Raw genomic sequence first — 144,179 nt, forward strand, 5'->3', positions numbered from 1 at the left:
GCATAATCAAAATATCAAAAGCAATTCCATTCATCACAACATCAAGTTTTTTGTTGTTTCTTGACAACAATGATTTTCCCATTTAAGACTTCCTCGGTTGTGACACTGGATTTCCTCTCTGTCTTTATTCTTTTTTTCTTTTTTTCTATTTTTCTATTTTTCCTTTTCACCTCAAATTTATAGTTTCAGAACCATTAGGTTTGCTCTTGGGAGCACTTCATTTTTCACCATATTTCTTCTTTGATGTACGCTTAGCCATTTTCTAAGTTTCTTCAAATGGTGGAGTATATAACACAAGAGCCATAAAAGCTACATTCTCAGGTTGCATAGCTTTCTATTCTCCTACATAAATGTGGGATTTTATGCTATAGCACTTGTAAAATATTTGCATTGAATAGAGTTCCACACGGAGAGCTTCTCTGGCCATTCCAACCACAATCCCAATATTAGTTGAGAGCAATTACTATTGCATCATGCATCAAAATTGCAATGTTTTGGTCTGCATAAGCCTCATCCCTTTGAAAGATAGCAGTTTCCTTTCAAAAAATGCAGCTTTCTCCCTTTTGAGGATTGATGCATCACACTCTGCAAGCTATGTGACAGGGTTATCCGAATTTGAACCTTGAGGTTTGAAATTCAGCGAAACCAAAAAAAAAAAATCAAATTCATTCAAGTTCATCGATCATGATAGTTGAACCTCAAATTCGAACCTCAACAAATTCGAACCTAAAGACGAACCCGAAGCCAAATTTTATAAAAAAAAAAATTAAAATTGGGGTTTGAGGTTAGAGTTTGGACGTCTTTTGTCAGTTGTTTTTAGGTTTATGACAAAACCCATCGGCAACACATGGTTTTCTCTTGTTTCACTTCCCTCCAGTTAGTTTCCCGTGGTGGCCACTAGTTTGCCTTTATTTACCATGGTTGTTGATAGATTTTCACAAGCAAACTTCAGTTTGAGTGTACTCGCTCTATTGTGTTCAGTGTTGTTGTTGTGTGTTGTTTTCTCTACAATTTCCTAAATTCAATTCTAAATGCTGCTTGTCCCTGCTACCTAGAGCGTGAAGTGAATATTGGTTGTGATTTGTGGCCCGTGGGTGCTCACTACTACTCATATAGATTTATTGATTGATTTTTATTTTTTATTATTTTATGTCATATATATACATATATATATATATATATATATATATATACACACACACACACATATATATATACACACACACATATATATACATATATTGAAAAATATGTATAGTCGAACTTAATGTCAAACCTCATATGAACCTCATCGAAATATTCGAATTCGAATTGAACTTAATTGTTATTGGACTCGAATTCGAACCCGAATCGTGTGACATAGTCTACGAGTACAGACAAAATTTTCAATCTTTAATGGTCCTTTAAAAATTACTCAAGAGTATCTCAATGTCATATTTCCAATCTACCTTTATCATCCATGTAGATAAGGCTCTCAAGTTCCCCCTTAGTTTGGAGGTTTATTTGGTAAACTTACTCCTTAAGTGTCACAATCTCAAGTCGTACTCTCTGTAAAATAAGAGACATTGGAAAATGATATCTCTTTGCTCTTTATCTTTTGATTATCTCATTATTGTCATTAGGGTCATCATAGCTAACAATCCTATGCCATCGGCAACTATATCAACATCTCCTGCAATTTGCGCCGACTCAAAACCAACAGACGAAACCTGAATATGGTCATTACTACTAACTTTAGCAGACCTTGTTTCTATCCCATTGGTCTGAACTTAAAAGTGCCCCTATCTATCAGCATAATTCATTCTAATCGAAACCTCGGACCCACTTCCATTGTTTTCCCTTTTTCCAAACAGAACCTCCACCTGCACCCTTAATTTCATAGTAATGTGCCTATAAACTCCAACAGAGTGGATACAAGTACTTGAATGATGCTTGAAATAGGGAAACACATTCATATATTTTCTGGAGCCACCGTTCCTAAACACTTCGGTTCTTGTACAAGATTATTCCAAAATTATTTTATGGGAGAAAGAAGGAGATACACTAATTTTATATTCTAAATGTTTCATGTGAGAAGGGACCCACAGATATCATAGTTTCAATAGTGATCACATTTAATATAGAATTTGTTATGATATATTCTATATTAAATGTAAAAATTTTAAATATGTCAGTGGGTCTTACGAAGTTTCAACAACATCATCAATGGACAAATGGATAGTTGCAAAACAAAGTTTAGAGAGTTGAGAAATAGCAGGACGACCAAGCAAGCAACCGAATAAATATCAACATCATAAAGTTTGGGACCTTGGAGGATTGTGCAATCAACAACACATGACCAATAGGTCATGAAAATTTTCAACTTTGGGAATCTGATGCATGAGCATCAACCCCTAATTGATCCAATTTTTCCCAAACCCAAAGGAGGTCATGAAATTTCCGAAGGGAAAGAAATTTCCCTCAAATGTAATTTGTATAAATTAGAAAATGGTGGGTTTTGATGTAATTATGTGCCCTGGTTATAGAAATAATTTGAGTTGTTAGGTTTTTAATTTGTTTTGGTGAGATGGTAGTACGGCCAAGCAGACCTTTGTAAAACTAACAAATGTCAAGCTGAAGTGTTAGGTAGTTTCTAGGAATTGGGACAAAAATCAGAATAACCTTTGTTATGTTAGGATATTTCCAACCAGTAGGAAGCTACACATATCTACAATTAGAGCTCAAGAGGCTTCGAGGGAATTAGATAAATAACAGTTAATTAGTAGAGCTCAAGGAGCTTAGAGAGAGAGAGAGGGAGGGATTAGAGAAATAATAGTTAATGAGTAGAGCTCAAGGAGCTCAAAGACAGAGAGAGCCAGCCTGAGAAAGCAGATATAAGATTCGGCTGTAGAATAGTCATGTAAGTCCTTTGTAAATACATCTTTATGAATTAATCTAAATTTTTGTCTAGTTATTCCTTGTGTTTAATTTCTTTGTCTGAACGTGTGATGATGCCTTATCTAAAGGGGCGATTATCTCTATGTTAGCCTAACTACCATTGCATTCAGCCCTTCTACGTTATTTCATTCATTCCAATGGGAGGTTGAGAACCAAACCTTCTAATATTGTTGCAGGTCATAAGTTCAAGATTGGTAGGTGTATTAGGAGGACTAGAGACAAGGGAAAACTCAAGGTCAAATCTTTGCAAGTATAATTAGGATTAGAGTTGCAGAGTGAATATAGAAGGGTGGCCTAATTAGAGAAATCAAGGCACACAAACTTGATAGGTGAATGGCTTCATATAGCACAAACAAAAGGTGGGGTTTGATATTGAATAATGAGGAGACTTATTGAAAATTCCAAGGTAGAAGTCCCTGTCATTTTACAGTGATTTTGTCGTGAGGGGTCAAATGATCTGAATTTAAATAGGAATGCAACAAATGACATATATGACCATAAATACAAAGATGCAGAATAAATAACACTTCATTTCATTAATTTCAAATATTGAAATATGCTTACAAACAAAATGGAAATAAGACCAGCTTAGCAGTGTCCTCTGCTGTGATACTCTTCTTACAGGCTGCCAATATAGCCATCTTAGAAAATATGTCGACGACCACAAATACACAGTCATTACCATGCTTGGTAGAAGGGAGGTTAGACATATATTCCATGGAGATGGATTCCCACAGCTGGCTAGGAGTAGGTAGAGGAGTGTGCAAGCCTTTCTTCTTGATGGTTGGCTTGGCATTGGCTTAAGAATTGCGAGATCTGATATATTTCCCAACATCCAGTCAGAATTTGGGTCAACAGAAGTACTTTTGTAGTACATCCACAATCTTCTCTACACCAAAATGTCATGTGACCTGACTATAGTGCGCCTCCCAAATAATCTTGGCACACTCGCTTGAAGGAACACAAAGGTGGCTCGGGTAGCATAATAATGTGTCCTAGAGGTGGAATGAGGAACTTGCTTGCCAGCTACTAGCATCTGGTAAGTCGAGATGAACTCTGGATCATTTTTGTATAGTTATGACCATCTAGAGGTCTCGTGACCACAAGAGTTGAGAACAATATGTTGAGAAATGGCAACAAGAAATTCCAGTTTAATTTTTCCTTGAATTAAACTGTGAATTAAAATAGAATTCTTTTCTCATAGCAATTTGAAAATAATTAATTTAGGAAATTCGAATTCGAAGTATTTTGGAAGACATGTATATGTTTTCCCTAACTTATAGGAGTTAAGGATGAGTGATGAATGAGTTGTAATTATTTAACTCATTTTATTGAGTTAATTCCAGTTAAATTAGTTACAATCAGTTTCAAGAATTAATAGTGAGTAAATAGTTAGTTGGGACACTAATGACCTAATTAGTGCTACTCTAGTTAACTGAAGATTCCACCATCAGAAACTCATGCATGTTGATTCTAAGAAAGACCCAGTTGAGACTAGAGTGCAGGGGCAGTGTACTAATTGTTTTATATTTTTCTGAGTTGCACTGATAGTGAATGCATTCAAGAACTGGTCCTTGAGGGATTGCACTATTTTTAGAGGCTTTATTTTCCTTTAAATACAAGCTATTCTTCATAGGAATTACACATTGGAATAGAGACTTGGAGAGCTTGTGAAGAGGCTAAGCTTTGGCCTTGACCTTGCTTATGAGTTTGAGATTGAATTTGTTGAGTGTTGGGATTGTTCTAGAGAGAAAAAGCATTGTAATTTCATCTTGATTTTCCGGATTAATATAAAACAAATAATGGGTTTTTGAGATGTGGATTTCCCCAGATATTTATTGTGTTTTGTGCCTTTGATTATCTTCCTCTATCGATTTTTTTTGCTTGATTTTTATGGGCTTCCTCTGTAAAGAGTAGAAGTAGATCTTGTCTTTTGCTTTAGCAAATTACATTAGCTTGTGAATCTACAGGATTTTCTACATGGTATCGGAGCAAGATTGTTTTTTGGGTCGAGAGTTTGCAAAGAAGTTCTGAGAATTTTTTTGCAAAATTTTCATAAACAAATTGCAGATTTTGATTCCTTTGGAAAATATACCCAAATTCAAAAAAGAAATCGGCTGAATTGGAGTTCGAATGAGGGAGATATCGTTGATTTAAAATCAGTTCTCTAGAGGAGATTTCGAAGTTTTGAGTTTCTGGGTTACAGGTGAAAGTCGAATTTGCATACATACTTCAGGATCGGCAGATGGAGTTCCATGGGTTGAGGCTTGAGTATGCCTTGGAAGGAATCTTGAATTTTATAGCCTAGAGGGACGTGATGGAGGTTGTGCTAGAAGATAATGGCTTGAAGGAATTCATTGATCAAGAAGTCACCAAACTAGCAGCTATATATGCACAGAACTTGGCCGAATGGAAGAAGTGTGTGGCAAATGCAAGGTGGATAATCCTTGAGGGAGTTCAAGACCACATTGTCTCGAGTCTCCATGGCAAGGAAACTCCGCATGCTATGTGGAAAACATTGACGAACTTGTATCAGAATAAAAGTGATCAAAAGAAGTTAGCATTGAAGGATAAACTTCATAAAATCAAGATGGAGAAAGGCGAGAATAATTCCAAGGAGAAGTCCTCGGGAGGAGTAGCACGTGATGCTTTGGCCTCCCAATTCAAATTGGACCTTTCCCTCATTACATGCATGGTTTCTTCAATGATGGGAAGTTTCTGGTACTTAGACAGTGGGGCTTCTTTCCACATGACTGGCGACAAAGAGTTATTCAATGAACTAGAGGAGAAAGATCTCAAGATGCATATCGAGATGGGTTATGATGGTAAGTATAGTGTTATTGGTGTGGGCACTATTATTTTTCAAAGGGAGCATGTAGCTCCACTCACCTTGAAGAATGTTATGCATGTACCTAGACTGACGAAAAACTTGGTATCCATTGCCATGGTTCAGGATAAAGGCTATGATGTGATTTTTTCGAAAGGAAAGGTGTTCCTTTGACACATAGCCATGGGTCAAGTAAAGAAGATAGGGATTCAAGTTCAGAATCTTTATAAGATAGAGGTAGAGGACTGTGCTTCTTTGAGTTAAAAAGTGGAAAAGATGTTGATCCGAGACATCGGTGAGTTGTGGCATAGGCAATTGGGCCACTTGCATCATGGGGCTTTGAAGATATTGCAGCAAATCTCTACCGGTCTTCCCAAAGGTATGCTTGAGCAAGTTGATACATGCAAGGGTTGTACTTTGGGAAAATACACCAAGTCTTCCTTTGGAGATAGAGACAGTCAAGTAGAGCCTATTCTAGAGAGAGTCCATTCAGATGTGTGTGGACCATTCTCGACAGTGTCCACCGCCAAACACTGGTATTATGTTATATTTGTATATGACTATTCTCGTAAATGCTAGATTTTTTCATGCAGAGAAAGGATCAGACATTCACAAAGTTTTGTGAATTCAAAAAATTGGTCGAGAAAGAGTCAGGAAAGAAGGTTGAAGCTTTACAGAGTGATAATGGTGGAGAATATGTCTCCAATGAGTTTAAGAACTTCTATGCAGTGGAAGGGATTAAACAAGAGTTGACGGAACCTCATAACCCTCAACAGAATGGGGTATCTGAGAGGAAGAATAGGAGCATAGTAGGAGCAGCAAGGGAGATGTTACATGATAAGGGCCTACCACTACACTTGTGGCCTGAGGCATGCAACACAACAGTTTATGTTCAAAACTATAGCCCACATTGGATATTTGAGAGTGAAACACCAAAGGAATCTTATTCCGGTAAGAGGCCAGACGTTGGTCACTTTAGGATTTTTAGGTCATCGATTTATTGCCATGTGACCAAAGATGTACAGAAGAATCTTGAGACAATAGCAGAGTTGGGGATATTTGTGTGGTACACTGATACTCCCCACAACTATCGGGTGTACATGTAAACCATTCGGATGATAGTGGTTCATAGGGATGTCAAGTGTGATGAGGAGAAGGCCATGCGAGTATCCCTTGAGAGGGAGCTTCAGCTACATGCAGAGGAGGAACTCTTAGTTCCTAAGGTTGAGGATCCTAAGATTGATGTGGAGAAGCCACATGCAGAGTGGAGACATCCACTCAGGCAGAGTCTTCCAGAGAGGGAAGAAAGCACACTAGAGAGGCTGACAAATTATTAGGTGATGCATGGGAGAATGTGGGAGCACCCTCTTCTTAGTGAAGACATAGGAGGTCACCAAAGAGGTACACTGGATACATGGAACTTATGGGTGCATGTGTTGTGACAGAGTCATCTTCCTTTCAGGAAGCAGTGCAAAAGCCTATTTGGGTTGATGCAATGGTGGAGGAGTATGACTCCATAGTTCAAAACAGTGTTTGGGATGTGTTCCCGAGACTGGAGGACAAATTAGTTGTGAGCTCTTGTTGGCTTTACAAGGTAAAGAAAGCTATAGATGGTAATGTTGAGAAGCATAAGGCCAGATTTGTGGCCCGTGGCTTTTCACAGGTAGAGGGGATTGACTATGATGAGACCTTTGCTCCTGTTGCAAGGTACTCATCTATCAGATCTATTTTGGCACTATCTGCACAGATGGATGTGAAGATTGCCTTCCTCAATGGCATGATTGAGGAAGAGGTGTACATAGAGCAGCCTAAAGGTTTTGAAACCTTGGATCATGAGTCGCATGTGTGCTGAATCAAGAGAGTGTTGTATGGGCTGAAGCAAGCACCCCGTGCTTGGTACACCAGGATAGATAGCTACTTCACTGGGTTGGGCTTCACGAAGAGTGAAGTAGATGCGAACCTGTATCACATAGTGGTGGAAGGTAAGATTTTGATCATTGTACTTTATGTAGATGATCTCATACTGACAGGTGATGAGAAGCTCATCAAATATTGCAAGGAGGACCTTGCAAGAGAGTTTGAGATGAAGGACATGGGGCTCATGCATTACTTTCTTAGCATGGAGGTATGGCAAGGAGATGGGGATTTGTTTGTTTCTCAAGGCAAGTATGCCAATGAGATACTCAAGAGATTCCGCATGGAAAGCAGTTTACACATGGAGACTCCTCTAGTTGGTAACTAGAGGAAGGAGGATGCTACTTCAAGGGAAGTAGTGGAAGCTATTGTTTACAGGCAACTTGTGGGTTCACTCATGTATTTGGTGAACACATGACCAGATATGTGTTATGCAGTTAACCAGCTTAGTCAAGTGATGGTTAAGCCTACCAAGCTATATTGGAAGGTGGAAAAGCATGTATTCAGATACCTCAGAGGCACTACTTAGTTTGGGTTGTGGTACAGACGGATAGAGAGAGTGAAGCTTCAAGGCTTCATCGCTGAAAATTGGGCAGGGATTCCATCTGACAGGAAGACCACATCAGGAGGGATCTTTAGTATTGGGTTAGCTGCAATTTCTTGGTACCACAGGAAATAGAGATCGGTTGCACTCAGTTCGATAGAGGCAAATTACATGGCTGCAAGTTAGACAACATGTAAGGCTATCTGGATGAGGAAGATCCTAATTGGTTTGTTTGGTCAGTAGATGGATCCAACAATGATTTATTGTGATAATCAGATTTGTATCAGACTCTCTGAAAATCTAGTTTTTCATGATCGGTCCAAGCATATAGATATATGGTATCATCCTCTCAGGGATTGTGTATTGAGGTGGATCATTTTGTTAGATTACATTCCCATGAGGAGCAAGATGCTAACATCTTGACAAAGGCATTGCCAAGACGTAAATTTGAGTTTCACAGAAACAGGATCAGGGTAGTGGATAATCCCTTTCTTGTCGAGAGGGAGTGTTGAGAAATGGCAACAAGAAATTCCAGTTTAATTTGTCCTTTAATTAAACTGTGAATTAAAATAGAATTCTTTTCTCATAGAAATTTGAAAATAATTAATTTAGGAAATTCGAATTCGAAGTCTTTTAGGATACATGTATATGTTCTCCCTACCTTATAGGAGTTAAGGATGAGTTATGAATGATTTGTAATTAGTTAACTCAGTTTATTGAGTTAATTCCAGTTAAATTAGTTCCAATCAGTTTTAGGAACTAATAGTGAGTAAGCAGTCAGTTGGGACAATAGTGACCTAATTAGTGCTACTCTATTTAATTGAAGATTCCACCATCAAAAACTCATGCATGTTGATTCTGAGAAAGACCTAGTTGAGACTAGAGTGCAGGGACAGTGTACTAATTGTTTTAGATTTTTCTAAGTTGCATTGACAATGTATGCATTCAAGAATTGATCCTTGAGGGATTGTGATATTTTTAGAGGCTTTATTTTCCTTTAAATACAAGCCATTCTTCATAGGAATTGCACATTGGAATAGAGACTTGGAGAGCTTGTGAAGAGGCTAAGCTTTGGCCTTGAGCTTGCTTATGAGTTGGAGTTTGAATTTGCTGAGTGTTGGCATTGTTATAGAGAGAACAAGCATTGTAATTTCATCTTGATTTTCTAGATTAATACAAAACAAATAGTGGGGTTTTGAGTTGTGCCTTTCCCCAAATATTTATTGTGTTATGTGCCTTTGATTCTCTTCCTCTATCGATTATTGTTTTCTCGATGTTTATGGGCTTCCCCTGTAAAGAGTAGAAGTATATTCTTATCTCTTTCTTTAGCAAATTGCATTAGCTTGTGCATCTACAAGCTTTTCTACACAGTAGTCAGTGCTACAACTGGGGGTTGGTTGAGGCAGTCTGCAACATGATTGTTGCTGCCCTTTTTATATTTAATGTTCAAGTGGAATTGTTGTAGATATGTAGACCACTTCTGATGGCGATTGTTCTGCAACTTCCATTATGTCTGTATAAATTGAAGAGGTCAGTGATCAGTGTGGATGACCGTCTCCTTCCCCAAAATGTAGTGCTTCCATTGTCGGAAAGATTTCACGATGGAATACATCTCTTTATCATAGGTGGCATACTTAAGAATTGTATCAGAAAGTGTTTCACTATGATAGGCCACTAGATGTCTTTGTTGGGTGAGGAATGCACCAATAGCATAGTCTAAGGCGACTGTCTCGATTTCAAATGGTTGTTGCAAGTATGGCAGTGTGAGTACTGGTGCAAAACAGAGGCAATGCCTCAACTCAACGAACGCATTCTATTAGGACTCAGACCAGGAAAACTTTGATTTCGCTCCACCCTTAGTAATCTAACTCAAAGGAAAAGTGATATGGGAGAATCCCAACACGAAGCTCTGTTAAAGTGGTCGGGGTTGGCCATTCTCGAATGACTTGGATCTTTGTTAGGACATGCACGGCACTACGATATCCAGAGTTCTTTCCTCTTTCCATTTTTCTTCCCCTAGTCTCTGCAGTCAAAGCATTACCTGATGTCTCACCGGAGCTTTTCCATCGCATTTCCTCGCTAAGGATTGCACCGACAACATCATCAAACTTTAAAGTACTAGATCCAGAGACAGAGTTACTAATGGCCATAACTAAACCATTCCAACTTTCTGGAAATGAGCACAGAAATAACAAAGCCCTAACTTCATCATCAAAATTTACCCCGACATAACTTAACTGACTTGTAACTGTATTAAAATCATTTAAATGGTCTGCACGAGATCCACCTTTTGACATCTTCATATTAAATAAATTCTTCATAAGAAATACCTTATTTGAGGCCAAGGGTTTTTCATATAGTTTGGCCAATGCTGACATTAAACTCTCTGTTGTCGTTTCCTTTGAAATATTAAACGCTACCGACGCCGCTAGGCACAACCGTATTGTTCCAAGAGCCTTTCTGTCGAGAATATCCCATTCTATGTCTGTCATACTCGTCAGCTTCTTTGTCTTTCTGCTCAATGGTAGGTATAGATCTCTCTTATATAGATAATCTTCCATCTGCATCTTCCACGGCTAGTAGTTTTGGCCGTTGAATTTTTCGACCCTAATCCTACCATCTTCCACCATTGCTCCCACTCGAATCAGGAACCCTTCTCTCCTGCGAGTTTATCAGCTAAATAGACGTTTGGCTCTGATACAAGTTGTTAGAAAATTATATATTACGGAGCAATGGAACACAAAATATTGCAGAAATATAAACACAGAAAATGCATAAAACAAGAGAGACACTGATATACATGGTTCACCCAGTTTGGGCTACATCCACGGAGAAACAGCCAATCCTTATTTTATTATATTATCCAGCAAACTGAAGAGATACAACCTACAGCAGATCCACTGTAACACCCTCTTCACTCTCAATCTCCTCTCTCTTCCTCACTCATAATATAGATGTACATAGACGCAATACAATTCCCTCATATATAGTGAGGGGTTGCCTTCTAGGGTAGAAAACCCTAAATTAAACATAACTTCTACCGTCAGATCATCCGCCTAATGAACGACCCAGATTGACTAGAAATTACTAGACTTTTACAAGGCAATTTTACATCTATTTTTAGCTTCAGGGACGTTGCCGCCAAACTGGCCACTGGCCCCTTAACCCCCAGCCACGGGGGGATTAGCCCCCCCATGCGTGGAGGGGTGTACAGTCTTCCTAGGGTATACATCCGGATAAAAACCTTTGAATACAGAAGATAATCAAGCTCCAAACCCAACATCTTGCAAGAGAGTTCGAGATGAAGGACATGGGACTCATGCATTATTTCCTCGGTTTGGAAGTATGGCAGAGAGATGGGGAATTGTTTGTCTCTCATGGAAAGAATGCCAACGAGATACAGAAGAAGTTTTGCATGGAGAGTAGCAAACCCATGGACACTCCTCTAACAGGAAGTTGGAGGAAAGAGGATGCCACTTCAGGTGAGGAGGTGGAGGCCATTATTTATAGGAAGCTTGTGGGTTCACTCATGTATTTGGTGTACACACGATCGGACATGTGTTATGCAGTTAACTAGCTTAGTTAAGAAATGGTTAATCCAACCAAACAGTATTGGAAGGCATCCAAACATGTGTCGAGATACCTCAGAGGCACTACTTAGTATGGTATTTGGTACAGATGGACATAGGGAGTTCATGATTGTTTTCTTGTTGCACGTCTCCTTCTTTTCCCTTCTGAGACTTGTAGTGTTTTCTTCAAGTGTCCTTTCTTCCCGCATTTCTAGCACATTATCCCCAATCTGGACTTAGATCTTCCTTTCCTTGACTTACTACGATATCCAGAGTTCTTTCCTCTTTCCATTTTTCTTCCCCTAGTCTCTGCAGTCAAAGCATTACCTGATGTCTCACCGGAGCTTTTCCATCGCATTTCCTCGCTAAGGATTGCACCGACAACATCATCAAACTTTAAAGTACTAGATCCAGAGACAGAGTTACTAATGGCCATAACTAAACCATTCCAACTTTCTGGAAATGAGCACAGAAATAACAAAGCCCTAACTTCATCATCAAAATTTACCCCGACATAACTTAACTGACTTGTAACTGTATTAAAATCATTTAAATGGTCTGCACGAGATCCACCTTTTGACATCTTCATATTAAATAAATTCTTCATAAGAAATACCTTATTTGAGGCCAAGGGTTTTTCATATAGTTTGGCCAATGCTGACATTAAACTCTCTGTTGTCGTTTCCTTTGAAATATTAAACGCTACCGACGCCGCTAGGCACAACCGTATTGTTCCAAGAGCCTTTCTGTCGAGAATATCCCATTCTATGTCTGTCATACTCGTCAGCTTCTTTGTCTTTCTGCTCAATGGTAGGTATAGATCTCTCTTATATAGATAATCTTCCATCTGCATCTTCCACGGCTAGTAGTTTTGGCCGTTGAATTTTTCGACCCTAATCCTACCATCTTCCACCATTGCTCCCACTCGAATCAGGAACCCTTCTCTCCTGCGAGTTTATCAGCTAAATAGACGTTTGGCTCTGATACAAGTTGTTAGAAAATTATATATTACGGAGCAATGGAACACAAAATATTGCAGAAATATAAACACAGAAAATGCATAAAACAAGAGAGACACTGATATACATGGTTCACCCAGTTTGGGCTACATCCACGGAGAAACAGCCAATCCTTATTTTATTATATTATCCAGCAAACTGAAGAGATACAACCTACAGCAGATCCACTGTAACACCCTCTTCACTCTCAATCTCCTCTCTCTTCCTCACTCATAATATAGATGTACATAGACGCAATACAATTCCCTCATATATAGTGAGGGGTTGCCTTCTAGGGTAGAAAACCCTAAATTAAACATAACTTCTACCGTCAGATCATCCGCCTAATGAACGACCCAGATTGACTAGAAATTACTAGACTTTTACAAGGCAATTTTACATCTATTTTTAGCTTCAGGGACGTTGCCGCCAAACTGGCCACTGGCCCCTTAACCCCCAGCCACGGGGGGATTAGCCCCCCCATGCGTGGAGGGGTGTACAGTCTTCCTAGGGTATACATCCGGATAAAAACCTTTGAATACAGAAGATAATCAAGCTCCAAACCCAACATCTTGCAAGAGAGTTCGAGATGAAGGACATGGGACTCATGCATTATTTCCTCGGTTTGGAAGTATGGCAGAGAGATGGGGAATTGTTTGTCTCTCATGGAAAGAATGCCAACGAGATACAGAAGAAGTTTTGCATGGAGAGTAGCAAACCCATGGACACTCCTCTAACAGGAAGTTGGAGGAAAGAGGATGCCACTTCAGGTGAGGAGGTGGAGGCCATTATTTATAGGAAGCTTGTGGGTTCACTCATGTATTTGGTGTACACACGATCGGACATGTGTTATGCAGTTAACTAGCTTAGTTAAGAAATGGTTAATCCAACCAAACAGTATTGGAAGGCATCCAAACATGTGTCGAGATACCTCAGAGGCACTACTTAGTATGGTATTTGGTACAGATGGACATAGGGAGTGAAGATTCAAGGCTTCACAGATGCAGATTGAGTGGGTAGTCCATCTAATCAGAAGAGCACTTCAAGGGGAGTCTTCAGTTTTGGGTCAGTAGCAGTTTCTTGGTACAACAGGAAGCAGAGATCATTTACACTCAGTTCAGGGGAAGTGGAGTACATGTTTCTAGTCAAGAATCTTGTGAAGCTATCTGGATTAGGAAGATTCTTGTTGGGTTATTTGATCACATCATGGAGCCTACTGTGATTTACTATGACAATCATAGTTGTATAAAAATATCTGAAAATCCATTTTTTCATGATTAGTTCAAGCATATCGACATCTAGTATCACCATCTACGAGATTGTGTGTAAAGGCAAATTATGTTGTTGGAGTACATTCCTACAGAGGAACAAGATGCAGATATTTTGACGAAGGCTTTGTCAAGAGGAAAATTCGAGTTCCACAGAGACAAGATTGGGGTATATAATAATTAGGGAAAATTTTAAGGATGGAAGTTTATCTTAAATTTTAGCAACCTTAGCAAACCTTTCTAGTCCCTAATATCCAAATATTAAAATGTTTGATGATAATTTTGTAAAAATGTTTATATTTTTAATTATTTTATATTATGCAATATATAATATCGGATAATTTTTAAGGTAAAATAATTTTATACTATAAAATTTGGGAAAATTCAGTTTTAGAAAAATGGAAATTGGAAAATACTTTTTTGGAAAAATAATGGAACATTAGCCCACCTATGAATATTAACCCCTGAAATTTTCCCCATTGATAATCCATTTCTTGTTGAGAGGGAGTGTTTAAAAGAGCAACAATAAATTCCTAATTTAATTTTTCCTGTGAATTAAATTAGGAGAAAATTGTAAGTTCACATCATAAGACAACAAGATTGTGTTAAATAAGTTAGAAAGACTTACTTGGCTCATTTAATTCGAGTTGAGGACCTAACTTGAGTCGTGTAGAGTGGTTCTTAAATTTTAGGATCATAGGTTAAGTTTAATTTGAGTTGTAAAATTTAGTTTAGTTACACTGAGTTAAAATCAGTTAAACTAGTTCCAACTGTTGAAGGAACTAGTAGGAGATCTAGTAGTGGGGTGTTTACTTTTTGATCAAGCAGTTAACTGATAAATTCAACCATAATTAAGTCATGCATGTGTGATCAACAAGTTTCCCAGTTGAAATTGGAGTTCAAGGGCAGTGTATTATTAGTTGTATAATTATCTGAGTTGTACATGTGGTGCATGAAGTCAGAGAAGGGCTTATAGGGATTGTGCAGTTTTGGATGAGGAATTTCCCTAAATAATAGGGGCTAATTCCCAAGGAAACGACACAAGGAAATAGGAGCTTGGCCGGGTAGGAAATTGGTTAAGTATTGACAAGAGCAGGCTTATGAAGCAGTGAGACAAATTATACTTGTGCGGAGATTTTTCAGGCTTGAACAAGCACTGTATTTCTTCTCTACCATTCTGATTAATACAATACATATAGGAAGGGGTTTTGATAAGTGGGTTTCCCCCTAGATATTTCCTCGTGTTATGTGTGTTAATTAATTCATGTCACATGATTTTAATATTGCTTCTCAATCATTGTTTTCTTTTTCATTGATGAGTAGAGTAGATTCAAGTCTATTTTTTTAGTAAATAACATTAGCCGTTTGAATCTATAAAGAATTTCTACACTATAAGATTGATTTCAACCCTTTTTTTGGGGAAATTTTGGCCTATGAAGAAACCAGACTTTGACCCTATCAAGGAACAGACTCTGTTCCTATGGAGAAGATTCATACCAGTGGAAATTCAGGGTTGTGGCATGTACTAAACATGCTATTTACCTATAACTAGGAGTAGATATGGTCTTAATTTGGGAAAAAAACCTTAAATATACTAACAATGTATTTAGTGAAGCTTGAAGATACTTTTGAAGTCTAAGTGTGATCTTGGAAAGCTTATTTTGAGAGAGTTTTTGGAGCATATATTGAAGATCTTATTTAACTGATGCCTTTTTAAGAAGACCTGAGAAGCTCTTCTTAAAGTAGACTTGAGGCAGATTTGGAAGAAAATATTGGGCTAGTTCTTGATGGGACTTAAAGATACTTTTGTGACAGTCATCTTGAGCTAACCACTGAAAAAATTTTGAAGCTGATCTTGGAAACCCCTTGTTGCAGACATGGAGTTGATTTAGAGAACTTGTTGAAGTTCATCTTGAAGATCCTTGACGTAGACTCGAAAATTCCTATTGTGGATAATTTTGAAGACTCTTTTGAAGTAAGGTTTTGAAAGTATTAGACCCTGAATTAGATTACGAGGATTGGAGTACACATACAAGGTTGGAGCCTCGTTGAGACCAAGTTGGAGCCTAGATTGTTTTTTAGGATTGCAGTCCTCACAAGAGGTTGGAACCTCATTGAGACTAGGTTGGAGCCTAGACTGATATTTGAGGATTGGAGTCTTCATTCAGGGTTGGAGCCTTGAAGAAGTTATAATTTTATTGTACCAGTTGGAGCCTAATTGTTTGTAATAGGATAAGATTCCTCACTATTTTTATTAATAATATTATTTTTCTTATTCTACATTTTGTACTCGTGTTTAACTATTGATCTCAGCAACAGATATGTCACAAATCCATTCCTCAAGGACGTACTAGGTCTTTCAAACCTCAACAATGTGCAAACTCTCCCAGATAACGATTTAGTAGACAATCCAAACTTTCCATCGGACCTTCATCGATACAACAGACTTTTTTGAGTTTTCTTTAGTGTTCTTCATTTAACTTCGGATGTTAGGAGAGATGGGTCTGATCCTTAAACGTATTAGCTCTTGTATCTTCTCAACTTTCACACTTCATGCATTATATATTTTATGTTCATGCACTATACATTTTATACTTCATGCATTGTATCTTTTATATTCATGCATTGTATCTTTTATAGGAGATTGTTTGGTTCTCCCGCATTGTATGGACATCATTGTACTCAACAATCCCTTTGACCTACTTTTTGGTCAATAGTTGGACATAAATATAATTATCTTATCTTATCTTTACTAGTATAATATAACAATTGTAAAAAAAAATATTGATTCACCACCCCTCTTAGTGTTTCCAAGAGTATATTGGGATTTACAAAAGAAGTGGACATTGGTGCTACTTCAAATTAGGAACAAGGTGATCTGGATTTAAACAGGAACACAAAAAATTACAAGTATAACCATAAATACAAATATGCAGTAGAAATAACACTTCATTTCATTAATATCAAATGTTGAAATATGCTTACAAATAGAATGGAAATAAGACTATCTCAGGCAATGGTAGTTTATCTCTGAGAAGAATGTGGCGGCTACATGCCTTTGAAATTTGTTACGATGAGGCTAAAGGGCCTTTTTATTATTGGACAATAAGAGAAAACCCTAAGCAACCAAAAGCCTAACCTGAGGAGATGTAACACTAAGAGTTTATGGGCCCCGTTTGGGTGAGTTGGACAGCCAACTTCCTGGGGTCGCGACTTGGTCATATTATCTCTGTTTGACGCACAAGATAACCCATTGGAAAGATATCTCCGAGGACTATGACAAAAAATATGATTTTAGACGAAAAATCACTAGCGGTAAAAAAAATGTTGTTTAGGGCATCAAAACGGCTCTGGAAGTTTAGGACCCAAAAAAATGCTAAAAAAAGTAAATTGTGCTAGAATTAAGGAAACTGAAAAACTAAAAGAAACAATGGTGGGGGTCCAAGTGGAATTGGAAGGTGCCCACCAATATCCACCTGGATCATTCCTCCCCCCTTAAGAAGCAATGGTCCCCATTGCGTTGAGTTCCTCCATGAGATGAGGAAACTTATGTTGAACTTGGTCCCTGGTGAAGGAGTTGGCCTGCTTTAACAACTCGATACAGTTGGATATTCTGTTGGCGAGTGTTGTTGATCAGCATGTCCATGATCCAATCAGTTGTGGCTTTCTCCATGCAAATTGGATTTAACTCTATAGGTGTGAGTTGTTCTACAATGTCTGATGTGTCCAACAATGGTGGGAAGTATGGTCGAATGCGGTCCACATTGAACACTGGGTGCAGGCCAAGGAATGGGGGAATGCTAAGCTCAAATTCATTGTCTCCCATGGCCTTCTTAATGGTGTAAGGACCATATCAGACTGGTCTTAGTTTATGATAGGCTCCGGTAAGGCGTTCCTTTTGCAAATGAAACCGGACTTTGTTGCCCACCCGAAACTTGTGTGGCACCCAATGTTGATCATGTTGCTGCTTGTACTTGGCATTTGATTTCTCCATAATGTCATGGACCTGTGGGTGGATATATTGGATGTGCTCAATGAAGTTGTTTTCCTTATAGGCTTCCGACTGGACATGAGTTGAATCTACCTGAGTAGTTTTGAATGGTATGGCCACATCAATGGGACATAGTGGCTGGAATCCCAAGCCCACCTGAAAAGGGTTGTGGACAGTCAAGCTGTGGAGAGCTCGGTTATAGTTGTGTTGGACATAGGGAAGGCTCTCATCCAATGTGCGTGGATGTTTTGAGTTTTACATGTGTAGAATTTGTACGATCATCTTGTTGACAACCTCTCTCTGGCCATCAGTTTGGGGATGGAAAGTTGTGGACTTAGTGAGCTTGATGTCCAGCGTCTATTAGAGACTCGACCAAAATGTATTGAGGAACCTACTATCCTAATCTAAGATGATAGACTGCGGGATCCCACACTCGTTCAAAGAAGAGTTTAGTAGTGGCTTTTGTTGTGATATTCTTCTTGCAGGCTGCTAGAATGGTCATCTTTGAGAATCTATCGAGGACCACAAAAACAAAATTGTTACCATGCTTAGTAGAAGTAATGCCCGACATGTAATCCATGGAGATGGATTCCCAAGGTCGACTAGGGGTAGGCAGCGGAGTATAGAGGCCTTGCTTATTGATGGTCGGTTTGGAAATGGCATAGGAAGTGTAGGATCTAATGTACTTACCGACATCCTGTCGAAGATTTGGCCAGTAGTAATACTTTTGTAGTACTTCCATTGTTTTCTCGACCCTAAAATGCCCAGTGGCCCAACTATAGTGTGCTTCCCAAAACATCTTGGCTCGCTCGCTTGAAGGAACACAAAGGTGTCCCAAGTGGCATAGCAAGGCATCCTGGAGGTGAAAATATGGAACTTTCTAACCCTCCAAGAGCATCTGGTATGTGTGTCCGAACTCTGGGTCGCTTTTGCAGAGAAGTGTCCAATCAAAAGTCTCATTCCCATAAGAGTTGAGCATGCTGGTTAACGCCATGATCGATGGTCAGCTGAGGCAATGTACAACATTATTGGTGCTATCCTTCTTATACTTGATATTCAAATGGAACTAATGCAGGTATGTGGACCACTTTTTATGGTGATCATTATGCAACTTCCCTTACATCTATATGAACTGCAGGGGTTGGTGGTCTATGTGGATGATCGTTTCCTTCCCCAAAATGTATTACTTCCATTGGCGGCAAGCCTACACAATGGAATACATCTCTTTGTCATAACTGGGATACTTCCAGACTGTGTCTAAAATTGTCTCACTGTGATATGCCACTAGATTCCCCTATTGAGTAAGGACTGCCCCAATAGTATAGTCAGAGGCATTTGTCTCAATCTCAAATGGTTGTTTCAAGTCTAGTAAAGTGAGCCTTGGTGCGGAGCAGAGACGATGTTTCAACTCTTTGAATGCCTTCTGTTGAGATTTAAACCAAAATAATTTTTCTTTTGTTCCTCCCTTGGTGACTTGACTCGAGGGCCAAGTGATATGAGAGAATCCCAACAAGAACCTGTGGTAGAAATTGGCAAGACCCAAAAAGCTACGGAGCCCTATCAAAGTGGTTGGGGCTGGTCAATCCCAAATGAATTGGATCTTGGTTAGATCCACATGCACCCCTTGTTCATCAATAATGTATCCTAGATACTGAACCTGGGTCATGCCAAAAGTTCATTTCTCCAAATTAGCACACAGCTTGTGTTGTCGCGGTGTTTGGAGAACCTGTCGTATGTGGTGGAGGTGCTCTTCCCAACTCTAGCTAAAGATTAGGATGTCATCCAAGTATATCGCTACAAATGATTTGGTGAATGGTCATAAGATGTCATCCATCAGCCTCATGAAGTTTGCAGGAGCATTTGTCAACCTAAAAGGCATAACCAACCATTTGAAAGGGCCCTCCTTGTCTTTGAAGACAGTCTTCCACACATCGGAGGGTTTGATTGGTACCTGGTGATAGCCAGACTTCAAGTTGATTTGCTGAAATATTTTTCCCCCTTCAGTTGGTCCAGAAGTTCATCAATCAGTGGGATTAGGTACCTATTCTGGAAAGTGATCTTTTTCAGTGCCCGATATTCAATACAAAGTCTCCAAGTCCCATCCTTCTTCTGTACCAACATGATCAGGCTCCCACAGGGTGATGAACTTGGATGGATGTGACCTTTTTGCAGCTCCTCAATCTGCCTCTTTATTTTTTCGTTCTCCATAATAGAGCGCCGATAGATTAGTCCATTGGGCAGTGGCGCACCTGGGGTCAGATCGATGGAGTTCCTGACATGAAAGTGCAGAGGCACCCTTGTGGGGGAGGTGAATATGTCCTCGTACTCCTCCACGACCTTGTCCATTTGTTGTTGTCATGTAGAGGGACCCTATCTAGAGGTTGTGGCCACTATCTTCTTCTTTCCCTGAAGGCGTATCATCAGGAAAAAAAAAATTCCTGATTTTGGAAATGAGCTTACTACATTGTTTTGCAGTAACCAAAGAGATGGTGGTAGGCGGTGCTACCTCCGATATCCTGTACAACTTATTTCCCAAAGTAAAAATAACAGCACAAGGCCTTGACTCATACACAGCATGTCACTTCCGTAAGTATGGTTGGCCTAATAATACATTACAAAAATCAAGGGGAGCAACGTCACATAATACCTCATCCGTGAAGGGCTTGATGTTGTATGGAAGGTAGCACAGCTGGCTCATGCGAAGATCTCGTCCTTGGTGAAGCCACCCGATGGTGTACGGTTGTGGATATGATGTGGTCGATAAGCCCAGCCGCTTCACGACCTCTACCAAAATGAGGTTATTTTGGCTCCCTCTATCGACAATGAACTGTAGCGGGGAACCCTTTACCCACATTTGGGAGTGGAAGAGGTGCTCCTCCTCCTCTGGATCTTCAGGTTCCTCCTTCTAGATATTTATGGTGGTAACGGTGGTGTTGGGCTCTGCATCAATAATCTGCTTCCCTTTGTCATTCCCCTTATCAAGTTCTGACTCAGATTCATAACATGCATCTGATTCTGAAGCCTTTAGCTTGGCCACCAGTGACTACTTGGCCCGACACTCACTTATGTTGTGAGTGGAGCTCTTATGGAACTCACACCACTTTCCCATGTCCTTCTTTGGCTCCACGGTGTTGTTCTTTGCTTGCAGCTTTGGCGAGTTGTCCTGGGTCACCCCGCCTTGGCTTTGTCCTTTGTTCTGTGGTTTGGGGGAACCTTTCCCTTGCTTTGAATTTGCAGATCCAAAGTCTTGCTTCTTCTGTTTAAAATTTTTCTTGATCTTGACAGCATATTGAAATGCCATGCCGAGCGACGAGATGTCCAGGAATTCCATCTCGTCATGGATGTACATTTTCAGGTGGCTAAGGTACTTGAGAACCAAATGCTTCTCAGAATCCTTAATACCCAACTTCGTGCGAAGGGTATGAAAAACATTGCTAAACTCTGACACATCTTGGTCCCTTCCCTATCGCAGTGTTGTCCACTTTATGTATTATCCTCATAGCTCCTGAAAAAGTAGTACTGCTCCTTGATGGCATCCCAGAATGAGTTCCAAGTGGGTGTGGTCGAAAATAATGAGTTCATACTTTCATCCTTCTGCTCACAGTAGGTTTCCCACTGTTAGAAAATTATATATTACGGAGCAATGGAACACATAAAATATTACAGAAATATAAACACAGAAAACACATAAAACAAGAGAGACACAGATATACGTGGTTCACCCAGTTTGGGCTACGTCCACCCCGAACAGCCAGTCCTTCCTTTCTATTATCTAGCAAAATGAAGAGACACAACCTACAGCAAATCTGTTGCAATATCCTCTGTTTTCTCTCACAGTCTCACCTCTCTATTTCTCGCTCAGAGAATACACATCTATGTCACAGCCTCAAATACAATGCCCTCATACAAAGAGAGGGGTTGCCTTCTAGGGAAAAAAACCCTAAACTAAACATAAGTTCTACCGTCAGATCATCCGCCTAATGAATGGCCCAGATTGACTAGAAATTACTATACTTTTACGAGGCAATTTTACATCTATTTTGGCTTCGGGGGCACTACCCCCGAGCCCCCGCCGGAGGACCGCTGGCCCCCAGACCCCCCAGATGGGGGGGATCGGCCCCCTCGGACCCCCGCGGGGGGGACAAGTCCCCCCTGCACCCCCCCACGTGGAGGGGTGTACAAACTTCCTGGGGTATACATCCGGCTGAAACAAAAGACCTCTAAACAATCATGCTCCACACACAACAATCTCCCACTTGGAGAATGATTGTAGAAACTCCATCACTGCTTCATTTGCTGGAAAATGACTCCTCTTTGGACCTGGTTGTTTCTAATCTTCATTGTCATCCTTGAAGACCAATTGAAACTGAGCATGTTCTCAGTTTCTCCCTGGTTACAACTTTTGTTAGCATGTCTGCAGGATTCTGGCTAGTGTGTATCTTTTCCAGCTTCAACTCTCCATCTTCCAACACTGATCGTATGAAATGGTACTTGAGCTGTATGTGTTTAGTCCTGGAATGAAATTCTAAGTTCTTTGCAAGATGAATGGCACTTTGGCTATCACTGTATAACGTGCCCATATCATGCTCCTTACCCAATTCACCCATAAACCTTTGTAACCAATTCATTTCTTTACTAGCCTCTGTAGCAGCAACATATTCTGCTTCTATTGTTGAAAGCACAACAACACTTTGGATTTTTGAAACCCAACTAATAGTTGTTCCACCAACAGTAAATACATATCCTGTAGTGCTCCTCCTATTATCTCTGTCACCTTCCATATCTGCATCAACATATCCCTGTAGAGAAATGTTTGAACCACCAAAGCATAATATTTGATTTGTGGTACCTTTCAAATATCTGAGAATCCATTTCACTGCCATCCAATGTTCCTTTCCTGGATTGTTCATGTATCTGCTTACAACTCCCACTGCATATGCAATATCAGGCCTTGTGCAGACCATTGCATACATTAAGCTTCCAACTGCTGATGCATATGGAACTTTAGACATATAATCCATGTCTTCTTGGGTCTTTGGGCACATTTCCTTACTAAGTTTGAAATGGCTAGCAAAAGGTGTACTAATTGGTTTTGCATTGTGCATATTAAATCTTTTCAACACCTTTTGTATGTACTCATTCTGAGACAATGTTAATTTGCGATTTTTCCTGTCTTTGGTGATTCTCATACCAAGGATTTGTTTTGCAGCTCCCAAATCCTTCATTGCAAATGAATTTGCCAATTTTTTTTTGAGCACATTTATTTCCTGCATGTTAGACCCTGCAACAAGCATGTCATCTACATATAATAACAATATAATATAGCTGCCATCATTTTGCTTTTTCAGATAAACACAATGATCAGAGTGGCATCTAGTATAACCTTGTTCAGACATAAACTTGTCAAATTTTAGATACCACTACCTTGGAGCCTGCTTTAAGCCATACAAGCTCTTCTTCAACCTGCACACTAGTTTCTCCTTCCCTTTCACCTAACATCCTTGTGGCTGCTGCATATATATCTCTTCCTCCAAATCCCCATGGAGAAAGGTTGTCTTTACATCTAACTGCTCAAGATGCAAATCTTCAGCTGCTACTAGACTTAAAATAGTTCTAATTGAAGTCATTTTAACAACAGGAGAAAATATTTCATCAAAATCAATACCTTTCTTCTGTGCAAACCCCTTCACCACAAGTCTAGCTTTGTACCTCTGTTTTCCTCCATCTTATTTCTTCAGCCTGTAAACCCATTTATTCTTCAATGTAGTTTTTCCTGCAGGCAACCTAACTAAGTCCCAAGTCTGGTTATGCATTAAGGAGTCCATCTCTTCTTCCCTGGTTGCCTCCCACTTCTTCCTGCTTTCAACCTTCATTGCTTCTTCATAGCATTCGGGTTCACCAGAATCAGTCAACAATAAATAATATAATGAAGGAGAGTATCGTTAAGGGGGTCTACTTATCCTGGTAGATCTTCTAACACCACTTTCAGGTGTTTGGGGTGCTTGTTGCTGTTGTGGTGGTTGTTGTTTTTGTGGTCGTTGATTATTATTATTTTTAGGCACCTTTACTTTTTCAGTGATTTCGTCAAGAACTGCATATTCCTTGTTTTCTTTTTCTTGCTTATTTTCCTGCAACTGATTCTTAAACAAGACCTTTTCATTGAATATTACATCTCTGCTCCTAATGATTTTGTGATTTTCGTAATCATATAAGCGATAACCAAAATCATTAACACCATATCCAATAAAGGTACATTTCTTTGACTTTGCCTCAAGCTTTGTTCTATTTTCTTTATAAATATGGACAAATGCCTCACAACCAAAAGGCTTTAAAAATGAGTAGTTTACCTTTTTACCTGTCCATGCTACCTCTAGAACACCACCATCCAAGGAACTTGAAGGCCCTCTGTTTATTAGATAAACAGCAGTATCTACAGCATCTACCCAAAACTGTAAAGGCAATCCTGCATGCAATCTCATGCACCTTGCACGCTCCATGATTGCTTTGTTCATCCTTTCTAACACACCATTTTCTTGTGGTGTTCTTGGAAATATCTTCTCTCTGCGAATTCCATGCTCTGAACAATACCTATCAAACTCTTTGCTGCAATATTCACCTCCATTGTTTGATCTAAGACACTTCAATTTCTTTCCTATCTCAATCTCAACCAAAGCTTTCCATTTCTTGAAAGTATCAAATACATCAGATTTGTTCTTAATACAATAAATCCAAGTTTTTCTAGTTGCATCATCAATAAAGGTAACATAATAATGAGAGCCACCGAGAGATGATACCTGAGCAGGTCCCCATACATCTGTATGCACAAGCTCTAATTTTTCGCTCTTCTTTTCTTTCCCAACTCTGAGAAATCTGACTCTCTTCTGTTTTCCATAAATGCAATTTTCACAAAATTCCAAATCAACATTCTTCAAACCCGGAAACAAATTCCTTGAGTGAAGAATCTTCATCCCCTTTTCACTCATGTGTCCAAGCCTATGATGCCATAATGTTGCATCTGCTCCTTTGGAAGTTAAAGCATTAACAGAGTTAGAAATACCATTGCATAAATACAATGTACCAACCTTTTCACCTTTTGTTATTACCAGGGCTCCTTTGGTGACCTTCCAAGCTTTATCTGTGAAATTTGTCACACAACCTTCATCGCCTAACTGCCCTGTTGAAATCAGATTTTTCTTTAGATCTGGAACATGCCTTACCTCCTTTAGTAGCCATTGGTTTCCATTCTGTTGTTTTACAAGAACCTTACCCATTCCAACAATTTTACAGGGTTTATCATCACCCAAACGAACTTGTCCAAAATCTCCTTGAACATAGTCATGAAAGTGTTCCTTATCAGGTATGGCATGGAATGAGGCCCCTGAATCTACCACCCAGGAATCAGTAATATTTTTGAAAGAAAGAATCAAAGCATCTTGTAACGCCTCAACTGTCACATTTGCTTCATGATTGTTTTCTTGTTGTGCATCTCCTTATTTTCTCTTCTGAGATCTACAGTCTTTCTTTAGGTGTCCTTTCTTTCCACATTTCTAGCACACTATCCCCGATCTGGACTTGGATCTGCCTTTCCTTGATTTATTGCAATATCCTAAGCTCTTTCCTCTTTCCATTTTTCTTCCCCTAGACTCTGCACTCAAAGCATTACCCGATGTCTCACTGGAGCTTTTCCGTCACATTTCCTCGCTAAGGATAGTACCGACAACATCATCAAACTTTAAAGTACTAGATCCAGAGACAGAGTTACTAATGGCCATTACTAAACCATTCCAACTTTCTGGTAATGAGCACAAGAATAATAAAGCTCTAACTTCATCTTCAAAGTTTACCCCTATAGAACTTAACTGACTTGTAATTGTATTAAAATCATTTAAATGATCTGCAATAGATCCACCTTCCGACGTCTTCATATTAATTAGTCGTTTCATAAGAAATACCTTGTTTGAGGCTGAGGGTTTTTCATATAGTTTCGACAATGCCTGAATCAAACCCTCTGTCGTTGTTTCCTTTGAAATGTTGAAGGCGACTGACGCAGCGAGGCACAACCGTATTGTTCTGAGTGCCTTTCTATCGAAAGGTTCCATTCTTCATCTGTCATAACCATCGGTTTCTTTGTTTTTCCACTCAATGGTAGGTACAGATCTTTCTGATACAGATAATCTTCCATCTGCATCTTCCATAGCGAGAAGTTTTGGCGGTTAAATTTCTTGACCCTAAACTTACCATCTTCTGCCATTGCTCCCACTCGAACGAGGAACCCTTCTTTCCTGCGAGTTTATCAACCAAATAGTCCTTCTGCTCTGATACCAGTTGTTAGAAAATTATATATTACGGAGCAATGGAACACATAAACTATTACAGAAATATAAACACAGAAAACACATAAAACAAGAGAGACACAGATATACGTGGTTCACCCAGTTTGGGCTACGTCCACCCCGAATAGCCAGTCCTTCCTTTCTATTATCCATCAAAATGAAGAGACACAACCTACAGCAAATCCGCTGTAATATCCTCTGTTTTCTCTCACAGTCTCACTTCTCTATTTCTCGCTCAGAGAATACACATCTATGTCACAGCCTCAAATACAATGCCCTAATACAAAGAGAGGGGTTGCCTTCTAGGGAAAAAAACCTAAACTAAACATAAGTTCTACGGTCAGATCATCCGCCTAATGAACGGCCCAGATTGACTAGAAATTACTATACTTTTACAAGGCAATTTTACATCTATTTTTGGCTTCAGGGGCACTTCCCCCGCGCCCCCGCTGGGGAACCGCTGGCCCCTGGACCCCCCAGCCGTCGGCCCCCCAAGACCCCGCGGGGGGCACAAGTCCCCCCCACACCCCCCCCCCCCCGCGTGGAGGGGCGTACAAACTTCCTGGGGTATATATCCAGCTGAAACAAAAGACCTCTGAATAATCATGCTCCACACACAACACCCATCAGTCCTTAACGTGGGGGGTTGCTTTGAGAAGTGCAAAGGTGATCTTTTCCTGACTGGAAAAATCATGAACAGAAAAATATCCTTCTAGCAGATTTAACCATTTGTCTACAGCATCTGCATTTATCTAACCCCCAAATATGGGAATTTCAAAGTTAACTTGTACCTTCAAGGGTGTGGCACTTCCAGAGTAGTTTCCGGAAGTAGATGTGTCACCCATGGGTAGCCGTTGAAGGATCTGGGCAAAGTTGTCCATCATCGCGTTCCTTTGTCGCTCAAGGGCTTCCTTGAGAAATATTTTGATAGGATCTCTTGTCCCCTCTTCTTTCTTTTCATTTGCCATGGTAGGCCGTCAGGATTTGTGAGGCTGATCTTGCAAAGGTTCGACCAGTTCAAGCCCTAACACCTTATGTCTCGACCTCGTTGGGGACATGCAAAGAAAAACAAAGAAAGAGCAAACTGCTCTGATACCACTGATCTGGATTTAAACAGGAACACAACACATTACAGATATAACCATAAATACAAAAATGCAGTAGAAATAACACTTCATTTCATTAATATCAAATACTAAAATATGCTTACAAACAGAATGGAAATAAGACTAGCTCGGGCGATGGTAGCTTATCTCTGAGAAGAGATGTGGTGGCTACATTCCTCTAAACTCTGTTACAATGAGGCTCAAGGGTCTCTTTATTATTGAACAATAAGAGAAAACCCTAAACAACCAAAACCCTAACCCGAGGAGATGTAACACCAAGAGTTTATGGGCCCCGTTGGGGTGAGTTAGACAGCCAACTTCTCAGGGTCGCGACTTGGTCATATTATCTCCATTTGACATGCATGATAACCCATTGGAAAGATTTCTATGAGGACTGCGATAGAAAAGACAATGCTAGACAAAAACTCGTTGGCGGTAGATTTCCAAAAAAACATTATTTAGGGCCTCAAAACGGCTCTGGAAGTTTAGGACCCGAAAAACTGCTAAAAATAGTAAACTATGCTACAATTAAGGAAAATAAAAAATTGAAAGAAACAATGGTGGGGGTCCAAGTGGAATTGGCAGGTGGCCACCAATATCCACCTGGATCACAAGGACTGTGACCAATCTACATTGAAGTTTTTACACTCAATTGGGAAAATGGTACCTTATTGTAAATTGATTATTGGTGTTATAAAATTGTCATGATTACAGTTTATAGATATACATATAACAAGATGTAATTGAGGAAGCATGCATCAATAAACATGTATTGGTGTTAATTCATTTAGTATTGATGTATCCATTACTAACAATGGTAAGAATGATTCATACATATAAATGGATAGATTGAAAAGGATTGAAATTGGCATATTTTATTTTTTTAATTATATGTCAAATACTTGTACCATACATATATATCCCAATTATGGGCTTGGAGTATGCCCTAAAATTGCACATGCTTGGCTAAGAGCTTGTCTTCCTCGGACGTAAGGAAACAGGGTAACGGCCCAAGACCCTGAGACATTTTCCAAGAGTGAAAGTCTGCCCCTTTACGCACCACCAGTGGTTATTCCAGGTGGTGTGGTTTTCCTTGAATAACGGTGATGAATCAACTTGCATTTGGGGATAGCAGCCAGAGATGGTTGTCCTCGCTATTGATTTGACAACTAAGTTATGATAGGTTTTCCCACCCTGTGAAAAAAACAAATAAATAAATAAATAAATCTCAATTATGGTGCTACACTGAGGCACACTGCACCTAGGCATCATAACCATGTTCACACATTGAACCTTGAACCTAGGCATGCCACGTAACTTCGTTTCCACTTAAAATCTCTTTTTGCGTTATTCTACGATTTCTGTGACAGGGATCATGGGGGTCATTTGTGGAGCTCCCATTCTTGTTGGAATTTGAGTGCCTAGGTACTATCCATCTGAAAGTGTGTAATCCAAAACCAAGTAAGTTTCAAACTGGAATATGCATAATCAAAATATCAAAAGCAATTCCATTCATCACAACATCAAGTTTTTTGTTGTTTCTTGACAACAATGATTTTCCCATTTAAGACTTCCTCGGTTGTGACACTGGATTTCCTCTCTGTCTTTATTCTTTTTTTCTTTTTTTCTATTTTTCTATTTTTCCTTTTCACCTCAAATTTATAGTTTCAGAACCATTAGGTTTGCTCTTGGGAGCACTTCATTTTTCACCATATTTCTTCTTTGATGTACGCTTAGCCATTTTCTAAGTTTCTTCAAATGGTGGAGTATATAACACAAGAGCCATAAAAGCTACATTCTCAGGTTGCATAGCTTTCTATTCTCCTACATAAATGTGGGATTTTATGCTATAGCACTTGTAAAATATTTGCATTGAATAGAGTTCCACACGGAGAGCTTCTCTGGCCATTCCAACCACAATCCCAATATTAGTTGAGAGCAATTACTATTGCATCATGCATCAAAATTGCAATGTTTTGGTCTGCATAAGCCTCATCCCTTTGAAAGATAGCAGTTTCCTTTCAAAAAATGCAGCTTTCTCCCTTTTGAGGATTGATGCATCACACTCTGCAAGCTATGTGACAGGGTTATCCGAATTTGAACCTTGAGGTTTGAAATTCAGCGAAACCAAAAAAAAAAAATCAAATTCATTCAAGTTCATCGATCATGATAGTTGAACCTCAAATTCGAACCTCAACAAATTCGAACCTAAAGACGAACCCGAAGCCAAATTTTATAAAAAAAAAAATTAAAATTGGGGTTTGAGGTTAGAGTTTGGACGTCTTTTGTCAGTTGTTTTTAGGTTTATGAGAAAACCCATCGGCAACACATGGTTTTCTCTTGTTTCACTTCCCTCCAGTTATTTTCCTGTGGTGGCCACTAGTTTGCCTTTATTTACCATGGTTGTTGATAGATTTTCACAAGCAAACTTCAGTTTGAGTGTACTCGCTCTATTTTGTTCAGTGTTGTTGTTGTGTGTTGTTTTCTCTACAATTTCATGAATTCAATTTCTAAATGCTGCTTGTCCCTGCTACCTAGAGCGTGAAGTGAATATTGGTTGTGATTTGTGGCCTGTGGGTGCTCACTACTACTCATATAGATTTATTGATTGATTTTTATTTTTTATTATTTTATGTCATATATATATATATATATATATATATATATATATATATATATATATATATATATACACACACACACACATATATATATACACACACACATATATATACATATATTGAAAAATATGTATAGTCGAACTTAATGTCAAACCTCATATGAACCTCATCGAAAAATTTGAATTAAAATTGAACTTAATTGTTATTGGACTCGAATTCGAACCCGAATCGTGTGACATAGTCTACAAGTACAAACAAAATTTTCAATCTTTAATGGTCCTTTAAAAATTACTCAAGAGTATCTCAATGTCATATTTCCAATCTACCTTTATCATCCATGTAGATAAGGCTCTCAAGTTCCCCCTTAGTTTGGAGGTTTAATTGGTAAACTTACTCCTTAAGTGTCACAATCTCAACTCGTACTCTCTGTAAAATTAGAGACATTGGAAAATGATATCTCTTTTCTCTGTATCTTTTGATTATCTCATTATTGTCATTAGGGTCATCATAGCTAACAATCCTATGCCATCGGCAACTATATCAACATCTCCTGCAATTTGCGCCGACTCAAAACCAACAGACGAAACCTGAATATGGTCATTACTACTAACTTTAGCAGACCTTGTTTCTATCCCATTGGTCTGAACTTAAAAGTGCCCCTATCTATCAGCATAATTCATTCTAATCGAAACCTCGGACCCACTTCCATTGTTTTCCCTTTTTCCAAACAGAACCTCCACCTGCACCCTTAATTTCATAGTAATGTGCCTATAAACTCCAACAGAGTGGATACAAGTACTTGAATGATGCTTGAAATAGGGAAACACATTCATATATTTTCTGGAGCCACCGTTCCTAAACACTTCGGTTCTTGTACAAGATTATTCCAAAATTATTTTATGGGAGAAAGAAGGAGATACACTAATTTTATATTCTAAATGTTTCATGTGAGAAGGGACCCACAGATATCATAGTTTCAATAGTGATCACATTTAATATAGAATTTGTTATGATATATTCTATATTAAATGTAAAAATTTTAAATATGTCAGTGGGTCTTACGAAGTTTCAACAACATCATCAATGGACAAATGGATAGTTGCAAAACAAAGTTTAGAGAGTTGAGAAATAGCAGGACGACCAAGCAAGCAACCGAATAAATATCAACATCATAAAGTTTGGGACCTTGGAGGATTGTGCAATCAACAACACATGACCAATAGGTCATGAAAATTTTCAACTTTGGGAATCTGATGCATGAGCATCAACCCCTAATTGATCCAATTTTTCCCAAACCCAAAGGAGGTCATGAAATTTCCGAAGGGAAAGAAATTTCCCTCAAATGTAATTTGTATAAATTAGAAAATGGTGGGTTTTGATGTAATTATGTGCCCTGGTTATAGAAATAATTTGAGTTGTTAGGTTTTTAATTTGTTTTGGTGAGATGGTAGTACGGCCAAGCAGACCTTTGTAAAACTAACAAATGTCAAGCTGAAGTGTTAGGTAGTTTCTAGGAATTGGGACAAAAATCAGAATAACCTTTGTTATGTTAGGATATTTCCAACCAGTAGGAAGCTACACATATCTACAATTAGAGCTCAAGAGGCTTCGAGGGAATTAGATAAATAACAGTTAATTAGTAGAGCTCAAGGAGCTTAGAGAGAGAGAGAGGGAGGGATTAGAGAAATAATAGTTAATGAGTAGAGCTCAAGGAGCTCAAAGACAGAGAGAGCCAGCCTGAGAAAGCAGATATAAGATTCGGCTGTAGAATAGTCATGTAAGTCCTTTGTAAATACATCTTTATGAATTAATCTAAATTTTTGTCTAGTTATTCCTTGTGTTTAATTTCTTTGTCTGAACGTGTGATGATGCCTTATCTAAAGGGGCGATTATCTCTATGTTAGCCTAACTACCATTGCATTCAGCCCTTCTACGTTATTTCATTCATTCCAATGGGAGGTTGAGAACCAAACCTTCTAATATTGTTGCAGGTCATAAGTTCAAGATTGGTAGGTGTATTAGGAGGACTAGAGACAAGGGAAAACTCAAGGTCAAATCTTTGCAAGTATAATTAGGATTAGAGTTGCAGAGTGAATATAGAAGGGTGGCCTAATTAGAGAAATCAAGGCACACAAACTTGATAGGTGAATGGCTTCATATAGCACAAACAAAAGGTGGGGTTTGATATTGAATAATGAGGAGACTTATTGAAAATTCCAAGGTAGAAGTCCCTGTCATTTTACAGTGATTTTGTCGTGAGGGGTCAAATGATCTGAATTTAAATAGGAATGCAACAAATGACATATATGACCATAAATACAAAGATGCAGAATAAATAACACTTCATTTCATTAATTTCAAATATTGAAATATGCTTACAAACAAAATGGAAATAAGACCAGCTTAGCAGTGTCCTCTGCTGTGATACTCTTCTTACAGGCTGCCAATATAGCCATCTTAGAAAATATGTCGACGACCACAAATACACAGTCATTACCATGCTTGGTAGAAGGGAGGTTAGACATATATTCCATGGAGATGGATTCCCACAGCTGGCTAGGAGTAGGTAGAGGAGTGTGCAAGCCTTTCTTCTTGATGGTTGGCTTGGCATTGGCTTAAGAATTGCGAGATCTGATATATTTCCCAACATCCAGTCAGAATTTGGGTCAACAGAAGTACTTTTGTAGTACATCCACAATCTTCTCTACACCAAAATGTCATGTGACCTGACTATAGTGCGCCTCCCAAATAATCTTGGCACACTCGCTTGAAGGAACACAAAGGTGGCTCGGGTAGCATAATAATGTGTCCTAGAGGTGGAATGAGGAACTTGCTTGCCAGCTACTAGCATCTGGTAAGTCGAGATGAACTCTGGATCATTTTTGTATAGTTATGACCATCTAGAGGTCTCGTGACCACAAGAGTTGAGAACAATATGTTGAGAAATGGCAACAAGAAATTCCAGTTTAATTTTTCCTTGAATTAAACTGTGAATTAAAATAGAATTCTTTTCTCATAGCAATTTGAAAATAATTAATTTAGGAAATTCGAATTCGAAGTATTTTGGAAGACATGTATATGTTTTCCCTAACTTATAGGAGTTAAGGATGAGTGATGAATGAGTTGTAATTATTTAACTCATTTTATTGAGTTAATTCCAGTTAAATTAGTTACAATCAGTTTCAAGAATTAATAGTGAGTAAATAGTTAGTTGGGACACTAATGACCTAATTAGTGCTACTCTAGTTAACTGAAGATTCCACCATCAGAAACTCATGCATGTTGATTCTAAGAAAGACCCAGTTGAGACTAGAGTGCAGGGGCAGTGTACTAATTGTTTTATATTTTTCTGAGTTGCACTGATAGTGAATGCATTCAAGAACTGGTCCTTGAGGGATTGCACTATTTTTAGAGGCTTTATTTTCCTTTAAATACAAGCTATTCTTCATAGGAATTACACATTGGAATAGAGACTTGGAGAGCTTGTGAAGAGGCTAAGCTTTGGCCTTGACCTTGCTTATGAGTTTGAGATTGAATTTGTTGAGTGTTGGGATTGTTCTAGAGAGAAAAAGCATTGTAATTTCATCTTGATTTTCCGGATTAATATAAAACAAATAATGGGTTTTTGAGATGTGGATTTCCCCAGATATTTATTGTGTTTTGTGCCTTTGATTATCTTCCTCTATCGATTTTTTTTGCTTGATTTTTATGGGCTTCCTCTGTAAAGAGTAGAAGTAGATCTTGTCTTTTGCTTTAGCAAATTACATTAGCTTGTGAATCTACAGGATTTTCTACATGGTATCGGAGCAAGATTGTTTTTTGGGTCGAGAGTTTGCAAAGAAGTTCTGAGAATTTTTTTGCAAAATTTTCATAAACAAATTGCAGATTTTGATTCCTTTGGAAAATATACCCAAATTCAAAAAAGAAATCGGCTGAATTGGAGTTCGAATGAGGGAGATATCGTTGATTTAAAATCAGCTCTCTAGAGGAGATTTCGAAGTTTTGAGTTTCTGGGTTACAGGTGAAAGTCGAATTTGCATACATACTTCAGGATCGGCAGATGGAGTTCCATGGGTTGAGGCTTGAGTATGCCTTGGAAGGAATCTTGAATTTTATAGCCTAGAGGGACGTGATGGAGGTTGTGCTAGAAGATAATGGCTTGAAGGAATTCATTGATCAAGAAGTCACCAAACTAGCAGCTATATATGCACAGAACTTGGCCGAATGGAAGAAGTGTGTGGCAAATGCAAGGTGGATAATCCTTGAGGGAGTTCAAGACCACATTGTCTCGAGTCTCCATGGCAAGGAAACTCCGCATGCTATGTGGAAAACATTGACGAACTTGTATCAGAATAAAAGTGATCAAAAGAAGTTAGCATTGAAGGATAAACTTCATAAAATCAAGATGGAGAAAGGCGAGAATAATTCCAAGGAGAAGTCCTCGGGAGGAGTAGCACGTGATGCTTTGGCCTCCCAATTCAAATTGGACCTTTCCCTCATTACATGCATGGTTTCTTCAATGATGGGAAGTTTCTGGTACTTAGACAGTGGGGCTTCTTTCCACATGACTGGCGACAAAGAGTTATTCAATGAACTAGAGGAGAAAGATCTCAAGATGCATATCGAGATGGGTTATGATGGTAAGTATAGTGTTATTGGTGTGGGCACTATTATTTTTCAAAGGGAGCATGTAGCTCCACTCACCTTGAAGAATGTTATGCATGTACCTAGACTGACGAAAAACTTGGTATCCATTGCCATGGTTCAGGATAAAGGCTATGATGTGATTTTTTCGAAAGGAAAGGTGTTCCTTTGACACATAGCCAGGGGTCAAGTAAAGAAGATAGGGATTCAAGTTCAGAATCTTTATAAGATAGAGGTAGAGGACTGTGCTTCTTTGAGTTAAAAAGTGGAAAAGATGTTGATCCGAGACATCGGTGAGTTGTGGCATAGGCAATTGGGCCACTTGCATCATGGGGCTTTGAAGATATTGCAGCAAATCTCTACCGGTCTTCCCAAAGGTATGCTTGAGCAAGTTGATACATGCAAGGGTTGTACTTTGGGAAAATACACCAAGTCTTCCTTTGGAGATAGAGACAGTCAAGTAGAGCCTATTCTAGAGAGAGTCCATTCAGATGTGTGTGGACCATTCTCGACAGTGTCCACCGCCAAACACTGGTATTATGTTATATTTGTATATGACTATTCTCGTAAATGCTAGATTTTTTCATGCAGAGAAAGGATCAGACATTCACAAAGTTTTGTGAATTCAAAAAATTGGTCGAGAAAGAGTCAGGAAAGAAGGTTGAAGCTTTACAGAGTGATAATGGTGGAGAATATGTCTCCAATGAGTTTAAGAACTTCTATGCAGTGGAAGGGATTAAACAAGAGTTGACGGAACCTCATAACCCTCAACAGAATGGGGTATCTGAGAGGAAGAATAGGAGCATAGTAGGAGCAGCAAGGGAGATGTTACATGATAAGGGCCTACCACTACACTTGTGGCCTGAGGCATGCAACACAACAGTTTATGTTCAAAACTATAGCCCACATTGGATATTTGAGAGTGAAACACCAAAGGAATCTTATTCCGGTAAGAGGCCAGACGTTGGTCACTTTAGGATTTTTAGGTCATCGATTTATTGCCATGTGACCAAAGATGTACAGAAGAATCTTGAGACAATAGCAGAGTTGGGGATATTTGTGTGGTACACTGATACTCCCCACAACTATCGGGTGTACATGTAAACCATTCGGATGATAGTGGTTCATAGGGATGTCAAGTGTGATGAGGAGAAGGCCATGCGAGTATCCCTTGAGAGGGAGCTTCAGCTACATGCAGAGGAGGAACTCTTAGTTCCTAAGGTTGAGGATCCTAAGATTGATGTGGAGAAGCCACATGCAGAGTGGAGACATCCACTCAGGCAGAGTCTTCCAGAGAGGGAAGAAAGCACACTAGAGAGGCTGACAAATTATTAGGTGATGCATGGGAGAATGTGGGAGCACCCTCTTCTTAGTGAAGACATAGGAGGTCACCAAAGAGGTACACTGGATACATGGAACTTATGGGTGCATGTGTTGTGACAGAGTCATCTTCCTTTCAGGAAGCAGTGCAAAAGCCTATTTGGGTTGATGCAATGGTGGAGGAGTATGACTCCATAGTTCAAAACAGTGTTTGGGATGTGTTCCCGAGACTGGAGGACAAATCAGTTGTGAGCTCTTGTTGGCTTTACAAGGTAAAGAAAGCTATAGATGGTAATGTTGAGAAGCATAAGGCCAGATTTGTGGCCCGTGGCTTTTCACAGGTAGAGGGGATTGACTATGATGAGACCTTTGCTCCTCTTGCAAGGTACTCATCTATCAGATCTATTTTGGCACTATCTGCACAGATGGATGTGAAGATCGCCTTCCTCAATGGCATGATCGAGGAAGAGGTGTACATAGAGCAGCCTAAATGTTTTGAAACCTTGGATCATGAGTCGCATGTGTGCTGAATCAAGAGAGTGTTGTATGGGCTGAAGCAAGCACCCCGTGCTTGGTACACCAGGATAGATTGCTACTTCACTGGGTTGGGCTTCACGAAGAGTGAAGTAGATGCGAACCTGTATCACATAGTGGTGGAAGGTAAGATTTTGATCATTGTACTTTATGTAGATGATCTCATACTGACAGATGATGAGAAGCTCATCAAATATTGCAAGGAGGACCTTGCAAGAGAGTCTGAGATGAAGGACATGGGGCTCATGCATTACTTTCTTAGCATGGAGGTATGGCAAGGAGATGGGGATTTGTTTGTTTCTCAAGGCAAGTATGCCAATGAGATACTCAAGAGATTCCGCATGGAAAGCAGTTTACACATGGAGACTCCTCTAGTTGGTAACTAGAGGAAGGAGGATGCTACTTCAAGGGAAGTAGTGGAAGCTATTGTTTACAGGCAACTTGTGGGTTCACTCATGTATTTGGTGAACACATGACCAGATATGTGTTATGCAGTTAACCAGCTTAGTAAGTGATGGTTAAGCCTACCAAGCTATATTGGAAGGTGGAAAAGCATGTATTCAGATACCTCAGAGGCACTACTTAGTTTGGGTTGTGGTACAGACGGATAGAGAGAGTGAAGCTTCAAGGCTTCATCGCTGAAAATTGGGCAGGGATTCCATCTGACAGGAAGACCACATCAGGAGGGATCTTTAGTATTGGGTTAGCTGCAATTTCTTGGTACCACAGGAAATAGAGATCGGTTGCACTCAGTTCGATAGAGGCAAATTACATGGCTGCAAGTTAGACAACATGTAAGGCTATCTGGATGAGGAAGATCCTAATTGGTTTGTTTGGTCAGTAGATGGATCCAACAATGATTTATTGTGATAATCAGATTTGTATCAGACTCTCTGAAAATCTAGTTTTTCATGATCGGTCCAAGCATATAGATATATGGTATCATCCTCTCAGGGATTGTGTATTGAGGTGGATCATTTTGTTAGATTACATTCCCATGAGGAGCAAGATGCTAACATCTTGACAAAGGCATTGCCAAGACGTAAATTTGAGTTTCACAGAAACAGGATCAGGGTAGTGGATAATCCCTTTCTTGTCGAGAGGGAGTGTTGAGAAATGGCAACAAGAAATTCCAGTTTAATTTGTCCTTTAATTAAACTGTGAATTAAAATAGAATTCTTTTCTCATAGAAATTTGAAAATAATTAATTTAGGAAATTCGAATTCGAAGTCTTTTAGGATACATGTATATGTTCTCCCTACCTTATAGGAGTTAAGGATGAGTTATGAATGATTTGTAATTAGTTAACTCAGTTTATTGAGTTAATTCCAGTTAAATTAGTTCCAATCAGTTTTAGGAACTAATAGTGAGTAAGCAGTCAGTTGGGACAATAGTGACCTAATTAGTGCTACTCTATTTAATTGAAGATTCCACCATCAAAAACTCATGCATGTTGATTCTGAGAAAGACCTAGTTGAGACTAGAGTGCAGGGACAGTGTACTAATTGTTTTAGATTTTTCTAAGTTGCATTGACAATGTATGCATTCAAGAATTGATCCTTGAGGGATTGTGATATTTTTAGAGGCTTTATTTTCCTTTAAATACAAGCCATTCTTCATAGGAATTGCACATTGGAATAGAGACTTGGAGAGCTTGTGAAGAGGCTAAGCTTTGGCCTTGAGCTTGCTTATGAGTTGGAGTTTGAATTTGCTGAGTGTTGGCATTGTTATAGAGAGAACAAGCATTGTAATTTCATCTTGATTTTCTAGATTAATACAAAACAAATAGTGGGGTTTTGAGTTGTGCCTTTCCCCAAATATTTATTGTGTTATGTGCCTTTGATTCTCTTCCTCTATCGATTATTGTTTTCTCGATGTTTATGGGCTTCCCCTGTAAAGAGTAGAAGTATATTCTTATCTCTTTCTTTAGCAAATTGCATTAGCTTGTGCATCTACAAGCTTTTCTACACAGTAGTCAGTGCTACAACTGGGGGTTGGTTGAGGCAGTCTGCAACATGATTGTTGCTGCCCTTTTTATATTTAATGTTCAAGTGGAATTGTTGTAGATATGTAGACCACTTCTGATGGCGATTGTTCTGCAACTTCCCTTATGTCTGTATAAATTGAAGAGGTCAGTGATCAGTGTGGATGACCGTCTCCTTCCCCAAAATGTAGTGCTTCCATTGTCGGAAAGATTTCACGATGGAATACATCTCTTTATCATAGGTGGCATACTTAAGAATTGTATCAGAAAGTGTTTCACTATGATAGGCCACTAGATGTCTTTGTTGGGTGAGGAATGCACCAATAGCATAGTCTAAGGCGACTGTCTCGATTTCAAATGGTTGTTGCAAGTATGGCAGTGTGAGTACTGGTGCAAAACAGAGGCAATGCCTCAACTCAACGAACGCATTCTATTAGGACTCAGACCAGGAAAACTTTGATTTCGCTCCACCCTTAGTAATCTAACTCAAAGGAAAAGTGATATGGGAGAATCCCAACACGAAGCTCTGTTAAAGTGGTCGGGGTTGGCCATTCTCGAATGACTTGGATCTTTGTTAGGACATGCACGGCACTACGATATCCAGAGTTCTTTCCTCTTTCCATTTTTCTTCCCCTAGTCTCTGCAGTCAAAGCATTACCTGATGTCTCACCGGAGCTTTTCCATCGCATTTCCTCGCTAAGGATTGCACCGACAACATCATCAAACTTTAAAGTACTAGATCCAGAGACAGAGTTACTAATGGCCATAACTAAACCATTCCAACTTTCTGGAAATGAGCACAGAAATAACAAAGCCCTAACTTCATCATCAAAATTTACCCCGACATAACTTAACTGACTTGTAACTGTATTAAAATCATTTAAATGGTCTGCACGAGATCCACCTTTTGACATCTTCATATTAAATAAATTCTTCATAAGAAATACCTTATTTGAGGCCAAGGGTTTTTCATATAGTTTGGCCAATGCTGACATTAAACTCTCTGTTGTCGTTTCCTTTGAAATATTAAACGCTACCGACGCCGCTAGGCACAACCGTATTGTTCCAAGAGCCTTTCTGTCGAGAATATCCCATTCTATGTCTGTCATACTCGTCAGCTTCTTTGTCTTTCTGCTCAATGGTAGGTATAGATCTCTCTTATATAGATAATCTTCCATCTGCATCTTCCACGGCTAGTAGTTTTGGCCGTTGAATTTTTCGACCCTAATCCTACCATCTTCCACCATTGCTCCCACTCGAATCAGGAACCCTTCTCTCCTGCGAGTTTATCAGCTAAATAGACGTTTGGCTCTGATACAAGTTGTTAGAAAATTATATATTACGGAGCAATGGAACACAAAATATTGCAGAAATATAAACACAGAAAATGCATAAAACAAGAGAGACACTGATATACATGGTTCACCCAGTTTGGGCTACATCCACGGAGAAACAGCCAATCCTTATTTTATTATATTATCCAGCAAACTGAAGAGATACAACCTACAGCAGATCCACTGTAACACCCTCTTCACTCTCAATCTCCTCTCTCTTCCTCACTCATAATATAGATGTACATAGACGCAATACAATTCCCTCATATATAGTGAGGGGTTGCCTTCTAGGGTAGAAAACCCTAAATTAAACATAACTTCTACCGTCAGATCATCCGCCTAATGAACGACCCAGATTGACTAGAAATTACTAGACTTTTACAAGGCAATTTTACATCTATTTTTAGCTTCAGGGACGTTGCCGCCAAACTGGCCACTGGCCCCTTAACCCCCAGCCACGGGGGGATTAGCCCCCCCATGCGTGGAGGGGTGTACAGTCTTCCTAGGGTATACATCCGGATAAAAACCTTTGAATACAGAAGATAATCAAGCTCCAAACCCAACATCTTGCAAGAGAGTTCGAGATGAAGGACATGGGACTCATGCATTATTTCCTCGGTTTGGAAGTATGGCAGAGAGATGGGGAATTGTTTGTCTCTCATGGAAAGAATGCCAACGAGATACAGAAGAAGTTTTGCATGGAGAGTAGCAAACCCATGGACACTCCTCTAACAGGAAGTTGGAGGAAAGAGGATGCCACTTCAGGTGAGGAGGTGGAGGCCATTATTTATAGGAAGCTTGTGGGTTCACTCATGTATTTGGTGTACACACGATCGGACATGTGTTATGCAGTTAACTAGCTTAGTTAAGAAATGGTTAATCCAACCAAACAGTATTGGAAGGCATCCAAACATGTGTCGAGATACCTCAGAGGCACTACTTAGTATGGTATTTGGTACAGATGGACATAGGGAGTTCATGATTGTTTTCTTGTTGCACGTCTCCTTCTTTTCCCTTCTGAGACTTGTAGTGTTTTCTTCAAGTGTCCTTTCTTCCCGCATTTCTAGCACATTATCCCCAATCTGGACTTAGATCTTCCTTTCCTTGACTTACTACGATATCCAGAGTTCTTTCCTCTTTCCATTTTTCTTCCCCTAGTCTCTGCAGTCAAAGCATTACCTGATGTCTCACCGGAGCTTTTCCATCGCATTTCCTCGCTAAGGATTGCACCGACAACATCATCAAACTTTAAAGTACTAGATCCAGAGACAGAGTTACTAATGGCCATAACTAAACCATTCCAACTTTCTGGAAATGAGCACAGAAATAACAAAGCCCTAACTTCATCATCAAAATTTACCCCGACATAACTTAACTGACTTGTAACTGTATTAAAATCATTTAAATGGTCTGCACGAGATCCACCTTTTGACATCTTCATATTAAATAAATTCTTCATAAGAAATACCTTATTTGAGGCCAAGGGTTTTTCATATAGTTTGGCCAATGCTGACATTAAACTCTCTGTTGTCGTTTCCTTTGAAATATTAAACGCTACCGACGCCGCTAGGCACAACCGTATTGTTCCAAGTGCCTTTCTGTCGAGAATATCCCATTCTATGTCTGTCATACTCGTCAGCTTCTTTGTCTTTCTGCTCAATGGTAGGTATAGATCTCTCTTATATAGATAATCTTCCATCTGCATCTTCCACGGCTAGTAGTTTTGGCCGTTGAATTTTTCGACCCTAATCCTACCATCTTCCACCATTGCTCCCACTCGAATCAGGAACCCTTCTCTCCTGCGAGTTTATCAGCTAAATAGACGTTTGGCTCTGATACAAGTTGTTAGAAAATTATATATTACGGAGCAATGGAACACAAAATATTGCAGAAATATAAACACAGAAAATGCATAAAACAAGAGAGACACAGATATACATGGTTCACCCAGTTTGGGCTACATCCACGGAGAAACAGCCAATCCTTATTTTATTATATTATCCAGCAAACTGAAGAGATACAACCTACAGCAGATCCATTGTAACACCCTCTTCACTCTCAATCTCCTCTCTCTTCCTCACTCATAATATAGATATACATAGACGCAATACAATTCCCTCATATATAGTGAGGGGTTGCCTTCTAGGGAAAAAAACCCTAAATTAAACATAACTTCTACCGTCAGATCATCCGCCTAATGAACGACCCAGATTGACTAGAAATTACTAGACTTTTACAAGGCAATTTTACATCTATTTTTAGCTTCAGGGACGTTGCCCCCAAACTGGCCACTGGCCCCTTAACCCCCAGCCACGGGGGGATTAGCCCCCCCATGCGTGGAGGGGTGTACAGTCTTCCTAGGGTATACATCCGGATAAAAACCTTTGAATACAGAAGATAATCAAGCTCCAAACCCAACATCTTGCAAGAGAGTTCGAGATGAAGGACATGGGACTCATGCATTATTTCCTCGGTTTGGAAGTATGGCAGAGAGATGGGGAATTGTTTGTCTCTCATGGAAAGAATGCCAACGAGATACAGAAGAAGTTTTGCATGGAGAGTAGCAAACCCATGGACACTCCTCTAACAGGAAGTTGGAGGAAAGAGGATGCCACTTCAGGTGAGGAGGTGGAGGCCATTATTTATAGGAAGCTTGTGGGTTCACTCATGTATTTGGTGTACACACGATCGGACATGTGTTATGCAGTTAACTAGCTTAGTTAAGAAATGGTTAATCCAACCAAACAGTATTGGAAGGCATCCAAACATGTGTCGAGATACCTCAGAGGCACTACTTAGTATGGTATTTGGTACAGATGGACATAGGGAGTTCATGATTGTTTTCTTGTTGCACGTCTCCTTCTTTTCCCTTCTGAGACTTGTAGTGTTTTCTTCAAGTGTCCTTTCTTCCCGCATTTCTAGCACATTATCCCCAATCTGGACTTAGATCTTCCTTTCCTTGACTTACTACGATATCCAGAGTTCTTTCCTCTTTCCATTTTTCTTCCCCTAGTCTCTGCAGTCAAAGCATTACCTGATGTCTCACCGGAGCTTTTCCATCGCATTTCCTCGCTAAGGATTGCACCGACAACATCATCAAACTTTAAAGTACTAGATCCAGAGACAGAGTTACTAATGGCCATAACTAAACCATTCCAACTTTCTGGAAATGAGCACAGAAATAACAAAGCCCTAACTTCATCATCAAAATTTACCCCGACATAACTTAACTGACTTGTAACTGTATTAAAATCATTTAAATGGTCTGCACGAGATCCACCTTTTGACATCTTCATATTAAATAAATTCTTCATAAGAAATACCTTATTTGAGGCCAAGGGTTTTTCATATAGTTTGGCCAATGCTGACATTAAACTCTCTGTTGTCGTTTCCTTTGAAATATTAAACGCTACCGACGCCGCTAGGCACAACCGTATTGTTCCAAGAGCCTTTCTGTCGAGAATATCCCATTCTATGTCTGTCATACTCGTCAGCTTCTTTGTCTTTCTGCTCAATGGTAGGTATAGATCTCTCTTATATAGATAATCTTCCATCTGCATCTTCCACGGCTAGTAGTTTTGGCCGTTGAATTTTTCGACCCTAATCCTACCATCTTCCACCATTGCTCCCACTCGAATCAGGAACCCTTCTCTCCTGCGAGTTTATCAGCTAAATAGACGTTTGACTCTGATACAAGTTGTTAGAAAATTATATATTACGGAGCAATGGAACACAAAATATTGCAGAAATATAAACACAGAAAATGCATAAAACAAGAGAGACACTGATATACATGGTTCACCCAGTTTGGGCTACATCCACGGAGAAACAGCCAATCCTTATTTTATTATATTATCCAGCAAACTGAAGAGATACAACCTACAGCAGATCCACTGTAACACCCTCTTCACTCTCAATCTCCTCTCTCTTCCTCACTCATAATATAGATGTACATAGACGCAATACAATTCCCTCATATATAGTGAGGGGTTGCCTTCTAGGGTAGAAAACCCTAAATTAAACATAACTTCTACCGTCAGATCATCCGCCTAATGAACGACCCAGATTGACTAGAAATTACTAGACTTTTACAAGGCAATTTTACATCTATTTTTAGCTTCAGGGACGTTGCCGCCAAACTGGCCACTGGCCCCTTAACCCCCAGCCACGGGGGGATTAGCCCCCCCATGCGTGGAGGGGTGTACAGTCTTCCTAGGGTATACATCCGGATAAAAACCTTTGAATACAGAAGATAATCAAGCTCCAAACCCAACATCTTGCAAGAGAGTTCGAGATGAAGGACATGGGACTCATGCATTATTTCCTCGGTTTGGAAGTATGGCAGAGAGATGGGGAATTGTTTGTCTCTCATGGAAAGAATGCCAACGAGATACAGAAGAAGTTTTGCATGGAGAGTAGCAAACCCATGGACACTCCTCTAACAGGAAGTTGGAGGAAAGAGGATGCCACTTCAGGTGAGGAGGTGGAGGCCATTATTTATAGGAAGCTTGTGGGTTCACTCATGTATTTGGTGTACACACGATCGGACATGTGTTATGCAGTTAACTAGCTTAGTTAAGAAATGGTTAATCCAACCAAACAGTATTGGAAGGCATCCAAACATGTGTCGAGATACCTCAGAGGCACTACTTAGTATGGTATTTGGTACAGATGGACATAGGGAGTTCATGATTGTTTTCTTGTTGCACGTCTCCTTCTTTTCCCTTCTGAGACTTGTAGTGTTTTCTTCAAGTGTCCTTTCTTCCCGCATTTCTAGCACATTATCCCCAATCTGGACTTAGATCTTCCTTTCCTTGACTTACTACGATATCCAGAGTTCTTTCCTCTTTCCATTTTTCTTCCCCTAGTCTCTGCAGTCAAAGCATTACCTGATGTCTCACCGGAGCTTTTCCATCGCATTTCCTCGCTAAGGATTGCACCGACAACATCATCAAACTTTAAAGTACTAGATCCAGAGACAGAGTTACTAATGGCCATAACTAAACCATTCCAACTTTCTGGAAATGAGCACAGAAATAACAAAGCCCTAACTTCATCATCAAAATTTACCCCGACATAACTTAACTGACTTGTAACTGTATTAAAATCATTTAAATGGTCTGCACGAGATCCACCTTTTGACATCTTCATATTAAATAAATTCTTCATAAGAAATACCTTATTTGAGGCCAAGGGTTTTTCATATAGTTTGGCCAATGCTGACATTAAACTCTCTGTTGTCGTTTCCTTTGAAATATTAAACGCTACCGACGCCGCTAGGCACAACCGTATTGTTCCAAGAGCCTTTCTGTCGAGAATATCCCATTCTATGTCTGTCATACTCGTCAGCTTCTTTGTCTTTCTGCTCAATGGTAGGTATAGATCTCTCTTATATAGATAATCTTCCATCTGCATCTTCCACGGCTAGTAGTTTTGGCCGTTGAATTTTTCGACCCTAATCCTACCATCTTCCACCATTGCTCCCACTCGAATCAGGAACCCTTCTCTCCTGCGAGTTTATCAGCTAAATAGACGTTTGGCTCTGATACAAGTTGTTAGAAAATTATATATTACGGAGCAATGGAACACAAAATATTGCAGAAATATAAACACAGAAAATGCATAAAACAAGAGAGACACTGATATACATGGTTCACCCAGTTTGGGCTACATCCACGGAGAAACAGCCAATCCTTATTTTATTATATTATCCAGCAAACTGAAGAGATACAACCTACAGCAGATCCACTGTAACACCCTCTTCACTCTCAATCTCCTCTCTCTTCCTCACTCATAATATAGATGTACATAGACGCAATACAATTCCCTCATATATAGTGAGGGGTTGCCTTCTAGGGTAGAAAACCCTAAATTAAACATAACTTCTACCGTCAGATCATCCGCCTAATGAACGACCCAGATTGACTAGAAATTACTAGACTTTTACAAGGCAATTTTACATCTATTTTTAGCTTCAGGGACGTTGCCGCCAAACTGGCCACTGGCCCCTTAACCCCCAGCCACGGGGGGATTAGCCCCCCCATGCGTGGAGGGGTGTACAGTCTTCCTAGGGTATACATCCGGATAAAAACCTTTGAATACAGAAGATAATCAAGCTCCAAACCCAACATCTTGCAAGAGAGTTCGAGATGAAGGACATGGGACTCATGCATTATTTCCTCGGTTTGGAAGTATGGCAGAGAGATGGGGAATTGTTTGTCTCTCATGGAAAGAATGCCAACGAGATACAGAAGAAGTTTTGCATGGAGAGTAGCAAACCCATGGACACTCCTCTAACAGGAAGTTGGAGGAAAGAGGATGCCACTTCAGGTGAGGAGGTGGAGGCCATTATTTATAGGAAGCTTGTGGGTTCACTCATGTATTTGGTGTACACACGATCGGACATGTGTTATGCAGTTAACTAGCTTAGTTAAGAAATGGTTAATCCAACCAAACAGTATTGGAAGGCATCCAAACATGTGTCGAGATACCTCAGAGGCACTACTTAGTATGGTATTTGGTACAGATGGACATAGGGAGTGAAGATTCAAGGCTTCACAGATGCAGATTGAGTGGGTAGTCCATCTAATCAGAAGAGCACTTCAAGGGGAGTCTTCAGTTTTGGGTCAGTAGCAGTTTCTTGGTACAACAGGAAGCAGAGATCATTTACACTCAGTTCAGGGGAAGTGGAGTACATGTTTCTAGTCAAGAATCTTGTGAAGCTATCTGGATTAGGAAGATTCTTGTTGGGTTATTTGATCACATCATGGAGCCTACTGTGATTTACTATGACAATCATAGTTGTATAAAAATATCTGAAAATCCATTTTTTCATGATTAGTTCAAGCATATCGACATCTAGTATCACCATCTACGAGATTGTGTGTAAAGGCAAATTATGTTGTTGGAGTACATTCCTACAGAGGAACAAGATGCAGATATTTTGACGAAGGCTTTGTCAAGAGGAAAATTCGAGTTCCACAGAGACAAGATTGGGGTATATAATAATTAGGGAAAATTTTAAGGATGGAAGTTTATCTTAAATTTTAGCAACCTTAGCAAACCTTTCTAGTCCCTAATATCCAAATATTAAAATGTTTGATGATAATTTTGTAAAAATGTTTATATTTTTAATTATTTTATATTATGCAATATATAATATCGGATAATTTTTAAGGTAAAATAATTTTATACTATAAAATTTGGGAAAATTCAGTTTTAGAAAAATGGAAATTGGAAAATACTTTTTTGGAAAAATAATGGAACATTAGCCCACCTATGAATATTAACCCCTGAAATTTTCCCCATTGATAATCCATTTCTTGTTGAGAGGGAGTGTTTAAAAGAGCAACAATAAATTCCTAATTTAATTTTTCCTGTGAATTAAATTAGGAGAAAATTGTAAGTTCACATCATAAGACAACAAGATTGTGTTAAATAAGTTAGAAAGACTTACTTGGCTCATTTAATTCGAGTTGAGGACCTAACTTGAGTCGTGTAGAGTGGTTCTTAAATTTTAGGATCATAGGTTAAGTTTAATTTGAGTTGTAAAATTTAGTTTAGTTACACTGAGTTAAAATCAGTTAAACTAGTTCCAACTGTTGAAGGAACTAGTAGGAGATCTAGTAGTGGGGTGTTTACTTTTTGATCAAGCAGTTAACTGATAAATTCAACCATAATTAAGTCATGCATGTGTGATCAACAAGTTTCCCAGTTGAAATTGGAGTTCAAGGGCAGTGTATTATTAGTTGTATAATTATCTGAGTTGTACATGTGGTGCATGAAGTCAGAGAAGGGCTTATAGGGATTGTGCAGTTTTGGATGAGGAATTTCCCTAAATAATAGGGGCTAATTCCCAAGGAAACGACACAAGGAAATAGGAGCTTGGCCGGGTAGGAAATTGGTTAAGTATTGACAAGAGCAGGCTTATGAAGCAGTGAGACAAATTATACTTGTGCGGAGATTTTTCAGGCTTGAACAAGCACTGTATTTCTTCTCTACCATTCTGATTAATACAATACATATAGGAAGGGGTTTTGATAAGTGGGTTTCCCCCTAGATATTTCCTCGTGTTATGTGTGTTAATTAATTCATGTCACATGATTTTAATATTGCTTCTCAATCATTGTTTTCTTTTTCATTGATGAGTAGAGTAGATTCAAGTCTATTTTTTTAGTAAATAACATTAGCCGTTTGAATCTATAAAGAATTTCTACACTATAAGATTGATTTCAACCCTTTTTTTGGGGAAATTTTGGCCTATGAAGAAACCAGACTTTGACCCTATCAAGGAACAGACTCTGTTCCTATGGAGAAGATTCATACCAGTGGAAATTCAGGGTTGTGGCATGTACTAAACATGCTATTTACCTATAACTAGGAGTAGATATGGTCTTAATTTGGGAAAAAAACCTTAAATATACTAACAATGTATTTAGTGAAGCTTGAAGATACTTTTGAAGTCTAAGTGTGATCTTGGAAAGCTTATTTTGAGAGAGTTTTTGGAGCATATATTGAAGATCTTATTTAACTGATGCCTTTTTAAGAAGACCTGAGAAGCTCTTCTTAAAGTAGACTTGAGGCAGATTTGGAAGAAAATATTGGGCTAGTTCTTGATGGGACTTAAAGATACTTTTGTGACAGTCATCTTGAGCTAACCACTGAAAAAATTTTGAAGCTGATCTTGGAAACCCCTTGTTGCAGACATGGAGTTGATTTAGAGAACTTGTTGAAGTTCATCTTGAAGATCCTTGACGTAGACTCGAAAATTCCTATTGTGGATAATTTTGAAGACTCTTTTGAAGTAAGGTTTTGAAAGTATTAGACCCTGAATTAGATTACGAGGATTGGAGTACACATACAAGGTTGGAGCCTCGTTGAGACCAAGTTGGAGCCTAGATTGTTTTTTAGGATTGCAGTCCTCACAAGAGGTTGGAACCTCATTGAGACTAGGTTGGAGCCTAGACTGATATTTGAGGATTGGAGTCTTCATTCAGGGTTGGAGCCTTGAAGAAGTTATAATTTTATTGTACCAGTTGGAGCCTAATTGTTTGTAATAGGATAAGATTCCTCACTATTTTTATTAATAATATTATTTTTCTTATTCTACATTTTGTACTCGTGTTTAACTATTGATCTCAGCAACAGATATGTCACAAATCCATTCCTCAAGGACGTACTAGGTCTTTCAAACCTCAACAATGTGCAAACTCTCCCAGATAACGATTTAGTAGACAATCCAAACTTTCCATCGGACCTTCATCGATACAACAGACTTTTTTGAGTTTTCTTTAGTGTTCTTCATTTAACTTCGGATGTTAGGAGAGATGGGTCTGATCCTTAAACGTATTAGCTCTTGTATCTTCTCAACTTTCACACTTCATGCATTATATATTTTATGTTCATGCACTATACATTTTATACTTCATGCATTGTATCTTTTATATTCATGCATTGTATCTTTTATAGGAGATTGTTTGGTTCTCCCGCATTGTATGGACATCATTGTACTCAACAATCCCTTTGACCTACTTTTTGGTCAATAGTTGGACATAAATATAATTATCTTATCTTATCTTTACTAGTATAATATAACAATTGTAAAAAAAAATATTGATTCACCACCCCTCTTAGTGTTTCCAAGAGTATATTGGGATTTACAAAAGAAGTGGACATTGGTGCTACTTCAAATTAGGAACAAGGTGATCTGGATTTAAACAGGAACACAAAAAATTACAAGTATAACCATAAATACAAATATGCAGTAGAAATAACACTTCATTTCATTAATATCAAATGTTGAAATATGCTTACAAATAGAATGGAAATAAGACTATCTCAGGCAATGGTAGTTTATCTCTGAGAAGAATGTGGCGGCTACATGCCTTTGAAATTTGTTACGATGAGGCTAAAGGGCCTTTTTATTATTGGACAATAAGAGAAAACCCTAAGCAACCAAAAGCCTAACCTGAGGAGATGTAACACTAAGAGTTTATGGGCCCCGTTTGGGTGAGTTGGACAGCCAACTTCCTGGGGTCGCGACTTGGTCATATTATCTCTGTTTGACGCACAAGATAACCCATTGGAAAGATATCTCCGAGGACTATGACAAAAAATATGATTTTAGACGAAAAATCACTAGCGGTAAAAAAAATGTTGTTTAGGGCATCAAAACGGCTCTGGAAGTTTAGGACCCAAAAAAATGCTAAAAAAAGTAAATTGTGCTAGAATTAAGGAAACTGAAAAACTAAAAGAAACAATGGTGGGGGTCCAAGTGGAATTGGAAGGTGCCCACCAATATCCACCTGGATCATTCCTCCCCCCTTAAGAAGCAATGGTCCCCATTGCGTTGAGTTCCTCCATGAGATGAGGAAACTTATGTTGAACTTGGTCCCTGGTGAAGGAGTTGGCCTGCTTTAACAACTCGATACAGTTGGATATTCTGTTGGCGAGTGTTGTTGATCAGCATGTCCATGATCCAATCAGTTGTGGCTTTCTCCATGCAAATTGGATTTAACTCTATAGGTGTGAGTTGTTCTACAATGTCTGATGTGTCCAACAATGGTGGGAAGTATGGTCGAATGCGGTCCACATTGAACACTGGGTGCAGGCCAAGGAATGGGGGAATGCTAAGCTCAAATTCATTGTCTCCCATGGCCTTCTTAATGGTGTAAGGACCATATCAGACTGGTCTTAGTTTATGATAGGCTCCGGTAAGGCGTTCCTTTTGCAAATGAAACCGGACTTTGTTGCCCACCCGAAACTTGTGTGGCACCCAATGTTGATCATGTTGCTGCTTGTACTTGGCATTTGATTTCTCCATAATGTCATGGACCTGTGGGTGGATATATTGGATGTGCTCAATGAAGTTGTTTTCCTTATAGGCTTCCGACTGGACATGAGTTGAATCTACCTGAGTAGTTTTGAATGGTATGGCCACATCAATGGGACATAGTGGCTGGAATCCCAAGCCCACCTGAAAAGGGTTGTGGACAGTCAAGCTGTGGAGAGCTCGGTTATAGTTGTGTTGGACATAGGGAAGGCTCTCATCCAATGTGCGTGGATGTTTTGAGTTTTACATGTGTAGAATTTGTACGATCATCTTGTTGACAACCTCTCTCTGGCCATCAGTTTGGGGATGGAAAGTTGTGGACTTAGTGAGCTTGATGTCCAGCGTCTATTAGAGACTCGACCAAAATGTATTGAGGAACCTACTATCCTAATCTAAGATGATAGACTGCGGGATCCCACACTCGTTCAAAGAAGAGTTTAGTAGTGGCTTTTGTTGTGATATTCTTCTTGCAGGCTGCTAGAATGGTCATCTTTGAGAATCTATCGAGGACCACAAAAACAAAATTGTTACCATGCTTAGTAGAAGTAATGCCCGACATGTAATCCATGGAGATGGATTCCCAAGGTCGACTAGGGGTAGGCAGCGGAGTATAGAGGCCTTGCTTATTGATGGTCGGTTTGGAAATGGCATAGGAAGTGTAGGATCTAATGTACTTACCGACATCCTGTCGAAGATTTGGCCAGTAGTAATACTTTTGTAGTACTTCCATTGTTTTCTCGACCCTAAAATGCCCAGTGGCCCAACTATAGTGTGCTTCCCAAAACATCTTGGCTCGCTCGCTTGAAGGAACACAAAGGTGTCCCAAGTGGCATAGCAAGGCATCCTGGAGGTGAAAATATGGAACTTTCTAACCCTCCAAGAGCATCTGGTATGTGTGTCCGAACTCTGGGTCGCTTTTGCAGAGAAGTGTCCAATCAAAAGTCTCATTCCCATAAGAGTTGAGCATGCTGGTTAACGCCATGATCGATGGTCAGCTGAGGCAATGTACAACATTATTGGTGCTATCCTTCTTATACTTGATATTCAAATGGAACTAATGCAGGTATGTGGACCACTTTTTATGGTGATCATTATGCAACTTCCCTTACATCTATATGAACTGCAGGGGTTGGTGGTCTATGTGGATGATCGTTTCCTTCCCCAAAATGTATTACTTCCATTGGCGGCAAGCCTACACAATGGAATACATCTCTTTGTCATAACTGGGATACTTCCAGACTGTGTCTAAAATTGTCTCACTGTGATATGCCACTAGATTCCCCTATTGAGTAAGGACTGCCCCAATAGTATAGTCAGAGGCATTTGTCTCAATCTCAAATGGTTGTTTCAAGTCTAGTAAAGTGAGCCTTGGTGCGGAGCAGAGACGATGTTTCAACTCTTTGAATGCCTTCTGTTGAGATTTAAACCAAAATAATTTTTCTTTTGTTCCTCCCTTGGTGACTTGACTCGAGGGCCAAGTGATATGAGAGAATCCCAACAAGAACCTGTGGTAGAAATTGGCAAGACCCAAAAAGCTACGGAGCCCTATCAAAGTGGTTGGGGCTGGTCAATCCCAAATGAATTGGATCTTGGTTAGATCCACATGCACCCCTTGTTCATCAATAATGTATCCTAGATACTGAACCTGGGTCATGCCAAAAGTTCATTTCTCCAAATTAGCACACAGCTTGTGTTGTCGCGGTGTTTGGAGAACCTGTCGTATGTGGTGGAGGTGCTCTTCCCAACTCTAGCTAAAGATTAGGATGTCATCCAAGTATATCGCTACAAATGATTTGGTGAATGGTCATAAGATGTCATCCATCAGCCTCATGAAGTTTGCAGGAGCATTTGTCAACCTAAAAGGCATAACCAACCATTTGAAAGGGCCCTCCTTGTCTTTGAAGACAGTCTTCCACACATCGGAGGGTTTGATTGGTACCTGGTGATAGCCAGACTTCAAGTTGATTTGCTGAAATATTTTTCCCCCTTCAGTTGGTCCAGAAGTTCATCAATCAGTGGGATTAGGTACCTATTCTGGAAAGTGATCTTTTTCAGTGCCCGATATTCAATACAAAGTCTCCAAGTCCCATCCTTCTTCTGTACCAACATGATCAGGCTCCCACAGGGTGATGAACTTGGATGGATGTGACCTTTTTGCAGCTCCTCAATCTGCCTCTTTATTTTTTCGTTCTCCATAATAGAGCGCCGATAGATTAGTCCATTGGGCAGTGGCGCACCTGGGGTCAGATCGATGGAGTTCCTGACATGAAAGTGCAGAGGCACCCTTGTGGGGGAGGTGAATATGTCCTCGTACTCCTCCACGACCTTGTCCATTTGTTGTTGTCATGTAGAGGGACCCTATCTAGAGGTTGTGGCCACTATCTTCTTCTTTCCCTGAAGGCGTATCATCAGGAAAAAAAAAATTCCTGATTTTGGAAATGAGCTTACTACATTGTTTTGCAGTAACCAAAGAGATGGTGGTAGGCGGTGCTACCTCCGATATCCTGTACAACTTATTTCCCAAAGTAAAAATAACAGCACAAGGCCTTGACTCATACACAGCATGTCACTTCCGTAAGTATGGTTGGCCTAATAATACATTACAAAAATCAAGGGGAGCAACGTCACATAATACCTCATCCGTGAAGGGCTTGATGTTGTATGGAAGGTAGCACAGCTGGCTCATGCGAAGATCTCGTCCTTGGTGAAGCCACCCGATGGTGTACGGTTGTGGATATGATGTGGTCGATAAGCCCAGCCGCTTCACGACCTCTACCAAAATGAGGTTATTTTGGCTCCCTCTATCGACAATGAACTGTAGCGGGGAACCCTTTACCCACATTTGGGAGTGGAAGAGGTGCTCCTCCTCCTCTGGATCTTCAGGTTCCTCCTTCTAGATATTTATGGTGGTAACGGTGGTGTTGGGCTCTGCATCAATAATCTGCTTCCCTTTGTCATTCCCCTTATCAAGTTCTGACTCAGATTCATAACATGCATCTGATTCTGAAGCCTTTAGCTTGGCCACCAGTGACTACTTGGCCCGACACTCACTTATGTTGTGAGTGGAGCTCTTATGGAACTCACACCACTTTCCCATGTCCTTCTTTGGCTCCACGGTGTTGTTCTTTGCTTGCAGCTTTGGCGAGTTGTCCTGGGTCACCCCGCCTTGGCTTTGTCCTTTGTTCTGTGGTTTGGGGGAACCTTTCCCTTGCTTTGAATTTGCAGATCCAAAGTCTTGCTTCTTCTGTTTAAAATTTTTCTTGATCTTGACAGCATATTGAAATGCCATGCCGAGCGACGAGATGTCCAGGAATTCCATCTCGTCATGGATGTACATTTTCAGGTGGCTAAGGTACTTGAGAACCAAATGCTTCTCAGAATCCTTAATACCCAACTTCGTGCGAAGGGTATGAAAAACATTGCTAAACTCTGACACATCTTGGTCCCTTCCCTATCGCAGTGTTGTCCACTTTATGTATTATCCTCATAGCTCCTGAAAAAGTAGTACTGCTCCTTGATGGCATCCCAGAATGAGTTCCAAGTGGGTGTGGTCGAAAATAATGAGTTCATACTTTCATCCTTCTGCTCACAGTAGGTTTCCCACTGTTAGAAAATTATATATTACGGAGCAATGGAACACATAAAATATTACAGAAATATAAACACAGAAAACACATAAAACAAGAGAGACACAGATATACGTGGTTCACCCAGTTTGGGCTACGTCCACCCCGAACAGCCAGTCCTTCCTTTCTATTATCTAGCAAAATGAAGAGACACAACCTACAGCAAATCTGTTGTAATATCCTCTGTTTTCTCTCACAGTCTCACCTCTCTATTTCTCGCTCAGAGAATACACATCTATGTCACAGCCTCAAATACAATGCCCTCATACAAAGAGAGGGGTTGCCTTCTAGGGAAAAAAACCCTAAACTAAACATAAGTTCTACCGTCAGATCATCCGCCTAATGAATGGCCCAGATTGACTAGAAATTACTATACTTTTACGAGGCAATTTTACATCTATTTTGGCTTCGGGGGCACTACCCCCGAGCCCCCGCCGGAGGACCGCTGGCCCCCAGACCCCCCAGACGGGGGGGATCGGCCCCCTCGGACCCCCGCGGGGGGGACAAGTCCCCCCTGCACCCCCCCACGTGGAGGGGTGTACAAACTTCCTGGGGTATACATCCGGCTGAAACAAAAGACCTCTAAACAATCATGCTCCACACACAACAATCTCCCACTTGGAGAATGATTGTAGAAACTCCATCACTGCTTCATTTGCTGGAAAATGACTCCTCTTTGGACCTGGTTGTTTCTAATCTTCATTGTCATCCTTGAAGACCAATTGAAACTGAGCATGTTCTCAGTTTCTCCCTGGTTACAACTTTTGTTAGCATGTCTGCAGGATTCTGGCTAGTGTGTATCTTTTCCAGCTTCAACTCTCCATCTTCCAACACTGATCGTATGAAATGGTACTTGAGCTGTATGTGTTTAGTCCTGGAATGAAATTCTAAGTTCTTTGCAAGATGAATGGCACTTTGGCTATCACTGTATAACGTGCCCATATCATGCTCCTTACCCAATTCACCCATAAACCTTTGTAACCAATTCATTTCTTTACTAGCCTCTGTAGCAGCAACATATTCTGCTTCTATTGTTGAAAGCACAACAACACTTTGGATTTTTGAAACCCAACTAATAGTTGTTCCACCAACAGTAAATACATATCCTGTAGTGCTCCTCCTATTATCTCTGTCACCTTCCATATCTGCATCAACATATCCCTGTAGAGAAATGTTTGAACCACCAAAGCATAATATTTGATTTGTGGTACCTTTCAAATATCTGAGAATCCATTTCACTGCCATCCAATGTTCCTTTCCTGGATTGTTCATGTATCTGCTTACAACTCCCACTGCATATGCAATATCAGGCCTTGTGCAGACCATTGCATACATTAAGCTTCCAACTGCTGATGCATATGGAACTTTAGACATATAATCCATGTCTTCTTGGGTCTTTGGGCACATTTCCTTACTAAGTTTGAAATGGCTAGCAAAAGGTGTACTAATTGGTTTTGCATTGTGCATATTAAATCTTTTCAACACCTTTTGTATGTACTCATTCTGAGACAATGTTAATTTGCGATTTTTCCTGTCTTTGGTGATTCTCATACCAAGGATTTGTTTTGCAGCTCCCAAATCCTTCATTGCAAATGAATTTGCCAATTTTTTTTTGAGCACATTTATTTCCTGCATGTTAGACCCTGCAACAAGCATGTCATCTACATATAATAACAATATAATATAGCTGCCATCATTTTGCTTTTTCAGATAAACACAATGATCAGAGTGGCATCTAGTATAACCTTGTTCAGACATAAACTTGTCAAATTTTAGATACCACTACCTTGGAGCCTGCTTTAAGCCATACAAGCTCTTCTTCAACCTGCACACTAGTTTCTCCTTCCCTTTCACCTAACATCCTTGTGGCTGCTGCATATATATCTCTTCCTCCAAATCCCCATGGAGAAAGGTTGTCTTTACATCTAACTGCTCAAGATGCAAATCTTCAGCTGCTACTAGACTTAAAATAGTTCTAATTGAAGTCATTTTAACAACAGGAGAAAATATTTCATCAAAATCAATACCTTTCTTCTGTGCAAACCCCTTCACCACAAGTCTAGCTTTGTACCTCTGTTTTCCTCCATCTTATTTCTTCAGCCTGTAAACCCATTTATTCTTCAATGTAGTTTTTCCTGCAGGCAACCTAACTAAGTCCCAAGTCTGGTTATGCATTAAGGAGTCCATCTCTTCTTCCCTGGTTGCCTCCCACTTCTTCCTGCTTTCAACCTTCATTGCTTCTTCATAGCATTCGGGTTCACCAGAATCAGTCAACAATAAATAATATAATGAAGGAGAGTATCGTTAAGGGGGTCTACTTATCCTGGTAGATCTTCTAACACCACTTTCAGGTGTTTGGGGTGCTTGTTGCTGTTGTGGTGGTTGTTGTTTTTGTGGTCGTTGATTATTATTATTTTTAGGCACCTTTACTTTTTCAGTGATTTCGTCAAGAACTGCATATTCCTTGTTTTCTTTTTCTTGCTTATTTTCCTGCAACTGATTCTTAAACAAGACCTTTTCATTGAATATTACATCTCTGCTCCTAATGATTTTGTGATTTTCGTAATCATATAAGCGATAACCAAAATCATTAACACCATATCCAATAAAGGTACATTTCTTTGACTTTGCCTCAAGCTTTGTTCTATTTTCTTTATAAATATGGACAAATGCCTCACAACCAAAAGGCTTTAAAAATGAGTAGTTTACCTTTTTACCTGTCCATGCTACCTCTGGAACACCACCATCCAAGGAACTTGAAGGCCCTCTGTTTATTAGATAAACAGCAGTATCTACAGCATCTACCCAAAACTGTAAAGGCAATCCTGCATGCAATCTCATGCACCTTGCACGCTCCATGATTGCTTTGTTCATCCTTTCTAACACACCATTTTCTTGTGGTGTTCTTGGAAATATCTTCTCTCTGCGAATTCCATGCTCTGAACAATACCTATCAAACTCTTTGCTGCAATATTCACCTCCATTGTTTGATCTAAGACACTTCAATTTCTTTCCTATCTCAATCTCAACCAAAGCTTTCCATTTCTTGAAAGTATCAAATACATCAGATTTGTTCTTAATACAATAAATCCAAGTTTTTCTAGTTGCATCATCAATAAAGGTAACATAATAATGAGAGCCACCGAGAGATGATACCTGAGCAGGTCCCCATACATCTGTATGCACAAGCTCTAATTTTTCGCTCTTCTTTTCTTTCCCAACTCTGAGAAATCTGACTCTCTTCTGTTTTCCATAAATGCAATTTTCACAAAATTCCAAATCAACATTCTTCAAACCCGGAAACAAATTCCTTGAGTGAAGAATCTTCATCCCCTTTTCACTCATGTGTCCAAGCCTATGATGCCATAATGTTGCATCTGCTCCTTTGGAAGTTAAAGCATTAACAGAGTTAGAAATACCATTGCATAAATACAATGTACCAACCTTTTCACCTTTTGTTATTACCAGGGCTCCTTTGGTGACCTTCCAAGCTTTATCTGTGAAATTTGTCACACAACCTTCATCGCCTAACTGCCCTGTTGAAATCAGATTTTTCTTTAGATCTGGAACATGCCTTACCTCCTTTAGTAGCCATTGGTTTCCATTCTGTTGTTTTACAAGAACCTTACCCATTCCAACAATTTTACAGGGTTTATCATCACCCAAACGAACTTGTCCAAAATCTCCTTGAACATAGTCATGAAAGTGTTCCTTATCAGGTATGGCATGGAATGAGGCCCCTGAATCTACCACCCAGGAATCAGTAATATTTTTGAAAGAAAGAATCAAAGCATCTTGTAACGCCTCAACTGTCACATTTGCTTCATGATTGTTTTCTTGTTGTGCATCTCCTTATTTTCTCTTCTGAGATCTACAGTCTTTCTTTAGGTGTCCTTTCTTTCCACATTTCTAGCACACTATCCCCGATCTGGACTTGGATCTGCCTTTCCTTGATTTATTGCAATATCCTAAGCTCTTTCCTCTTTCCATTTTTCTTCCCCTAGACTCTGCACTCAAAGCATTACCCGATGTCTCACTGGAGCTTTTCCGTCACATTTCCTCGCTAAGGATAGTACCGACAACATCATCAAACTTTAAAGTACTAGATCCAGAGACAGAGTTACTAATGGCCATTACTAAACCATTCCAACTTTCTGGTAATGAGCACAAGAATAATAAAGCTCTAACTTCATCTTCAAAGTTTACCCCTATAGAACTTAACTGACTTGTAATTGTATTAAAATCATTTAAATGATCTGCAATAGATCCACCTTCCGACGTCTTCATATTAATTAGTCGTTTCATAAGAAATACCTTGTTTGAGGCTGAGGGTTTTTCATATAGTTTCGACAATGCCTGAATCAAACCCTCTGTCGTTGTTTCCTTTGAAATGTTGAAGGCGACTAACGCAGCGAGGCACAACCGTATTGTTCTGAGTGCCTTTCTATCGAAAGGTTCCATTCTTCATCTGTCATAACCATCGGTTTCTTTGTTTTTCCACTCAATGGTAGGTACAGATCTTTCTGATACAGATAATCTTCCATCTGCATCTTCCATAGCGAGAAGTTTTGGCGGTTAAATTTCTTGACCCTAAACTTACCATCTTCTGCCATTGCTCCCACTCGAACGAGGAACCCTTCTTTCCTGCGAGTTTATCAACCAAATAGTCCTTCTGCTCTGATACCAGTTGTTAGAAAATTATATATTACGGAGCAATGGAACACATAAACTATTACAGAAATATAAACACAGAAAACACATAAAACAAGAGAGACACAGATATACGTGGTTCACCCAGTTTGGGCTACGTCCACCCCGAATAGCCAGTCCTTCCTTTCTATTATCCATCAAAATGAAGAGACACAACCTACAGCAAATCCGCTGTAATATCCTCTGTTTTCTCTCACAGTCTCACTTCTCTATTTCTCGCTCAGAGAATACACATCTATGTCACAGCCTCAAATACAATGCCCTAATACAAAGAGAGGGGTTGCCTTCTAGGGAAAAAAACCTAAACTAAACATAAGTTCTACGGTCAGATCATCCGCCTAATGAACGGCCCAGATTGACTAGAAATTACTATACTTTTACAAGGCAATTTTACATCTATTTTTGGCTTCAGGGGCACTTCCCCCGCGCCCCCGCTGGGGAACCGCTGGCCCCTGGACCCCCCAGCCGTCGGCCCCCCAAGACCCCCGCGGGGGCACAAGTCCCCCCCACACCCCCCCCCCCCCCGCGTGGAGGGGCGTACAAACTTCCTGGGGTATATATCCAGCTGAAACAAAAGACCTCTGAATAATCATGCTCCACACACAACACCCATCAGTCCTTAACGTGGGGGGTTGCTTTGAGAAGTGCAAAGGTGATCTTTTCCTGACTGGAAAAATCATGAACAGAAAAATATCCTTCTAGCAGATTTAACCATTTGTCTACAGCATCTGCATTTATCTAACCCCCAAATATGGGAATTTCAAAGTTAACTTGTACCTTCAAGGGTGTGGCACTTCCAGAGTAGTTTCCGGAAGTAGATGTGTCACCCATGGGTAGCCGTTGAAGGATCTGGGCAAAGTTGTCCATCATCGCGTTCCTTTGTCGCTCGAGGGCTTCCTTGAGAAATATTTTGATAGGATCTCTTGTCCCCTCTTCTTTCTTTTCATTTGCCATGGTAGGCCGTCAGGATTTGCGAGGCTGATCTTGCAAAGGTTCGACCAGTTCAAGCCCTAACACCTTATGTCTCGACCTCGTTGGGGACATGCAAAGAAAAACAAAGAAAGAGCAAACTGCTCTGATACCACTGATCTGGATTTAAACAGGAACACAACACATTACAGATATAACCATAAATACAAAAATGCAGTAGAAATAACACTTCATTTCATTAATATCAAATACTAAAATATGCTTACAAACAGAATGGAAATAAGACTAGCTCGGGCGATGGTAGCTTATCTCTGAGAAGAGATGTGGTGGCTACATTCCTCTAAACTCTGTTACAATGAGGCTCAAGGGTCTCTTTATTATTGAACAATAAGAGAAAACCCTAAACAACCAAAACCCTAACCCGAGGAGATGTAACACCAAGAGTTTATGGGCCCCGTTGGGGTGAGTTAGACAGCCAACTTCTCAGGGTCGCGACTTGGTCATATTATCTCCATTTGACATGCATGATAACCCATTGGAAAGATTTCTATGAGGACTGCGATAGAAAAGACAATGCTAGACAAAAACTCGTTGGCGGTAGATTTCCAAAAAAACATTATTTAGGGCCTCAAAACGGCTCTGGAAGTTTAGGACCCGATGCACGGCACGTTGATCTAGGATGTGACCCAAGTATTGGACCTGGATCATGCCAACGGTGCATTTCTCCAAGTTGGCACACAGTTTGTGTTGCCAAAGGGTTTGAAGGACCTGACGAATATCTTGCAAGTGTTCTTCCCAACTCTTGTTGAAGATGAGGATGACGTCCAGATAAACCACCATGAGCGAGTTGGTGAAGGGTCGCAAGATATCATCCATTAGTCTCATAAAATTAGCAGGGGCATTTGTCAACCCAAAGGGCATAACCAACCATTCAAAAATGCCTTCCTTTGATTTAAAGGAAGTCTTCCTATTGAAGGTGTTGGACCCGCCAACATTCAGGGGATCTCCCTGGTATGAAGTCCCAACTAGATCTCACACCGTTTGGTGTAGGAGTCCCATCTGATACAATGGCTTTTTTACCATTATCTTAAAGATATGCCTTAGGTCTTTCTTGTCAACACGTGAAAGTGGTATGCTTCATCTTTGAACAGCGAGGTTCGCGTGCTTGGTGAGTGCTAGTGCTACTTGTGTCAAGGTCCTTTCACCGCAGAGAGAGAAGGTGGAAGTGAGTCTCCAGTCAAAAGGGAAAAATTTCCCAACTCTATCAGAGACACACAACACAACAGGACATGCATAGCTTCCGGAGGAGCAGTCCACACGGATGTGGCAGTCACAACACATAAGAGAAGATAGCACGTACAACACCCAGCGAAGCAGTTTGCACGAGTGCGGTGGTCGTTATAAACTTGTTATGGAAAACTTTTGTCTGATGTCTAGTGAGGCAAACCATGCAGGCCTGACAGCGTTAACACTCATACAACACATTTTGTAAATATATGTATTATAGAAACTAAGAGTTCAATTGTTTAACACAAGTTAAAGCAACATGCATTGCAAGTGTTCAAGATTAGTCTCACAAAGAGTTACAATACATGTGTGAAAATGTTTTGGCATGTTATCAGGCTTCTGAATTAAGCGAAAGTTCCAAGACACATTGGTACACCATACATCACTAACCCTGTGAAAGGGGCATTAGAGCCACTGCTCGCTCCTCAAAGAAAAGACTACAAACTCTCAAGGCTATGTGGGAGGATCCAAGGTGAAAAGTCTCACTTGCATGTACAAATGAGGGGGTATTTATAGCCAAGAGTAAAACTAGCCCTTGTGACTGTTCGACTTCCCTCATGACTGTTTGACTTATTTGACTCTTCATTTTTACATGACTCTTTGTATGACATGTGGGTCTCTTGGACTTCCACGTTACATTAAATTGATTTACAAAGTATGGCCCACAGTAGTGATGTGGCCGACATGACTCATGACATGACTTGACACGACAGTGCTGGTATGTTCATGTTGTTAGTGGTGTCCATGTCGAGCTACAGTGCTACTGAGTGATGGATGTGCCCTTGGTGTATCACAGCTTCACCTCTACATGGAAAGGTGTGCGTAGTCTTCGATGGTCTCAGTGTTCACTTGATGTTGCATCTACACGTCACTCGCTTGTTTTTACTTTAGCATGCTTCAAATTTTCGTCTATTCGCAAAAATTATCCTCACATGCACCGTCCGTTCGCAAAAAATTCCCCTCGCATGCATCATTCATTCGTTCGTTCACGAACACATCTCCTTGCATGTGATCTCCTTGTTCATCCCGTTCATCATCGTGTCATGTCTTATACATGTACCTATATCTGCAATCGCTCATGACAAGATGACATTAAATCCATAAAACTCTTAGTCTACCATGATGCATTCTCATTCACTTTCAGATGTAGGTGACCGAGAGAGAGGACAAGGCTATGAAACTGCGCAAGGCAAGTTTCAACCTGGGATGCAGACTCCAAGCACTACTGGTGAAAAATTTGCAGAAGTCACTGGGAGACTGAGATGGACAATCTAGATTGGTAGTCATTGTCCACGGGATCTGGCTCAATTGGAGAGCATATCTGTGCAACTTCTGGGGGGAAGAAGTGCAGGCAGCAGAGGAGCTTGGCAGAAAAAACTGTGCAATTCCTAGAGGGAGCTTGGCAGAAAAAACTGTGCAATTCCTAGAGGAAGCTAGCAGTAGGCTGCAAAAGGGCTTGGCAGCAAAAATTGTGCAATTTGTAGAGGGAGTGACAGTGGGCTGCAGAAGGCTTGCCAGGAAAAATTTCACATTACTTTCAGGGAGCTAGCATTAGGCTGCGGGATTTTTGGTGACAAAAATTGTGTAATTGTTGAGAAGTTGACCTGTTGAACACCTCTGCACAGTTTTTTAGTTGAGAAAATGCAGGGCTGATGGACATCCCATCGCAGTTTTTGGGTTGAGCGAGATGTTGGGAAATTGGGTGACGGCTCATGAAAACTGCGCAGTTTTCTAGGTCAGCAACATGTCGGTTTTCTGGGTGACTGACTGGAAAAACTACGCAATTTTTTGAGGGAGACAAGAATGGACACAAGGCATCTATTTGGCATGTCAACACAATTTCTCAGTCAGTGGAGCGGGTATGGTATGTATATTTTGTGCAAAATTTTTGGGGAGTGAGTCCCAGGGTCACTGCCTGGTCAAACTCTCTAGTTGACCAGCTGGATGGTTAGTTCATTAACTTGCGGGCAGCGCAAATTGAGATGGCTTGCTGAGAAACTTCTACGTTGTTCTTGGTGACAGTCGGTTTGGTCGATTCTAGGATTGTGTAGTGTAGGCTACTTGGGAGAAAGCCACAAGCTCTGCACAATTCTGGGAAGCAGTACATGTTCACTCAGTGTTGACACTACACAATGTAGCTTAGCGAGGGTCCGACTGTTGGAGGGTGATCTGGTCTTCAGAATTTTAGAAAAATGACTAACTTTGTGAGTGAGTGAACTTGTGCATGTGTGATCTTGTGAACACACACTCAACATGACTTGACGACAAGATGCCTCAAACCGTCAAGACAACATATACTCAATGTGATTGACCATCGGTGCAAGCGACAAGAGCGACGCTTATAATAGATCGTTGAATGTCTGCGATGACGCTTGCATGACAGTGCATACAACTTCATGTGTGAGTGCGATGGATGTTTACATAGCGAATACAACTTGTACACACGAAGCGGGACCTTGTGAATGACAAAAACATGGCTGCTAGTGTGACATTGTGACCAACATGCAAAAATATGTATGTTGAACGGTCAAGCGAGGAGGGTACAAAGACTCAACACGAGCTCACAGGGTGAGCCCAAGTGCTTGCAAACATCAAGTAAAAATCCAAGGGAGGCTCCGAAACTAGATGTAGGCCAAAATTTTGGAGGGTGTTACAACCACTACAACACTTAGCAACACACTGGTTGAACTCCAGCTTCTCTAATTTGGTCCATTGACAACACAAGGCCTTGGTCTTTCAGGGTGTATTGAATTGTTATGTGGGTTACTTAGGCTTCCCCATTTACCCCATGGATAGACATGGTTCACCTTTCACCAACTCATTCAAACACGACAAAAAGTTTCAGCTTGATCACAGTGTTTCAAAATCGGGAAGGGTAGTTTGGCTCGCGAGTTAAAAAAATTCAGAGTATAAGTTTTCATATCTGGTGTTGCTCTACTGCCAATAGGCCTAGACATTACCCCAAGGGAGTCACACAGGAACACACACATTTCTCCACTTCCAGCGAGGCTGGTCCATACCCCGGTGGAGTTGCATGCTTCGCCTCTCTATGCAGGAAACCTTTCTCTTCTTTCACCTTTGTATTTTTTAAGAGGATTGTGCATAGGCACTTATTTATTTTTGGGGCGGAAGAGGAATCTTGATTATTAATACCAGAAGAGGTTGTTCCTTCCGAGAAGCATGTAAGACCTATGAAATAGGTTTTCTCATTTGGATTTTCCCCTTCTTTGTTTCTACTAGTTGGATGAGCTTGAACACACAGAGCAGAAGGTTGAGTACAAGCATGGGGTTTCCAAGTGTGGACACAGGTTCATGGTTGGACCCAAGATTCCCTTGAAAATGGCTCGTATTTTCTGTCAAGACTTCATCGGCCGAAGGTTATAACAATGTAAACTTTGAAACGGGAACTCTGGCCAAAAAACCCCGTAAAAACATCAAAAACAGTGCTAAAAACGAAAAGTGTTGTGCTGGAATAACAACATTTTTTTCTAGGGTAAATTTTCAACATGTTTTAAAAATGGTGGTGAAAACCAATTTTTTGTGCAAAAATTGTCCAAAAAACACCCTCAAAACGAAGTGTTGATGTTCGAATAACATTTTTTTCAATGGTAAATTTTGTGCAAAAAACACCCTCAAAACGAAAAGTGTTGACACCGGAATAACAAAAAAAAATTCAAGGGTAAAATTTCAACATTTTGAAATAATGGCATAAAATATTTTATCATGACTCCGAAAAACATTAAAATTTCAAAAGAATAATGAAAACATAAAATAAAATTAAAATTAAAACAATGAAACAACACAAAAAAAGTAAAAAAAAAAATAGCAAAACATAAATTAAAATATATACTAAAAATAAAACATAAAATAAAAAACAAAAACAAAAACAAAAAAAAACATCCAAAAAAAATCAATCATAAAAATGTAAAAAAAAAAAAACAAAATTAACCTATAAAAGATAAGAATTAAAAAACTAAAAAAAATACAAATTATAAACAAATAAATAGTTAAAAAAACATATTTGAAAAAAATGGAAAAAAAAACAAAAACAAAACAAATATGTAAACCATAAAAAAATTTGGAAAAAAAATAAAAAAATTAAAATTAAAATTAAAAAAATAATAGATATATATATATATATATATATATATATATATATATCAAGTTAAGTAACTAAAAATAGAAAAAATTTGTCCGCATGGGGTAGCTCAAGTGGCAATGGCTGTGGAAATGAAGTCTCACCGAACCGGAGATCTTGGGTTCGATTCTTGTGCTACCCTCCCTGGAAATGGGGTGAATAACCGACATGTAAAAACTCGAAAATGAGAAGGTCCCACCTAAGCTTACAAAAAAAAAATAGAAAAAATTTAAAAAACATTAAAAAAACTAGGGAAAAAAAATAAAAACAAACTAGATTAAACAAAAATAGAGAATTAACCCCAAAAAAAAATTTAAAAACTAGTAAAATTAATACTAAAAACATTTAAAAAAAAACTAAAAAAATATGAAAATTTTAAAAATGTGTCTTTTTAAATTAAAAACAAAAAAATAATTAAAAAACACTTTAAACGAAAATGTGTTTTTGTATATATATATATATATATATATATATATATATGTCTCTGATATATATATATATATGTCTCTGATATATATATATATATATATATATATGTCTCTGATATATATATATATATATATATATATATATATATGTCCCTTACAACCAATTTAGTTGGATAGAGATCAGAGACATTAATAATAAAAAGTCCTACATAGCAATATGTTATTTCCCCCCCATTAATTCTAACTTCTATAAGAAGAAGAATCTAGATAAAACTAACCCTTACAATAGTTTAGAAAACGATATTTCTAGCCTAAGGAATGATGGTAATATCCTTTTAATAGGTGACTTCAATGCCCGAACTTCAAACAACCAAGCTATTATTTTAAGCAATCGTTCCAACCCTAATCCTCTTTGGTTAGACGAAGACCCTACCCTGGCTAGTAGGTACAAAAGGAGCTCTGAAGACCTCGGGGAAAATTTGTTTGGGTCAGAGCTTGTCAAGCTCTGTAGTGCTCAGGATCTCATAATTTGCAACGGTCTAAAAAAGTGGCCCAATTCCAGCAAGATGACCTGCATCCATGGACTTGGTAGCAGCGTGGTAGACTACGTTATTTCCGATCTTCCATTATACAACGAAATGATAAACTTAGACATCTTAAACGACCACGAGCCTGACTCCGATCATAGGCCTTTACTTATAACCCTCAATTTTTTCATGCATAGAGTTCCCATAGAAAATAATACTTACAACCAAAAGAACTTAATATTTGATAAAAATAAAAAGGACCTCTTTCTAAATGAATTAAAAACTAATTTGCCTCCTTTATCCAGTATAGACAACATAGAAGACCTATATCATAATTTTACTACAACCCTCTCATATTCTATTAAAAAGTTCTCAATTGAAGTCTCAAATAATAAAAGAAATAGCAAAACCAATCCTTGGTATGACAAAGATTGTAAAAATGCGAGGAGAGCAATTAAGGAAGTTGTTGATGATTCTCTTAAAATGGACAAGATAAGAATATACAAAGCCCTAATTAAAAGGAAAAAGAGGCAGTACATTCGTCAAAGACAGGAGAATCTCTTACACCTCTCTAAGGTAGCTCCTAAGAAATTTTGGAGGCAGATTCTGACTAGGAAGACTAAGGATAATAATAAAATTGCTCTTCACGATTGGAATTCTTATCTTAAAAAGCTTTATGAATCTCCTAATGTCATGGATAATTTGGAAACCCTGCTCACAACGAAAGAAGTCTTCTCTTTAGAAGACATCAAGTTTGGGGTTAATCGCCTCGCGAATGGGAAAGCTAAGGACATTGAAGGTTACCAAGCAAAAATCTTAAAAATTGGAGGCCCTGTCCTCATCCCCCACATCCACAAGCTTTTCAATCAAGCTGTTAAGCAAGGGTTCCCTAAACCTTGGACTGAGAGCCTCATTATCCCTATTTTTAAAAGTGGAGATACAAATAACCCCTCTAATTATCGGACAATTATGATCAGCCCTCTCTTAGCCAAATTATATGGTAGTATTCTGGAAAAAAAGTTAAGCATATGGCTTGAAAGTGAAGGTAAGCGGGCTAAAGGCCAAGCAGGTTTCAGAAGGCATCACTCAACAACGGACCACCTTGTTACGCTAAGGATCATTGCGGAGGAATGTCGTAATGATAAATCCAATTTATTTTGCTGCTTTGTAGACTTTAGAAAGGCTTTCGATACAGTTCCTAGATACAACCTTTGGAATAGGTTAGAAGAGCTAAAGGTTCCTCTTGAGTTAAGAGCTGCTGCTATAAGGCTATACGAGAATGTAATTGCCAAGCTAAAGAACAATGAGGGGTGGTCAAAAGATATTAAGTGTAACATCAGAGTTAAACAAGGTTTCCCCCTCTCCCCTACTCTATTTGGCATTTACAACGATAAGCTCGAAGGTTATTTAGAAGAAGCAGGATGTGGTGGCACAATCTTAGATGGGATAGTTATTATCCTTCTTCTCTATGCTGACGATATTGTTCTTTTGGCAAGGTGCCCTTCTGATCTTGATAAGAAACTCAAGCTTCTTAAGGATTTCTGCTCTACCATGGGTATGACTGTTAACACAGACAAAACAAAAGTTATGATTATCAAATCCAAGAAGGACACTTGTGCTAATTTTATGTATGACAATAATAACTTGGAGGAAGTGTATTCTTACAAGTACCTAGGAATTGATATCCATCACAAGCTCAACTGGAACCATAGCATTGAGAAAAGGATCAATGGGGGATGGAAAGCTTATTTTGGTCTTGAAAATAATTGTAAAATAGCAAACCTCGTAATGTGGGATAAAAAGAAGTTCCTCTTTGAAACTTTAGTCACTCCCGTTATCTTATATGGCTGTGAAGTTTGGCGCTGCAGCATCTCCAGAGAATCATGGAGGAAGATTGAGCAAATCCAGAAGCGTTTTATAACTTATAACCTGAAAATTAAAAGTAATACACCCTATCCTATTCTCCTTATAGAAGCAGGTATTTCTCCTATTGAGAGCCTAGCTATGCGCAGGTTTCTGTTGTACAAGCACAAGCTCAATAACATAGACAATCATAGACTTCCTAAGCTAGCTTTAAATTCCAGCCAAAACCACCTAAGGCTTAACCGAGGATGGCATAAGGACACAAGGGCCTGGCTAAACTATTGGGAGATTAATGAGAATGATGCTTTGCAAAACATAAATAACATTAAAGATATTGTTACTTCTAAGTTCAAAGAAAAATTGTGGTGTGAGAAAGATTTAGCGTCTAAAAGAAAATTAAGTTATTATAAGAAGGTCATCAACCCCACCCTTGAAGATTAAAAGTATCTCTCTATTCTAACTAGCTCAAAGAAGAAAATTAATATAGCAAAGATTAGAACAAATTCTCATGAGCTCCATAGTGAAACTGGCCGCTGGGCAGTTCCTAAAACGCCATGGATGGAAAGGATCTGCCATATTTGTGAGAATAGGAGCATCGAGGATGAAAACCACTTCCTCTTAGAGTGCCCTGCATACAACCACATTAGATCTCAATTTCACAACCTTTGTTACAATACTGACCTTCCTAGCCTTTTACAATGCCAAAATTATAGTGAACTCGGGAGGCTTCTCTCCAAGCTTTTCGAGCATAGGAATAAAATCTTAAATCAAAATAAATAATTTGTCTTTTTAGGTCCGATAGATCATTATTTGGTCTTAGCGGACGTTAACCATCATCATCATCATCATATATTGTTTTTTATAAAATTTTCGTTGTTAATTTAAAAACAAACACATAAAAACATTTAAAAAAAAAAAAAATTATAAACAAACTTTTGTGTTTTTTACTTAACAAAAAAAAATATTAAAAAATTTTAAATTCTTTTTTTAATTTTCAATTTTTTTTTTAATTTTTTTCTTATTTAAAAAAAAAACATATATATATATATATATATATATATATATATATATATATATATATATATATATATAATTTAACACCCTCACCGGGCGGCGGGCAGAATTGGCCTGCTGCTCGCCCGCCGCCCGGTGAGGGCGTTAAATTTTTTTTTTTTAATAAGAACAAAATTTAAAAATAAATAAATTTGTTAAATAAAACCACAAAAGTTTGTTTATAAAAAATAAATAAATAATAATAATAATAATTTAAATGTTTTTATGTGTTTGTTTTTAAATTAACAATGAAAATTTTATTAAAAAACAATATTTTTTGTTTTAATCAAAAACACATTTTTTTATATCTTTTTTTTTTTTTTTTTTTTTTCTTTTTTCTTTTTTTCTTTTTTAAATTTAAAAGGACATATTTTTAAAATTTTCATATTTTTTTAGTTTTTTTATAATAATTTCAGTTTGTTTTTGTTTTTCTAGTTTTTTTTAAATGTTTTTAGTATTAATTTTACTAGTTTTTAAATTTTTTTGGGTTAATTCTCTATTTTTGTTTAGTCTAGTTTGTTTTTAAATTTATTTTTTTTCCTATTTAATGTTTTTTTAATTTTTCTATTTTTAGTTACTTAACATATATATATATATATATATATATATATATATATATATATATATAATTTTGTTTTTTGTTTTTCCAAATTCTTTTATGGTTTATTAGATAAAAAAAAAAAAATTGTAACATTTTTTATTTTTTGTGTTTGTCTTTTTTTATATATATTTTTATATTTGTTTTTTCTAACTAATCAACATTTAAAAAAAAAAAAAAAAACAACTTGAAAATTCATTAAGTAATCATAATTTAAAAAAAAAAATGATATAATAAATTTTGAAGTGTGAAAAATAAGTTCTCTTTGCTGCATCAACACGTTGCATCTACACATTTCAAAATCAGCATAAAAATCACTAATATTTAAAAACAAATATTTATATTTGATACATAAGAAAATTTGAAATTTCAAAAATATGCTCCCAACAAAAAGAAGTGTATTCTGCTTAACCACTTTTGAAAATTGGTTAACGTTTTTACTACCCCTACGAAACGGGTAATCGTATCGGTTATTTAAAGTGCCAAAAACTATGCTCTAAAAAAAATATGTGTGTTCTGCATCGCCCCTTTTCAAAATCGGGTCAATTTTTTGCTATCTCTACGAAACGGGTAACAATATCAGTTCCTGTTTCAAAGTTTATGTTGTTTTATAACCAACCACAGAGAAAATGGACGCATGACTCGCCAAGTGCTGCAACGTTACAAGAATCTTTGAATCTCAGCCACATACTCATTCAAAATCCAAAACTCAGTAAAAGGAAGCACTTATTTTCAAAACTAAAAATAGCATGATACTGATACTAAGTAAACAAAACAAAATGAAACAAAAATAGAAAGAAAACAAAACAAAACAATAAGCAAGCAAACTGAGCAAGCAAACAAACCAAACCAAGTCAGCAATCAAACAAACAAGGAAACCAGGAAACAAGGACAAGCAGGAAAACAAACACTACTTCTACTCCTATGCTAACAGTACATGAGCATACTTACATGAAGTGATATTTCCAATGCAACCACCGAGGCATTGGCTGGCCCATGTTGGTGAAGGCATGGTTCATGAGAGACACAGTCAAGCAAACCAGCAAACATAAAAGATAAAACAATGAATACCAACAAACTCCGAGTTTAAACATGTCCACAGAAAAGAAAAGAGTGAAAGTGCAATGCAAACCATCTGTGGACTTTCCATGGTGTTATGATACACTGCATACAGATGATAAACATATGCACTCTCTTGAATGTGGCAGACAAGAAAACATGAGAAAAAAGAGACAACTTACGCCCTGCAAGTGTGCTTGTTGCGAATGATTCCTCCATTGCGCAAGTGATGGGATCATGTGATTCCAGTGGAGGAAGCGAAATCTGTGTGTTGGATTAATATTCAGTGCATACAGATGAGTGATGAGCCTCCGGAGTTTCCGCAAATTTTCTGATCATAAGTGGAACTAACCTCAAGACAGCGAGGGCCTAACATAACCATCATCTTAGGCTGAAGTGCCTCGACAGCCTGCAAGGTTTCTATTTCATCAATAGATAAATCATCAGAGACCAGTGGCTTAGATAGATTAACAATGAGTGAATCAACATCATGATCAAATGAAGAAGTACGGAGATCACGACAACCATGATCATAAAACTTAGGATGTTTTTCAGCAACCTCATGATTTAATGAATCATATAGAGGGGTAGATGAGAAGCAAGAATGTTCACCCTCTACATTTCCGGAAAAATAAGATGAAAGATCAAGGGGATTTTTAATGAACGATTTGTTCTCTTCGTTATCAAATGATGAACTGACATCAGGTGTGTTCTACGAATGATCGGAAGTAGATGCATCCATGGATGGATTAATACAAAGACAATCTAGGATAACATAATCACCAATGATGTCAGGAAAAAGCGGAGGAGGCACGGATAGAAGGAGGTCATCCTTCACCGCAGGTTCATGCTCAGATGCTTGGTCATACTCTTCATGAATGACGGTGCAAGTTGGTTGTGAAATATCAACTCCGTCAATGGCTTGATCCTTGTTCACAATAGGTGTAGAGTCTAGAACAGAATAATACAAGACAATGCAATCCAAAGGATCAGTAGAACACGAAGACGGAGGTTGAGGTAACAAGTGTGTATGACAACCCATGGGCTTCCCAATGAAATTTGCATAGGTATTGGGAGTAGTGAGAGTGGGAGGATGTGACAATTGAACAGACGTGTGTGCATGTTCTCCCACATCACTCTACGATGGTGGAGCTGTTTGATTAGGGGAAGGAAGAAAGTCGCTTGTGATAGTAATTGTGTCTGCTTGTGATTGCGTACCTCCATCACCGAGGTATGCCGAGCGGGGTTCGAACTTCAACTTCATCTTGGGACAGAGTGATTTGGTTAGGCAATATTCAAATCTATCCATGAGATATTGGAATTTCATCTAACTTTTTGGAGCTTCAAACATGAATAGAGAGAAGCGTTGTTAAAAATCCATAGGTGATTCATGCGGGGCCTTCTGTTGTTTTAACATTTTTATCAAGTGCTTCACGATCAAAATGGTGAAAAACATATTCAATTAGATCACTGAACTTCTTGAATGAGTGCAAGGAGTTATGAGACAGTATGCTACACCATCGTAATGGGTGGTCGTGAAGTGTGTGTGCGAGCAGTGAACAGACCTTTGTTTCATTAAAACCTTCCACATTCTCCATGAGTGCATGGAAGTCATCTAAGTGCTCAAGCCAAGCCACTTCACCTTCACCATCATACATGCTTTGCGCCAAGTCATCCCAAAATTCCCTCTCGACGTGAAAGATATGTCCGTTGGACAAACATTTCGGAGGGTGAACCATAACAAACTCCATGATAGATGTGTGAAGATTCAACATAGATTCTGAGGAATCAGTTTGTCATCTGGCCCTCCTTCTAGCACCAAAAATGTTGATGGTTCTGGACCCGCCAACATTTAGGGGATCTCCCCGTTATGAAGTCCCAACTAGACCTCACATCGCTTGGTGTAGGAGTCCCATCTGGTACGATGACCCAGTTGCTATTATCTTAAAGATATGCCTTATCTCTTGCTTGTCATCACATGAGAGTGGTCTACTTCGTCTTTGAACAGTGAAGTTCGCGTGCTTGGTGAGTGATAGTATTACTTGTGTCGAGGTCCATTCACCGCGAAGAGAGAGGGTGGAAGTGAGTCTCCAATCGAAAGGGAAAGAAGTCCCAACTTTTTCAGAGACACACAACACAACAGGACATGCACAGCTTCCGGAGGAGCAGTCCACACGGATGTGGCAGTCACAACACACAAAAGAAGATAGCACATACAACACCCAACGGAGCAGTTCGTGTGAGTGTGACGGTCATTATAACAAGTTTATGGGAAAGTTTTTGTCTAATGTTTGGTGAGGCAACCCACACAAGACAGACAGCATTAACACTCATACAACACATTTTTGTAAATATATGTATTAGAGAAACCGAAAGAGTTCAATTGTTTAACACATGTTAAAGCAACATGCATTAAAAGTGCTCAATGTTAGTCTCACAAACAGTTACAATACATGTGTGAAAATTTGATGGCCTATTATCGGGCTTCAGAATTAAGCGAAAGTTCCAAGACACATTGGTACACCATACATCACTAACCCCGTGAAAGGGGCATTGGAGCCACTGCTCGCTCCTCAAAGAAAAGACTACAGACTATCAAGGCTATGTGGGAGGAGCCAAGGTGAAAAGTCCCCCTTGCATGTACAAATGAGGGGGTATTTATAGCCAGGGGTAAAACTTTCCCTTGTGACTGTTCGACTTTCGTCATGACGGTTTGACTTATTTAACTCTTCAGTGTTACATGACTCTTCATATGACATGTGGGTCTCTTGGACTTCCACGTTACATTATATTGATTTACATAGTATGGACCACAGTAGTGATGTGGCCAACATGACTCATGGCACGACTCGACACGAAAGTGTTGGTATTTTCATGTTGTTGTTGGTGCCCATGTCGAGCTGCAATGCTACTGAGTGATGGATGTGCTCTTGGTGTATCACAACTTCTCCACTGCATGGCAAGGTGTGTTGAGTCTTCGATGGTCTTGGTGTTCTCCTTATGTTGCATGTGCATGTCCCTTGTTTGCTTGTATTTTGGCATGATTCACACGTTCGTCCGTTCGCAAAAAATTCTCCTCACATGCATCGTTCGTTCGCGAAAAATTCCTCTCGCATGCATCATCCGTTCGTGAACACATATCCTTGCATGTGCTCTCCTTGTTCATCTCGTCTGTCATCATGTCATGTCTTATCCATCTACCTATATTTGTAATCGGTCATGACGAGACGACATCAAATCCATAAACCTCCTAGTCTACCATGATGCATTGTCATTCACTTTCAGATGCAGGTGACTGGGAGAGAGAACAAGGCTATGAAACTGCACAAGGAAAGTTTCAAGCTAGGATGCGAGCTCTGAGCACTGCTGGTGAAAATTGCGCAGAAGTCACTAGGAGACTGAGATGGAAAATCTGGATCGGTAGTGACAGTCAGCGGGATCTGGCTTGGCAGGAGGGAAAATCTACCCAATTTTTGGGGGGATGCAGTGCAGGCAGCAGAGGAGCTTGGCAGAAAAAATTACACAATTCCTGGAGGGAGTTGGCAGCGGGCTGCAGAGGGGCTTGGCAGCAAAAACTGCATAATTCCTAGAGGCAGTTGGCAACAAGTTACAGGATTGCTAGTGACAAAAATTATGCAATTGCTGAGAAGTTGACCTACTAAACACCTCTGTGCAGTTTTTGAGCTAAGTGGGATAATGGGTTGATGGACATCCCATTGCAGTTTTCGAGCTGAGCGGGATGTTGGGCAGCTGGGTGACTGCAAATGAAAACTGCACAGTTTTCCAAGTGAGTAGCAGGTCGGCTATCTGGGTGACTGACTCGAAAAACTACGCAAATTTTTTAGGGAGACAGGAACAGACAAAAGTTGTATTTACGGCATGTCAATGCAATTTCTTTAGACAGTGGAGTGGACAAGGTCTACAAATTTTGTGCAAAATTTTAGGGGAGTGAGTCCTGGGGTCACTACCCGGTCAAACTCTCTGATTAACCATCTGGAGGGTTGGTTGATTCGCTTACTGGCAATGCAGATTGAGATGGATTGCTGAGAAACTTCTACATTGTTCTGGATGACAGTCGGTTCGGTCAATTCCAGGATTGCGTAGTGTAGGCTGCCCGGAAAATAACCTCAAGCTCTACACAATTCTGGGCAGTAGTGCATGTTCACTGAGTGTTGACATTGTGCAATGCAGCTCAGCGACAGTCTGGCTGTTGGAGGGTGATCCGGTCGTCAAAAATATAGGAAAATGATTAAGTGTGTGAGTGAGTGAACTTGTGCATACATGATCTTGTGAACACACACTCAACATGACTCGACCACAAGATGCCTCAAACCATCAAGACAACATATACTTAGTGTGACTTACCATCGGTGCGAGCGACAAGTGCGGTGCCTGTGATAGATCATTGAATGACTGCGACAATGCTAGCACGATAGTGCATAGAACTTTGTGTGTGAGTGCGAGGATGTTTACATAGCGAATACAATGTGTACACATGAAGCGGGACCTTGTGCATGACCAGAACATGGCTATAAGCGTGACATTGTGACCAACATGCAAAAGGATGTTCGTTGAACAGTCAAGCGAGGAGGGTGCAAAGACTCAACATGAGCTCACGGGGTGAGCTTGAGTGCTTACAAACATCAAGTAAAAATCCAAGGGAAGCTCCGAAATTGGATGCAGGCCAAAATTTTGGAGGGTGTTGCAACCGATACAACACTTCCATACATCTGTGGTCTCTATTGGAACCTGGTGATAACCAGAGTTCAGATCGATCTTGCTGAAATACTTGGTGTAAGGACCTGCGGTCCTTGGCACGATCTCCCGGTTGGTGCAACGTTTTGATTAGCAAACGAGCGACTTAGAAAATATGCGAAGTATGGGCTCTGACTTAATGTGCAGTGAAAGTATGTTATAATGCACACAAGAAAGGGGATTGACTTGGTTATATAGCATGGGGAGCGTGAGCACTCAACCCACGGGCTGACCTACGTGCTTGGCAAGGCCAACGAACATAAACAAAGGATTTGCAATGTGTAGGGGGTGTCACATTACATGGTAGATGAGTCAACTTGGGCAGCCAACTCGCCCAACCATCCATACAAATAGAACGAAGGTGTGAGGCATTCGTTCATCATTCGATCAAGCAATTCGAACGAGCTCCTTTGATGATGCGAAGGAAGAGAGTGCGAGGTGCAGATTGAGAAGAAGGTGCAGGGAATAGATGCGCCTGTTCTTGGGCAAGGTACACGGCAGCACAAGTTCAATTATTGGTTGAGGGCACGGGTGAAGGCGTCGGGACTTGGCACGGGTGTCTCGGGTGGCTCGGGTGAGCGCCCACCCATTGTGCAAGGATAAATGAACAGTGCAATGGAAACTTGGGTGAAGGCGTCGGTTATTGGGCGTGGGTGGCGACTCATGTGAGGGCGCGCCCACCCATAGTTCAAAGGTGTTTTCAGGTGAGGTCGCCCACCGGTTGTGTGAAGGCGTGCACGGGTGACTCGAATGAGGTTTCCCGCTCGTCGTACAATAAAAACAAGGTTTGGTTGTGAATTGCGGAAGGCAGCTCGTGTGAGGGCGTGCCCGCCCGACTTGGGCAAGGAAATCTTGGCTATCACACGGAGGTGTGATGAAGTTGTAAAATTGGCTAAGTATGAAACTTGGCGTTTCCAAGTATACTTGTAAAGCTTTGTAAAATTGAAGATTGTATAATATATTATTTGGGCAGACTCATTGTTCAGGGTGTTTCCCCTCCCTTTATACTATGCAATTGTGTTCTCTTGTATAATTTTTGTTGATAATGAATGTGTATGGGTGTTCATTATTATAAAGGAAACATTAATAATTACTTGGTTGCGAAACACAAACTAAGTAGGATAAGTGTTTAGGCGTAGTCCACGAACATAAGTATTGGTAAAAAGAAAGTGTTTGGTGGTGCCGCACCTCGCCAAGAGCGGTTGAAAGACTACCGAGGCTCCGGCATCGTGACAGGTGGTATTAGAGCAGCTGATTTGGGAATTGAAGGTTGAAGCTGCTACACAACTCCAATGAAGTGAAGTTGGTATCAGAGCTCAGTGAAGGGCTTAGCAGAGCAGGGTTGCTCGTGACGAAGTGCAGGTGATATACACTTGGAAGTTGGCAATAGTGAAGCAGGTACTTGCAGGTGAAGGAAGTTGTTTCACATACAAGTGGAACAAGGGCTGGTTCATGGTTGCAGGCAACTTGGTGAAGTTTTTGGATGGTGGAAACTAGGTCGCAAAGAAGGAAACTGCTAACAATGGCAGGTGAATCTCAAATTGGGTCTAGTCAGGGTGCGAAGGATGCTACTATGGCATTCATTGAAAAGGTGTTGGAAAGGATGGAGGACTTAGAGTCTTACTGGACTAAGAAGATGGACTTGGTCATGAAGGATCAAGAGGATACTTTGAAGATGAGGGAAGAGCTCGATGAACTCCGGACTCAACACGAGTACACTGATCTTATGTGTACACAACTTGAAGTGAAGTTCAAGGAGATTGAAGAGACAAGAGATCAAGGTCTTGCAGAGATCGTTAACTTGCAGAAATCTCTTGATGAAGCCAGAGATGAGATCGCGGTGTTGAAGAAGGCCGTGAGGCATAACTCAGGTGGAGGAGTGCCTCATGTGAAAGTCAAAGAACTGGAATTTTACAATGGTACAAGGAGTGCGAAGACTCTAGGAAAATTTCTATGGGACATGGAGCAATACTTAGAACGATTGGGTCTATCTGATGATGAGACGAAGGTGAAGGTAGTTGCTCAGTTCTTGACGAAGGATGTTAGGCCCCTACACTAGTAGTATAGGGGCCTAACATGAGTAGTGTAGCGGCCTAACAAAGGATGCTAAGATGTGGTGGTGAAGGAGAATGGATCAAATTTCCAATGGCAGTGGTGGTGACATTATTTCGTGGGATAAGATGAAGAAATCTTTGCAGACCCATTTCAGTCCTCAGGATGAAACGTGGGAAGCAAAGATGAAGATTAAGTTCATAAAGCAAACAGGGAACCTTCAGACTTATCAGCAGGAGTTTGCAAGTGTGGTTTTGGAACTTCCTGACATGGAGGAGAGGGACAAGGTGTTCAATTTCATTATTGGATTGAAGCCTTGGGCACGCAATGAAGTGAAGAGGCAGAAGATTAAAACACTTGAGGAAGCTTTTGCTGCTATGGACAGGTTGGCGAAGCCTTATGATGAGACTTCTGATGATAGGAAGAAGACGTCTAATAAGCCGAAATAAAATAATAAGGATGATGCTTCGAAATCAGATGATAAGACGAAGACGAAGAAAGACTTGAAGTGTTGGATATGTGCTGAATCACATACGGTGAAGAATTGTCCTTCTAGACCGAAAGTGGCTACAATTGCACAATCTAATGCAAAGAATGAAGAAGCTTTTGTGGGGATGATGCAGATACTTGGTGTTGCTGCTACTACGAAGGTGATCTCTTGGAGGGATCCTGAGAGGAACAGTTTGGAGTATGTTCGGATGAAGATTGGGGGTGTTGATATACTCACTATGGTGGATAGTGGGGCTACTCAAAAATTCATCGGTGAAGATACCGCGAGAAGGATTGGGCTGAAATTTGTACCGGTGAAGGCACAAATGAAGACAGTGAATTCTCCTCCTAATTGTGTTCTTGGTGTAGCTGAAAAGGTGGACACAGCACTAGGTGAGTGGACAGGGAAGGTCGACTTCACTATAGTGTGGATAGATGACTATGAAGCTGTGCTGGAATGGAATTCTTGAAACAATTCCATGCTATGATTGTTCCACATTTAAAGAGGCTGTACATTTACGATGGAAGGGAAGATGTACCCATTGGTGTTCCAACCATTGGAGTGACAAATCCTGATTGTAAGTTGGTAGTGATGCAAATGGAGGATGAGAAGACAATGGAAGATATGAGTAAGAAATTGTCTATGGTTGAGACAAAGCTTACCGAGCAGTCATTGGTCATTAGGACACTTTCTAGTAGTATCTTGGATTTATCAAGAAGGCTAGAAGTGGTTGAGGATGATGATGATGATGATGAGGCATATGTGAGGCCGAATGTCCAAGAGGACGATCGGGGAGATAGAAAATCCTAACAGATGGATTGAGGATGATTAGTGAGGGTGAGCCTTCAGGCTCTACTCCCTCCACATCTTTTTAGATGAAAAAGAAGATGGGGCTCATTGTTAGCTACTCATGGCAGTGAGTCCTTAAAATAGGTTGAGCAGGTATGGCAGATGGTGCAGGGATGGCTTGGCATCAAGCATCATGACATGTTGCAGATGGGATGGAGTTTCCATGGACCTAAGCAAGGGTGAGATTCTTGGTGAGTCCAGGATGTGGCAAAATCTGAGATAGACTGGTGAAGGCATAAGGATGTTCACTCTCATGGCTTGAGCGTGACAGTTGGATTAGCTACCCAACTAGTTCAAACATGGGGTCCGGAAGTGCACGGAGAGATGTTGGCATCAAGTAGACAAGGAGGACAGTTCACAGAATGGGATGACACATGATGGAGGTGGTAGTTCTACATATGTTGCAAGGATGTTTGTTGTATGTGGAGGAATTGATATCATGGACCAAGGATGAGACAGTTGCTGATGATGATCTTGGTGGATGGCTACCAAGATGGTATGTTGTCGAGGATGACAACGATTTCAGGTGGAGGAGAATGTAAGGACCTGCGGTTCTTGGCACGATCTCCCGTTTGGTGCGACGGTTTGATTGGAAAACGAGTGACTTAATGTGTGGTGAAGTTATGTTATAATGCGCACAAGAAAGGGAAGTGACTTGGTTATATAGTGTGAGGAGCGTGAGCATTCAACCCACGGGCCGACCTATGAGCTTGGCAAGCCCGACGAACATAAACAAAGGATTTGCGATGTGTAGGGGGTGTCACATTACATGGTGGATGAGTCGGCTTGGGCAGCCAACTCCCCCAACCATCCATACAAATAGCATGAAGGCATGAGGCATTTGTTCCTCATTCGATCAAGCAATTCGAATGAGCTCCTTTGATGATGTGAAGGAAGAGAGTGCGAGGTGCAGATTGAGAATAAGGCGCAGTGTCATGCCCCTACACCTGCGGTAGTCTTTCAACCACTTATAGCGAGGTGCAGCACCACCGAACACTTTCTTTTCACCAATACTTATGTTCATGGACTATGCCTAACCATTCATACTTAGTTTATTTTTCATTACCAAGTATTATTATTAGCCTTTATATAGATGAAAGCCCATACATATTCATTATCAATAGCAATTAACACATATACAATTGCACAATAGTATAAAGGGAGGGGCAACTCCCTGCAATATGAGTCTGCCCGAATTAATATATATAATCTTCTTTTATAAGTACAAGTTAAATCTTGGGAAACAACAAATTTACACTTAGCCAATTTTCAACTTCGGCAAACTCAGTTGCCCAGCTCGTCGGCGCCTCCGCATAGTCTTCATTCACCTTGTCACACGATCATGTCGTTTGCCCAACTTGGGCTTGCCTCGTCGTAACTAAGTCACCACACACGGGCACCTCCGCACGAGTCACACCTCCGTTCACAACTCCAATACTTCACAGTTTCCACCGTTTCGTCGTGCACAGCGCACCCTCACCCGACCACCCGTCCGCACATCCACCTGTTCACCCAAACGATTTCACCCAAGTTTCCACACGACTTCACTCGGGTCGCCACACGACTTCGCCCGGTTTTCCCGAACGACCTCACCTGGGTCACCACACGATTTCACCCAGCTCGCCCGAACGACTTCACCCTGGTAGCCACACGACTTCGCCCAGTTCGCCCAAATGACCTCACCCAGTTCGCCACACGACTTCACCCAGCTCGCCCGAACGACTTCACCTAGGTCGCCCGACGACCTCACCCGGCTCGCTCAAACGACCTCACCCGGTTCGCCCGAATGACCTCGCCCGAGTTTCCTGCCCGATGACCTCGCCCGAGTTTTGCCCGACGACCTCACCCAAGTTTCTTACCCGACGCCCTCACCCGAGTTTCTCACCCGATGCCCTCTGTAAGGACCTGCGGTTCCTAGGCATGCCCAACCGATGTGTGACCAAGTTCAGGGATGAACGAAGGTTGGAAAAAGTGAGAAATACGAGCTCTATCTTAAAGTGCGTGGATAGCATGTTATAATACGCATGAGAAGGAGGAGAGCGACATGTTTTATAGTGTGGGGAGCATGGGCTCAACCCACGAGCCGACCTATGAGCTTGGCAAAGGCCGACGAACATAAATGAAGGATTTGCGATGCATCGAGGTGTCACATTACATGGTGGAAAAGTCGGCTTGGGCAGCCAACTCGCCCAACCATCCATACAAATAGAAAGAAGGCGTGAGGCATTTGAACATCAAGGAATCGAATAAGCTCATTCGGTGATGCGAAGGAAGAGTAGTGCAAGGTGTAGATTGCGAAGAAGGCGCTGGAAATAAATGTGCCCGCTCTTGGGCAAGGCACACGGCAGCACGAGTTCGTATCTTGGGTGAGGGCGTGGGTGAAGGCGTTGAGACTTGTCACGGGTTCTTGGGTGGCTCAGGTGAGCGCTCGCCCGTCCTGTAGAAGTAAACAGTGTGGTGGAACTCAGGTGAAGGCATTAGTTGTTGGGTGCAGGTGGCGACTCGTGTGAGGGCATGCCTGCCCATCGTTCAAAGGTGTTCTTGGGTGAGGTCGCCCGCCGGTTGTGCGAAGGCGTGCACGGGTGACTCGGGTGAGGTCACCTGCCCGTCGTGTAAGAGGAACAAGGTTCGATTGTGAAGCGCAGAAGGCAGCTCGTGTGAGGGCACGCCCGGTTGACTTGGGCAAGGAAATCTTGGTTATCACACGGAGGTGTGATGAAGTTGTAAAATTGGCTAAGTATGAAACTTGGTGTTTCCAAGTAAACTTGTAAAGCTTTGTAACATTGAAAGATTGTATAATATATTATTCGGGCAGACTCATTGTTCAGGGAGTCGCCCCTCCCTTTGTACTGTGCAATTGTGTTCTCTTGTATAATTGTAGATGATAATGAATGTGTATGGGTGTTCATTGGTATAAAGGAAACATTAATTATACTTGGTTGCGACACACAAACTAAGTAGGATAAGTGGTTAGGCATAGTCCATGAACATAAGTATTGGTGAAAAGAAAGTGTTCGTTGGTGCCGGACCTTGCCAAGAGCGGTTGAAAGACTACCGAGGCTCCGGCGTCGTGACAGGTGGTATCAAAGCAGCTGATTCAGGCATTGAAGGTTGAAGCTGCTACACACCTCCACTAAAGTTAAGGTGGTATCAGAGCAGGGTTGCTCGTGATGAAGTGCAGGTCTATATACACTTGGGAACTTGGAAGTTGGTGACAGTGAAGCAGGTACTTGCAGGTGAAGGAAGTTATTTCACATACAAGTGGAACAAGGGTTGGTTCATGGTTGCAGGCATCTTGGTGAAGCTGTTGGATGGTTGAAACTAGATCGCAAAGAAGGAAACTGTTAGCAATGGCAGGTGAATCTCAGGTTGGGTCTAGTCATGGTGCAAAGGATGCTACTATGGCATTCATTGAAAAGGTGTTGGAAAGGATGGAGAACTTAGAGTCTTACTGGACTAAGAAGATGGACTTGGTCATGAAGGATCAAGAGGATACTTCGAAGATGAGGGAAGAGCTCGATGAACTTCAGACTCAACACAAGTACATTGATCTTATGTGTACACAACTTGAAGTGAAGGTCAAGGAGATTGAAGAGGCAAGAGATCAGGGTCTTGCAAAGATCGTGAACCTGCAGAAATCTCTTGATGAAGCTAGAGATGAGATCACGATGTTGAAGAAGGCCATGAGGCATAACTCAGGTGGAGGAGTGCCTCATGTGAAAGTCAAAGAACCGGAATCTTATGATGGTACAAGGAGTGTGAAAACTCTTGGCAACTTTCTATGGGACATGGAGCAATACTTGGAACGATTGGGTCTATCTGATGATGAGACGAAGGTGAAGGTAGCTACTCAGTTCTTGACGAAGGATGCTAAGATGTGGTGGTAAAGGAGAATGGATTAGATTTCCAATGGCAGTGGTGGTGACATTACTTTGTGGGATGAGATGAAGAAATCTTTGCAAACCCATTTCAGTCCTCAGGATGAAACGTGGGAAGCAAGGATGAAATTAAGTTCATAAAGCAGATAGGGAACCTTCAGACTTATTAGCGGGAGTTTGCAAGTGTGGTTCTTGAACTTCCTGACATGGCAGAGAGGGACAAGGTGTTCAATTTCATTATTGGATTGAAGCCTTGGGCATGCAATGAAGTGAAGAGGTAGAAGACTAAAACACATGAGGAAGATTTTGCTGCTATGGATAGGTTGGTGGAGCATTATGATGAGACTTCTGATGATAGGAAGAAGAAGTCCGATAAGCCAAAAGAAAAGAATAAGGATTATGCTTCGAAATCGGATGATAAGACAAAGACGAAGAAAGCCTTGAAGTGTTGGATATGTGTTGAACCAAATATGGTGAAGAATTGTCCTTCTAGACCGAAAGTGGTTGTGATTGCACAATCTAATGCAAAGAATGAAGAAGCTTCTGTGGGGATGAATCAGATACTTGGTGATGCTGCTGCTACAGAGGTGGTCTCTCGGAGGGATCCTGAGAGGAACAATTTGGAGTATGTTCGGATGAAGGTTGGGAGTGCTGATATACTCACTATGGTGGATAGTGGGGCTACTCACAACTTCATGAGTGAAGATAATGCGAGAAGGATTGGGCTGAAATTTGTACAGGTGAAGACACAAATGAAGTTAGTGAATTCTCCTCCTGATTGTGTTCTTGGTGTAGCTGAAAAGGTGGACACAACACTAGGTGAGTGGACAGGGAAAGTCGACTTCACTATAGTGCGGATAGATGATTATGAAGCTGTGTTGGGGATGGAATTCTTGAAACAATTTGATGCTATGATTTTTCCACATTTGAAAAGGTTGTACATTCACGATGGAAGGGAAGATGTACCCGTTGGTGTACCAATCATTTGTGTGACAAAGCCTGATTGTAAGTAGGCAGTAATGCAAATGGAGGATGAGAAGTGAATGGAAGATATAAGTAAGCAGTTGTCTATGGTTGAGACAGAGCTTACCGAATAGTCATTGGTCATCAGGACACTTTCTAATAGTATCATGGATTTATCAAGAAGGCTAGAAGTGGTTGAGGATGATGATGATCATGAGGAGGCTTATGTGAGGCCGAATGTCCGAGAGGAGGATCGGGACACTTATCTACAGAGGATGGAGATAGAGAATCCTAACAGATCGATTGAGATTATTAGTGAGGGAGAACCTTCAGGCTCCACTCCCTCCACATCTTCTTAGAGGAAATAGAATATGGGGGTCGTTGTTAGTTGCTCATGGCAGTGAGTCCTTAAAACAGGTTGAGCTGGTATGGCAGATGGTGCAGGGATGGCTTGGCATCAAGCATCATGCCATGTTGCATATGGGATGGAGTTTCCATGGACCTGAGCATGGGTGAGATCCTTGGTGAGTCCAGGATGTGGCAGAATCCGAGATAGACTGGTGAAGGCATAAGGATGTTCACTCTCATGGCTTGAGCGTGACAGTTGGATTAGCTACCCAATTAGTTCAAACATGGGGTCCAGAAGTGCATGGAGAGATGTTGGCATCAGGCAGGAAAGGAGGATAGTTCACAAGATGGATGACACATGATGGAGATGGTAGTTCTACATATGTTGCAGGGATGTTTGCAGTATGTGTAGGAGTTGACATCATGGACCAAGGATGAGACAGTTGTTGATGTTGATCTTGGTGGATGGCTACTGAGATGGTATGTTGTCGAGGACGACAACGATTTCAGGTGGAGTAGGATGTAAGGACTTGCGGTTCCTAGGCACGCCCACCCGATGTGTGACCAAGTTCGGTGATGAACGAAGGTTGGAAAAAGTGCGAAATACGAGCTCTAACTTAAAGTGCATGGACAGCATGTTATAATACGCATGAGAAGGAGGTGAGCGACATGTTTTATAGTGTGGGGAGCATGGGCTCAACCCACTGGCCGACCTACGAGCTTGGCAAAGGCCGACGAACATAAATGAAAGATTTGCGATCCATCGGGGTGTCACATTACATGGTGGTCGAGTCAGCTTCGGCAGCCAACTCGCCCAACCATCCATACAAATAGAACGAAGGCGTGAGGCATTTGAACATCAAGGAATCAAACAAGCTCATTCGGTGATGCGAAGGAAGAGTAGTGCGAGATGCAGATTGAGAAGAAGGAACGGGAAATAGATGCGCCCGCTCTTGCGCAAGGCACACAGCAACACGAGTTCGTATCTTGGGTGAGGGCGTGGGTGAAGGCGCCGAGACTTGGCACGGGTTCTTGGGTGGCTTGGGTGAGTGCCCGCCCATCGTGTAGAAGCAAATAGCACGGTGGAACTCGGGTGAAGGCGCCGGTTTTTGGGCATGGGTGGCGACTCGTCTGAGGGCGCGCCCGCCCATCGTTCAAAGGCGTTCATTGGTGAGGTCACCCGCTGGTTGTGCGAAGGCATGCACGAGTTACTCGGGTAAGGTCACCCGCCCGTCTTGCAAGAAGAACAAGGTTCAGTTGTGAAGTGTGGAAGGCAGCTCATGTGAGGGTGCGCCTGCCCGACTTGGGCAAGGAAATCTTGGCTATCACACGGAGGTGTGATGAAGTTGTAAAATTGGCTAAGTATGAAACTTGTTGTTTCCAAGTATACTTGTAAAGCTTTGTAACATTGAAATATTGTATAATATATTATTCGGGCATAATCATTGTTCAGGGAGTTGCCCCTCCCTTTATACTATGCAATTGTGTTCTCTTGTATAATTGTTGATGATAATGAATGTGTATGGGTGTTCATTGGTATAAAGGAAACATTAATAATACTTGGTTGCAAAACACAAACTAAGTAGGATAAGTGGTTAGGCGTAGTCCATGAACATAAGTATTGGTGAAAAGAAAGTGTTCGTTGGTGCCGCACCTTGCTAAGAGCGGTTGAAAGACTACTGAGGCTCTGGCGTCGTGACACCCTCGCCCAAGTTTCTCACCCGATGACCTCGCACGAGTTTTCCTGAACAACTTGCCTAAAGTGCGGGCACATATCCTGCCCCCTTCGCACTTTTACACCTGTGTCCAATTTCGCACTCCAACCAACTCGTAGAAGAACTGTGTGGTGGAATGATGGCTTGTCTCCACAAACTGTTCACCTATGTATATGAGCGGGTGGCAAGTTGTTTCACCCAGCTGACCCACGCCAAACGCCCAACCAACTAGTTCATGTGGAGATGTCTCGCCCAAGAGGAGGGTCGGCCCGCCCAACTGGTGGGACTGCCCCCTCAACGCTCGCCCAATGCCTATATTAACTCATCCAAGGCTTGTTCAACCTCATTTCTCACATGCTCTTCACACGGTGGAGTCACCCTGTAAGGACCTGCAGCTTCTTAGCACACCCACTCGATGTGCGACGAAGGCTTGTTGATGAAACGAACGGCTTGAACGAAGAAAATATGCGAAGTGCGAGCTCAGACTTAACATGCGTGGACAGCATGTTATAATACGCATGAAGGAGGTGAGCGACATGTTTTATAGCATGGCGAGCACGGGCTCAACCCACGGCCCGACCTACGAGCTTGGCAAAGGCCGATGAACATAAACAAAGGATTTGTGATGCGTAGGGGGTGTCACATTACATGGTGGACGAGTCAGCTTGGGCAGCCAATTCACCCAACCATCCATACAAATAGAACGAAGGCGTGAGGCATTTTTTCATCATTCGATCAAGCAATTCGAATGAGCTCCTTTGGTGATGCGAAAGAAGAGAGTGCGATGTGCATATTTAGAAGAAGGCGCAAGAAATAGATGTGCTCGTTCTTGGGCAAGGCACACAATAGCATGAGTTCAATTATTGGTTCAGGCGCCGGGACTTGGCACGGGTGTTTCGGGTGGCTCGGGTGAGTGCCTGCCCGTCGTGCAAGGATAAACGAACAGCGCGGTGGAAACTTGGGTGAAGGCACCGGTTGTTGGGCGTGGGTGGTGACTCGTGTGAGGGCGCGCCCACCCTTCGTTCAAAGGCATTTTCAGGTGAGGTCACCCGCCGGTTTTGCGAAGGCATGCACGGGTGACTCGGGTGAGGTCACCCACCCATCGTACAAGAAAAACAAGGTTCCGTTGTGAAGTGCGGAAGGCAGCTCATGTGACGACGCGCCCGCCTGACTTGGGCAAGGAAATCTTGGCTATCACACGGAGGTGTGATGAAGTTGTAAAATTGGCTAAGTATGAAACTTGGTGTTTCCAAGTATACTTGTAAAGCTTTGTAAAATTGAAGATTGTATAATATATTATTCGTGCAGACTCATTGTTCAAGGTGTTTCCCCTCCCTTTATACTGTGCAATTGTGTTCTCTTGTATAATTTTTGTTGATAATGAATGTGTATGGGTGTTCATTGGTATAAAGGAAAGATTAATAATTACTTGGTTGCAAAACTAAAACTAAGTAGGATAAGTGGTTAGGTGTAGTCCACGAACATAAGTATTAGTGAAAAGAAAGTGTTCGATGGTGTTGCACCTCGTCAAGAGCGGTTGAAAGACTACTGCCAGCCTGGGGGCATGACACGCCTTGCCCGTTGCATGGACTGCAGGTCCTTACATCCTCCCCCACTTCAATTCATTATCGTCCTCGATAATATCTCATCCCGGCAACCACCTGTCACCAAGATATCCATACCAAGGCATACACCCCACCGGTATGTAGTACATCGGAAATCATCTCAATCCATGATCATCAACCATCTTGTCACAATCTCCACATGCTTCTCTCCATCGTGGAAGGTTGGCCCCTCCATCTCAAGCTAGATGCCACTGCAACATATCGAGTCGACCTCATCATGTGTCGTCCTCGTGTGAACTGATGCCATGATACTTCAACATAATGCTAACACATCTTTGTAGACTACGTGTCCCCATGCTTGAACTAGTTGGGTAGCTAATCCAACCGTCACGGTGGTGTGACAAAGTTGTAAAATTGGCTAAGTATGAAACTTGGTGTTTCCAAGTATACTTGTAAAGCTTTGTAACATTGAGGACTGTATAATATATTATTCGAGCAGACTCATTGTTCAGGGAGTTGCCCCTCCCTTTATACTGTGCAATTGTGTTCTCTTGTATAATTGCTGATGATAATGAATGTGTATGGGTGTTCATTGGTATAAAGGAAACATAATAATTACTTGGTTGTGAAACACAAACTAAGTAGGATAAGTGGTTAGGCGTAGTCCATGTTGAGATTTTCTGTTTGAGCAAAATAGGAAAAATCTCAGTTGATGACAACAATAGAATTCAGGTCCTAGATTAACTCCAGGTTGTTGGGAGGGAGTTAATGCCTCCTATATTTGATGTGAGGGAGTTAATGAGGCTATTAGATTTTCTATGCTATATAACAGGCAACCATTCGGATGTTTGCTAAGAGAGTGTGAGGATTTCTTGATGTAATCTCCAATTTGATTAATATATTAATGATGCCTATGTTTGGTGGACGTAGCCCATATTGGTTGGGTGAACCACATTAATTCTTGTGTTTATGTGCTTGATATTTTGCTGTGTGTTTAATTGATTTACTGTGCCTCTGAATTCCAACAATTGGTATCAGAGCATGTTGGAGGTGCTGGTGTGTGTCTGACTGCTGGAGGTGGAGCGCTGCGTGTGGAAGCTTACTGTTCAAACTGCCTGGAGAACGCCTGTCCGCCTGCGTGTGAATACTGATGCTGGAGTCCTGCGTGCGTGGTCTAGGCGCTGGAGGGAGCTGTCACGCTGTGTAAGGTGTTGTTGCTGCGTGATTTGAGCGCTGAAATACCTGCGTGGATCTCCATTGAGCACACATTGAGCACGCTGTTGCCGGAGCTGTTTACGTGCTGAATTGGTATGTTGAACTGGTGCGCTGTTTTTACATATTGCGGGTGCTGTTAATTCATGCTGGTGGGCTGTTTTTTGTTATTGCTGTGAGTTTTGATTGGAGGTGCGGTTCTGTACATGCGTGGACCCTGTTTCTTGTTTTAAATATTGCTGGTGCTGCGTAATATTATTGAGTGGTGCGTATTGAGTTGAACGCATTTGTTAATTGCCAGAATGTAATTACCCCTGCGCATTGGTAAATTGCCCCTGCGCGGTTTTTTTGTTAAGTGCCCGAATTCAGCTGAAAGAAAGATAAACAGCACTGTAATTTATTTTTTAACAACTGCAAACATGGATGTAAGCGGAGAGGAATCCGTGTGACAAAACAAAAATCAAAGGAAATTCGGTTGTTATTTTAATGCCATTAAAGTAAATACGTACTCATCCTTTTTTGGTTAATGGCATTAAAATAAAAGGAGTACGTAATTATTTTTAAACAAAAAGGGGAGTTATAAGGGTTATGTAACATGTTTTTCAAAATTAAAAGGCTTTAAAAGTGTAAGGGGGGCTTCAATATTTTTTTTAAAATAAAGGCAAAGGTACAAAGACATAGGCAGAAATGTTTTGTGTGAAGGGAAGATATTTTGTTTCAAAGGCATAGGCAATTTTTTTTTAAATTGCTGGTTGGATATTGGAGATTATTGTGTTTTTTGTTGATACAAATGGCGAAAACTCAAAGTGCCCGGTTTGAAATTGAGAAGTTTAATGGCAAGAATAATTTTTAGATCTGGAAGGTGAAGATGCACGATTTGCTGGTTCAACAAGGTGTGGCCAAAGCACTGTTGGGGAAAAACAAAAGACCTCCTTCCATGACGGAGGATGATTGGGATGAGATGGACGATAGAGCTCTGAGCGCAATTCGGTTATGTCTAGCGGACGATGTTCTGGTCAACATTGTGTCAGAGAAAACCGCCACAGGCCTGTGGACGAAGCTTGAAAAGCTCTATATGACGAAATCTTTGACAAATCGGATTCTCCTGAAGCGGCAGCTTTATGGTTTGCGGATGAAAGAAGGTACCTCAATTGCTGATCACCTGAATGTTTTTAATACCTTATTGGTGCAATTAGACAATCTAGATGTGAAATTTGATTCAGAGGATAAGGCAATAACTCTATTATGTTCATTGCCCGAATCCTGGGATCACTTTGTTACTTCCATAAGCTTTAGTACATCAGAAATCCTTGAGTTTGACGATGTTGTTGGAGCCTTGTTGGCTGAAGAGACAAGGAAGAGGTCGAATGCAGACACCTCTACATCAGAGGTAATGATGGCCAGAGGTCATTCAAGAGAGAGACACTCCGGGGCAAAGCATAGCGACTCTCGCTCAAAGTCCAAAGGAAAGAAGCCAAAGGTGAAGTGCTGGCATTGTGGCAAGGCTGGACATCTGAAAAAGGATTGCTGGAAGCGAAAGCAGGCTGCTAAAGAAGGCTCTTTGACAGAAAAGAAGGAAGCCAACACCACAGATACAGGTTCAGTATCTAGTTCAGGTATGAGTGATGAGGTATTGTCTGTTAATGTTTCAAAGCATGATCAACATTGGTTGTTAGATTCCGGGGCATCTAACCACATGTGTATACATAGAGATTGGTTTAAAACATATAGATCAGTTGATGATGGAGTCTTGTACATGGGTAATGATGTCACGTGCAGTATTGTTGGAATAGGAAGTGTACAACTACAAATGTTTGATGGCACAACCAAAATGTTAACTGATGTGAGGCATGTACCAGATTTAAGGAAAAATTTGATTTCATTAGGAGCACTTGATTCAAATGGATATAAAACTGTAATTCAAGGTGGAGCAATGAAAATTTACAAAGGCATCTTACTAGTTATGAAAGCTAAGAAAGTAGGAAATCTATTTCAGTTAGAAGGTAGAACTGGGTCAGATCATGTGTCTGTGTCTGAACATGACAGTAGTTCCATTCACTTATGGCATCAAAGATTGGGGCATATGAGTGAAAGAGGATTGAAAATTTTGGCTGACCGAAAGTTACTTCCTAATCTAAGATCTGGAAAATTGGATTTCTGTAAACATTGTCTGTTTGGTAAACAAAGTAAACAAAAGTTTAAAACAGGCAAACATACTAGTAAAGGCATACTTGATTATATCCATTCAGATGTTTGGGGTCCAGCCCCTACAGCGTCATATGGTGGTTCGTCTTATTTTGTATCATTCATTGATGACTTTTCTCGGAAAGTATGGGTCTACATGTTGAAAAAGAAGTCTGATGTTTTTACAGTTTTCAAGCAGTTTAGAGCATTGGTAGAAAACAGCACTGGTAGAACTATAAAATGTTTAAGAACTGACAATGGTGGTGAGTTTTCCTCCAAGGAGTTTGATAGCTATTGCAAGGATGCAGGGATCGAAAGACATAAGACCATGGTTTATACTCCTCAGCAGAATGGAGTTGCTGAACGCATGAACAGGACTCTTCTAGAGAGAGCAAGGTGTATGCTGAGTAACGCCGGGTTGCAAAAGGAGTTGTGGACGGAAGCAGTGGCAACAGCTTTTTATGTGATAAACCGATCTCCATCAACGGCGATAGGCTGCAAGGTTCTGCAAGAGGTATGGAAAGGACACCCTTGTGACTATTCTAAACTCAGAGTGTTTGGTTGTGATGCATATGCTCTAGTGCCTAAACATCAGCGAACTAAATTAGATCCGAAATCGAAAAGGTATGTCTTTGTTGGGTATGGTGATGGAACAAAGGGATTTAGATTGTGGGATCCTACTACCCGCAAAATCATCATCAACAGAGATGTAAAGTTTGATGAATCCTCTCTTGTACAGTTAGATGTAAATAGTAGATTGAAACAGGATGATGTATCTGATTTCCAGCATATTCAGTTTGACAGCATTTCTAATGATAGTCATAACGACCATAGTTCAGATTCTAGTCATGAACAGGTTTCAGAATCAGATTTTGAACAGGCTTCAGATGGAGGTCATGAATAGGTCTCAGATGGCAGTCATGAAGAAGTTCCTACAGATGATAGACAGCCAATTGTGGAAGCACCAGAAACATTCTTAAGGAGTTCTACAAGGATCAAACGCCCTCCGAGAAGGTATGATGATCATGTTACTTCAGTTGCTTTGATAGCTAATGATGATGAACCTTTGTGTTATCAGGAAGCTGTAGAAGGTTCAAATAGTGACAAATGGAAAGCAGCCATGAAGGAAGAAATGATGGCCTTAGGTAAGAATGGCACATGGGATCTGGTTGAACTTCCCAAAGGCAGGAAAACTGTGGGATGCAAGTGAGTGTTCAAGGTGAAACGGGGTGTGAATGATACGGAAAAAAGGTACAAAGCGAGGTTGGTTGCAAAAGGGTTTTCTCAGAAAGCTAGCATAGACTTTCATGAGATATTTTCACCAGTGGTTAAAATTGTTTCAATTAGACTTGTGTTAGAATTAGTGGCTTTGCTTGATTTAGAGTTGCAGCAGTTAGATGTTAAGACTGCATTTCTACATGGTGATTTAGATGAGGAAATATATATGGAACAACCGGAAGGGTTTGTTCAGCATCGCAATAAGAAATTTGTCTGCAGGCTCAAGAAGTCATTATATGGCCTGAAGCAGTCGCCTCGGCAGTGGTATAAGGAGTTTGATTCTTTCATGTTGAGTTAGAAATATGTAAGAAGTGAATATGATCATTGTGTTTATTTTAAGCAGTTAAATAATGGCATGTTCATTATCTTAGTGTTATATGTTGATGATATGCTTTTAGCAAGCAAAAGCATTGAAGAAATCAACAGGTTGAAGACTCAGATGGCAAGGACGTTTGATATGAAAGATCTAGGAGCGGCAAGACAGATTTTGGGCATGGATATTTTCAGAGACAGGGGCAATGGTAAGCTGTGGCTATCACAACAGAAGTATGTTGAGAAAATACTTTTGAGGTTTGGTATGAACAATTTGAAGCCTGTGTCGATCCCTTTAGCTTCCCATTTTAAGCTTTCTTCGAGTTTATGTCCTAATACAGATGAAGAAAAGGATTATATGTCTCGAATTCCATATGCCAATGTAGTAGGATGTTTAATGTATGCGATGGTTTGTACTCGACCAGATATTTCACATGCAGTTGGGGTTGTCAACAGGTACATGGCAAATCCGGGTAAAGAACACTGGGCAGCAGTGAAATGGGTGCTTCGGTATTTGAAAGGCACAAGTAGTTATTGTATTTCTTATAATAAGAGTAGTGAATTTGTTTGCGGATATGTTGATTCCGATTTTGCAGGTGATTTGGATAAGAGAAGGTCAACTTCAGGGTATGTCTTTACTCTTGCAGGTGGAGCTATCAGCTGGATGTCAAAGCTACAGAATATTGTTGCTTTGTCCACTACTGAAGCAGAATACATTACTGCTTCTCATGCTTGCAAAGAGGCGGTTTGGTTGAAAGGTTTGCTTGGTGAGTTTGGTAGGTTACAGGACAACATCAGGTTACTTTGTGATAGTCAAAGTGCAATACATTTGGCTAAGAATCCGGCCTATCATAGTAAATCAAATCATATTCCAATTAAGTACCATTTTGTAAGACAGGTTATCACTGAAAGGGGAGTCTCTCTTGAAAAGGTGCATACAAAGGAGAACTGTGCAGACATGTTCACAAAACCAGTTTTGTTGGAGAAGCTACGCTGGTGTTTGGCTTCTCTTGGCTTGCAGAAAAGATAAAATAATAATAACAGGGCATCAGGAGAATTGTTGTCAAGGTGGAGATTGTTGAGATTTTCTGTTTGAGCAAAATAGGAAAAATCTCAACTGATGACAACAATAGAATTCAGGTCCTAGATTAACTCCAGGTTGTTGGGAGGGAGTTAATGCCTCCTATATTTGATGTGAGGGAGTTAATGAGGCTGTTAGATTTTCTATGCTATATAACAGGCAACCATTCGGATGTTTGCTAAGAGAGTGTGAGGATTTCTTGATGTAATCTCCAATTTGATTAATATATTCCTGATGCCTATGTTTGGTGGACGTAGCCCATATTGGTTGGGTGAACCACGTTAATTCTTGTGTTTATGTGCTTGATATTTTGTTGTGTGTTTAATTGATTTACTGTGCCTCTAAATTCCAACAGTCCACAAACATAAGTATTGGTGAAAAGAAAGTGTTCGGTGGTGCCGCACCTTGCCAAGAGCGGTTGAAAGACTACTGAGGCTCCGGCGTCGTGACAGGTGGTATCGGAGCAGCTGATTCGAACATTGAAGGTTGAAGCTGCTACACAACTCCACTAAAGTGAAGTTGGTATTAGAGCTCGGTGAAGGGCTTATCAGAGCAGGGTTGCTCGTGACGAAGTGCAGGTGATATACACTTGGAAGTTGGCGACAGTGAAGCAGGTACTTGCAGGTGAAGGAAGTTGTTTCACATACAAGTGAAACAAGGGCTAGTTCATGGTGGCAGGCAACTTGGTGAAGCTGTTGGATGGTGGAAACTAGATCGCAAAGAAGGAAATTGTTAGCAATGGCAGGTGAATCTTAGGTTGGGTCTAGTCATGGTGCAAAGGATGCTACTATGGCATTCATTGAAAATGTGTTGGAAAGGATGGAGGACTTAGAGTCTTACTGGACTAAGAAGATGGACTTGGTCATGAAGGATCAAGAGGATACTTCGAAGATGAGGGAAGAGCTCGATGAACTCCAGACTCAACACAAGTACACTAATCTTATGTGTACATAACTTGAAGTGAAGGTCAAGGAGATTGAAGAGGCAAGAGATCAGGGTCTTGCAGAGATCGTGAACTTGCAGAAATCTCTTGATGAAGCCAGAGATGAGATCACGGTGTTGAAGAAGGCCGTGAGGCATAACTCAGGTGGAGGAGTGCCTCATGTGAATGTCAAAGAAATAGAATCTTATGATGGTACAAGGAGTGCAAAGACTCTTGGAAACTTTCTATGGGACATGGAGCAATACTTGGAATGATTGGGTCTATCTGATGATGTGACGAAGGTGAAGGTAGTTGCTCAGTTCTTGACGAAGGATGCTAATATGTGGTGTCGAAGGAGAATGGATCAGATTGCCAATGGCAGTGGTGGTGACATTACGCCGTGGGATGAGATGAAGAAAGCTTTGCAGACCCATTTTAGTCCTCAGGATGAAACGCGGGAAGCAAGGATGAAAATTAAGTTCATAAAGCATACAAGGAACCTTTAGACTTATCAGCGGGAGTTTGCAAGTGTGGTTCTGGAAATTCCTAAAATGGCGGAGAGGGACAAGGTGTTCAATTTCATTATTGGATTGAAGCCTTGGGCAGGCAATGAAGTGAAGAGGCAGAAGATTAAAACACTTGAGGAAGCTTTTGCTGCTATGGACAGGTTGGTGGAGCATTATGATGAGACTTCTAATTATAGGAAGAAGAAGTCCGATAAGGCGAAAGAAAAGAAGAAGGATGATGCTTCGAAATCGGATGATAAGATGAAGACGAAGAAAGCCTTGAAGTGTTGGATATGTGCTTAAACACATACGATGAAGAATTGTCCTTCTAGACCGAAAGTGGTTACGATCGCACAATCTAATGCAAAGAATGAAGAAGCTTCTATGGGGATGATGCAGATACTTGATGCTGCTGCTGCTACGGAGGGGATCTCTCGGAGGGATCCTGAGAGGAACAATTTGGAGTATGTTCGGATGAAGATTGTGGGTGTTGATATACTCACTATGGTGGATAGTGGGGCTACTCACAACTTCATGGGTGAACATACTGCGAGAAGGATTGGGCTGAAATTTGTACCGGTGAAGGCACAAATGAAGACAGTGAATTCTCCTCCTGATTGTGTTCTTGGTGTAGCTAAAAAGGTGGACACAACACTAGGTGAGTGGACAGGGAAGGTCGACTTCACTATAGTGTGGATAGATGACTATGAAGTTGTGCTGGGAATGGAATTCTTGAAACAATTCGATGCTATGATTGTTCCACATTTGAAGAGGTTGTACATTTACTATGGAAGGGAAGATGTACCCATTGGTGTTCCAACCATTGGAGTGAAAAAGCGTGATTGTAAGTTGGCAGAGATGCAAATGGAGGATGAGAAGTAAATGGAAGATATGAGTAAGAAATTGTCTATGGTTGAGACAAATCTTACCGAACAGTCATTGGTCATCAGGACACTTTCTGATAGTATCTTGGATTTGTCAAGAAGGCTAGAAGTGGTTGAGGATGATGATGATGATGATGATGCATATGTGAGGCCGAATGTCCGAGAGGAGGATCGGGTCACTTATCTACAGAGAATGGAGATAGAAAATCCTAACAGATGGATTGAGATGATTAGTGAGGGTGAGCCTTCAGGCTCTACTCCCTCCATATCTTCTTAGATGACAAAGAAGATGGGGCTCATTGTTAGCTACTCATGGCAGTGAGTCCTTAAAACAGGTTGAGCATGTATGGAAAATGGTGCAGGGATGGCTTGGCATCAAGCATCATGACATGTTGCAGATGGGATGGAGTTTCCATGGACCTGAGCATGGGTGAGATTCTTGGTGAGTCGAGGATGTGGCAGAATCCGAGATAGACCAGTGAAGGCATAAGGATGTTCACTCTCATGGCTTGAGCGTGACAGTTGGATTAGCTACCCATCTAGTTCAAACATGGGGTCCAGAAGTGCACGAAGAGATGTTGGCATCAAGCAGACGAGGACAATTCACTGAATGGGACAAAACATCATGGAGATGGTAGTTCTACATATGTTGCAGGGATGTTTGTTGTATGTGGAGGAATCGATATCATGGACCAAGGATGAGACAATTGTTGATGATGATCTTGGTGGATGGCTACCAGGATGGTATGTTGTCGAGGACGACAATGATTTCAGGTGGAGGAGGATATAAGGACCTGCGGTCCTTCGCACGATCTCCCGGTTGGTGCGACGATTTGATTGGCAAACGAGCGACTTAGAAAATATGCGAAGTATGAGCTCTGACTTAATGTGCGGTTAAGGTATGTTATAATGTGCACAAGAGAGGGGAGCGACTTGGTTATATAGCATGGAGAGCGTGACCACTCAACCCACAGGCCGACCTACGAGCTTGGCAAGGCCGACGAACATAAACAAAGGATTTGCGATGCGTAGGGGGTGTCACATTACATGGTGGACGAGTCAGCTTGGGTAGCCAAATCGCCCAACCATCCATACAAATAGAACGAAGGCGTGAGGCATTTGTTCATCATTCGATCAAGCAATTCAAATGATCTCCTTTGGTGATGCGAAGGAAGAGTAATGCGAGGTGCAGATTGCGAAGAAGGCACAAAATAGATGCGCCTGCTCTTGGGCAAGGCACACGGCAGCACGAGTTCGTATCTTGGGTGAGGGCACGTGTCATGCCCCCAGCCTAGTGGTAGTCTTTCAACCGCTCTTGGAGATGTGTGGCACCACCGAACACTTTATTTTCATCAATACTTATGTTCGTGGACTACGCCTAACCACTTATCCTACTTAGTTTGTGTTTCGAAACCAAGTATTATTAATGTTTCCTTTATACCAATGAACACCCATACACATTCATTATCATCAGAAATTATACAAGAGAACACAATTGCATAGTATAAAGGGAAGGGCAACTCCCTAAACAATGATTCTGCCTGAATAATATATTATACAGTCTTTCAATATTACAAAGCTTTACAAGTATACTTGGAAACACCAAGTTTCATACTTAGCCAAATTTACAACTTCATCACACCTCCGTGTGATAACCAAGATCCTTTGCCCAAGTCGAGCGGGCGCGCCCTCACATGAGCTGCCTTCCGCACTTCACAACCGAACCTTGTTCTTCTTGCACGACGGGCGGGTGACCTCACCCGAGTCACCGTGCATGCCTTCGCACAATCAGCAAGTGACCTTACCCGAAAAAACCTTTGAACGATGGGCGGGCACGCCCTCACATGAGTCGCCACCCACACCCAACAACCGGCGCCTTCACCCAAGTTTCCACCGCGTTGTTCGTTTATCCTTGCACGACGAGCGGGCACTCACCTAAGCCACCCGAGACACCCGTGCCCTCAACCAATAACCGAACTCATGCTGCTGTGTGCCTTACCCAAGAATAGGCGCATCTATTTCCTGTGCCTTCTTCTCAATCTGCACCTCCCACTCTCTTCCTTCACATCACCAAAGGAGCTTGTTCGAATTGCTTGATCGAATTATGAACAAATGCCTCACACCTTTGTTCTATTTGTATGGATGGTTGGGCGAGTTGGCTACCCAAGCCAACTCATCCACCATGTAATGTGACACCCCCTACACATCGTAAATCCTTTGTTTATGTTCGTCAGCCTTGCCAAGCTCATAGGTCAGACAGTGGGTTGAGTGCTCATGCTCCCCACGCTATATAACCAAGTCGCTCCACTTTCTTGTGCGCATTATAACATACCTTCACCACACATTAAGTCAAAGCTCATACTTCACATATTTTCTAAGTCGCTTGTTTTCCAATCAAACTGTCGCACCAACCGGGAGATCGTGTCAAGGACCGCAGGTCCTTACATCCTCCTCCACCTGAAATCGTTGTCGTCCTCGAAAACATACCATCCTGGTAGCCATCCACCAAGATCATCATCAACAATTGTCTCATCCTTGGACCATGATATCAATTCCTCCACATACAGCAAACATCCCTCCAGCATATGTAGAACTACCATCTCCATCATGTGTCGTCCCATTCTGTGAACTGTCCTCCTTGCCTGCTTGATGCCAACATCTCTCCGTGCACTTGCGGACCCCATGTTTGAACTAGTTGGGTAACTAATCCAACTGCCATGCTCAAGCCATGAGAGTGAACATCATTATGCCTTTACCAGTCTATCTCAGATTCTGCCACATCCTAGACTCACCAAGAATCTCACCCATGCTCAGGTCCATGGAACCCCATGTCATCTACAACATGTCATGATGCTTGATGCCAAGCCATCCCTGCACCATCTGCCATACCTGCTCAACTTGTTTTAAGGACTCACTGCCATGAGCAGCTAACAATGAGCCCCATCTTCTTTGTCCTCTAAGAACATGTGGAGGGAGTAGAGCCTCAAGGCTCTCCCTCACTAATCAACTCAATCCATCTGTCAGGATTCTCTATCTCCATCCTCTGTGGATAAGTGACCCGATCCTCCTCTCGGACATTTGGCCTCACATATGCCTCATCATCATCATCATCCTCAACCACTTCTAGCCTTCTTGACAAATCCAAGATACTATCAGAAAGTGTCTTGATGACCAATGACTGCTCGGTAAGCTTTGTCTCAACCATAGACAACCACTTACTCATGTCTTCCATTCGCTTCTTATCCTCCATTTGCATCACTTCCAACTTACAATCAGGTCTTGTCACACCAATGGTTGGAACACCAATGGGTACATCTTCCCTTCCATCGTAAATGTACAGCCTCTTCAAATGTGGAACAATCATAGCATCAAATTCTTCCAAGAATTCCATCCCCAGCACAGCTTCATAGTCATCAATCCGCACTATATTGAAGTCAACTTTCCCTGTCCACTCACCTATTGTTGTGTCCAGCTTTTCAGCTACACCAAGAACACAATCAGGAGGAGAATTCATTGTCTTCATTTGTGCCTTCATCGGTGCAAATTTCAGCCCAATCCTTCTCGCAGTATCTTCACTCATGAAGTTGTGAGTAGCCCCACTATCCACCATAGTGAGTATATCAGCACTCCCAATCTTCATTTGAACATGCTCCAAATTGTTCCTCTCAGGATCCCTCCAAGATACCACCTCTGTAGCAGCAGCACCACGAAGTATCTGCATCATCCCCACAGAAGCTTCTTCAATCTTCGTATTAGATTGTGTAATCGCAGCCACTTTTGGTCTAGAAGGGAAATTCTTCACCGTATGTGGTTCAGCACATATCCAACACTTCAAGGCTTTCTTCGTCTTCGTCTTATCATCCGATTTTGAAGCATCATCCTTCTTCTTCTCTTTCGGCTTATCGGACTTCTTCTTCCTATCATCAGAAGTCTCATCATAATGCTTCACCAACCTGTCCACAGCAACAAAAGCTTCCTCAAGTGTCTTAATCTTCTGCCTCTTCACTTCATTGCGTTCCCAAGGCTTCAATCCAATAATGAAGTTGAACACCTTGTCCCTCTCCGCCATGTCAGGAAGTTCCAGAACCGCACTTACAAACTCTCGCTAATATGTTTGTAGGATCCCTGTCTGATTTATGAACTTAATCTTCATCCTTGATTCCCACGCTTCATCTTGAGGACTGAAATGGGTCTGCAAAGCCTTCTTCATCTCATCCCATGAAATAATGTCACCAGCACTGCCATTGGCAATCTAATCCATCCTCCTTCGCCACCACATCTTAGCATCCTTCGTCAAGAACTGAGCAGCTACCTTCACCTTCATCTCATCATCAGATAGACACAAGCATTTCAAGTATTGCTCCATGTCCCATAAAAAGTTTCCGAGATTCTTCACACTCCTTGTACCATCATAAGAATCTGGTTCCTTGACTTTCACATGAGGCACTCCTCCACCTGAGTTATGCCTCGCGGCCTTCTCCAACACCGTGATCTCATCTCTGGATTCATCAAGAGATTTTTGCAAGTTCACGATATCTGCTAGACCCTGATCTCTTGCCTCTTCAATCTCCTTGACCTTTACTTCAAGTTGTGTACACATAAGATTAGTGTACTCGTGTTGAGTCCGGAGTTCATCGTGCTCTTCCCTCATCTTCGAATTGGCCTCTTGATATTTCTCTACCAAGTCCATCTTCTTAGTCCAGTAAGACTCTAAGTCCTCCATTATTTCCAACACCTTTTCAATGAATGCCATAGTAGCATCCTTCGCACCGTGACTAGACCCAACCTGAGATTCACCTGCCATTGCTAACAGTTTCCTTCTTTACGATCTAGTTTCCACCATCCAACAACTTCACCAAGTTGCCTACAACCTGAACCAGCCCTTGTTCCACTTGTATGTGAAACAGCTTCCTTCACCTACAAGTACTTGCTTCACTGTCACCAACTTCTTAGTTCCCAAGTGTGTATACACCTGCACTTTGTCACGAGCAACCTTGCTCTGATAAGCTCTTCACCGAGCCCTAATACCACCTATCACGATAGTACAGAGGGATCAGCACTTCATCTTCAACCTGGTCATCAGCCAGCTTCGATACCCCCTGTCATGCCCCCAGACCGGCGGTAGTCTTTCAACCATTCTTGGCGAGGTGCGACACCACCGAACACTTTCTTTTCACCAATACTTATGTTTGTGGACTATGCCTAACCACTTATCCTACTTGGTTTGTGTTTCACAACCAAGTATTATTAATGTTTCCTTTATACCAATGAACACCCATACACATTCATTATCATCAGCAATTATACAAGAGAACACAATTGCACAGTATAAAGGGAGGGGCAACTCCCTAAACAATGAGTCTGCCAGGAATAATATATTATACAGTCTTTCAATATTACAAAGCTTTACAAGTATACTTGGAAACACCAAGTTTCATACTTAGCCAAATTTACAACTTCATCACACCTCTGTGTGATAACCAAGATCCTTTACCCAAGTCGGGTGGGTGCACACTCACACGAGCTGCCTTCCGCACTTCACAACCGAACCTTGTTTTTTTTCACGACGGGCGGGTGACCCCACCGAGTCACTCGTGCACGCCTTCGCACAATCGACGAGCGACCTTACCCGAAAACACCTTTGAACGATGGGCAGGCGTGCCCTCACACGAGTCGCCACCCACGCCCAACAATCGGTGCCTTCACCCAAGTTTCCACTGCGTTGTTCGTTTATCCTTGCACAATGGGTGGGCGCTCACCCGAGCCACCCGAGACACCCGTGCCAAGTCCCAGCGCCTTCACCCGTGCCCTCAACCAATAACCGAACTCATGCTGTTGTGTGCCTTGACCAAGAACAGGTGCATCTATTTCCTATGCCTTCTTCTCAATCTGCACCTCGCACTCTCTTCCTTCGCATCACCAAAGGAGCTTATTCGAATTGCTTGATCGAATGATGAACAAATGCCTCATGTCTTCGTTATATTTGTATGGATGGTTGGGCGAGTTGGCTGCCCAAGCCAACTCGTCCACCATGTAATGTGACACCCCCTACGCATCGCAAATCCTTTGTTTATGTTCGTCGACCTTGCCAAGCTCGTAGGTTAGCCCGTGGGTTGAGTGCTCACGCTCCCCACGCTATATAACCAAGTTTCTCCCCTTTCTCGTGTGCATTATAACATACCTTCACCGCACATTAAGTCAGAGCTCATACTTCGCATATTTTCTAAGTTGCTCGTTTTCCAATCAAACCGTCGCACCAATTGGGAGGTCATGCCAAGGACCGCAGGTCCTTACAACACGGGTGAAGGCACCGAGACTTGGCACGGGTTCTTGGGTGTCTCGGGTGACTGCCCACCTGTCGTGTAGAAGAAAACAGCGTGGTGGAACTCAGGTGAAGGCACGATTGTTGGGTGCCAATGGTAACTCGTGTGAGGGCGCGCCCGCCCATCGTTCAAAGGCATTTTCGTGTGAGGTTGCCTGCCAGTTGTGCGAATGCGTGCACGGGTGACTTGGGTGAGGTCACTCGCCTATCGTACAAGAAGAACAAGGTTCGGTATTGAAGTGTGGAAGGCAGCATGTCACGCCCCCAATTCATTTTTTGTTAAATTGGCCAAGTGTGGCACCGCCTAAGTAATTAACATTCACCATTGTTATCTTACTTTACGAACTACACTTTAAAATTCATCATTATACATGAATAACATATTAATGTGCGGAATCCATTAATGTCATAACATTATAGAACAGCAGCATGAGCACTTTATATGCAATGTAAATCTTTTATTATATGAGAGAATCATTTTACAAATGACCAGGAGTATAACTCAACCGGCGTTACACCCGAGTCGGGCGCCCACCCGTGCAAGACCGCACGGTGGTCTCACCCCAACCCAACAACAATATACCACACAAGTTCTTTTGCCAATATGGGTGGGCGCACCTGTGCACGGCCCTTGCCCAAAATACAACCAAAACCTGTTTAATTCATTCGGCGGGCAGGCACCTTAGAATGCCCTCCACCCACACCTCAACCGAGCGTTATTCCATGTGAGCTCTCATGTAGGCTTGCCCGGTGGGTGGGTGCATAGACCTGTGCCTTCGTTGTGGCTTTCCTCCCTTCTTCGCACCTTTCTCTACACTAGATGATCGATGATTCAATGCTCAAATGGCATCCTCTGTCCACTTGTATATACACTTCTTAACATGGAGGTCACACCCTCAGCCGACCCTCCATACTTCTTCCAACTGCCGCGTCCATCAAACAATATAGTGCCTTATGTGGGTCGGCCCACCCATGGCGCGGGACTGCCCCCCAACTTGCCCTCCATTTGCCTTCATTCCTTGATCGACTTGTACGACGAGCTCCTCCAACTCACCCTTATAAACTCGGAACACCAACCTGCCCACGCACATAACATACGGCTCATTCCTTGGTCACTCCTTCGTCTAATTCATAAGTTTGGTCACTTCGCACAGTGGGAGGGTGCACCCGGTTGGTGAGCCAAGCGCAGGGCGTTTCATCCTCCCCCACTCGAAATCATTGTCGCCCTTGACAATCCTGACTGCCTCAGTATCTTTCGTTCATACTTCGCAATCTTCTTTTTCCATCTCCAAAGTGAGTCCTCCGATTCCCAGCTTTCTTCCTTCGGTGCATTCTTCCATCTGACAAGATACTCCTGTTTCATGTGGCAACCAGTCCCTATAGTTCTATAGCCCAAAATCTTATCCAACTCCAGTCTTGTCTTGTCCACAATCGCGGCTGGTCCTCTCGGTGGTTCAACTCTCTCTGGATTATTAGCATCAAGCCTGCATCTCTTCAACTGACTCATGTGAAAAACTGGATGCTTCATGTTCATATGGTGCTGAAGCTCTAGCTCATAAGAAACTTCCCCCACTCTCTTCTTCACTCGGAATGGTCCCTCATACTTCTGTGTCAGTTTGCTCACAGTCCCCTTGGCTGGCTGAAACTGCTCCCTGATAATCCTGAGAAACACCATATCTCCCACACTGAAGTGTACATCCCATCTTCCTCTGTCTGCCCATTTCTTCATTCTCCTTGCAGCTTCGTGCAAGCGCAACCGTGCCAACTCCAAGGTCTCATCCCAGGCCTCATGCATTTCTTCGCATGAGGACTCCTCAAAAAACCTCCTGTCACTATGGTATGCGGTGCAACTGGCATCTGTCCATTCACCAACTCAAATGGACTATACCCTGTCGCAGGACTCTTTTGAATATTGTAGCTGAACTGAGCAATATCCAAGAGTTCAGGCCAATTCTTCTGATCAACCATCACATAATGTCTCAAGTAATCCTCCAGCAATGTGTTGATCCTCTCGATCTGTCCATCTATGTGCAGATGGTAACTCGAACTCATCAACAACTCTGTCCCAACTAACTTGAACAATGTGGTCCAAAATCTACCTGTAAAACGCGGATCTCTATCCGACACGATGCTTAATGGCATCCCCCAATACTTCACTATGTTCTTAAAGAACAACTCTGCAGTCCACTCAGCTCCACAAGGCATATTTGTAGGAACAAAGACAGCATACTTGGAGAAACAATCAACCACGACCATAATCCCATTATACTCCGAACTTGTGGCAACTTAGAAATGAAGTCCATCGAGACACTCATCCATGGCCTCTCAGGAATCGGTAAAGGCTGCAACAGTCCTCCTTGCCTCTGATTATCTGATTTGTCCTCCTGACAAATGATGCATGTATGTACATACTCCTCCACATCCTCTTGCATCTTCTCCCAAAAGAATCCTCTCTCCAATAATGCCAAAGAATGACGTTTCCCTAGGTGGCCAGCCCACGGTGAGTCATGGAACTCCTTCAAAAGGTTCCTCCTGAGTCCAGATGACTTTGGAACATAGAGTCAGTTTCCAAAGAACAAGAACCCATCTCGTAGAAAGAAATTTCGTGTCTTCCCATCCTTTATCTGCTTCACTATATTCTGCGCCAAAGTATTGGTTTCAACACTTTCCTTGAGCTTATTCTTCATCTCTTCTGACATCTGAACTCGACTCCTACTCCTTGTTGCTCGGTCTTCACCTTCCAATGCTGCAAGTTGTCCCTTCCTGCTAAGGGCATCTACTACTGCATTATGCCTTCCCAGTCTATACTCAATAGTCATGTTGAATTCTGCCAAGAAGTCTTGCCAATGAGCTTGCTTCACAGAAAGCTTCGGTTGTGATGCAAAATAACTTGCTGCAACGTTGTTAGTCTTGACAAAAAACGGCTTCCCAATTAGGTAATGCCTCCACACATGAAGACAATGAATGATTGCAGTCATCTCCTTCTCATGGACCGGATACCTCCGTTCTCTATCCTACAACTTCCGACTCTCATACGCCACCAAATGCCCATCTTGCATAAGAACCCCTCCTATGGAAAAATCCTAAGCATCAATGTGTACCTCAAACGGTCTCTCGAAGTCAGGCAACTTCAGTATCGGTGCTATAACCATCCTCCTCTTCAAGTCATCAAATGCCTTCTGACATTTATCCGTCCAATTCCACCTCTTTTCTTTCTTCAATAGGTCTGTCAGTGATGATGTTCTTGGAGTAACCCTCTACAAACTTTCGTTCGTAGTTGGTCATGCCCAAAAACACCCTCATCTCATGGACATTCTTCAGTTCAACTTAGTCCTCGATCGCCTTCACTCTACTTGGCTCCATCTGTATGTGCCCTTGACCAACAATATTTCCAAGGAACGGAATCTCAGTCTGAGCGAACACACAGTTAGACTTCTTCAAGTACAATTGATTTTCCCTTAGTGCCTCAAACACCATCGCCAAGTGCTTCTTATGATCCTCAATGTTGTCACTGTACACCACTATATCGTCCAAGTACACTACTACGAACGAATCCAAGTATGGTCGTAAGACATCATTCATCAAAGTGAAAAACATAGCAAGAGCATTACACAACCCGAATGGCATAACAAGGAACTCAAAGCTACCATACCTTGTTACTATCGTGGTCTTCTTCTCGTCTCCTTTAGCTATCCGCACCTAATAATACCCATGCCTCAAGTCCAGCTTGGAAAACACTTGGGCTTTCGCAAGCTTGTCAAAGAAATTAGCAGCCAATGGCAAAGGATACCTGTTCCTTACTGTCTACTTGTTCAATGCACGGTAATCGCAGCACATCTGTAGCTCATTCGAATCCTTCTTTCACTGGAACAATACCGCAGCTCCATAAGGGGACCTTGAAGTTCTGATGAAACCTGCATCAACTAACTCCTTTAGTTGTCGTTTCAATTCCTCCAACTCAGGTCCTAAAAACCGATAAGGTGCTTTAGCCGGAGGTTGCTTTCCTGGCTCAAGCTTAATGTTATGGTCAACTACACGCCTTGGTGGAAGTTTCTTCGGTAGCTCATCAGGCATCAAAACCGCATATTTGGTTAGCACCTCAGAAATCTCGACTGGAACAGGCGTCCCCACTCCAACACCTTCGACTCCCTTGAACATCACTGCATATGTCTCCATATCTAACTCCTTCATAGCCTTCTCCAAACTTAGTGCAGAAACATGTTGCACCTTGACTTCCCTCCTTTGCCTATGAGTGGGCAAAGTCCAAGTTTGTGACTGTCCAACCAGCACCACCTCATCATAGAAGGGGACAACAATAGCCTTGTTGCCCTTCAAGAAATCTTGTCCGAGTATCATATCAAAGTCGTTCATCTCCATCACTGTGAAGTCCAACTGACCCTTCCAATCTTTTATCTGCACAGGCACTTCGTGTGCCAAACCCGCCACTTTACCTCTAGAGTTCACTGCCTTGACTTCCACATTCAATGGGAAGATCATCATTCCAACCTCTTTTGCTAACCGTGTCGTCATGAAGTTATGAGTGGCCCCCGTGTCCACCATAGCTTGAATGGTCTTTCCATGAACCATCAAGTCCACGAAACCCAGACTGTTCATCCACGATTTCTCCATAACTTTTCCCTGCATACATGTTTTTTCTCTACGTTCATCAAGCAATGGCTTCACCACCTGTGAACCTGCTCTGATACCACCTATCACGCCCCCAATTCTTTTTTTGTTAAATTGGTCGGGTGCAGCACCGTCTAAGTAATTAACATTCACCATTGTTATCTTACTTTACGAACTATGCCTTAACATTCATCTTTGTACATGAATAACATATTAATGTGCAGAATCCATTAATATCATAACATTATAGAACAGCAGCATGAACACTTCATATGCAATGTAAATCTTTTATTATATGAGAGAATGATTTTACAAATGACCGGGAGTATAACTCGACCGGCGTTACACCCGAGTCGGGCGCCCACCCGTGCAAGACCGCACAGTGGTCTCACCACAACCCAACAACAATATACCACACAAGTTCTTTTGCCAAGATGGGCGGGCGCACCCGTGCACGGCCCTTGCCCAAAATACAACCAAAACCTGTTTAAGTCGTTCGGTGGGCAGGTGCCTTAGAACGCCCTCCACCCACACCTCAACCGAGCGTTATTCCGTGCGAACTCTCATGTAGGCTTGCCTGGCGAGCGGGCGCATAGACCTGCGCCTCCGCTGCGGCTTTCCTCCCTTCTTCGCACCTTTCTCTACGCTTGATGATCGATGATGTGATGCTCAAATGGCATCCTCTGTCCGCTTGTATATACGCTTCCTAACATGGAGGTCGCGCCCTCGGCCGACCCTCCATACTTCTTCCAACCGCTGCGTCCATCAAACGATATAGCGCCTTATGTGGGTTGCCCGCCCATGGCGTGGGACCACCCCCAACTCGCCCTTTGTTTGCCTTCGCTCTTCGGTCGGCTTGTACTACGAGCTCCTCCAACTCGCCCTTATAAACTCGGAACACCAACCTGCCCACGCACATAACATACACCTCATTCCTTGGTCACTCCTTCGTCTAATTCATAAGTTTGGTCACTTCGCACGGTGGGAGGGCGCGCCCGGTTGGTGAGCCAACCGTAGGGCGTTACACAGCTCGTGTGAGAGCGCGCCCATCCAACTTGGGCAAAGGATATTGGTTGTCACACGGTGGTGTGGCGAAGTTGTAAAATTGGCTAAGTATGAAACTTAGTGTTTCCAAGTATACTTGTAAAGCTTTGTAACATTGAAGACTATATAATATATTATTCGGGCAGACTCATTGTTCAGGGAGTTGCCCCTCCCTTTATACTGTGCAATTTTGTTCTCTTGTATAATTGCGGATGATAATGAATGTGTATGGGTGTTCATTGGTATAAAGGAAACATAATAATTACTTGGTTGCGAAACACAAACTAAGTAGGATAAGTGGTTAGGCGTAGTCCACGAACATAAGTATTGGTGAAAAGAAAGTGTTCAGTGGTGCCGCACCTCGCCAAGAGCGGTTGAAAGACTACCGAAGCTCCAGCATTGTGACATACCCCTTGTCCAAGTGTTGCCACCAAGGCATCATCATCGTCGTAACTCCATCACTCCAAGTCCACCATATATGAAGTCCTCAAAAGTCACAACAATCTCATGTCATCATGAGCTCCATGAGTCATCTCCAACCAACACTCTAGCAAGCATACAAGTCTTGGCCCAAAGGTCTCTGCAAGATGCCTCAGCTCCCCATGTAGTAGGTGTTGAGAATGCAACAAGATGATGGAGCTTAGTGGAAAGGAGTCGCCTTCACTAAGTGGGCCTGCAGGCAAATTATGGCGCAAAGTATATTTTTAGACTATGTCTATTTTTAGACATATGGATCATGGTCTATGAGTTGCAGGATGTTGTTTATAGATGATTGGTCATGTTGGGAAAAATATATGGACTTCTATTTCTGGTTCACAGCGGAGTGATCAAAGTCTATTTTTAGACTACCAGGCTAAAAATAGAAACAGTCAAATATTATTAGCCCTTAGTAATATTTGGACTCTAAACATTATCTTATTCTCTTGGAGCACTTCAGTTTGAGCTACGGATGTGGCACATGCAGCTGACAGAAGGAAATATGCTTTTCTTTTGTTAGTTGAGCTATTGCATGGAGGACTTCAATTAGAACTCATGCATGTGAGTTTTGTGGAGTTGGATGTGGAGTTGATGGAGTTGTGTTCAGTTGAACTAGTTGTATTCATTCTAACTGGAGAATACACTAGTGATGAGTTGTGTGAATTGATTGTTAATTAATTCACTAATTATTAACTCATAAAGTAACTGAAGAATACATCAGTTAACTCAGTGCATGGACAGTCAACAGAGACAGGTGTTAGAGGTAAGTGAAAGGGTGAGTTGTGACTATCAGTTGTGCATGAGATTTGCACAAGCAGGGATTGAGTTATGCCAATGCGGATTACGTAGTATGGGCCAATTCCCAGTGATATAGCCTGTGCTCACGTGATTTCCAGGGTGAGTGATTCTTTGCAGCATTGTGCAATAGAGGCAGGCAAAGCAGCAGAGGAGATTTGAACATGTGACTTGTTTGGATCTGAGCTAGTTTTGTGTGTAACAGGTCGAGATAGTACTGAGTACTTGTGAGGAGTATTGTAATACGTATTGTTACATGTTCTCAATCATTAATATATAGATAGTGTGGGGTTTTCAGCTGTAAGCTTTCCCTGGGTTACATACTATGTTAATGTGTGCATGCTATTGATGTTTCATTGTTTTCAATGCTGCTAAATTGATGATCAACGTAGAGGAGCTTATGTATTGTGCATGTATTCCACAATAGTGCATGATTAAGATAATCTCTGTTGAATATGTGTTTATTATTCAAAATTTCTACATGGTATCAGAGCTGTTGATCATCAGATCTACTATTCAGAAAGTGTTTACATCTTATTTCTTCAGGCAGAGTCTGTAATCGGGCCAGGTAGCCTCTGGATTCATCCTTCCTTTGGAAGGTGAGATATCTGGTAAAAGCCCATACAGTCAATCTCTGTACGAGAAATACTTTGTTCTCATGAATCTTAGATCCGAGGCGGTTGAGTTTGGAGATGGTGGAATTCGAATTTGCAGCAGTGTTTTCTTGGTGTCAATGTTGCAATGTCTTTCAACGGATTGCAATTGGAGTATGCTCTTGAGGGCAGCTCGAACTATATTGCATGGAAGGACAGGATGGAGGCAGTGTTAGATGATAATGGGATGAAGGAGTTCATAGAGGCTGAGGTCCCAAAGCCTACTGATGCTGCCGCAGCTGAGGCTTGGCAAAAGAAGACAGCAAAGTGTTGAAGGATTCTGTTGGAGGGCGTGAAGGATCACATTGTGTCCAGCCTACATGGAAAGGCTTCTCCATACTTGATGTGGAAAGTGTTGACAGATCTATTCCAAATCAAGAGCGATCAGAGGAAGCTGGCGCTCAAGGACAAACTCAGAAACATCAAATGTGAGAAGGGAGACAGTATGCCCAAGTATCTCACGAAGTTCACTCAGTGCAGAGATGAGCTAGGAAGTGTGGGGGTGATTGTCGATGATGAGGACTTGGTGAGCTTGGCTCTCCTTGGTCTTCTGAAGAGTTGGCATTCCTATCAGGACTCTGTCAATGGTTGGGAGAAATTGCCAGGATGGGAAAGACTTTGGTCAGATCTTGTGCAGGAGGAGATCAGGCGGAATACCAGGGACGAATCTTCATCAAAGGGAACTGATGAAGAAAATTGTGCTTTGGCTACCAAAGCAAAGAAGGGGAAGAACAAGAAAGCTTCTCAGTCTGGTGCGAAAGGCAAGAAGCAGGACATGTCCAAGGTGAATTTTTTTCACTGTCACCAGCACGGACACTATGCCACTAATTGTCTGCAGAAGAAGAAGAACAAGCAAGCTGCTGGATCTGTAGCAGGAGAGGCTCTAGCCTCGCAGTTTGAGCTTGATTTTTCATTGATCGCATGCTTGGTTTCAAGTGTGATGGGATCGGTGTGGTTCTTGGACAGTGGAGCGTCTTTTCACATGACAGGAGATCAAGATTTGTTTTCTGATCTGGAGGAAAAAGATCTTGGAGTGCACATCGAGATGGGCGATGATGGTAGATACAGTGCGATCGGTATCAGTACCATATCCTTTGAGAGGGATTCTGGTAAACCCTTCGTATTAAAGGAAGTAATGCATGTTCCAGGATTGAAGAATAATCTTATCTCTGTGGCGATGTTAGAAGACAAGGGATATGATGTTGTTTTCCATGAGGGAAAGGCTTTCCTGCACAGCAAGACAACTGGAGAAACTCGGAAGATAGGGGTTCAAGAGAGGAACCTTTATCAGTTGCATGTAGATGGATGCGCAGCAATGGCATGCAAGGCAGAAGGATTGGTGAGCCGAGATGATGGCGAGTTGTGGCACAGGAGATTGGGTCACCTTCAGCATGGAGCCTTGAAGATACTGCAACAGATCACTATAAGGCTTCCTAAAGGCACACTTGCGCAATCAGATCAGTGCAAGGGGTGTACTTTGGGAAAGTTTGTGAAAGCCACCTTTCACGAGAAGGATAGTTGTGCCACGACGATCCTTGAGAGAATTCACACAGACGTGTGTGGACCTTTCTCAATGGCTTCGACAGTAAAACACAGCTATTATGTGATCTTTGTTGATGATTTCTCTCGTAAGTGTTGGATCTTCTTCATGCAGAAGAAGAGCGAGACATACTCAAAGTTCTGTGAGTTCAAAGCACTGGTCGAGAAGGAGTCGAGGAAGAAGGTGAAGGCTCTTAGGAGCGATAATGGTGGTGAATACATCTCTAGCGAGTTCAATGATTTCTGTAAAGCAGAAGGGATTCGAAGAGAGCTCATAGATCCCCATACCCCACAGCAGAACGGGGTTGCTAAGCGGAAGAATAGAACGATCATGGGTGCTACACGGGCGATGTTGCATGATCAGGGCCTACCCCTTCACTTGTGAGCGGAAGAATGCAATACTGCAGTATATGTGCAGAACCGTTTTCCTCACAGGATACTTGGCATGAGTACACCCGAGGAAGCTTATTCTCGTAAGAAGCCTGATCTTTCTCATTTGAGGATTTTTGGTGCTAACATTTACATGCATGTGACGAAGGATGTCAGGAAGAAGTTGGAGCCGACCACAGAGGTTGGGATATTTTTGGGGTACATTGATGTGCCCCACAACTATTGTGTGTATTTTCCAGACAGTGGTAAGACTGTTGTGCGACGAGATATAAAGTTTCAGGAGGAGAAAGCCATGAAGTGTTCGCTTGATAGGGAGCCACACTTGCATGCAGATGAGGAGCTATTAGTTCCTAAGGATGAGCTTCAGAACGTGGATCAGCCATAGGACGAAGTTCATGGAGTGGAAGAGACCACTCATGCAGCGCCAACCATCAGAGGGCGAAAGCGCTTGACAGAAGCTGAGCGACTGGCTCAAGATGCAGAGAAAGTTGTAGGACCACCTACAGCGCAACGCAGGCAGAGACAGTCACCTAATCAGTACACTGGATACATGGCTCTTGTGAGCAAATGTGTTGTGACTGAGCCATCCTCTTTCAAGGAAGCCGTGGAGGATCTCGCATGGGTAGACGCCATGGTGGAAGAGTATGATTCGATTGTCAGAAACAGTGCATGGGAGATTGTCCCAAGACCGGAGGGGAAATCAGTGGTGGGTTCGAGATGGATCTAAAAATTGATGTAGATGGGGTGGCACATTCATCAGGTGGATATGAAGACTGCGTTCTCCTGGAGGTTGGAGTAAGGAGGATGCTACTTCAGTGGAGGTAGTGGATGCCACTGTTTATCGACAGTTGGTGGAGTTGCATGTGTGCAGGCTCAAGAGAGGCACATCGGGATATGGATCTTGGTACAGACAGGAGGATGTAGATTGGGCAGGGAGCTCAAGAGGCCGAGTATATGGCAGCAAGGACATCAAGTACCATCATATCAGAGATTGTATGCAGCGGAGAATCATGTTACTTTCATACATTCCAACGGAGGATCAGGATGTTGATATCTTGACAAAGGCGCTCACCAAGAGCAAATTCGAATACCACCGAGGCAGGATAGGGGTTGCTGATAATCCATATCTTGTTGAGAGGGAGTGTTGAGAATGCAACAAGATGATGGAGCTTAGTGGAAAGGAGTCGCCTTCACTAAGTGGGCCTGCAGGCAAATTATGGCGCAAAGTCTATTTTTAGACTATGTCTATTTTTAGACATATGGATCATGGTCTATGAGTTGCAGGATGCTGTTTATGGATGATTGGTCATGTTGGGAAAAATAGATGGACTTCTATTTCTGGTTCACAGCGGAGTGATCAAAGTCTATTTTTAGACTGCTAGGCTAAAAATAGAAACAGTCAAATATTATTAGCCCTTAGTAATATTTGGACTCTAAACATTATCTTATTCTCTTGGAGCACTTCAGTTCGAGCTACGGATGTGGCACATGCAGCTAACAGAAGGAAATACGCTTTTCTTATGTGTTAGTTGAGCTATTGCATGGAGGACTTCAGCTATAACTCATGCATGTGAGTTTTGTGGAGTTGGATGTGGAGTTGATGGAGTTGTGTTCAGTTGAACTAGTTGTATTCAGTCTAACTAGAGAATACACTAGTGATGAGTTGTGTGAATTGATTGCTAATTAATTCACTAATTATTAACTCATAAAGTAACTGAATAATACATCAGTTAACTCAGTGCATGGACAGTCAACAGAGGCAGGTGTTATAGGTAAGTGAAAGGGTGAGTTGTGACTATCAGTTGTGCATGAGATTTGCACAAGCAGGGATTGAGTTATGCCAATGAGGATTGCGCAGTATGGGCCAATGCCCAGTGATATAGCCTATGCTCACGTGATTTCTAGGGTGAGTGATTCTCTTGCAACATTGTGCAATAGAGGCAGGCAAAGCAGCGGAGGAGATTTGAACCTGTGACTTGTTCGGATCTGAGCTAGTTTTGTGTGTAACAGGTGGATATAGTACTGCGTACTTGTGAGGATTATTGTACTATGTATTGTTAAATGTTCTCAATCATTAATATACAGATAGTGTGGGGTTTTCAGCTGTAAGCTTTCCCCGGGTTACATACTGTGTTAATGTGTGCATGCTATTGATGCTTCATTGTTTTTGATGCTGCTAAATTGATGATCAACGTATAGGAGCTTATGTATTGTGCATGTATTCCGCAATAGTGCATGATCAGGATAATCTCTGTTGAATATGTGTTTATTATTCAAAATTTCTACAGTAGGAATGCTCCATAGTCTGCTCACCACTCCATCCAAGTCCATGGCCTTGTTGTACAATAGTGCACAACCTCTCCATTGGCTCATAACCAAAACATCTCCATGTCACACTAGTAAATCCACCTGCACAACATCCTTGCCTTGGAACTCCTCATTGGATGCCCATAAGTGACACCTCTACAAGTGCTCTTGCATAATGTCCCTGCATAAGACCGCCATGCTCCATGTCTCCAACCTAATGTCCATGACTAAGTTGCCCATGTAGTCCAACCAAGTAGATTCATCAAACAATCGGTCATCCTCATCCAAGTCTGCAATATTCGGTCTAGTGAACTCGGTCACCCAACCATATCATCATCATGAGTCCCTTCCATCATAGCTCCCCCACTAAAGGTTCCACCAGGACTATCTCTTGGTCTCGGCCATGATAATTCTAGCCAAGTATCACCGTACCTCAAGTGTGTGCTCTCCTACAATCTGTCCATGAGTCATGCTGGGCACTTAGCCAATTCTCCATATGGCTAAAGAATGACCCATTCCTCCGCAATGATCATCATGTTCCTCCCTTGTCACGGGCCTTTGCACCTTCTACCATAAGGTCACAAACAACCCCAACAAGTCTTGCAACAATCAACAACCCTTGCTTCTCCATACAAGGTCTCATCATAGACATCCATGGTAAGATCCTCCCTAGCATCGGAAAACTGATTTTTCCCTTCCCTGCATATGGTTCATCTCCCAAAAGCTCAAATGAAACACAAGTATCAATAGTACTTACATCATCATCATGAGGCTCCTCCATGTGAGTATCCTCATCCATCCATGTCTGCAAACTGCACGATCCTGGTCCAACTTGATCAATCTCAAGTTCATCCTCCATCGTTGTCATATCTGCAACATCTTCAATCATCACGGCTTCCTCTTCCTTGTTAGCACAATCTACAACTTCATCCTGCTCCATTGTCCAACCAAGTTGAAGAAGTTCGTCTTCAACATTCTTTTCCAAGACTTCAAGTTCTTTTCAAATCCGGGGATTCTCTTCTTTCATCCGCTTCAACTTGTATAAGGTAAGCAAGAGCTTCCCTTCGCATTCTTCCAAACCTGCCATGCCTTGTCATTCAGCTTGGCCCAAGCACTAAGCTTCACCTCTGCCAAACCTGTTTCACCATTCACTAGCCTCACCAAGTTCCCCGCAACCATGAACCAACTCTTGTCCCACTTATATGTGAAACCAGCTTCCTTCTCCTGCAAGTACTTGCTTCCACTGTCATCAACTGTCAAGCTTCTTCAACCCTGAATCAGCTTCAACACCATCTACACTTCGTCATGAGCAACTGTGCTCTGATACCACCTATCACGCCCCTACACTTGCAGTAGTCTTTCAACCGCTTATAGCGAGGTGCGGCATCACTAAACACTTTCTTTTCACCAATACTTATGTTCATGGACTACGTCTAACCATTCATACTTAGTTTATTTTTCATTACCAAGTATTATTAGCCTTTATACAGATGAAAACCCATACATATTCATCATCAATAGCAATTAACACATATACAATTGCACAACAGTATAAAAGGAGGGGAAACTCCCTGCAATATGAGTCTGCCCGAATCAATATATATAATCTTCTTTATAATTACAAGTTAAATCTTGGGAAACCCCAAATTTACACTTAGCCAATTTTCAACTTCGGCAAACTCAGTTTCCCAGCTCGTCGGTGCCTCTGCACAATCGTCGTACGACTCACCAACCCTTCTTTCGCCTCGTCGTAAGATCGTGTCGTTTGCCCAACTTGGGCACGCCTCGTCGTAACCAAGTCGCCACACACGGGAGCCTTCACACAAGTCACACCTCCGTTCACAACTCCAACACTTCACCGTTTCCACCGTTTCGTCGTGCACGGCACGATCTACCCGGGTCGCCCGTCCGCATGATTTTCGTTTCGGCGTGCATGGCGCCCCCCCGCCCGACCGCCCGTCCGCACATCCACCCTTTCACCCAAACGACTTCACCCGAGTCGCCACACGACTTCACTCGGGTCGCCACACGACTTCGCCCGGTTTTCCCGAACGACCTCACCCGGGTCGCCAGACGACTTCACTCGGCTCGCCCGAATGACTTCACCTGGGTCGTCACACAACTTCGCCCGAACGACCTCACCCGAGTCGCCACACGACTTCACCTGGCTCGCCCGAACGACTTCACCCGGGTCGCCCGACGACCTCACCCGGCTCGCTCAAACAACCTCCCCTGATTCACTCGAACGACCTCGCCCAAGTTTCCTGCCCGACGACCTCGCCTGAGTTTTGCCCGACGACCTCGCCCGAGTTTCTTACCCAACGCCCTCGCCTGATTTTCTCACCCGACGCCCTCACTCAAGTTTCTCACCCGACGACCTCGCACGAGTTTTTCTGAACGACTTGCCTGAAGTGCGAGCACATCTCCTGCGCCCTTCACACTTTTACACCTACGTCCAACTTCGCACTCCAACCAACTCGTAGAAGAACTATGTGGTGGAATGATGGCTTGTCTCCACAAACCGTTCACCTATGTATATAAGCGGGTGGCAAGTTGTGTCACCCATCCGACCCACGCCAAATGCCCAGCCGACTCCTTCATGTGGTAATGTCTCGCCCAAGAGGAGGGTCGGCCCGCCCAACTCATGGGACCACCCCCTCAACGCTCGCCCAATGCCTATATGAACTCTTTGAAGGCTCGTTCAACCTCATTTCGCACATGCTCTTCGCACGGTGGAATCGCCCTGCCCGTCGCATGGACCGCAGGTCCTTACACGCAAGGAATAGATGCACCCATTCTTGGGCAAGGCACACGCAAGCACGAGTTTGGTTATTGGTTGAGGGCGTGGGTGAAGGCGCCGGGACTTGGCACGAGTGTCTTGGGTGGCTCGGGTGAGCGCTTGCCCGTCGTGCAAGGATAAACGAACAACGCGGTGGAAACTTGGGTGAAGGCACCGGTTGTTGGGTGTGGGTGGCAACTCGTGTGAGGGCACGCCCGCCCATCGTTCAAAGGTGTTTTCGAGTGAGGTCGCCCACTGATTGTGTGAAGGCATGCACAGGTGACTCGGGTGAGGTCGCTCGCCCGTCGTGCAAGAAAAACAAGGTTCGGTTGTGAAGTGCGGAAGGCAGCTCATGTGAGGGCGCGTCCACCCGACTTGGGCAAGGAAATCTTGGCTATCACATGGGAGTGTGATGAAGTTGTAAAATTGGCTAAGTATGAAACTTAGTGTTTCCAAGTATACTTGTAAAGCTTTGTAAAATTGAAGATTGTATAATATATTATTCGGGCATACTCATTGTTCCTAATAATTGCAATATAACAAGATCAAATATTTTCTCGTTTACGTTGGGCGATTCTCAGACCGGGCTGCCAATATATTTTAAATTTAGGAATTTTAATTTGAATCTACTTCCTTTAAATTCTGGCAAAGTGTCATTCATTCTACTATCACCCATTATGATTTTCAACCATAGAACAACAAACTTTATTTATTAATTGAAAAATATATTATTTTTCTAACGAGAATCAACTAATCTCAATCCCTAATGTTTTAGGTTAAATCAAAACCATTAATGTCCAAACTATTATCATTTTATTTTAAGTGATACCAAAGTTGTTAATCCGCTTTATTAATTCCTTATTTAAAAATCCAAGAGTTAAAATTATAAAATAGTAACTTTAGTAACATTAACAAGGAATAAATAACATGATACTTTTTTAACATTAATAGGGAATCAAATAAATTTACATGCATCATTTGGAGTAGTTATAGTTATAATAATTGCAACATAACAAGATCAAAGATTTTCTCGTTTACGTTGGGCAATATTCTGAAATCCCCCGGCTGCCAATATATTTTAAATTTAGGAATTTTAATTTAAATCTAATTCCTCTAAATTCCAGCAAAGTATCATTTATTCTAGTGTCACCCATTATGATTTTCAACCATAGAACAACAAACTTTATTTATTAATACTTATTTATTAATTCAAAAAAATATTATTTTCCAACCAGAATCAACTAATTTCAATCCCTAATGTTTTAGGTTAAATCAAAACCCTTAATGTCCAAATTATTATCATTATATTTTAAGTGATACCAAAGTTGTTAATCCACTTTATTAATTCCTCATTTAAAAATCCAAGAGTTAAAATGATAAAATAGTAACTTCAGTAACATTAACATGGAATCAAATAACATGATATTTTTTTAACATTAATAGGGAATCAAATAAATCTACATGCATCATTTTGGAGTGGTTACAGTTATAATAATTGCAACATAACAAGATCAAAGTTTTTCTCGTTTACGTTGGGCGATTCCGGCTGCCAATATATTTTAAATTTAGGAAATTTTAATTTGAATCTAATTCCTCTAAATTCCGTCAAAGTACCATTTATTCTAGTGTCACCCATTATGATTTAAAACCATAGAACAACAAACTTTATTTATTAATACTTATTTATTAATTCATATTATCTTCCAACTAGAATCAATTAATCTCAATGGCTAATGTTTTAGGTTATATCAAAACCCTTAATGTCCAAACTATTATCATTATATTTAACTGATACCAAAGTTCTTAATCCACTTTATTAATTCCTCCTTTAAAAAACCAAGAGTTAAAATGATAAAATAGTAACTTCAGTAACATTAACAAGGAATCAAATAACATGGTAACTTTTTAACATTAGTAGGGAATCAAATAAAACTACATGCATCATTTTGGAGTGGTTACAGTTATAATAATTGCAACATTAAAAAAACAAAGCTTTTCTCGTTGGGCAATTCCTGGAATCGCCCAAATCCCAATAAATTTTAAATTTAGGAATTTTAATTTGAATCTAATTCCTCTAAATTCCGGCAAAGTATCATTTATTCTAGTGTCACCCATTATGATTTTCAACCATAGAACAACAAACTTTATTTATTGATACTTATTTATTAATTCAAAAAAATATATTATTTTCCAACGAGAGTAAACTAATCTCGATCCCTAACGTTTTAAGTTAAATCAAAACCCTTAATGTCCAAACTATTATCATTATATTTTAAGTGATACCAAAGTTGTTAATCTATTTTATTAATTCCTCATTTACAAATTCAAGAGTTAAAATGATAAAATAGTAACTTCAGTAACATTAACAAGGAATCAAATAACATGATACTTTTTTAACATTAATAGGGAATCAAATAAATCTACATGCATCATTTTGGAGTGGTTACAATTATAATAATTGCAATATAACAAGATCAAATATTTTCTCGTTTACCTTGGGTGATTCCCGGAATCACCCAGCTGCCAATATATTTTAAATTTAGGAATTTTAATTTGAATCTAATTCCTCTAAATTCTGGCAAAGTATCATTTATTCTAGTGTCGCCCATTATGATTTTCAACCATAGAACAACAAACTTTATTTATTAATACTTATTTATTAATTCAAAAAAATATTATTTTCCAACCAGAATCAACTAATCTCAATCCCTAATGTTCTATGTTAAATCAAAACCCTTAATGTAACGCCCTGCGGTTGATAGGCGACCGGGTGCGCACTCCACCTCCGTGTGAAAGTGACTAAGTCATGGAAAAACCGCAAGGAGCGACCAAGGGCGCGATACATTAGTGTATGGACGAGTTGGGCGTTCCGAGTTTATATGGGCGAGTTGGGCAACTCGCACCACGAGCCGACCGAGGAGTGTAAGGTGAACAAGAGGATGAATTGAGGGGCGGTCCCATGCCATGGGTGGGCCGACCTACAAAGGCAACGTATTGTTTAATGGACGCGCGGTTGGAAGGATAAATGGAGGGTCGGCCAAAGGCGTGACCTCCACACCAAACAAGCATATGAGTATATGCGATGGAGTGGCATTTGATCATCGAACTTCGCCATTCGACCAAGGAACAAAAGGTGCACAGAAAGGAGTAGAGCCGCAGCGAGGGCAATGCTAATGCGCCCGCCCGCCGGGCATGCTACACGATCTTGGCACGAGTTTATGGTTCAGTTGTAGTGTGGGTGGAGGGCGTTCTAAGGCGCCCGCCCGCCGAAACATTGGAACGCGTTTTGGGTTGCGTTTGGGCGTGGGACGTGCACGGGCGCGCCCGCCCGGTTCGGCAAAGAAGACTTGTGTTGTATTTGGTTAAGTCATGGTGAGACCACCGTGCGCTCTTGCACGGGTGGGCGCCCGACTTGGGTGTAACGCCGATGGAGCCAAGCTCCCGATCACTTGTAAAATTCTTCATATATAATAAAAGAAATATCTTGCATATGAATGTGTTTATGTTGTTGTTCTATGATGTTCTTATATTAATGGTTTCCACACATTAATATGTTATTCATGATTTAATGATGAATGTTAAGGCGTAGTTCGTAAAGTAAGTTAACAATGAAAGATGTTGGTTACTTAGGCGGTGCCGCACCTGGCCAATTTAATGAAAAAATAATTGGCGGCGTGGCAGGTGGTATCAGAGCAGGTTCAAAGGTGGTGAATTCGTTGCTTGATGAACACAGAGAACAGACATGTATGCAAGGAAAAGTTATGGAGAAATCGTGGATGAATAGTCTGGATTTCATGGACTTGATGGTTCATGGCAAGACCATTCAAGCTCTCGTGCACACGGGGGCCACTCATAACTTCATGACGACACGGTTGGCAAAAGAGGTTGGACTGGAAATCTTCCCATCGAATGTGGAAGTCAAGGCAGTGAACTTTAGAGCTAAAGTGGTGGGTTTGGCACACGAAGTGCCTGTGCAGATAAAAGACTGGAAGGGTCAGTTGGACTTCACAGTGATGGAGATGAACGACTTCGATATGATACTCGGACAAGATTTCTTGAAGGGCAACAAGGCAATTGTTGTCCCCTTCTGTGATGAGGTGGTGTTGGTTGGACAGTCACAAACTTGGACTTTGCCCACTCATAGGCAAAGGAGGGAAGTCAAGGTGCAGCATGTTTCTGCACTAAGTTTGGAGAAGGCTATGAAGGGGTCAGATATGGAGACATATGCGGTAATGTTCAAGGATGTCGAAGGTGATGGAGTGGGGACGCCTGTTCCAGCCGAGATTTCCAAGGTGCTGACCAAATATGTGGATTTGATGCCTGATGAGCTACCAAAGAAGCTTCCACCAAGGCGTGCAGTGGACCATAGCATTAGGCTTGAGCCAGGGAAGCAACCTTCAGCTAAAGCACCTTATCGGTTGTCAAGACCTGAGTTGGAGGAATTGAAATGACAACTAAAGGAGTTAGCTAATGCAAGTTTCATCAGACCTTCAAGGTCCCCTTATGGAGCTCCAGTATTGTTCCAGCGGAAGAAGGATTTGAATGAGCTACGGATGTGCTGTGATTACCGTGCATTGAACAAGCAGACGGTAAGGAACAGGTATCCTTTGCCATTCGCTGTTGATTGCTTTGACAAGCTTGCGAAAGCCCGAGTGTTTTCTAAGCTGGACTTGAGGCATGGATATTATCAGGTGCGGATAGCTGAAGGAGACGAGAAGAAGACCGCGATAGTAACAAGGTATGGTAGCTTTGAGTTCCTTGTTATGCCATTCAGGTTGTGTAATGCTCCTGCTATGTTTTGCACTTTGATGAATGATGTCCTACGACCATATTTGGATTCGTTCGTAGTAGTGTACTTGGACGATATAGTGGTGTACAGTGACAACATGGAGGATCATAAGAAGCACTTGGCAATGGTGTTCAAGGCACTGAGGGAAATCAGTTGTTCTTGAAGAAGTCTAAGTGTGTGTTCGTTCAGACCGAGATTTCGTTCCTTAGGCATATAGTTGGTCAAGGGTACATACGGATGGAGCTGAGCAAGTGAAGGCGATCGAGGACTGGGTTGAACCGAAGAATGTCCATGAGATGAGGGTGTTTTTGGGCATGACCAACTACCAACGGAAGTTTGTAGAGGGGTACTCCAAGGTAACATCATCACTGACAGACCTATTGAAGAAAGACAAGAGGTGGAGTTAAACGAATAAATGTCATAAGACATTTGATGACTTGAAGAAGAGGATGGTTACAACACTGATACTAAAGTTGCCTGACTTCGAGAGACCGTTTGAGGTACACACTGATGCTTTGGATTTTGCCATAGGAGGGGTTCTTATGCAGGATGGGCATCCGGTGGCGTATGAGAGTTGGAAGTTGCAGGATAGAGAACGAAGGTATCCGGTTCATGAGAAGGAGATGACTGCAATCATTCAATGTCTTCATGTGTGGAGGCAATACCTGATTGGGAAGCCGTTTGCTGTCAAGACGGACAATGTTTCAGCAAGTTATTTTGCATCACAACCGAAACTTTCTGCAAAGCAAGCTCGTTGGCAGGACTTCTTGGCAGAGTTCGACATGACTATCGAATATAGACCGGGAAGATACAATGCGGTAGCAGATGCCCTTAGCAGGAAGGGACAACTTGCAGCATTGGAGGGAGAAGACCAAGCAGCTAGGAGTAGGAGCCGAGTTTAGATGTCAAAAGAGATGCAAAATAAGATCAAGGAAAGTGTTGAAACCGATACTTTGGCGCAGAATATAGTGAAGCAGATAAAGGAAGGGAAGAAACGAAAGTTCTTTCTACAGGATGGGTTCTTGTTCTTTGGAAACCAACTCTATGTTCCAAAGTCATCTGGACTCAGGAGGCACCTTTTGAAGGAGTGCCACGACTCACCGTGGGCTGGCCACCCAGGGCAGCGTCGTTCTTTGGCATTGTTGGAGAGAGGATTCTTTTGGGAGAAGATGCGAGAGGATGTAGAGGAGTATGTACATACGTGCATCATTTGTCAGTAGGACAAATCAAACACTCAGAGGCAAGGAGGACTGTTGCAGCCTTTACCGATTCCTGAGAGACCATGGACAAGTGTCTCGATGGACTTCATCACTCAGTTGCCACAGGTTTGGGGGTATAATGGGATAATGGTCGTGGTTGATCGTTTTTCCAAGTATGTTGTCTTTGTTCCTACAAAGATGTCGTGTGGAGCCGAGCAGATTACGGAGTTGTTCTTTAAGAACATACTGAAGTATTGGGGGATGCCATTAAGCATCATGTCAGATACAGATCCGCGTTTTACAGGCAAATTTTGGACCACATTGTTCAAGTTAGTCGGGACAGAGTTGTTGATGAGTTCGAGTTACCATCCGCAAACAGATGGACAGACCGAGAGGATCAACGCATTGCTGGAGGATTACTTGAGACATTATGTGACGGCTGATCAGAAGAATTGGCCTGAACTCTTGGATATTGCTCAGTTCAGTTACAATATTCAAAATATTTCTGCAACGGGGTACAATCCATTTGAGTTGGTGAATGGGCAGATGCCAGTTTCACTGCATACCGTAGTGACAGGAGGTTTTTTGAGGAGTCCTCATGCGAAGAAGTTCATGAAGGCTTGGGATGAGACCTTGGAGTTGGCACGGTTGCACTTGCACGAAGCTGCAAGGAGAATGAAGAAATGGGTTGATCGAGGAAGACGGGATGCGCACTTCAGTGTGGGAGATATGGTGTTTCTCAGGATTACCAGGGAGCAGTTTCAGCCAGCCAAGGGGACTGCAAGCAAACTGACACGGAAGTATGAGGGACCATTCCGAGTGAAGAAGAGAGTGGGGGAAGTTGCTTATGAGCTAGAGCTTCCGCACCATATGCACATGAAGCATCCAATTTTTCACATGAGTTAGTTGAAGAGATGCAGACTTGATTTTAATCATCCAGAGAGAGTTGAACCACCGAGAGGACCAGCCGGGATTGTGGACAAGCCAGGACTGGAGTTGGATAAGATTTTGAGCTACAGAACTACAGGGATTGGTTGCCACATGAAACGGGAGTATCTTGTCAGATGGAAGAATGCACCGGAGGAAGAAAGCTGGGAATCGGAGGACTCACTTTGGAGATGGAAGAAGAAGATTGCAAAGTATGAACGGAAGATACTGAGGCAGTCAGGATTGTCGAGGGCGACACTGATTTCGATTGGGGGAGGATGTAACGCCTTGCGGTTGATAGGTGACCGGGCGCGCTCTCCACCTCTGTGTGAAAGCGACTAAGTCATGGAAAAACCGCAAGGAGCGACCAAGGGCACGATACATTAGTGTATGGACGAGTTGGGCATTCCGAGTTTATATGGGCGAGTTGGGAAACTCGCACCACGAGCCGACCAAGGAGCGTAGGGTGAACAAGAGGATGAATTGAGGGGCGGTCCCGCGCCATGGTCGGGCCAACCTACAAAGGCAACGTATTGTTTAATGGACGCGCGTTTGGAAGGATAAACGGAGGGTCAGCCAAAGGCGCGACCTCCACGCCAAACAAGCATATAAGTATATGCGATGGAGTGGCATTTGATCATCGAACTTCGACATTCGACCAAGGAACAAAAGGTGCGCAGAAAGGAGTAGAGCCGCAGCGAGGGCAGCGCTAATGCGCCCGCTCGTCGGGCATGCTACACGATCTTGGCACGAGTTTATGGTTCAGTCGTAGTGTGGGTGGAGGGCGTTCTAAGGCGCCCGCCCACCGAAACATTGGAACGAGTTTTGGGTTGCATTTGGGCGTGGGACGTGCACAGGCGCGCCCGCCCGGTTCGGCAAAGAAGACTTGTGTTGTATTTTGGTTAAGTCGTGGTGATACCACCATGCGCTCTTGCACGGGTGGGCGCCCGACTTGGGTGTAACGTCGGTGGAGCCAAGCTCCCGGTCACTTGTAAAATTCTTCATATATAATAAAAGAATTCTCTTGCATATGAATGTGTTTATGTTGTTGTTCTATGATGTTCTTATATTAATGGTTTCCGCACATTAATATGTTATTCATGATTTAATGATGAATGTTAAGGCGTAGTTCGTAAAGTAAGTTAACAATTAAAGATGTTGGTTACTTAGGCGGTGCCGCACCCGACCAATTTAACGAAAAAAGAATTGGGGGCATGACACTTAATGTCCAAAATATTATCATTATATTTAAGTGATACCAAAGTTGTTAATCCACTTTATTAATTCCTCATTTAAAAATCCAAGATTTAAAATGATAAAATAGTAACTTCAGTAACATTAACAGGGAATCAAATAACATGATACTTTTTTAACATTAATAGGGAATCAAATAAATCCACATGCATCATTTTGGAGTGGTTACAGTTATAATAATTGCAACATAACAAGATCAAAGCTTTTTTTGTTTACATTGGGATTCCCGGAATCGCCTGTCTCCCAATATATTTTAAATTTAGGAATTTTAATTTGAATCTAATTCCTCTAAATTCCAGCAAAGTATCATTTATTCTAGTGTCGCCCATTATGATTTTCAACAATAGAACAACAAACCTTATTTATTAATTTAAAAAATTATTTTTTCCAAACAGAATCAACTAATCTCAATCCCTAATGTTTTAGGTTAAGGCAAAACCCTTAATGTCCAAACTATTATCATTATATTTTAAGTGATACCAAAGTTGTTAATCCACTTTATTAATTCCTCATTTAAAAATCCAAGAGTTAAAATGATAAAATAGTAACTTCAGTAACATTAACAGGGAATCAAATAACATGATACCTTTTTAACATTAATAGGAAATCAAATAAATCTACATGCATCATTTTGGAGTGGTTATAGTTATAATAATTATATCATAACAAGATCAAAGCTTTTCTTCCTAGAATCGGCCAATATATTTTAAATTTAGGAATTTTAATTTGAATCTAATTCCTCTAAATTCCAGCAAAGTATCATTTATTCTAGTGTCACCTAATATGATTTTCAACCATAGAACAACAAATTTTATTTATTAATACTTATTTATTAATTAAAAAAAATATTATTTTCCAACCAGAGTCAACTAATCTCAATCCCTAATGTTTTAGGTTAAATCAAAACCCTTAATGTCCAAACTATTATCATTATATTTTAAGCAATACCAAAGTTGTTAATCCACTTTATTAATTCCTAATTTAAAAATCCAAGAGTTAAAATGATAAAGTAATAACTTCAGTAACATTAACACGGAATCAAATAACATGATACTTTTTTAACATTAATAGGGAATCAAATAAATCTACATGCATCATTTTGAAGTGGTTAGAGTTATAATAAAACATAACAAGATCAAAGCTTTTCTCATTTACGGCTACCAATATATTTTAAATTTAGGAATTTTAATTTGAATCTAATTCTTCTAAATCTGGCAAAGTATCATTTATTCTAGTGTCACCCATTATGATTTTCAACCATAGAACAACAAACTTTATTTATTAATTCAAAGAATTATTATTTTCCAACCAGAATCAACTAATCTCAATCCCTAATGTTTTAGGTTAAATCCAAACCCTTAATGTCCAAACTATTATCATTATATTTTAAGTGATAATCCACTTTATTAATTCCTCATTTAAAAATCATAGAGTTAAAATGATAAAAGAGTAACTTCAATAACATTAACAGGAATCAAATAACATGATACTTTTTTAACATTAATAGGGAATCAACTAAATCTACACACATCATTTTGGAGTGGTTATAGTTATAATAATTACAACATAACAAGATCAAAGCTTTTCTCATTTATGTTGGGCGATTCCTACCAATATATTTTAAATTTATTAATTTTAATTTGAATCTAATTCCTCTAAATTCCGGGAAAGTGTCATTTATTCTAGTGTCACCCATTATGATTTTCAGCCATAGAACAACAAACTTTATATATTAATACTTATTTATTAATTAAAAAAAATATATTATTTTCCAACTAGAGTAAACTAATCTCGATCCCTAATGTTTTAAGTTAAATCAAAACCCTTAATGTCGAAACTATTATCATTATATTTTAAGTGATACCAAAGTTGTTAATCTATTTTATTAATTCCTCATTTAAAAATTCAAGAGTTAAACTGATAAAATAGTAACTTCAGTAACATTAACACGGAATCAAATAACATGATACTTTTTTAACATTAATAGGGAATCAAATAAATCTACATGCATCATTTTGGAGTGGTTACAGTTATAATAATTGCAACATAGCAAGATCAAAGCTTTTCTCGTTTAGGTTGAGTGATTCTCAGAATCCCCCTGCCAATATATTTTAAATTTAGGAATTGTAATTTGAATCTAATTCCTCTAAATTCCGGCAAAGTATCATTTATTCTAGTGTCACCCATTACGATTTTCAACCATAGAACAACAAACTTTATTTATTAATACTTATTTATTAATTCAAAAAAATATTATTTTCCAACCATAATCAACCAATCTTGATCCCTAATGTTTTAGGTTAAATCAAAACCCTTAATGTCCAAACTATTATTACTATATTTTAAGTGATACTAAAGTTGTTAATCCATTTTATTAATTCCTCGTTTAAAAATCCAAGAGTTAAAATGATAAAATAGTAACTTCGGTAACATTAACAGGAATCAAATAACATGATATTTTTTTAACATTAATAGGGAATCAAATAAATCTACATGCATCATTTTGGAGTAGTTACAATTATAATAATTGCAACATAACAAGATCAAAGCTTTTCTCATTTACGTTGGGCGATTCCGCTTTTTTCGTTTACGTTGGGCGTTTCCGGCAAAGTATCATTTATTCTAATGTCAACCATTATGATTTTCAACCATAGAACAATAAACTTTATTTATTAATACTTATTTATTAATTGAAAAAATATTATTTTCCAACGAGAATCAAGTAATCTAGATCCCTAATGTTTTAGGTTAAATCAAAACCCTTAATATCCAAACTATTATCATTATATTTTAAGTGATACCAAAGTTGTTAATCCTCTTTATTAATTCCTCATTTAAAAATCCAAGAATTAAAATGATAAAATAGTAACTTCCTTAACATTAGGGAATCAAATAACATGATAATTTTTTAACATTAATAGGGAATCAAATAAATCTACTTGCATCATTTTTAGTGGTCACAGGTATAATAATTGCAACATAACAAAATCAAAGCTTTTCTTGTTTATGTTGGGTGATTCCGAGAATCACCCTGTTGCCAATATATTTGAAATTTAGGAATTTTAATTTGAATCTAATTTCTCTAAATTCCGGCGAAGTATCATTTATTCTAGTGTCACCCATTATGATTTTCAACCATAGAACAACAAACTTTATTTATTAATACTTATTTATTAATTCAAAAAAATATTATTTTCCAACCAGAATCAACTAATCTCAATCCCTATTGTTTTATGTTAAATCAAAACCCTTAATGTCCAAACTATTATCATTATATTTTAAGTGATACCAAAGTTGTTAATCAACTTTATTAATTTCTCTTTTAAAAATTCAAGAGTTAAAATGATAAAATAGTAACTTCAGTAACATTAATGGGGAAGCTTTTCTAGTTTACATTGGCTGCCAATATATTTTAAATTTAGGAATATAATTTGAATCTAATTCCTCTAAATTCCCACAAAGTATCATTTATTCTAGTGTCACCCATTATGATTTTCAACCATAGAACAACAAACTTTATTTATTGATACTTATTTATTAATTTAAAAAATATTAGTTTCCAACCAGAATCAACTAATCTCAATCCCTAATGTTTTAGGTTAAATCAAAACCCTTAATGTCCAAACTATTATCATTATATTTTAAGTGATACCAAAGTTGTTAATCCGCTTTATTAATTCCTCATTTAAAAATCCAAGAGTTAAAATGATAAAATAGTAACTTCAGTAACATTAACAGGGAATCAAATAGCATGACACTTTTTTAACATCGATAGGGAATCAAATGAATCTACATGCATCATTTTGGAGTGGTTACATTTAGAATAATTGCAACATAACAAGATCAATATATTTTAAATTTAGGAATTTTAATTTGAATCTAATTCCTTTAAATTCTGGCAAAGTATCATTTATTCTAGTGTCACCCATTATGATTTTCAACCATAGAACAACAAACTTTATATATATATATATATATATATATATATATATAGGGGTATGATGTATTGATATAAACTAAGACATTCAATTTTAAAAAATATACACATAATGTTAATATTTTTAAGTATTTTTCATGAAATATGTTATGAGCGTTATATAATAATAATAATTTTAATTTTTTAATTTGAATCAAAATTATATTTATATTTTTATAGGGTTGTGCGAGTCTTTCTTTTTTTTAAATAATTTTTTTTTTTTTTTAACAATCTTACAAAATAAATTAAATTGAAATTTTAAATATTAAATATTAAATTCGGTTTTACTAGCATTTTTTTAAAATGTTGAAAATTCCACTATCAATACTTTTCATTTTCAGGGTGTTTTTGCACAATTTTTCCACACAAAAAAAAAAACGCTTTCACTGCCATTTTTAAAACTTCAAAATTGACCCTAAAAGAAAAAACCATCGTTCCAGTATACACACTTTTCGTTTTTAGAACTATTTTTCATGTTTTTTTTGGGTTTTTGGGCCAGAGTTCCGGTTTTGAGTTTATAGTTCTCATTTCAAAGTTTACATTGTTGGAGTTATTGGACTAGGGGTTCATACGATCTAGTGTATCTTTGTGGGGAGCACCTATAATTTTTGTTTAAAAAAAGGGGACAAGTTTTCGCAATTGTGCATTGACTATCATTAGTTAAACAAGGTGAAAATCAAAAATTTATATCCTTTGTCAAGGATAGATGATTTATTCAACCAAATGAAGGGGAAAACTATGTTTTCTAAGATAGATTTGAGGTCAATATATCATCAGTTAAGAATCAAAGAAGAGGATATCCCAAAGACAACCTTTAAGAAAATATTTGGACATTTTGAGTTTGCAATACTACCTTTTGGATTGACAAATTCCCTAGGTGTTTTCACGAGCCTAATGAACGAGATATTCCAAGAATATTTAGATACGATCATGCATGTCTTTATAGATGACATCTTGATCTACACGAGAGGAGCATAATGAACACAAGACTAATTTTGTAGTGTCTTAGAGATAACCAACTATATGAGAAGTTATTTAAGTGCTCATTTTACCAATCTAATATCCATTATCTCCACACCTTATCTATGGGGAAGGTATTGGAATGGATCCTGCAAATATTGAGACCATCATGGAATGGTCAACACCGACCAAATTTCCTGAAGTACGTAGTTTTATGGGCATCGATGAATATTATCGCAAATGTGTCAAAGGGTTTTTAGGGATAGAAACTCACATTAATGAAATCTAAAGGAAGAATAAGAAGTTCACTTGGACTAAAAATGTGAAGAGGTGCTCAAGAAGCTAAAGAAATTGTTAACAACTTCACTAATCCTTAAAGCACCTAACATGGAACATAAATTTCTAGTTTGCATCAATGCATCCAAGGAAGACCTTGGATGTGTATTAATGCAAAATGGAAAGGTAATAGCATATGCGTCAAGAAACTTTAGCATGACCTGTCATACCAAGACAAATGGATAGACAGAGAGGACTAACAAAATCCTTGAAGACATGTTACAAGTGTATGTGATGGACCAACTAAAAATATGGGAAGAATTTTTACCATTGATGAAGTTTGCTTACAATAACAGTTACTATAGTTCCATCAAGATTGCATCTTATAATATGGGAGGCCTTGCAGGACATCTCTAAGTTGGGATTGACTCAAGGAATAAGTATTTATAGGACTTAAGTAATACGAGAGATGGAAGATCGAATGACCATGATTAAATCATGGTTAAAGGAAACTCAAGATCGATAAAAGAGTTACATGAATGCTCGTTTAATCAATCGTAGTTATGAGATATGAGATAAATGTTTTTAAAGGTAAAACCTCAAAAGAATTCCATAAAATTTGGAAAGGGAGCGAATTTGTCTCCATTATTTGTGGGACCATTCAAAGTCATAGAGAGAAAGGGGTGAATAGCATATAAGATTGCATTATCTACATCATTGGAAGGTATGCATGATATGTTCAATGTGTTTGTATTGACTTGAGACATTTTCACTTCTCAAACAAGGAGACGAGGACGGTTGAGTTGGTCCACAAATTAGACCAATGAACTCTAAAACCTAAGCGACAATTGGTGGACCAAGTGAAGGTCAATTTAGATAATTACAATCCCAATTCAACTACTTGAGAGAATGTTGTCGAGATACGTCACCATTTTCCTTTATTTTTTTGAGACTTCGAGAAATTTAAAAGGGGTTGTATGTAGTGTTTCTCTAGTTGACAAGATATTTACAATATCTTGAGTTTGAAACATCATTTGACTTGTACATTATTCTCTAAAGACATCACTCTGATGATCTAAATATTTTAAGTATTTTGATGAGACATGTATTTCATAATATTTTGATATTTTACTTTTATCATCATGATGACATTTATATATGATCATTTATGATGTTTAATAAATGATAGTTATATCATTTTTATCAACTTTTACTAACTATTTCCCGAGTGTGGCAGGAAAAGAAGATTGTGGACACAAGCCATACCATGATTATTTGAGTCATATTGTAATTTATGTTTATGTTTTGATATTTGATATTGATGCAGATAGTCAGTATGCTTATATGGATTACATTTATGAATGTTCTCACAATTTTGCAGAGACCTATAAGTGTTAACAGATGACACGCATACAAGTAGTGGGGCTGTAGGTGAATGAGATTGAACATATTTGGAGGAGTATGTTCAGTCTACCTAGTCATATCTACTAGCACTCTAGTCGTGGCTCAAGATGAAGTATAATGGATACTTATCCTTGGAGTTGCATTATGCCATAAGAATTGGACCATGGATATGGTCGCTCTCACAAGCACTACTCAGGAGCACGCATCAAGGAAAACTTTAATCCTCAACCACCACAAAATTATCAACAAAGACAATGAAGTATAAAGGATACTTATCCTTGGAGTTGCATGATGCAGAAGGGTTAGACCATGGATATGGTCGCTCATGAAGCGCTATTCAGGGACACGCATCAAGGGAAACCTTGATCCTCAATCAACAAAAACTGTCAACAAGGATGACAAGGAAACTATTGAGTTTCCATTCTGCCAATAGTTTTTTCCCCTACTTGGCTCTAAGGTGTTTGAAGATAACCTGTGGCTCCCTTGAACCATGAGATTATTGAAAGGAACGATAGTTAGCACCATTAGCACCAGATGGAGGATAAGGAAATCTATGATTCTAATTAATTCTTAAGCCCTTAAAGATGATTAAAGAGAAAAACTTAGCACCCTTGGGACCAAATTGAGGATAAGAAAATATATGATTCTAGTTAATTTCTAAGCCCTTAAAGATTTATATCCTATATATGATTAAAAGAAAAAACTTAAAAAGTTATTGAGTATCAAGTTAATCTAAAATTTAATTAGTACTAACTTTGAAAAAAAGAGTTTTGTATAAGTTAGAGGTGAGAATTATAATTATCGTGTTTGTAAAAAATAACTTAAATGGATTTAAACTTATGTGAACAAAAATCTATATAAACTTGGGCATGAGTTGAATTATTTAAATATTTAAATAAATAATTAAAATCAAGAAAACCTCACCTAGTTAAAAAAAATCCTAGAAAAAATAACTAAATTTTACAACGGAAAAAATTAACTAAAACTAATTTGGACTCATGGTAAATAACAGAGTTAAACAAATTAATAAAATTAATAAAAAAAAACACACAAAGTAAAAAGAAAGAGAAAATTTAAGAACATGTACCTCATGAAAGATTCATTTTTTAAAATAAAATAATAAAAAATTACATGAAAGCCAATTTGTGGATAAAACATAAACATATGCCTTAGTGAATAATCAAATTTACAAAAATAAGTAATTAATTTTGCATGAAAAACAAGTGCCACGTAGTCCTCACCTAAAATACTATAAAATAAACACATTCTTATGTAGGGTGGATTCATTTTAACTCCCTAGTGCTCGATGGGTTTCAAAATGGCATTCCATGTATTCTTGTGAAAACTTATGATATTGTGATTTTGTTATTATGAATTTGTGATCTTGAGTACTTGTTAAATAGTGTGGTGGATAAAAACGATGATCAGGAAAGATCAAGGTTGTGGCACAATTCCTATCAGCTAGTTTGGGTTTTTTCTCCTTCATACATCCCCATTGTAGCTCAAGAAACCAGAGGGAAGAAGAATATGTTGGCATTGGTAGGGTGGACCACTGTGTGGGTCATCAGTTTTGATCTAGTACATTGGAATCTGCGAAGGAAGTGGTCATTGGACGTACTTCAAGTTAGGAACGAGGACACTGACCAGTCTACATCAAAGTTTCTACTCTCACTTAGGCATATGGTACATTATTTTAAATTGTTGAAGAAAATTTTAGTAATTTTGTGCAAAGTATTGATGTTGGCATAGTCTAACTAATAGATGAAATGGTTTTTTGGCCAAAATTCGGCAATACAATTTCTAGCAATATTGTGATTTCTTGTTAATTAAAATACACTTTTGAAGGTATAAATGGATTTATCACCCTAAAAAACACTTTTGACACATTCAATCTTTGTAAATTAAACACCTTAAAATTATGAAAATCTGCACCATATTTTGAATAAAATATACCAAAAAATGCTCAAAAAAAGTCATTTTGTCTATTAGTTAGACTTGATAAAATTGTCAAAATTACATTTTATAAATATATGTACATGTATTGCAAGATGTAGTTGAGGAAACATGCATGGATAAAACATGTATTGGTGTTGTCAATCGTTGTAAGAATACCCTTGACATTGATGCAACCATTAACAACACTTCAGAATGATTTATATTTATAAATGAATATATGGAAAAGGACTAAAATTAATCTATTAGTATTTTTTAATTATATATCAATTATTTAGTCTAAATTCATGTATATGTTAACTATTTCATCTAAATTTATTTTATATATAAAAAGATACAATTGGGAATGTTCAAAAAATTATAAAAAAAATTGTATCCATATAATATTATTTTCAACTACCACTAATCGGGGTGTGGGCCAAGTCGTTGTCCCACTTGGGACTCACGTAATGGTGATTGGATGGAAGGCATGGAGGAGGGGTGGCTATGGCAGATTCATGGCAGGTGTGATCGACTGGATGAGATGGGAGGCATGGGAGGTATTATGGCAAACGTTAAATGTTGCAGTGATATAACCTTCCAGGTGGTGGCAGCGGGTATCGCATTACATGCAGTCGCGTTGTGGTAAAGAGAGGTTCCAAGAGCTGTGAGGAAGCACTATTGTTCCCGTCCAGTAGCAAGCTTAATAGGGAGGCAGTGGTTGCGAGAGGTCACTCGAGTCGGCTTGATGGCGAGGGTAATAGGGTATGTATCGTTTCTCTCCAACCATCCTTGCTCGCGACATACTAGTTCTTTGAATCCCTGTCGGATTTTCACCCCTCCTTGCAAATGGGAGACTATGGGATTTGGAAATGTTTGGTTGTCTGCAAAGCATATATGTGTAGCTCAATTCTATTTTGAAAATGTTGTTTCCAAGTCGATATTTGTTTCCTATGGTATCTTATTGTTACGTATGGGAATGTATGGTTTAATTTGGGATTCTTGTCTATGTGGAAAGAATGTACCACCCGGGTGGAATGGTTGTTTCCATGTTTGGTTGAATTGGTTTGTGATTACTCTCTACTTGTTATCGGTGTTGGTTTAAAATGTATTTGTTAAATTTGGCAACTAGGGCCAAACTCCATGTGCGTCATCTTATTTATGGAAGCTAATATTTTTCTTGGATCCCTCTCATCGAGAGGTGTAGGATTAATCTGAAGATCATCCGATTTCAATAAGTATTCATGGAGATATGAATTTGTTTGTGTTATTGGACAAATTGTCAAAGTCGGCGAGCAACCAAATAAACCCCTCAAGTGCTCGGCGTTTTAGTATAAAAGGAGATTACTTGAGAGTCATTTCACACACTCACTTCACTCATGATCTCCCTCCACTTGTTTTGGCTTTGGTGGCTAGAGAGATCTAGAGGGAGAAGCCCTAGACACTGAACCTAAGATGCCCTAGCCGCAATCTTATTAGGAGATCATCTTGCAGGTAAGAGGAGATCTATACGCTGCCATAGAGGAGACTATTTCGCTGCCCTAATGAGATCTAGACGCAGTCATGGAGTCTCATGGAAGAGTATTATACGCAGCCCTAATCACAGTCATGCAAGAAGACAATCTAGACTTGAAGGAGATCTGGCCGCAGATCTAAGAAGCCCTAGCCACAGTCAGTTCTAATACGCAGTAAGAAGAGCCCTAATCTGCAGCAGAAGGAAGGCCCTAGTCCGCAACTAGAGGAAGGCCCTAATCCGCAGGCAAAGGAGACCCTAATGCACAGTCAAGACGAGGACAAGACGTGAGGAATTATAAGCTTGTTTTGGGTTAGTTTCATCCTCTACATAGGTCCGAGTTGAGGCAAAAGGAAGTCGCAACTCATAGAAGGATACTAGGGTCACTTAAGGGCTGACTTAAGAAGCCGTATGGTACAAAAGTCTTAACACGGTCGTAGGTCATTTTGGGCAGCTGTAAAAGGAGGCTGAGACTCTATTTTAGGGAGTTGTTCAGCTCAGCAAGAATAAAAGGAAAGGCCACAGCGATTTCAAGGAAGATTAGGCATGTTTGAGTGGGCTGATGATGATTGTCATCTTGCCCTAACTAGACCTTAAATTGCAACAGATATATATCAATCAAGAGGAAGATGCATGTTGTATCTATGTTGAGTTTTTGCTAGGTGGAAGATTATCCATGTGTGAACAGAGGTTTATGTAGCTTGTATGAGCAAGTGAAAACAAGCTACAGTCTTGGGTGTAGGATCTAGGTGACTAATGCAGTCATAGATGGAGCATAGATCCGTAGTAAGGAAAGTTTAGGATGTCCTTCTCAAAGGTTTGATATCTCAGATGATGTATAGTAAGACACCTCTGCTAAATCATATCTACAAGTTACAGCTCGCTGCTTTGCTAGGCTACAAGCCATAGCAAGTAGCTAAGGTTGTTCCATGACTGTGTTACAGTATACAACATGTAGGTGACAGCGTGTTGGGTGCAGCATAGTAATGAAGTGTTGCATAGCGATGATGAGATACAGCATGATAAGATGCAACATGATGTAGGATGCAGTGTGCAGCATGATGAGATGCATCATGATGTAGGATGTAGCATGCAACATGATGAGATGCATCATGATGTAGGATGCAGCATGATAAGATGTAGCATGATGAAGGATGCAGCATGATAAGATGTAGCATGATGAGATGCATCATGATGTAGGATGCAGCATGATGAGGCGCAACTTGATGTTGGATGTAGCATGATGAGGGATGCAGCAAGGTGATGGAATCACCTTGGAAGAATGTTTAACTTCATCTGAATTCAGAATTGCAGTCCATGTCCTCAGATCTACAACCCCATCTTCATGGTGAAGATCTTTGCTCATATTTTGTCAAGTCAATTGGTGACTTCTAATGTATATGTACTATCTCTCTCTGCTGAACTATTGAAGAATATAAGAAGAATTGATCAAGGGTTTCCCCACATTGGGGTTTGTCCCTGGCTGGCGCCACATCTTGTGTCCTCTTGTCTTGGCTTGTCTTATGCAATTTAAGTTTATGTTCTAACTGCAGTTTATTTTAATGCTGATGTGATTGATAATCTAGAAAATATATTGAGCTAACTATGAAAATTGAAATAAATTGCTCTAATCATAGAACATACCTAAAATTAACATGGTATCAGAACTAAGGTGAAGACAAAGCCCAAGCAAGAGTGAAAGAGCAATCACCAAAGACAGTTGGGAAAGGACAAAGGATCAATGGTTTCCTCATCCCTCTTCAAAATCACCGAGGGTGAAGTGGAAGCAGAGAGTATTATCAGAATAGCGCAGCGAAAGTTTTTGATGGCCTGCCTAAAGATCACTTCAATGAGAAGTCTGGATCTAAGGGTGGAAGGAAAGGCAGATGCCTTGGTTGTAATAAGTTCAGCCATTATGCGGAGTGTCTGAATGGAAGGGACACATCACTTGATGATGATAACAATCATTCTAGGGACATCTTCAATGATCAGAGGAATGACAGTGCAAGTCATCAAGGTAATGGCTAACTCTTCAAGAAAGCAAGGAACCCCAAGTATGAAGAATCAAATGTTGTTTCTAATAAGATAAAGAAATGCTATCTTGTATTAGCCCTCTCCTTCAGATTCTTTGGGAATCTGGGTTCTTGATTGCAGTGCTTCAAGGCACTCCATCAGATAGAAGGGTGCTCTCTCTAATTTGGTAGAGATGGAAACAATCATGGGATTATACTTGGAGCCAATGCCACCTATCCCGGAAAGGGTGTAGGGAATGTTACCCTTCAATTGAATGAGGGTAACTCGATTCACTTACAGAATCTCTTTTATGTACTTGATCGCAAGAAGAACCTGGTGTCCATTTTGGCAATGGAAGTCAAAGGTTTCAGGGTGGCATTCATCAATGGAAAGGTACGTGTTAAAAAAAAAAAATTTCTAAGATGATTTTGAGTTCAGGGTTGGCAATTTGTATCAAGTTGTAGGAGGGTCCATTGGGGACCATATCAGTTGACACATCTAATCTATAGCATCGGAGGTCTGCTTATGGGGCCCTACCCGATGTGAGTCAGATGGTGACTCAGATGCCTAAATTCAAGAAGAGCATGAAGGTACATGTTTGAGATGTACCGAAGGAAAATCTTACAAGGGAACCATTCCCCTCATGTAGCAAGTCCACAGGTTTGGAACAACCCGAGGTGTTTTAGATTCATGATCAGGAATCTCATGTATACAGGTGGAAGAAGGCCCTCTATGACTTGAAGCAAAACACCCCAGGCATAGTATGAGAGGATTGATTGTTGTTTGATGAAGCTAAGATTCACTAGGAGTGAAACTGATCCAAACCATTGCTCAAAGGTTGTGGATGATAGACCTCTCATACCATCACCTTCTGAGGACAACCTATTTCTAACAGGTGCAAACCCTCTCATCTGCAGAAGTAAGAGGGAGTTGGATTCCAGATGTGAAATGGTAAACTGCAAGCCCGTGACTACCTCGAGGATCTTAACTTTCAGAAGTTATATGGTGATGATGTCGGACCATATTTGGGAAATGCCTCTGAGTTTCATAAACTCATCTGCATTGATGTTCTTGGTGAACTTCCGTCCAGATATATGTTTTGCAGTTAGCATGGTGAGCTCATATTTGGTTGAGCCTCACTGTATTGGTGCCAAGAATCTTCTGAGATATCTTCGAGGCACAATCTCTCATGGATTGAGATACAATGCCGGAAATATGAAACTGCATGATTATTCGAATGTTGACTGCGCAGGCAGTGTGGAGGATCACTAGAGCATTTCTCATTGTTGGTTCTCTTTGGATTCTGATTCGATATCATGGATGCGCAGGATGCATAATTCGGTTTCTATAAGCACCGCTGAGACCGAATACATAGCTACGAGTATGATCTCGTGTGAAGTTGCCTAGTTGCAGAAGCTATTCAGTGAGTTGTTTGTACACATGACGAATAACACTGTGATTCTCTATGACAACCAAGAGGGGATTCGATTATTGAGAAATCTCGTATTTGATGATTGCTCCAGCAAATAGCCATCAAATACTGTCTTATCTGGGATATGGTAAGTCGATGAGCAAGGGGGCTCCATCGCATTGAGACTGATGTACAGGTCACGGACATTTTGTCAAAGCCCCAGGGAAAGGTCAAATCTGTGACTTTCCCCAATGACTTGGAGTTATTGAGAGACCTTATAAGGGTCCTTCATGTTGCATGTATCGAGCTCTGGGAGCTCTAGGGGGCTTGGGGTACTTACCGGAGCAACATACGACCACAAGGCGACTCACCCTCCCCTGGTGGTGCGCTATTTACAGGGTGACAGGTTCAAACTTCCTTTGTGATACCCTGTGGCGACTATGGAACAAGATGATTAGTTCTCCTATGGCAACTGCGGGACAGGATGATTCATTCTCCTATGGACAAGATGATTAGTTCTCTTGTGAAGGTATCCTACCCATGCAGTCTGGGACTCATGGGAAATACCTCTCATCGTATCAATGAGCAGGGAAATGGAGATAGGGACCATAGCAGTACTATCGATGGATGCATCGTTGTATCTACTATACTCCCTATGCTAGGATGACCTCCATTGATCTGAGATCAATGAAACTGATCTGGGATCAGTATAAGTGGTTTGAGACACTCTCTTGTGATATTGATCTGGGATCAATAAAACTGACTTCGGGTCAGTAAGAGTGATATGACACACTCTTCAGATGAAACTGACTTTGGGTCAGTAGAGAATGGTATGAGACATTCTCGATCAAATCCTCTTCTTCATGGTTCAGCAGAGCAGAGAAAAGCAGTGCAAGGCACTGATGGCAGAAATAGTACAATCGAACACATGGATCAGCGGATGGAGTTCTCTCTAGTTGAGAGGGAGTGTTAAATTTGGCAACTAGGGCCAAACTCCATGTGGGTCATCTTATTTATGGCAACTAATATTTTTCTTGGATCCCTCTCATCAAGAGGTGTGGGATTGATCTAAAGATCATCTTATTCCTATAAGTATTCATGGAGATATGAATTTATTTGTGTTTTTGGACAAATCGTCAAGGTCGGCCAGTAACCAAATAAACCCCTCAAGTGCTCAACGTTTTAGTATAAAAGGAGATGACTTGAGAGTCATTTCACACACTCACTTCACTCACAATCTCTCTCCACTTGTTTTGGGTTTGGTGGCTAGAGAGATCTAGAGGGAGAAGCCCTAGACTCTGAACCTAATATGCCCTAGCCGCAGTCTTATGAGGAGATCATCTTGCCGGTAAGAGGAGATCTATACGCTGTCATAGAGGAGACTAATTTGCTGCCCTAATGAGATCTAGACACAGTCATGGAGTCTCATGGAAGAGTCTTATACTTGGCCCTAATCACAGTCATGCAAGAAGACAATCTAGCCGCAGTCTTGAAGGAGATTTGGCCACATATCTAAGAAGCCCTAGCCGCAGTCAGTTCTAATACGCAGTAAGAAGAGCCCTAATCCGCAGCAGAAGGAAGGCCCTAATCCGCAGCCGAAGGAAGGCCCTAATCCGCAGCGAGAGGAGGCCCTAATCTGCAATCAAGATGACGACAAGACGTAAGGAAAGATAGGATTGTTTTGGGTTAGTTTCAACCTCTACACACGTCCGAGTTGAGGAGAAAGGAAGCCGCAGCTCATAGAAGGATTTTAGGGTCACTTAAGGGCTGACTTAAGGAGCCGCAGGGTACTGAAGTCTTAACACAAACTCAAGTCATTTTGGGCAGCTGTAAAAGGAGGTTGAGACTCTATTTTAGGGAGTTGTTCAGCTCAGCAAGAATAAAAGGAAAGGCCGTAGCAATTTCAAGGAAGATTGGGCATGTTTGAGTGGGCTGAAGATGATTGTCATCTTGCCCTAACCAAACCTTAAATCGCAGCAGAGATATATCAGTCAAGAGGAAGATGCATGTTGTATCTATGTTGAGTCTGTGTTAGGTGGAAGATTATTCATGCGTGGACAGAAGTTTATGCAGCCTGTATGAGCAAGTGAAAACAAGCTACAGTCTTAGGTGTAAGATCTAAGTGACTAATGCAGTCATATATGGAGCATAGATCCGCATTAAAGAGGACAGTTTAGGATGTCCTCCTCGGAGGTTTGATATCTCGGATGAGGTACAGTAAGACACCTCTGCTAAATCATATCTACAAGTTACAACTCGTTGCTTTGCTACGCTGCAAGCCATAGCAAGTAGCTAAGGTTGTTCCATGACTGTGTTACAGTGTGCAGCATGTTGGGTGCAACAAAGTAATGAAATTTTGCATAGCGATGATGAAATACAGCATGATGTAGGATGCAACGTGCAGCATGATGAGATGCAGCATGATGTAGGATGCAGCATGGTAAGATGCAGCGTGATGAGCTGCAACATGATGAAGGATGAAGCATGATAAGATGCAACATGATGAGATGCAACATGATGTAGGATGTAGCATGATGAGATGCAGCTTGATGTTGGATGTAGCATGATGATGGATGCAGCAAGTCACCTTGGAAGAATGTTTGCCTTCATCTTAATTCAGAACTGCAGTGCATGTCCTCATATCTGCAATCCCATCTTCATGCTAAAGATCTTTGCTCTTATTTTGTCAAGTCAAGTGTTGACTTCTGATGTATATGTACTATCTCTCTCTGCTAAACTATTGAAGAATATAAGAATAATTGATCAAGGGTTTCCCCACATGGGGTTTTTCCCTAGCTAGCACCACATCTTGTTTCCTCTCATCTTGGCTTGTCTTCTGCAATTTACGTTTATGTTCTGTCTGCAGTTTACTTTAATGTTGATGTGATTGCTAATCTGGAAAATATATTGACCTAACTGTGAAAATTGAAATAAATTGCTCTAAGCATAGAACATACCTAAAATTAAAAGTATTGGTGTTTGTATACATGGGAAGTCGGTTAAGGCATTGGTCGGTGGTTATGCTATCTGGCGAAGACAGACCCTCTTTGCCTTTAATTTATTTTGTGACATGTCTAAGCAAAAACTGTGGGATATGAGAAGAAAGAACCATTGGAGGATGGTCGACACGTCCTGCTCTGCTTTCACTTTGCTTGGGTTTAATGTTTCTTGTTTTTTGCTACTGTCATTTGTAATTCTTCCAGGAGTTTATAATTGCAGTGACCGCCGAATCGACGAGCCGAGGGTACTCCCTCATTCGGTGGTTTGGGTAGTCGATTATTGTGTAACTCAAAGTCGTTTGACAAAGATGGCAAGACCATCCATGAGCACTAGTCAATCTGGAAATGGGGGCCACAGACGCAGCCGAAAGAGAGAGTCTCGAGGAGGACGAGCAACATCCTCGTTAGGGCCGCTGAGGAGAAGTGGAAGGACATCGAACGCCCAACACGTCACTGATGTGGCCCATGCATATACAATTGGTTCTCCTTAGTAGGTAAGGTAACTAATAGTAGGTTGGGAGGCAAACCTTACCCGACGAGTTGAGCAGGAAATCCAGGTGGAATATTCATGCTAGTCGGTACCTAATCCTGGCCATACTTGAGGACGGCTCACCCAGTGCAAGTAGACAATTTATCTTTATTGGATGATGAAGAGCATAGTAACCAAAGCTATCATGCATGCAACAGGGTCTATCAAAGTTGATCCTAGATTCCAGGAAATTCAGAAAGAATTCCAACTTGTTCAATTCCAAATTCAACAGCAAAATGTTTGTTTGGGTTGCATTAAGAAGCACATTTTGTGCATTCCTCAATCCAAATTACCAAGTTCCAGTACAAAGGACCCAACTCCTGTGGAGTCCTCTGATGACTAGTTTTAGTTATCTCTTTCTTTTACATTTGAGTATGTATATGTTGAGTCGCAGTGCTTTTGTTAGTATGTTAAGTGTGAACTGGGTTTTAGACATTCTGCACAGACTTAAGAACCTCAGATTTTGGATGGCTTATAATGTGTTCTCATGGTCAACAGAACTAGTTTCCCAATGGGCGGGTTGAGGCCACGAAATGTTTTTCCTAGTTGTAACATGCTTTGAAAATAAATGAATAAAAGGTCCTATTAAACTTCCAAAAAACACAATCCACTAAAATAATGTTATATTATCAAAATTTGTGGATATGTATATAATAGTATGTTCAACCAAAATAATATTATATTATCAAAACTGGTAAATGTTAAAAATAAAAATAAAAAATATTCATATGATATTATCTTCCATCAAAATAATATTATATTATCAAAACTTGTGAATGTTAAAAAAATACAAAATGATTTTATTCAGACGATATAATATTCAACCAAAATAATACTATATTATCAAAATAATATTATATTATCCAAACTAATGGGTATTAAAATAATATAAAAAGATTTTATTCATATGATATTACCTTCAATCAAAATAATACTATATTATCAAAACTTGTGGATGTTAAAAAAAATATAAAAAGATTTATATATATATATATATATGATATCATCTTCAACCAAAATAATACTAAATTATTAAAACCAATATAATATTAAATTATTAAAAAAAAAAAATCTTTTTTTCCTGGTAATCATATGTTATTTTTCCATCTTAATTTATCAAGAAGGTTTTGTTGATATGATATCATCTTCAACCAAAGTAATATTATTTTGTAAGGCTTTTCTTCTTTTATAGTGATTATAAATCATGTCATTTTTCATATCTTAAGTTATTATATCTTCCAGCTTGTTTTTTCAAGTTGAATGATATTTTATCTATGTGGTTTATTGCTCATTACTGTTATAAATCTCATCTTACTATATACTATTATATGTTATTTTTCTTTATGTAAATATTTTTTATTTGGCTGGCCAATTTAGGCTCACAATTCTTGTGTCACTTTTTATTGGGCCTAATGGTTAAGAAAATGGATTTCTTCTTAATAGTCACATGTTCACCTCTATAAACTTCATCAGCGCAGGAGGGGGTCCCTTGTCCCACAAACAATGGGGTCTTATACACCAATTTGATGTCTAACTTGCCTGTAACCTTAAAATTAGATTATTATTTTTTTTTTTTATTGTTATAAAGCTTCAACTACCAAAACATTTATTAAGCTATTAGATTACTATTATTATTATTTGTTATATAGCTCCAATTACCAAAACATTGATTAAACAATAAAAGAGAATAGTGCTTATGCAACAAACAAACAAAAGCACATGAAGTAAAAGGGAAAAATAATTAGATCACAAGGCCACCTCATTTTTTAAGAAACTAAAATGCACAATTGAATAGAGTCAAACAAATCTAAAACATAAGATATGATGCATAACATTGTTAGCCAAATCAAATAACCAGTTAATGTATAAAGAAATAGGATAAAGTAAATCTATAACACGAGATTTGATACTTGTTGCATTAATAATCAATTAATGCATAAGTAATTGCATAAATAATCAATTAATGCATAAGTCATTCATTAGATGGATTAATCAATTAATGCATAAGTCATTCATTAGATTGGTTACAAATGAGAATAGGTTGTAGGTTCCTATTACATGGGTCCACTACAATCACCTACCAACTACTAATATGGT

At 40.5% G+C, this 144,179-nt stretch overlaps 2 pseudogenes; both read right to left on the reverse strand.

Annotated features, from left to right (window-relative positions):
• LOC149143358 (uncharacterized) overlaps positions 1-1,461 on the reverse strand; it is a 1,475-nt pseudogene extending 14 nt beyond the window's left edge.
• A 27,494-nt stretch (positions 1,462-28,955) lies between these two features.
• LOC149143359 (uncharacterized) lies at positions 28,956-103,818 on the reverse strand (annotated as a pseudogene).
• Between the last annotated feature and the right edge of the window lie 40,361 nt (positions 103,819-144,179).

The sequence above is a fragment of the Pinus tabuliformis genome, chromosome X (genome assembly GCF_031772625.1).
Source record: "Pinus tabuliformis cultivar Carrire ecotype Pingquan chromosome X, CPIR1, whole genome shotgun sequence".
Lineage (NCBI taxonomy): Eukaryota > Viridiplantae > Streptophyta > Pinopsida > Pinales > Pinaceae > Pinus > Pinus tabuliformis.